The sequence below is a fragment of the Muscardinus avellanarius genome (assembly GCF_963383645.1).
Source record: "Muscardinus avellanarius genome assembly, chromosome: 1".
Classification (NCBI taxonomy): domain Eukaryota; kingdom Metazoa; phylum Chordata; class Mammalia; order Rodentia; family Gliridae; genus Muscardinus; species Muscardinus avellanarius.
The window spans coordinates 57,106,702-57,250,880 of NC_137786.1; the positions used below are offsets into that span (position 1 = coordinate 57,106,702).

The 144,179-nt window shown below is 41.2% G+C and overlaps 1 protein-coding gene across 3 annotated transcripts; it reads left to right on the forward strand.

Moving 5' to 3' along the window:
• Positions 1 to 38,161: 38,161 nt before the first annotated feature.
• Positions 38,162 to 109,374, forward strand: PIK3R1 (phosphoinositide-3-kinase regulatory subunit 1; the record flags this gene model as incomplete). 3 transcript variants are annotated; one of them, XM_080694868.1, is made up of 15 exons in its annotated part: positions 38,162 to 38,495; positions 84,259 to 84,351; positions 84,809 to 84,932; positions 90,200 to 90,342; positions 91,369 to 91,570; positions 91,768 to 91,847; positions 102,999 to 103,101; positions 103,978 to 104,076; positions 104,178 to 104,358; positions 104,598 to 104,723; positions 105,552 to 105,694; positions 105,932 to 106,108; positions 106,223 to 106,291; positions 106,905 to 107,075; positions 109,185 to 109,374. In XM_080694868.1, 15 exons carry the CDS (start codon positions 38,162 to 38,164, stop codon positions 109,372 to 109,374), a joined length of 2,235 nt encoding a protein of 744 aa, XP_080550994.1. The 3 variants fall into 3 exon arrangements, with proteins under 3 accessions (XP_080550994.1, XP_080550995.1, XP_080550996.1); XM_080694869.1 differs by having other exon boundaries at positions 84,809 to 84,883; positions 90,211 to 90,342; XM_080694870.1 differs by lacking the exons at positions 38,162 to 38,495; positions 84,259 to 84,351; positions 84,809 to 84,932; ... (1 more) ...; positions 91,369 to 91,570; positions 91,768 to 91,847 and adding an exon at positions 101,435 to 101,540.
• Between the last annotated feature and the right edge of the window lie 34,805 nt (positions 109,375 to 144,179).

Here is a 144,179-nt window from a genome sequence, read left to right on the forward strand (position 1 = left end):
ACTACTTCAATTGGGTTACCAAAGTCATCAATAGTCATAAATTATGTTCAATTATCAACATACCTTTGGTATGATGTGATAAAGTATCACTTTTTCTTTGTGGTCTTCCTCCCCAAATCCATTACCATAGTTTAATCACAAGAAAAACACCAGACAAATCTCAACAGAGGGACATCCTGTTACCTCTCACAAAATCAATTACCAGTGTTCCTCAAAACTGACAAGGTAATCTAAACCAACAAATACCTGAGAAACCCTCAAAGCCAAGTGAAACTCATGGAGACAAGACAACTAAATGTCCCCTGGTGTCCTGCATAAAAACATGGAATGGAAAAGGGATTAGGTTAAAACTAAAGAAATTTAAGAATCCATGGCCTTCAGTTAATGTATCAATAGTGCCATATTAATTACAACAAATGCAATCATTAATACATGTGCGTGTGTGTGTTTGAAATACTGGGAATTGAAGAAAAGACATTCTACCTCTGAGCTATGCCACCCAGGTACTGTGATTACAGCCATGTACCATAATGCCCAGCTATTAATGTACATTTAAGATGTCAATAACAGGGAAACTTCCGGTCGTGGTGACACTCGATTGTAATCCTAGCACTTGGGAGGCTAAGACAGGAGGATCATAGGTTTGTGGCCAACCTCAGCTACTTAGTGAGGCTCTCTGCAACTTAATGAGCCTTGTTTCAAAACTAAAGAATAAAAAGTAGGGTTGAGGGTGTAGCTTGGAAGTAGAATGCCTCTGGGTTCAATTCTTGGTACTGCAAAAATAATAATGATAATAATAATAATAATAATGAAATTGGGGCAGAAATATGGAAACTATAATATCTTTTCAGTTTTTTCTCTATATCTTATACTGCTGCAAAAAAAATGGAGTCTTAAAGTTTTTTTTTTAAGTAACAAGCTATCATTTTAAATAGCAGTGGATTATTAGCATTAAAAAATATCATACAGGCTCTCCAAGCCCAGGGTAGGAAGTATCAAGCATTGAGAAGGTGTTCTTTTTCAACTCTGCCTTGGGAGTTTTCTTTATCTGAAATTTCCTGGAATTCTCTACAATGAAAAGAGTAGATACTGTAGTGTAATTCAATTAACTGGCTCTGTATTCCCAAGGCCAAACGACCATAGCCATTGGAATCTTTGACTTGGAATTTGTAAGGCAGGAGGTATTTAAGTTTCCCCATAGAAAGAGTAAAAGTTGCTTTATGGTCCGTCAGAGATTGGATTTCCACTGGACAGTTTATAAACTGCAAAACGCTGGACACATTTCGTAACCTCTCTGAACTCCGTTTTCTCTTTTCTGTTGTTCTTCTTTTCCATAAAACTTTGAAAGGTTCTGGCGATGGCGAAAAATAAATATGAAGTACCTAATTCAGTGTGTGGCACAGATAAGTTCTCAGTAAAGGATAGTTAATAATCTACAGGGTTATCAATCCAAATCGAGAGAAGATAATCCCCTTTGGTCTTAAGGAAATAGGACTCACAGCCCTTGCCTTCAAACGCTCCTTCGCAATTGAACTACAACAGACATCTAGAAGGCTCCATGCCAAAGGCATCGCTGGGTTGTTATCTAAGTGAGTCTTGGTCATTAAGCAAAGTCAGGGTCTTTGTTATTATTTCCAACATCACTGGCTGACAGAAAAAGCTCAAACCACGGGGTACATCTCCGCCTGCCAATGCTCTGAATTCTCCAAACAAAAACGCAATTAAAAAAAAAGAAAAAACATGGCAGTTAGTGTCAGAGCCCGAGCCCAGGCTGGGAGCGGGTGGGGAGGGCGCCTTTCCCCGCCGCCCCGCAGCACCTGTCACCGCGGAGGGCGCTGGGCGCTTCCTCCGCCCCCGCCGCGCTCCGCCGGCGGCTGCAGCCCGTGCGCTCCCGGCAACGCGCCGCGCAGCCCGCTCGGACTAGAAAGCGCCCATTGAGGGCTCGCAGCTGCCAGGCCCGCTTGCCCAAAAACTAAATAAAGCCTCGACTTCAGCTCCAGTGAAGAAGACACTACTGTGTTCTTCCCGAGCCCCAGTCATGGCTATAAAACATTCAAAGCAAACTGGCGATTGTTAAACACTGCGTTTGTTTACACCCCGAATCTGGAATCACAATGGGGACAGCCTGGGCTGCCAAAGCCCAGCCAGGCCCGGCTTTCTCCTGGACCCTGGAGTCTGTGCTCTGACCCACCGGGCAGAAGGGAAGTTGAGTAAATATCGCATCGCTATGCTTTGGATGGGTGTTTGCTCAGAGGGACTTCGTTGGGACTTTCTTAGGGCGGGGGGTTGCAAGGGGAAGGACTTGCAAAAAGGCATGGACTCACTAAAACCAAGATGCCATGTCACTTTAGTGAGTGCTCAGAAGGTTTGCGGCTATGTAAAGTATCCCCCAAGAGAAAACCCAAGCTACATAGGGTAAAATATGCCCAAATGTATTAAAGGGCCCGTGAGAGCCTTTTAACCAAATGGTATAAAGAGTCGTGGGGTGGCTAGAGGCAGCCTGGAGGCGGTGTAGTTAATCACGGAGTTGTCATCCCAGTCCTGGGAGGCTAAGACAGGAGGATCTCGGGTTCGGGGCCAGCCTCAGCTACTTAGTGAGGGTCTCCGGAACTCAATGAGTCTTGTTTCAAAACTAAAGAATAAAATATAGGGCTGGGGGGGTGTAAGTTGGTTAAGCTGATCGACGGATAATCAGAGTATCATTACACTGTCGTCTATTCTTGTGAATATAAAATAGTTCACATCTTCAAATATTATAATAAAAAGGTCCCTTTGCCCTCCCCTTTTCTGAGACTACCCTACCTAAAATGGTTTTTTCTTTTAAATGTCTTAAACTATTATTTTTCTTTCGGGATTTTTCATTAAATATCAAGTTAGTTTTTTTTTTTTTAATCTGGTTAGAAAAGCATATTATCATTGCAGCAAATTGAGAAAGTACAGAAAAGAAGTATAATAAAAATAATTATAAGTTCCACGTCTTTGAATTAGTACGTGTTTATATTTTATGTAATCTTTATAAACACATGGAAGAAAAAACAGAAAAAAGTTAACATTGCTCTATAGAATTTAATTTTGTTTAGCTAGATACCATAAAAATATTCACTTCCGGTTATCATTCCTGTGCCATTAAGTATTCTTTTTCTATTTATTTGTTTGTGTGTTTGTTTGTTTGTTTTTGCAGTACTGGGGATGGAAACCAGGGACATTCTATCTCTGAGCTACACCCTCAGCCCCTATTTTTTATTTTTTATTTTGAAACAGGGTCTCATTAAGTTGTGGAGGGCCTCACTGAGTAGCTGAAGCTGGCAGTGAATCTGTGATCCTCCTGACAGCCTCCCAGGTACTGGAATTACAAGCATGTACCACCATGCCTGACTTTAAATATTCTTTTTTCTTTTTCTTCTTTCTTTCTTTCTTTCTTTCTTTCTTTCTTTCTTTCTTTCTTTCTTTCTTTTTTGTGGTACGGGGGATGGAACCCAGGGGCATTCCATTTCTGAACTACACCCCAGCCCTATTTTTTATTCATTATTTTGAAAAAGGGTCTCACTGAGTTGCGAAGGGCTTCGCTAAGTAACAGATTGTCCTCCAGCTGCGATCTTCTGGTTTCTGCCTCTCAAATGCTGGGATTACAAATGTGCACCACCACGCCCGGCTTTAAGTATTCTTAAAGTAGTATTTTGTACTAACTCTGGAATATTTCCAACCTCTATTTCTCTATGCTAGGGGGAAAAAAATCCTGTGAAAGGATTTTGCTTACGCCAGACCATACTTAAAACCTAGAACAGGCTTCTTACAGATAGAGGTTGCAAGGAAATTTATTTTGCAGTAGAAACTGCTTTCTTGAGAACAATCATGAAATTGTGGTTGGCTGCAGCATAGTATTCGACAAGTACAAATATAGTAGTAAAATGAGGTTTTCTCACCTTCAAGAGGCGCTTCAAAAGGGAAATGAGAAGAAGCAATGAAAATAGAACGTGGGTACAGGGTGGTTGCAGAGGGGAAAGCCAGAAATGGGAGACCAAGGCTTAGTTCACACACATGCACACGCGTGCACATGCACATACACGCCCACACACGCCCGGGCATGTACCCTTTAATACATTTGGGCATATTTTACCCTATGTAGCTTGGGTTTTCTCTTGGGGGATACTTTACAAAGCCGCAAACCTTCTGAGCACCCACTAAAGTGACATGGCATCTTGGTTTGAGTGAGTCCATGCCTTTTTGCAAGTCCTTCCCCCTGCAACCCCCCGCCCTAAGAAAGCCCCAACGAAGTCCCATAGCCTGTCATGATCTCTATTTTATAGCTAAGAACTTTGGAATAAAAATGCAAGAGGATCTGGTGAGAAATCACAAAGATTGAAGGGAATAGATACATTCGATCTTAGAAATGCTGAGTAAACAAAGAGGCAGATCTGAGGGCCGGGCATTCAGCATTGACTTAGCACCTGCTGCTCCCAGAGCCACGCACTGGCTGTGCAGACGAGAGAGGAACAAACAAGCCGCAGTCCTCAGTGGGGCGGCGCCTGCGGTCGAATGGGAAGGCAGGGTGCAAGCAAGTCACTTGAGCACAACATGGGAATGGCGTGTACAGTGGAGTGAATGAAGGGCTGTGCGAGGGAGCAGAAGAGAGGAGAGGATTCAGAGGAAGAAAATCGGAAGGTCTCAGACAGGAAGTAACCTTGGAGCCAAGTTGTGAAGAATGAGACCTCACAAACACAGGGGAAAGGGAGAAATAGAAGTTTTCACAGTTGGGTTAGCAAAGAAAAGCAACTGTAATAAAAAGTGTCTTTTTTTCATGGGCCTGGGAACCAACATTAGGTGCAAACCCCCCCCTTTTTTTTAATAGAGGTATTTGCCAAAGGTTTTGCAAAGGACTAACTCTGAAATGGTTCAGCATATTTCAAATATGAATAGATTCCCCATTTAAAGAACCCATCTTGCAAATGTGTTATCTAGACATTTTGTCTTTTTTCATGTAGACTTTGTAAATCACCTGTGCTTAGTGCAATCACAAAACTTTTCCCACTTGTTGAAACCCAAAGGGACCTTGTATGAGTTTCGTTTATTTGCTAACCACCCCCCCCACACACACACACACTCACACATTCCTGTACTAACAGAGTAAGCATTAAATTCAAGTAATCCCAGCATTTGGAAAGCTGAGACAGGACGATCGCGGTTCAAAGCCAGCCTCAGCTACTACTTAGTGGGACCCTTTGCAATTCAGTGAGACCCTGTTTCAAAATAAAGAATAAATTCAGATGGCAATAGGCAGGTGATAGTACAGGCTATTGAGAACAGAGTGAATGCAAATTTTAAAGAAAGAAAATGTAATTGTTTTTGAAAACTAACATATTTGCAAAGATTTAGTATTCTTAATTCTCAGACTTTTTTTTTAAACTAGTATTCAGTCTCCCCCAACCTACATAGTATAGGTCAGGATGGTAATTACAACTTTGCAAATAAAGAAAACAAAATGAAGAGGCAAAGTTAGCTGCTTTCCCAAAGTAGGCCCTGAAATTGTCACCTGTTAAAACAGATATTTTCTGCAATGACTGTGGACCTACCTCTCAGACAAAGTCTTGGTCCATGGAGTCATGAAGCTGTCATTCCTGGGAGGTGGGTCATGCTCTACCTCCAGTTGAATTAGGGTACTTGAATCTTGATGGTATTGAAAAAAAAATCTGCAAATTTACAATGGGAGGATCATGTGCCAGCTGATCTAGGTCAAGGGGCAGGGAGCAGAAGTCTATTCTGGTATATTCCTTCTGATCACCTGACCAGAATGTGTTTCACCCTGGTTAGAGTACATAAAGACTCAGGATGATTTTTTTAAAATAAAAATAAACATTCAGCCAGGCGTGGTGGTGCATGCTTGTAATCCCTGCACTTGGGAGGCGGAGACAGGAGGATCGCGCAGGTTTGAAGCCAGCCACGCTGGCTTAAGAGACCCTGTTTCTAAATAAAAAAGTATAAAATAGGTCTGGGAGTGTAGCCCGGAGGTAGAAGGGCTTACAGGTACCCCAGTACCACCAAAATAATAATAATAATAATAATAATAATAATAATAATAATAATAATAATAATATTTTTTTAATTCAAAGCCAGGTGTGGTGGTGCTTGTAATCCCAGCATTTGGGAGGCTGAGACAGGAGGATCATGGCTCAAAGACAGCATCAGCTACTTAGTGAGGCCCTTTGCAACTCAGTGAGATCCTGTTTCATAAAGAATAAAAAATCAGGCTAGCCTGGAAGTAGAATGCCCCTGGGGTTTATCCCCAGTACCACAAAAATAAAATAAAATAAAAATTTAGCTCTTCTGAAGAGCGCTAATTATGTGAACTAGAACAACAGTTATTATTTAAAGGGTCACCTTTATTTTATTTTTTTAATTGATTTTTTTCCAGAATACTCACATTCCATAAATATATTTCAAGTCTGAGGAAACTTAAGCTGTGTTTTAAGGCTACACTTTAAACAATGTAAGGCCTTTTAGAACATCACATGATTCTGTTTATGAAAGGCTTGGGTCAATTGTATCACTGTCATTTTTCCCTAAGCATATGCTAAACCCATTTGAAAAAATCATTATATTATGTTTCTATGGTTCCTTTGATTCTGGATTATTTTGAGAATGACATCGGTGAGGATATTATTCTGGCTACTATTGCTGCATAATAAATTACTCCTAGAACTAATAGATCACCCCCCTCTGTGTGTGTGTGTGTGTGTGTGTGTGTGTGTGTGTGTGTGTGTTACTAGGTAGGGATGGAACCCAGAGGCACTCTACCTCTGAGCTACACCTCCAGCCTGATTTTATTCCTTTATTTTAAAACAGGATGTCACTAAGTTGCACAGGACCTCACTAAGTTGCTGAGGTGGCTATGAACTTGTGATCCTCCTGTCTCAGCCTCCCAAGTACTAGAATTACAAATATGTATTACCACACCCAGCTCATCATTTTATTTTGTTTCCAGCGTTATGGGTTGGGAATCCAGGAGGGACTCAGACCAAACTGGGACCCAGCAGCTTCCTTGCTGCTGTAGTCAGATGTTAGCTGAGGCTCCAGTCACGTAAGACTCTACTGTGGAGCTTAAGGTGGACACCTGCACTAGGGTGATGTCTCAGAGTAGTAAAAGTTTCTATGTGGTAGATAGATTCTCTCTCAGTGTTACAAGAAAACCAGACAGAAGCCTTTATGATCAGCTTCAGACATGGCAGTCAATAGTATCAAACGCAGTTGGTTTTGATGCAGTCCCCTCTTGAGCTTGTCTCCTCTTAGTAGGAAGAGTAACAGATAATTTGCAGGCACATTTTAAAGCTGCCACGTGTGTATATTTGTGTGTTTTCTTTACAAATAACAACTAGCTGGGAGTGGTGGCGCACTCTTGTAATCCCAGTACTTGGGAGGTTGAGACAAGAGGATTGTGGTTTGAGGCCAGCTTCAACTACTCAGTGAGGCCCTCTGCAACTTAGTAAGAACTTGTTTCAAAATAAAGAATAAAAAATAGGGCTAGCTGGGTGTGGTGGCACACACTTGTAATCCCCGCACTTGGGAGGCAAAGACAGGAGGATCGCACACTTTTGAAGCCAGCCACGCTAGCTTTAAGAGACCCTGTTTCCAAATAAAAAATATATAAAATAGGTCTGAGAGTGTAGCCCGGAGGTAGAAGGGCTTCCAGGAACCCCAGTACCACCAAAAAAAAAAAAAAAAAAAAAAAATAGGGCTGGGATGTAGCTTGGAGGTAGAATGCCCCTGGGTTGGTTCCATCCCCAGTACCACAAAAAATAAAAATAAATAAAATAAAAACAACTTAGTCTGCATTCTCTTAAACTAGCAGATTGGACCTTTCTTTGGAACTCACGTTGGTGAGCTCATCTTTTGTCTCCAGAACCTAGGGCAGAGTTGTCTGTTATAGAAAGTACTGCAAAATGATAAACGAGCAGAGGGCTGAGAAACTAAGATCCTTGCCATCCATGTGAAAGTGAAGGAACCCTGGGACTGCCAAATTTTTATTTTTGATAAGTTGGAAGGTTTATTTTGCTGATAATACCCTGTAGAGACAGATAACAGAAAACTTTTTTTAAGTGTGGTATTAAGGATTGAACCCATGGCCTTGAGCGTGATAGATTAGAACTCTGCTGCTAAGCTACATCCCAAGCCTATTTTTGTTGTTTGTTTTGAGCCTCAGTAATTCTGCAGTCCTGCCCTCCTCCAACTCCCTCCCCTTCTGTACAGCTGAGCCCCAGAGAAGTTAAGAGATATAACCAAATGACAAAGACAAGGTTTCAAGTCACCAAATCTAGACCTTTCAAAACATTGGTTTTTTTTCGGTCACTGTTTGGAATTATGACTTAATCACTGAAGGGACACAGGGATAGAGGTTTTTTCATGCCTGAGGGTGAGTGAGGTGAAACTTCTGTTGACCTGTAGATCCCTGCAGGAGTCCTCTGCCCCCACTGACTTTTCTATCCATTCTATCGGGTAGACAGTCTCAGAAAGATCTCCCCCGGATGGCATGGAACTCCGTATTGTTCTCCTTAGATCTAAGTCCAAAAAGCTAACTTCCCGACCCTTTCTTCATGTCTCCCAATAAAATCTTGTAGTTTAAACATCTGGGACAGAGCTGAGTCTGGGAGGCTTCCTGTGCGGAAGTGGCGCCGCCGTCATTGAGCCTTGCCTGAACCTGGGACCACGGCCTACTGTGTTCCAGGTGGTGACCACACACAGAGCTGCGATGTAAGACATCTTTCTAGCCATTGGGGGTCAGCAGGGCAGAATATCCAGTCATCTACTTTGCATCACAAAGATACGATTCTATTAGGAAGAATCGCGCCTTAAAAGTGACCACTCAGTTGAATAACAGCAGGAAAAAATTCATAGGTTCTCGCTCTAAGATTGTGTGGCTTCCCTAAGGGGAAGAAGGCTGTTCACCTATGTGAGGACTGTGTTCAAGGCTTTTTCATTTTAGTAAATGTCACACTTATTGGAAAATGCAAATGACATAACTAGTGTGTAGGAATTGTTCTTAAAACTAATTTTTGTGGTCATTACCTTAATTCAATTCATGGAGCTGATGTTTGTATAAGCGACTGGCTGATAGGGAGTTCTCTGTTCATGCTAATTCCTCTCTTTTTGCCCACAGCATCGTAGAGGAAGTGATTCATGTTCACAATGTTCAGTATTTCTCTAAAATACTCTGAGTGTTCACTAGTGAAGAGAAAAAAATTTATTAACATTTGACCTCCTGAACTTACTAAGGCAGAAAAACCTTCTGAGCTCCTTGTATTATTCGCCACAGTTCTCCAGAGACAGAACCAGTAGGGTGTGTGTGTGTGTGTGTGTGTGTGTGTGTGTGTGTGTGTGTGTGTAAAGGGATTTATCACAAGGAATTAACTCATATAATTATGGAAGCTGACAAATCCCAATCCCTACAGTCAACAAGCTGGGAGACTAAAGAAAGCTAGTGTGTGATCCCAGTCCCAGTTCAAAAGGCCGAGCCTCAGGTGTAAATTATAGGCCCAATTCTGGCAGCATGGAAGAGCTGATGTTTCAGTTAGAGTCTGAGGACTAGAAAAAAAAAAATTTCAGGTTTAGGCAATCAGATAGGAGGAAATTCCTTTTCATAGTAAGTTAGCCTTTCGTTCTATTTATCCCTCAAATGATTGGATTGAAGCCAACCCACACCAGGGAGGGCAGTCTGCTTTTCTCAGTTGCCTTACTCAAATGTTAATCTCATCTTCAGGCATCCTCACAGATAGGCCCAGAATATATTCAACCAAATATCTGGGTACTCCATGGCTCAGTCATGGTGGTGCATTCAATCAACCATCACATTCCTTTTCTACTGAGCACTAATCAAATGGAAATTTTAGGTAAAATTTGTATGATTGTAACAGAAGTGACTCTCTGCTCCCAGAAATGACCCTGTTGTTTTGAAGGATGTTTAATATATATTTAGAGCATTTCATTTTAGGCCACACAAATTACTAGGATGCCCCCTTTATCCCTGTCTCTCACAATATGACATACAATGATGATTAGAACCCTAGGGGAGGATGCTCCATGTAGACACAGTCACCTCTGTGATCATCCCAGGAAGGAATGCTGGTCCAAGCTCTCCATCTTCCCTCCAGGAGGCCACAGGCTTGTCCGCAGAGGTGTTACAGGAGATAGAGATTAGAGCTGAGCTTCACAGCCCTTCTCAGACTCAAAGCTATCTCCATGCCAGCAGTTAGGAGACAAATCATTTGTGCAATTATTATATATCTAAACTTTTTTTGTGGTGCTGGGGTTCCTGGAAGCCCTTCTACCTCTGGGCTACACTCCCAGACCTATTTTATAATTTTATTTGGAAACAGGGTCTCTTAAACCAGTGTGGCTGGCTTCAAACCTGAGCAATCCTCCTATCTCCACCTACCAAGCGTGGGGATTTTACAAGCGTGCACCACCACACCCAGCTATATCTAAACTTTAGTAATCATAAATATTCTTTACCTTGGTCTTATTCAGAAACCAGTAGCCTTTTCTCATTGGGTGGCAGAAAGGTTAACATGAGCGGCAGAGGCCCCATGTGTGCAACAGTTAAGAGTGTGCAGCTACCAAGGCTACAACAGCGGATCCACCCACCCTGTGTGGAGCCTGGCAGAAAATATAAAATAAAATGATGATAACGAGGGTGGGAGAAGGGGCTCTGTATCTGAGTACATAGAATTCATTATATTTCAAGTGACTGTGCTCGAGTGCCCAGTGGGATCATCTTGTGTACATGCTGTTAGGTAGGTACTATCATCATGCTGGTGCTGTAGTTTGGAAGCAGTAGCGTAAGGAGCTTAGATAACTTGCCCTAAGGTCACTTACCAAGTAAGTGGCAGAGATGCCTACAGACAGACAGCTGAAACTAGGAAGTCTGACTCCAAGCCTACCTATGCTGCAAAAACTGTACCTCTTTTAGTTGGGTGCATCCTCTCCCTGCCACCCATACAATCCCATGGTCAGTCCCAGTGACCCTCTAAGGTAGCTGCCTCTCACTGACAAATGCAAGGATCTCAGAGCAAAGGTTCTCCTTTCTGCTTTCAGGCCACACCTGTTAAGGACTGTGGGCAAGAAGCGGAAAATCAGATCTGGTTGATGAGAGGTCTGATCTCTGGACCTTTCACCTGTCCTGAGCCTTTTTATACCCCACCATCCTTACCTCCCTTTAACCTTTGCACCTGCCACTCCACTTGTGATCTGACTTTCCCTTGGATATTTTCACTACTGCGGTAACAAAAGTTTTGGGGCTGCATTTGAATGCTACTACATGGGACTACCCTTCCCCTCACTTGGTCACTCAGTACATCTCAAGAAGGTCACCTCCCTCCCGAATATGGGCCCTAGAGTAGAGATACAATGGTGAGCAAAGGAAACTTGATCCCTGCCCTCACAACATTTATAGTCTGGTGGGGAAGGTGGACATGATTCAAAAATTACACACAGCCGGGCATGGTGGCGCACATTTGTAATCCCAGCATTTGGGAGGCTGAGACAGAAGGATTGTGGTTTGTGGACAGCCTCAGCTACTTAGTGAGGCCTGTTGCAACTCAGTGAGACTGTTTCAAAATAAAGAGTAAAAAATAGGCCTGGGGGCATAGCTCAGAGATAGAAGTGTTCCACTCCCAGTACTGCAAAAAAAAAAAAAAAAAAAAAAAAAAAACACATAAATGTAAAGCTAGATGGTGACAGACGACACAAAGGAAGGACACGGTGTGCAAGGAGCCATAATGGGAGTGGGCCCAGTCAGGAAGGTCAAGAAAGGCTTCCGTGAGGGAGCCGGGCCAGCTCAGGCTAGAGGAGTGGAGTGCATGCCAGAGGAAGAGGCCTGGAGGCAAATGGAAGAAGTGAGGAGTGTGAGGGTTTTTAAGAACTGAGAACTGGCCAGTACACTGGAGAACAGAGGGTGCAAGGTGTGGTATACAGCGAGGAAGAAAAACCAGCAAGAGTGAGACTGTGGAAAGCAGTGTTGGGGGTTTCAGCTTATGTTGTAGAGCAGCTCTTTTCCACTGTATCTCAGAGTTACCTGCTGAGCATTTTATTTTAGTTTTATTTTATTTTATTTTGGTGGTACTGGGGATAGAACCCTTCTACCTCCGGGCTACACTCCCAGACCTATTTTATATTTTATTTGGAAACCGAGTCTCTTAAGCCAGCGAGGCTGGCTTTGAACCTGTGTGATCCTCCTATCTCCGCCTCCCAAGCGCGGGGATTACAAGCGTGCGCCACCACGCCCGGCTATGCTGAGCATTTTAAAATAATGATAAAGGGTTTCCACATCATAACCATTAAATTCAAATGTCCAGAAGTGAAATCCAGTCATGGGTTGGGTTTTGTATTAAGTTCCAGGAGATGCTACTGTGAAGCTTATCAGGTGAGGCTCATCAGCCTCAGGAATGGGAAACCACCAACATATTTTAAAGAGAATATGTGTAATGTGTGTGTTTGGGGAGAGATGGATGCCATCACCAAATTTTCACGTCAAGACTGGCTAGAAATGGAGAGTTAGGAATGCTAAGGATTAAGAGGTTTCAGAAAGGAGATCAATTTAATGACTATGAAGTGATTTGAGCTTGGATTTGGGTAGCAGGATTGGAGATGAAGAGAAAGAAATATATTGAAGGGATTTCTTGTTGTTTGAGCCACTGAGATGGGTGGGATGGTGAGATGGCAGACCTGGTATGAGGGAAAGAGCAAGCCACGGCCAGGCTTCTGCTTTTACAACGGGGCTCAGGGGTTGTTATTGTGCTACTGGTTGAGATCGGAACAAGGACTAGAACCAGAAATGATGACAGTGGGATGTGTCTCCGACTGTGGCATGTGTATTATGCTGTCATTTCATTATTACTCCCTGCTTTTTTCTCGAAGTCAGCAATAATGCATCATTTGCCAATCCTCACTACTTATTATTCATTGAAACAAACCACAACAATAACAACAGCAGCAGTAGCAACAATAACAAAGAATGATCGAGCTTACTAAGTCTTGGACTGACTGGTTAAGTACAGGTAATTGGCCTGCTTCTTCAGCCCCCAGTTGTAACTTGAGGAAGTGTATTGACAAGTGGGAAAACTTTCCATACACTATACATACTTTCCTAGCTAAACTGTGCTGTTTTATCATGTCCTTACAATTATTTATTTTGTATCTTTAACACATCTAATGCCAAGTAGCAGGATCCCATTCAAAAGAGGTTAAATAAAAAGATATCTTTATATATTACAGATATAAAGGTATCTTATGCAATACAATATAAGAATAAATCCGTAGCTAGGATTCAGGAGGAGCCAGAACCATACGCTTATGAATTCACAATTCTCTCTCCTCAATTATTCCACACTTGCTTGGTTCTTTCTCTCTCCTCCCAAGCCAGCGTTCATCTCTTTCTTATCAGTATAAAAGAAAACACCGTAACTGTTAGCTCCTGTTAGGTCAGAGCTCAGACAACCTGACTCTCACTGCAAATCCAAATCTCTGTGTAAGGAGCACATTGGAACAAATTGGCCAGCTGTCTTTCTCTGGACCAATCAGCTGTAGCCAGGAAAAAGGACTTTGGGGGAAAACTTACGATTATCCCACTTTGATTGTATACCCTGAAAGGCTGTGGCCAAAATAGATACTCCTATGATAGCTCAAGGGGACTGCGTTAGGACCATCAGTACAAGCCCTGGAAAAACAAGAGCCAGGTAGACAATGTTGCCATTACATCCTGTTATTTTGGGAGTTGTAGATGGCCCCTAAAGCTTGCTCCCTAGGGTAATGCTGTTGGAGGTGGTAAAGAATATGCCAGCTCCTGCCAGCCTGGTGTCGCTAAGGGCCCAAAGCTGCAGCACCGACTCGTCATGAACTGCAACCTCTAGAACTGCAAGCCAAAACAAACCTTTTTGCTTTATAAGTTGATTATCTGAGGTATTTGTTACAGTTACATAAATGTGACTAACACACACCCCAACTGAGTAAATTGACATTTGTCAGCCATAAGACCTAAATAAAGATAATTCCAAGAATGCTGATATTTTACAAAGTATTTCACTTGTCTAGACTGGTAATTTGGTTGTTGTTGTTGTTGTTGTTGTTGTTGTTATTGTTATTGTTATTGTTATTACTGTGATACTGGGAATGTAACCCAGGGGCATTCTACCTCTGAACCATGCCTCCAGCCCCATTTTTTATTCTTTATTTTAAAACAGAGTCTCACTGAGTTGCAAAGTAGCTGAGGCTGTCTTTGAGCCATGATCCTCCTGTCGCAGCCTCCCAAATGCTGGGATTACAAGAGTGCACCACCATGCCCGGCTATTATTTTTGTTGTTGTTATTGTTGTTGTTATTTCATCGAAAGTTGTCAAAATTTCTAAAATTTTATATTAGTGATGAGTGCCAATAGATTTGTATTTGTGTATGATTTGGACTGTGAGGTTGGAATTGATTATTTCAACAAAGCAAGGTACTAGTTTAGCAATATGCTGATTTTAAATATAATTTGCATTTATGTAGATAAAAGTTTTATAACAAACTCTAGTTTGTTCTTTCTTTCTTTCTTTCTTTCCTTCTTTTTTGTTTTGGTGCTACTGGGGTTCATGGAAGCCCTTCTACCTCTGGGCTACACTCCCAGACCTATTTTATATTTTTATTTGGAAACAGGGTCTCTTAAGCCAGCAAGACTGGCTTAGAACCTGTGCGATCCTCCTGTCTCTGCCTCCCAAGCACAGGGATTACAAGCGTGCGCCACCACGCCTGGCTCAAACTCTAGCTCTTTTGATTCTCATTTGATCAACAGTGAGACTCCTCAAAACCCTAAGAGAAACAGCAGGAGTTGAAATATCAGTTGCATTTTGGAAAATGTGTACTTTGTTCCCTTCAAAATAAGAGAAAACTTGTTAGATGACAAGTCATAAAGATGCCGGTTTTGATAGCGCATTCTTTCAAAGTTCTAAGATAAAATGAGGGCTGCGCATATTACTGGGGATGAAAATAAAATCTCATAAGCTTTTTAATGGGTGGGCATTAAAAAAAATAACACCAGGAAATATTCAGGCGAACATTTTCTCTAACTCCTGGGTGTGGCTCTCTGTGCAAGAAGAGGAGACAGACTTTATATTACAGGCACTTATGACCTATGGACTTTCTCTCAAGGAATTTGCAATCTAGTTAAGACTGAACACATTATATGGATAATAGCATGTATAAAACAATCTACTTTTGAGTGCTCGGTTGGCAACCTACATTAATATAAAGAGAGGTTAGGAGCTGAATGTACAAGCAGCTTTGGGTAGCCCTGCCCAGGCTGGCCTTACCATATATAAGAAGTGGCTAAAGCTTATCCTGGATGCCTTTGTACCCCATTACCAGCACAGCTGTGTTTTCTCCCTTTGGTTTCTCTTTATTTCCCTTTAACTTCGCCCTCCATTTACTGGGTAAAGATGTTCTAGTCTTGCTCTCAACTCTTTCTATTATTACTTTTTGATACTGGAGGTTGAACCCAGGGGAATTCTAACTCCAAGCGACTTGGAGTTTACTTATTTATTTGAAACAGGGTCTCGCTAAGTTGCTGCGGCTGGCCTCCAGCCTGTGATCCCCCTGAGGACGCCTCTCAAGCCCTGGGATTGCAGGTTCTCCACCGTGCCTGGCCTCAGCTTGATTTCAACTAATACCTCCTAAGGTGACTCTGAACCACACAACAGGGTGGGATGAGGGTGGATGGGGGTTCTAGTCCTGGCTCTGTCCCTTTCACTCAACTCAGTATAACCTACAGTGGTCTCTCACTTGATGCACTTTGACTCTAATACAAATGGTCTCATAGTAAGGCAGCCTTTTGTAAAGCTAAGAAGCTTCTGAACCCAACTTCCAAAAAGGAATGAATAAGGAGCTATGGCAAAGTTGCCTCTGTCACAGTGCTCAGCCTCATATTTAGAACACTAGGTTGTTAGTTTTTAGGATTTAGTGATGTTAGGGTTTTTTAGTGTCACCCAGAGATTAGTAAGGAAATGAAAGAAATACTAGGATGCGAAGTTAATGAAGTCCAAAACCATGGCGGTGAAGGCAGGAATGAGCGTATGTGCAGATATCCAAGGTCATACAAATGCCTTAGAAACAAATGTGTGCTCTGTTTTCTCTTTGAGTTCAGTGACTGGAAAAAGAGAAAAGGGAGCAGAATTCCCAACCCCTTTGCCACAGGACCGTGTGGTGGAGTATTTCACGGTATTTCAGGTTGAAATAAGTTTGCCTTGGATTGCATCATCAGCCTCATTGTTCCTCCTGTTTTCCATGTGGCGCAGTGCCTGCATTTTGTAAAAGATTATTAATCTTTTACAAGGGCATTGTTGACAGTTCTGTAATCATTTATTCGAGTCATAAATCTTTTCTTTGATAAGTCAACGGTGCCTGTTATATTTGGCAGGTATTTACCAGGCACTAGCAAAACCAGAGTGAGACCAGGGAGGTCATGGCCGAAACGGCAAGGCAGGGTCTGAGGAGACCTTGGTTCTCGTCAAGATTCTGTCGTTATCTAGCGTCTGACTTGGAGCACTGATTTTACCTTAGTAATATAGTAATATAGTTAAGACTTGTTTTTTTAATAAATAGGGTGACACATAAGGCGCTTGTCAATCCCTAGATTATGCAAGTAGAGGGTTGCAGTGATCCCAGAGACCTATAATCCTATGGTAGTCTTCTCAAATTCTCTTTGAGTCCTTCCAAAACTTCTTGATTTGAGGGGTGGGGGTGGGTGTTAGGGATGAGAGATCAGTCAATAATTACAGGCAGTGCACTGATAGTTGGTCACAGATTTAGGCTTGGGAGCATATTAACCTAAAACAAGGCATCGTCTAATATAAAAGGCCACAAGTGCCACAGTCCTTGAGTGCAAAGACCCCAGTGGAGACTCAGTCCTGTTGCTTGCCACCAACATCCCAGGCCAAATCACATAACCTTCCTGAGTCTGTTTCTTCACCTGAAAAATGGAAGTCACAATCCATGTTCTGTTTACAACCCAGGGCTGGTACATCAAATAAAACAATTCTTGCAAAAGCCTTCTCTAAACAGTAGAATCCAGTACAAAAGCCAGCAGTAATATGGATCCCTTCTTAAAATAGAAAAAGAAATGAATAACCTGTGCAATATTCTAAATTATTGATAATAATTCCTTTAAAATGCATTTTATTCATGAATGCAGAAAGAAAATCCTTGTTAACATCATGATGCATTTGCTCCCCCACCCAAAGAGGAATTTGAATGTTAAAATTCTAACCCTCTTTAGAAAATTCAGTGCTGTTTGATTATAGCCTCACCTGATCTAACGTGTTTCCTTTGCCTACACACCTTGGCAGGATCCAGAGAAAAGGCCACGTGAGAGGAGAGGAGCTAGACTGGGGAGGCTGATGGTAATGTGTTTCTTTATTCTGCAAGGCTGTCTGAATACTCCCAGCTAGGTTGGTTCTGTCAGCAACCCTGACAGCTCTGGGTCCCCTCCAGTGGAGGGAACAAAGACTGGGGTTTCTTTTGAAAAATTCTTTCTAAGCAATGAGATTATCCAACACAGTTTCCTTGATAAAGGGCTCATTATCTATTGGTGTGACTTTGCCCTTAATTTTTACGCTGGCAGTGCCAACAAGAGCATATTTAAGCAAGTCCTTTTACCCAGACAGCTCTAGCGGCACCCTGACAATTTGTGCCAAAGCGCAAGGCTCTGGTGTGGACTCTAATCAAGCGTGGGCTAAATTTCCAATTGGTTGGATCACCAAGTAATGTAATTTATTAGCTTGCTTTTCATTGTATTTACATTCCTTGTGAGTTTTATGATGCAAGGTCATTTTCAGATTTGAAAAAAAGAGCAGAATGTTTCAGAATTGCTTCTGGAGCTCAACTGCCGTATTCTTTATAGATGTCAGGGGGCTGCTTTTGTTGGAGTAAGGTGGCTCTAGGACTTTAGAAAAAGTGGCCCTCTGAAACATAAATCAAAGTAATAATGTACAATGAGTTCATCTGAAAGATTCTGTGAATGGCGGTCACGAATGTCTTGTATTATCCAACTCCCAACAAGGTGATTAAACTCTATGCTGCAGGCTGAAGGCAAAGTGTACTGTAAGCTTTATAATAGTGCTGAGTGTGGTAATGCATGCTTATAATCCCAGTACTTGGGAGGCTGAGACAGGAGGATCACAGGTTTGTGGCCAGCCTCGGCTACTTAGACCCTCCCCAACTTAGTGAGACCCTGTTTCAAAATAAAGAATAAAAAATAGGTCTGGGGGTGTAGCTCAGAGGTAGAATGCCCCTGGGTTTAATCCCCAGTAATATACACACAAAAAAAGAAAAGAAAAGAAATAGTGTTAATAAAAGTGAGGTAACTTTGAGGAGTCTACATGAAAGGAAGCCAGCGAGTAAGAGTAAGATCCACTTGGGAGGCTGAGACAGGAGGATCGCACGGGTTCGAAGCCAGCCTCTGCTACTTAGTGAGGCTTTCAGCAACTTAGTGAGACCCTGTTTCCAAATTAAAAAAAAAAAAAGGTCTGGGAGTATAGCCCGGAGGTAGAAAGCCTCTGGGTTCCACCCCTAGTACCACAACCCCCCCCAAAAAAAAGAGTAAGATCATGTTTATCAGATGGTCCAAGGGAGAAAGTTCCTGAGATATGGGATAAAACCATTCTATTCATTAGGAAGACAGATGTACTCCGCTGGGTGCTTGGAACACTGCAATGGGGTTTTTCGTAGCCAGGATGAAATGGCCAACATGATTCGCAAACACCATTTACTCAGTCAAACAAACAACCACCATTTACTCAGTCGAACAAAAACAAAAAAACCTTTCAACGAACAATTAATTCTGTAATTCTGGTTCTGAATTTTTTTTTGTGTGTGTGTGGTACTGGGGATGGAACCCAAGGGCCTCCGACCTCCAGGCTACACTCCCAAACCTATTTTATATTTTATTTGGAAACAGGGTCTCTTAAGCCAGCTGAGGCTGGCTTCGAACCTGCATGATCCTTCTGTCTCAGCCTCCCAAGCATGGGGATTACAAGCGTGCGCCACCACGCCCGGCAGGTTCTGAGTATTTTTAGTATCAGAAAAGAAAGGAAGTAACGTGAGCATGAAGATGTACAGGCCACTTTGCTTAGTTATGCAGTTATACGCTGCACAAGGCAATCATATCAAAGGGAACATCAGTCACAGATAAGCATTGTAGATGTGAATATTTATTGTGACAATTTTCTGGCAGACATGAGAAAATTCTCATCATATTTAACAAAATAAGTATATCCAAATAATTTTCTGACTGATGGAATTGGAATGCCATGGGGAAAGAGATCTTTTTCTTTTTTTATTCCTTATAGCTTTCTGAGGTATAACTGACATAATAAACTATACAAATTTAAAGTGTACAATCCAGGGATTTTTGACATATATATTTATACATATACATATATATACACATATATGTAAATATATGCAGAAATTTATTACCATAATCAAGAAAATAAACATGCTTTTCATTCCCTACCCCAAACTTCTGCATGTCATTTTATAACCCTTCCCTCTCTCTACCTCATCCCAGCAGGTCAGCAAACAGCCATTGACCTGCTTTCTGTCACAGATTAGTTTGTATTATTTTCCTTCCTTCCTTCCCACAGAGATTGAACTTAGGGGTACTCTTCCACTAAGCCACACCCCAAATATGTATTTATTATTTTTTCTTTTGCCTAGGATGGACTCAAACCTGTGATCCTCCTGTCTCAGACTCCCAAGTGCTGGCATTACATGTGAGTGCCACCATGCCCAGCTAGTTTGCATTTTCTAAAGTTATTTATTTATTTATTTGTGGTACTGGGGTTCTTTGAACCTGCAATCCTCCTGCCTGTCTCCGCCTCCCAAGCCCGGGGATTACAAGTGTGTGCCACCACACCCGGCTGGCATTTTCTAAAGTTTTAAATACATGTAATCAAGCCAAATGCATGTTGTTATTTTGTGTTTTGTTAATGGATAATTGGATTGCTTACAGTTGTGGTTATTACAATAAAACTGCTATGAACAATCATTTATAAGTCTTTATATGAACATAATGTTTTCATTTTTCTTAGACACATGCTTAGGAGTAAATCTTATTGTAGACAAATCAACTGCCTGGCTGTTCTCTAGATTGTACTGCTTCACATCCCCACCAAGGCCATCATTACATTTGTTCCTTGACAGCACAGTATAATCAGTCTTTACAGTTTTAGCCATTCCAATGTATGTGTAGCGGTATCTTACTGGGTTTTCTTTTTCAGTCCAACAAACATTTATGGAGAGTCTAGAAAATATGAAACAATGTTTTGTTAGATATGATTAGTCCTTAATTTTTAACATTTTTATCGTGGTAAAATATACATAATAAAAATTGCCATTTTAACCACTGTAAGTATACTATGCATTGGCATTAGTTATATTTATAATGTTATGCAACACTCACCACTAATTATTCTAAAAATTTTTATCACTTTAATTAAGCATTTAAGCAATAAGTATTGTTCTCCCCACTCTCCCATCTCGTAACCTCTGTTTTCTGTCCATATGAAATTGCCTATTCTAGTTATTCTAGATAAATGGAATCATACAATATCTGTTATTTTATGTCTGGGACCTGTGTTCTTTTATTTGACATATTTTTTTTAAGGTTCATTCATGTTGTAGCATAGACAGAAGTTTTTATGGCTGAATGATATTCTATTGTGTGCTATATGTATGTGTATACATATCACATTTATGTGTTTATTCATTTGTACATGTATAAACATTTGGATTTTTCCCAGTTTGGGGCTATTATTGAATACTGCTGCTTTGAATATTGATGGACACTTGTAGTTTATTTATTTATTTATTGGTGGTGGTACTGGGGTTCCTGGAAGCCCTTCTACCTCCGGGCTATACTCCCAGACCTAATATATATATATATATATATATATATATATATATATATTTTTTTTTTTTTTTTTTTTTTTAACAGGGTCTCTTAAGCCAGCGTGGCTGGCTCTGAACCAGCACGATCCTCCTGTCTCTGCCTCCCAAGCACAGGGATTACGAGCGTGCACCACCACGCCCGGCTGGACACTTGTAGTTTAATAGACATTTCCCTAATGACTAAAGATACTTCTTTACATGAGCTTGTTGGTCTTCAACTCTTCAATTTTTTGCTGAAGAGTAGTTCAATTATTTTCATCTTTTCATTATTATTTTTTCTTTTTTGTGATATTGGGGATTGAACTCAGGAGTATTCCACCTCCAAGTTATACCCCTAGTCCTATTTTACTTTTATTTTGAAACAGAGTCTTGCTAGGTTGATGAGAGGCTCACTACTTGCTGAGGCTGTCCTCAAACTTCTGTCTCAGTTTCCCAAGTACTGGGATTACAAGTGTGTGTCATCACACCTGGCTTGGTCATTTATTTTTTTTAATGGCAGAAATTTTAAAAATGAGTTGTAAAAGTTTCTAACAGTCTGAATACACATCTAAATTGAGTTGGGTATGTATTTTACAAATATTTTCTACCAAGATTTGACCTTTTATTTTCATAACAGTGTCTTTTGGTGAGAAAAATTTTCAATTTTTAATTTTGATGAAGCACAATTTACTAATTTTTTTCCTCCTAGATAGTTCTAGATTTTTGTGTCTAATATTTAAGAAATCTTTCTCAAGCCTGTTTTCTCCTGGAATTTTTATGGTTTTAGCTCTTAAATTTAGGGTTGTGATATATTTCTAGTTAACTTTTTATAAAGTGGGCTTTACGGGTCAAGGTTTATTTTTTCTTGCATCTGACTTTCCCTACACTCCATGCCCAGTGAAGGGTTAGTGTGGCTTGTAGACTGGCTGCATAGGTAGTCCTCTTGGTCGGTCCCCAATCAATCTGGCTCTGATATATCAGGCCCTCAGACATACTAGCTGAACAATACTCTCAATCTATGGCCACAATAATCACAAAATACAAGAATTTAGTGTCAGCTGGGCGTGGTGGCGCACACTTGTAATCCCAGCATTTGGGAGGCTGAGACTGAAGGATCTCGGTTCCAGGACAGCCTCAGCTACTTAGTGAGGCCCTTTGCAACTCACTGAGACCCTGTTTCAAAATAAAGAAAAAAAAAAATAGGGCTGGGGGTGTCGCTCACAGGTAGAATGCCCCTGGGTTCCATCTCTAGTACTGGAAGAAAAAGAAAAAAGAATTTAGTGTCAAGTTTTTTTTGTTTGTTTTGTTTTGTTTTTTCAGAAAACCCTTCAGACCTTTCTCCCTTATTGAGGGCCAGACAATCTACTTGCTGCTGGAGTTAGAACTGAAAGTGCTTTCAAGAGAATAACTACCAACATTTTGCTTCCATGTTTTATATTTTATTTACTCAACTGCAATTACTTTTAAGTCCAATTTCTTATCACAGGTGATTTTTGAAAACACATTTTGAGTACAATTTAACTGCAACTATTACTAAAATGTCTCATCATTTTTATCTCATGCTGATGGATTTATTTAGAGTCTTATTCCCAAAGTATGAGGGGGTAAAAGAGACAAGGATTTCCCAGAGCATACACCACAATCAGAGATTTCTGCACATCATGACTGTGACTGGGTTTTCTCTCTTGAATACAGTAGGAAAGTATCATTTCCTAATACTTCATCTGCACAACAGCTCATACAGTTCAGAAACAAATTATAGAAAGAGAATTATAGCACGTTTGGCCTTTTGAATCCTTACTCTGCTAGTAAGCATTCCAAGTCAATATTTTTTCATGTTTCTCTATAATATTTGTTTAATCTGGATAACTCACAATAGATGAGATTTTAAGCTAAGTAATATTCCAAAGTCATTTTTTGTTATCAAGTAGGAGAAAAGGAAATGAAAAATGTTGAGCAAAGGTGGGTCTTTGACCCACCTTGGGGTTGCAAATGGTGGTATCTCACCCATTACCAACTAACTCTCTGTCACTGTTTGCTTATAATGTTTGGTGCTGCGAGAGAATGGTACGGGAACAATGCCTATGACTTTAAAGCAGCCTGGGAACCAGCCAGAACTCTTCTTAGGTGACCTTTTTATTTTAAGCCCACTTAACTTTATGATGTATGGCATTATATGGTGACAAACTGGTAGCCATCACACTAGTGTGGCCTAACCTACACTTCAAAACACATTGACTTAGCTGGGTGTGGTGGTGCACACTTGTAATCCCTGCACTTGGGAGGCAGAGACGGAAGGATCATGCAGTTTGAAAGCCAGCCACGCTGGCTTTAAGAGACCCTGTTTCCAAATAAAAAGTATAAAATAGGTTTGGGAGTGTAGCCCGGAGGTAGAAGGGCTTCCAGGAACCCCAGTACCACCCCCCCCCCCAAATTGACTTAATTTCCAGGATTTATTTACTTATTTATTTTTGCGGGTCTGGGGATGGAACCCAGGGGCATTTGACCTCTGAGCTACACCTCCTGCCCATTTTTAATTCTTTATTTTGAAACAGGATCTCACTAAGTTGTGAAGGGCCTCACTAAGTAGCTGAGGCTGTCTGCGAACCACGATCCTCCAGTCTCAGCCTCCTGAATGCTGGGATTACAAGCGTGCACCACCACGCTTGACAATTGCCAGCCTTTAAATTTGGGAAGTGGCCATAAAAAACCTGGAGTATTGGTTTCTCTCTGAAAATGCGAAGGTCTGGCACATCTAGGCTGACACTCCTGCGTAGCAACCGTCAATTTATCTCTAGCATCGGCTACTTCCTGGAAAGTCAGCCATGTAGTCTCGAATCGACACAACTGGGTTTCTTGAGGCACCTTTCCAAACTGGACTCTCTAAGGCAGGAGTTTTTTATTTTTTATTTTATTTTTTATTTTTATTTTTTTGCAGGTCTGGGGATGGAATCCAGGGGCATTCTACCTTCAAGATACACACACCCCCAGCCCTATTTTTATTATTTATTTTGAAACCAGGGTCTCATTAAGTTGCAAAGGGCCTCGCTAAGTAGATGAGGCTACCGTCTCAGCCTCCCAAGTACTGGGATTATAAGCATGAGCCATCAAGCCTGGCTAAGGAGTTCTTAAACCTAGAATCACGCTGGAATCATGCAAGAAGATTTTAAAGTTACTGAAGTCTGCATTTCATCTCTAGAGATTTTGATATAACCCATCTGGGAGGTAGAATAGATAGTAGGATTTTATAAGCTCTCTAAATAATGACAATTATTATGAAGAACCTTGTCTAAGACAGAGCTTCTCAAAAGTGTTACTTGCATGTGAAGTTAAAATGGGAATCTTGTTAAAATGCAGATTGTGAGCTAGTAGGTCTGGAAGAAGGCCTAGGAATTTGCATTTCTAAGAAGCTCTTACAAGGAGTCAGTGCTGCTGGTCTCACTTGAAGAAGTAAGACCTTAAGGCATTTGTATTTATTTTGTTTTGTTTTGAATCTTTAAAGACATGCTTATGTTTCAAGTCTACTAGAAGCTTATTCTAACCCTCTTTGAAGTAGTTGGAGTGATGGAGGCCAATGAGAGTGTCCTGCTGGTTTTTGGGGAAGATGTTTTCTGAGCTTGCTTTGGCCACTCAAAGCCTTTCTTGGTATTGGTGGTCCTTGACAACCTATGTCTGATTTCCAAACCATCTTTGCTGTTGCTATGCACTGTACATAACACCTCTGACACTGCTGAAAACTGTACAACCTCTGACATTTTGAGTCCCTCTATGGTGGTCCGACCTGACAGCCAACAGGTTGGCCATTACTGATTGAATTGTAACGTGTATATGTTTATACGAGCATTTTTTGGGTAGTGGGTTCCAGTGTGTGTTCCCAGATGCCCTGGAGCAGTGGTTCTCAAGCCCTCACATGCACCCACTATGAGGAGGGCTCAATAAAACACAGATGGCCATATTCCACATCAGCATTTCAGATTCAGTGAGGTCAGAGAATCTGCCTTGCCAGTAAATTCTCAAACGATGCTTATGGTATTCGTCCAACGATCTAGAAAGGTTCTGGAGAGAGGAAAGGAATACAGGTAGAAAGGCCTCTCGCTCTAGACACATGACTTTTAATCTCATAGCAGTTATATTTGGGGATTCCAGAAAAAGGTTTTATGAAGGCAAAATATTATTTTTAAAAACAAATTTGGCCGGGCGTGGTGACGCACGCTTGTAATCCCAGCATTCGGGAGGAGGCTGAGACCAGAGGATGGCGGTTCGTGGACAGCCTCAGCTACTTAGTGAGGTCCTCTGCAAGTTAGGGAGACCCTGTTTCAAAATAAAGAATAATAAAAAAAAATAGGGCAGGGGTGTGACTCGGAGGCCGAATGCCCCCAGGTTCCATCCTCAGACCTGCAAAAACAACAACAAAAATTGAACAGTGCTGTTTCCTTTTGTTTTTATTTCATAGATATAAATTGACAATGAAAACAACATGTTAATAATAGTGATATGGGGTATGGTATCAAAGAACACAGATAAAACACAGACAAATCATTCAGTACCTGTGATTGGAAAAAGAGCCCTGAGACTTGTGTTCAAATATGATGAGAAAGATAAGGAAAATATAACATATGCTGAAAACAAATTGTTGAAGATTGTCTGAAAAAGGAAGCTCAATTAGGAATTTTATACAGTTAGCAGTGCCTTAGTCCCTTTCCAGGAACTTGGCATGTTCAAAAGGAGAGAGCTGGGAAGGTTTTCACTTTTAGAGTTTCTTCAGAGTTGAAACCTAAAGGAAATACTGTGACTGTCACGGCAGTTTCATTTGAGCTTATTGGACTGGATCAAAGTAATTCTACCAGGTGAGCTGTGTCGTTCCATCTACAAAGCTCAGAAGACAAGTGGGCTCTCCACATAGTAGGTGCGAGGAATATGCCTTGGTAAATTTCATGTTTACTCTTAGGTAAAGATGATTCTTAAACATGATGTGGGTAGCTGCCTGTTTTTGTATCTTGCTTTCAAGAGACATCTTGGAATAATAGGAACACCAGTACTTGAGCAGCCTAAAGTCAAACCGTTACCCCTTAAAAGGTGAGTCACTTTTTAAAGTGATTATATTTTCTAAGGATACGCAATGATTTCCAATGATGTTTTTCTTCCCTCTACTTCCAATGCCCACAGAAATAAACCACCTAATTCAAAAGCTTTGACAAAAGCCTAAGTGCTTGTTTAAAAAAGAAAAAAGTACTATTGTTTAAGGACTTTGGGAAAGTGTTGTAGAAAGAGCTTCAGGGCAAGAGGGGAGGGTAAGGGCCAGATCTCTAAATTGCAAACAAACAAACAGAAAAGGTGATCTTGGAAGAGCTTTTTAAAAACCGAACTCACAGGTTTCATTTGGAAGGAGCTGAACATCAGGTGCTGCTTTCTATCTCATAGTGAGTGGAAGGTCTGAACCAATATCAATTTTTTTTGAGTAATTTAACTAATGGTTATTACTCAGGGCTTCTGCATTTTACAACCTATACATTAAGAAACAATACAATTCATCTGAGCTTCTCCCAACTGACCAGAAGCAGCGAGGGTCAGCCTGAGCGACCAGCATTTGCTCCCTCAGGTCATCTCTAACAACATACACCCGGCTCCAAAACTCCTGCCTACTCTCGTCCCGCCTGGCTCCTGGAGTCCAGGGCAGGCTGCGGACACTCGTCCCTCCGGTTCACTCTTTCACCCCTCCTTCACCTCCGGAGCGCCACGCCGGGTGGCGCGGTTTTTCCGCCCACTCGGGAGGGTAGTACGAGCCAGGCCAGGAATTGCAGGGCCTCCGGGCTCTGGAATCCGCGTCCCCCGCAACCCAGCCTGGGGCCTCGAAAGAGGCAGGGGTGGGCAGCACTCGACTTAGAAACGCAGCCAGCCTCCAGGAGGTCTCAACTTGTCCTTGTCCTCTCCGGCTCCCTCCGCCTCTGGCCGGGGAGGCGCCCAGCTCCCGGGGCCGCAGAGCTGGAGCGCTCGGCGGTGGAGGCGGCGCCCGGGGCATCCCGGCGTCGGGGGAGGAAGGCGAGGGCGGCCGCAGGGAGGGTCCACCGGACCCAGGCTCTGTCCCCGCCCCGGGCGCCCCGCGCGGAGAGTGGCAGGGGAGGGGGGCGTGGCGCGGCGGCACGGGGCGGGGACGCGGGCGCTGATTGGCGCGAGCTCGGGGGCGGGGAGCGAGGGGCGTGTCCAGGGCGTGGCCTGCGCCCGGCGCCGGAGCTGCTGGAGCTGCGGGCGCGCGGAGAGGAGTAGCGAGCAGCTGGAGCGGAGTTGGAGGGAGCCGCGGCCCTGGCGAGGGCGGTGGACGCGCGGGTCGGAGACGAAGAGCTGGCATCGGGAGCGGCCGCGGGGCCGGAGCTGCACCGGAGGCGCGTCGGAGCGGCGCGCGCTGGAGGCCGCTACAGCAGCCGCCTGGCTGAGGAAGGAAGCCGGCGGCGGGGGAGGTAGGCGGCGGCGGCGGGTCCGGGCGTGTGTGCTCACGAGGGGAGGCGGTGCAAGCGTGCGCGGCCGCCGCCGCCCGCTCTCTTCCTGTCACCAGCCGCCGCTTCTCCTTCTGCAGAGCCGAGCCGGGGGAAGGGGCCGGGGCCGGGCCCCCGCCGCCGGCGTCCTGGGCCGGGGCAGCCGGCGCCCAGCGAGCTCCCCGCCACCCGGCTCGCGCTCGCTTCCGCGCCCGCCCCGGAGCCGGCTCTGCACGCCCCGGGTGCGTTCGCCCGGGAGTTGCCCGGCTCCCCCACCCCGGTCGCCGCACGCTCCCGAGGGTCCCCCACGTCGCCCCCTGCAGTTTCCTGGGGCCCTTCGCTGGAGAAGAGCGCCCTGACCGGCGCTTTCACGTTACGGGAAGGAGCGCTCCCTTCCCCGGCCCTGCGGCGCCGCGGGTCCCCGGCTCGCGCCCTTCCCCCGGCCGGCGGGCGGGGCGGCGGTGGTCCCCAGTCGCCCCCCAGCTCCCGCCCCCCCCCCAGCTTGCCGCCCTCCTCTTCCGGGGTGGGGGAAGTGCGCCTCGGGGCGGCTGGTCGCCGGCCCTAACTCGGCGTCGGTGCCGGCCAGGCTCGGGCAGGTTGTTGGAGGCTTATTTAGTGGGGTCTTGGCACTGCTCGGAAATTCAGCTTTTTCCAACGCTGGGCGAGCCTGGAGGGACCTGCCCAGCAATATGGAGCCGGCTGGGGAGAGCCAGCGAGCGTGTTAAGCAGAAGCTAAAATATCGGAAGGAATTGTCTGGAAGCCACAGCTCCCAACACTCACTTCCCAAGGGCAGAAACTGCCCCGCAGATTACGAGACAAAGAGAACCGAAAAGCCCTGGCCAGGCACCCCGCTCCAGAAATGCATTTTGGTAACCAGAATTCGAGCATAAAAATGCAAGGGTGGGAGCGGAATGGCTGTTATATGTTGAATGCAGAATGTGTAGGAACTGGATTTGGGGGATTCTTCTGCTTGGGGCGCTGTTAACACCGGAAAGGTCTCACTTCCCCTGTTAATTCCTGGCGGAGCTACAGCGCTGTTGGTGTCCGAGTGCGAGTTTACTCTTTACTGGGGTGTGTGTGGGGGGGTGTTCACGGCTTTAGGGTTTTTCTCTTTCCTTGTTCTTTTCCTCTTTTGTCAGTCAGTGAGAAGTGGGAATGAATAAAGCAGTTCCGGGTTTTGAATGCAGCATGTGATTGTCATTTCAGCGTGGTGTGTTTCAAGTTTTAGTTGCTAGGCGGGATATTCACAAAGCGTATTGATCTAGGCTTCATGTGGAATTATATTTTAGTAATTAATTAGTTTGGGTCGCATTCTGTCGATCTTAAAGATGATTCAGCATTAGCTAAAAAGAAGTTTGGAGTAGGCAGATAGGTTCATTTCTGTCCCAGTCTATCCGTCATTAAGTCTTCAAAGTACAAATCATTGGGCATTTGGTGACTTCTGCACAGGAGAGGGCCACAGACATCTTCTGTCGTCAAAAAAGGGAAAAACACCCTACAAGCTGTAAGTTTTTGACAGATCAAACTATTCTTGAAATAAACCATTTATATGCAAGTAGAGGATACTTTCCTAGGTGCAAAAGTTGCTTGAACTTTGGGAAACAAATGTTTTGCTCATCATAAAGAAAATATCCTGAGTGGGTTTTTTTTTTTTGTGTGTGTGCCTCTAAAGTTTTTTGGTTCAGAGTCAAAGTTTAAATTGGAAAGGCAAGTGGGGGAGACTGTGCTTTGCAGAAGAGCTGGTAATGTCACCGAGGGCTCTAGCTTTCAAGTGCCTGTTGCAGGTAGATAAGAGGAGCACACTACTTTTTCCATAGAAACTTACAGATTTTTATGATTAGAAGAAAGTTTTATGTATCTGAAACTGGCTTTCAAAGTGTTCCGTGCCTTTACTTTTACTATCATGCATTAGGACCTGGTCATAGTTGCATAACAGAACTTTGCAATGTACACACTGTTATCTGCTTTTTTTCTCTGTTTTCTTTTAAGCTGATAGTATTGTGTCTTTTCATATCTGTGATGCCTTATAGTCAATATAAAAAGCAGTCACGTTCCAATGATCACATATATTGTTTTCTTTAGCCACTTCTTGAATTTAATACATTCACAGTTTTAAAGTTGGTTTTGGGAAACTAAGTAGTACAGTAAGATGTAGAAATACTTAATTTGGTTTATTGGCAGTAATGATGGTGGTATGCATATACCTTCTGGAAATTTCAGTTACACTAAAGCTGATTTTTGAAGGTGCAAACCTATTTATCTTACCCAAACTTTGTACTGCTAGCGTTTTGGCTATTCCTTTAATTATTTTCACGAGTGCCATGTAATTTTGAGGTTGGTATGTTGATTGAATTCCCCCCCCTCCCAGGTAGTTCAGAGTATTATAAAGAGGCATCTACTTTGCACGAGTTGTCCACCTAGTCATTAAAACAGGAATGATTCTAGTTCAGCTTTCACTGCATTTGCATTTTTTGATTTTTAAAATGAGCTTCATTATTGAATGGATGAGCTGACTGAAAAAAATGATTTTATGGGCAAGTGGAATACAACAAGCTGAGATACTGTTGGCATGTGAGTTTTTGCTTTTAATTTTCTAATGTTTGGCACAATGCCCAAACATGATATGAGGCGTGTGTTAGTATATGTTTTGGATAGGCTGACTGCAGATCCCCTTCTTGCAGAGCACCGAGCTTTGTCAGTAGAGGCAAGAGGATGAAACAGCATACTGAGGCCCTGGGAGGCTAGAAAGTTCTTGTCAATTTAGAAGGAATTATCACTTTGGTTTTTATAAGTCATAATATAAATTATACCCAATTTTTATTAAAAGCCTAGGTTGTAATTAATTTTAAAGTATTCCTATTATTTATTGCATTTATTCTAGCCTTCTCCACTTATACCCTAATCACCCTACTGTGACTGCGTGCCATGGTTTTGACAATACTCTTATTGAAATTACTTGCCTAAAAGAGTGGCAATTAAAGGCTGTTTCATGTACAGTAAGCCAAATGAACTGAAAAATAGACTATTTACTTACTTTAAAACTTGTCTGGTTTATTGAAGTGTTTATTTTTGTCCTTTTTGTGAAAGGGTAGAATGAGTATAGTACTGCTTTTATTGGGGGAAAAAGTCTACTATAAAAACATCTTTGGAGATTTTCTTCTGCCAGCATTGTTTTCCTTAAAAGTAAATCAAATGCATACTCACAGATACCTGTAGTCAAAATAACTCTCAGGTTAATGATCACCCCAGAGAGGACTGAAGCCATAGTAATCTGGCCACCCTGTCAGGAAGCTCCACCAGTGGGCGTAGTAATCCATTCAGCCTGAGTGCCTGGCTGGCTCTGCCCTTTGCCTTCCTCCAGGGACACCCCAGTGGTCCATGCCGGTGCTTAGCCTTAGGAACTGGGGCTGTACATAGAGGACACAGCTGCCTGCTGTCCCTCGGGTGATGCATTACTTGAGCTCATTTCTTCTCTTGGAGCACAGGCCAGGGAGCAGCCACCAAACCCTGTTGGAGAAGACTACTATTCCCTGACTTCCACCACAGCCCCTCCCATCTGTCCCCCACAGATCCAAACAAAGGCCCTGGCCCCCTTGGGTCTCCTTGGCTCTCATATCTGCAGAGCCACCCCAAACCTCAGGTAGGGGGAGAACTAGTTAGGCAAAGTCTACATGCAGTCAGCCTCTATTATCTACCTAGAGCAGAGGTTTTTTTTTTTTTTTTTTAATTAGCTAGCTTCAGGATTCACTTAGAACTGTTTGCAACCTTTAGAGGCAATGCAAGAGAAAATTCCTGACAAACATCTGTTCGTCTTTTAAATCTGAATTGTATAAATGGTAGTAACTGGGATTCAGTGCTAATAGTACTGGCAGTGCTGTTATTAATAATAATACCATAGTTGCAGTTTCCTATATAACTTAAGTACTTTATCTGATTTTATCTCCTTGTTTTATCAAAATAGGGAAGATAATTTTACCCAGGTTGGCTGTAAGGATACATGCCAAGAACTGTGCCTGGCACACAGTAAGCACTGAGTTAGTGTTAATTATATTAAGCTCTTACTGTCAAGCATGGAGCTACAAGCTTTGTGTGTATAATTCCTTTAGTCCTCTAATGGCTCTGTGAGGTATAGGTTTGCTTATTGTATCTTTCTGAGAGGTGATAAGATTGTTCTAAAGAGAGGTCGAACTGACTTTCCCAAGTTATGCAACTAGGCAGTGGTCAGGGCAGCTGTCTCTGTCTGCTGCTCAGTGTTCTGCTAACCTTCCTGCCAAGAACTTTAAGGAATAGCATTGTTCTTTTGCAATAAGAGGGCCTTTGGATCCTCTTTGGTCCATTCTTTCCATGGCCACCTCCTCAGGCCCTATCTCTCCTGGTCTGTTCAGCCTTGCAGCTTGTTGTGGCAGTAGGGTCTGTCTTTAGCTCCTGCAATGTATGTTGCTCTTCCTCTCAGCCTTTTTATGATGCGCAATGATGCCCAAAGGCTGCTGTCATCTGGGCTGGGGTCACCCTGTCCTCTGCTCTTCACTTGACTGCCTTCTGAAGACCCTCAGCCCTTTATTGCATCACCTATGACACAGACAGCATGCATGGTGTGCTCCTAAGGGGCATGTGGGGCAGTGCCTGCAGCCCGCACAGCCCGCTCACCACAGCACACACCTGGCCCTGTGCGTGGCAGTCCGCAGCACATTCTAGTTAGCTGGGTATTTTGAAAATGAATTGAGATTTTTAAATATTTATTTATTTATTTATTTATTTATTGTGTTACTGGGGTTCCTGGAAACCCTTCTACCTCTGGGATACACTCCCAGACCCGTTTTTATATTTTTGTTTGGAAACAGGGTCTCTTAAGCCAGTGCGGCTGGCTTCAAACCTGCGCGATCCTCCTGTCTCTGCCTCCCGAGCACGGGGATTACAAGCCTGCGCCACCACACCCGGTGAATTGAGATTTTTGATGCCTATAACTTGGGTTTAGGCTGTACCTATCATTTTCTTTGAGATAAAATTCACATGCCATAAAATTCTCCCTGAGACCACCATGTGAAATCCAAGTAACTCATGCTTGCTTACTAGGATATTTTAACTTAGTTCTGTTTATTTTTTATGATTTCCCCAAATTTGAAAGGTCCAGAGAAGATTAAGTAATATTTAATTTACTTATTTAGACTGTATGTGTTGAGGTGGGAGGTTGTCCTAGATTTGGAGCTAGTACATGGAGGAGGGAAAGGGAATTTAGGTTGTGGCCATGGAGGAGGGAAAGGGAATTTAGGTTGTGGCCTGCCAGCCCAGGAGCCCCTCCATACCCTCCGTGCCTTGGTTGTAGAGCCATTGGTGCTGCCACCCAGTGCCCAACTGCTGATTTTATCACAGGATGGAATTTCGAGTCTAGAATATATTCTCCATTTATCTAATGTGATTTAAAAATATCCTTTATTCCTGCCTATCAAGTTTTCCAAATCCTGTCTTTCCATAAAGGGAAATGGAGTAAGTCAACAAAATCCAAATGTCTTTCAAAGAATTTTGATTGGTTCTTTGCCACAATGCCTGCCTGCCTGCAGGTTAAGCTGAAAATCCATTTTTATGCATTTATATGATAAGATGTCTTCAATTGTCATTTATCTAACATCAGAACAAAAAAAAAATTTGTACTGGGAATTGAACCTAGGGCATTCTACCTCTGAGCTAAACCCCCAGCCCTTTATTTAATTTTTTATTTTGAAACAGGATCTCACTAAGTTTCTGAGGGTCTCCTCACTAAGTGGTTGAGGTAGGCCTTGAATCTTCTATCCTTCTGACTCAGCCTTCCAAGTACTGGGATTACAGGTATGCACCACCACACCTGGCCACCAGAAACAATTTTATTTTGAGAAACAGAATGAGGATTGTTCAGTATATTAGCAGAGAAAGAAAAGGTATTTCCAATTAATGGGATCACAGTCATATAAAGGGTTGAAAGATGGGAGCAAACATCACTCCCTTTAAGGAGATTTTGAGCTGGTGCTTATGATAAGAGTAAGTTAATTTGTTCATAAGATTTTTTTAAACCTTTTGTTATAGTAACTTTTGCATGTATTAGCTTGGTGTACATACCATAAAATTGTCTTGGTTATTTGAAAGTAGTGAATTATAGACAATGAATATTTTTTACATGTAAAAACCCTTATTATGTGACTAATTGTGTTAGGTTGTGGTGGAAGTAATTTGGTGGGCCCGTGCGTGTAGCCAGAAAGGAGGCATATATAATCTGGTCAACCTGGGAAAAATATCTGTCAATCTGGATAGATAGGGCCCCCGATTGATCTCAGGAATGTCACACAGGTGCCGCCAAATGCCTCTGGTGCTGGGTCTTCTGCAGTCTTGGGGAAAATTGGAAGGCAAGAGAGAAATTGCCAGCCCCTAGTTGTCAGGGTCCTCGGGACTCGAGATTTATTTTCTTTTTTTGGTGGTACTGAGGATTCTACCTCCAAGTTATATCCCCAGCCCTATTTTTTTTATTCTTTATTTTTAAATAGGGTCTCATTAGGTTGCCAAGGGCCTCACTAAGTAGCTGAGGCTGGTCACGAACCTGCAATCCTCCTGTCTTAGCCTCTCACGTACTGGGCTTACAAGCATGCACTGCCATGCCCTAGATTAATGCTTGACTAATGTATTAATGAATGCTCTCCCTAGCCCCTCACCACCACCAACCAAGCCAACATGCATGCTGCACACCTATGTACCTGTGCAGGCTCCTCGCTACATTCATGCATGATTAATGTATGACCCTGGATTAATGCTTCGGATATCCCAATAGGAGGAGCTGAGGTGTTGGAAATTGTGCAGTGAGGGCTCAGGAGTGTGGCAGGGGACAGAGATGCCAAGAAGTCTACAGGTGGCCGAAGCTGAGCTTATAGAGAGGAATTGGGCAGCATTCCAGAAGTGGGCAGCTATCCAGAAGTGGTGTGCCCAGGATTCTTTTGTTTGCTCGTTTGTGGACTTCATAGGCAAGGGCGCATTTTAATGAAGTCTTTTGGAAGAAAATTTGCCTTGCTGAGATGCCATGCCGCGGCTTGGACTCAGTGGCCTCGCTGCTGAGTTATAACTGGTTTCTTTTTGTGAAGGCAGCAAAACACCATCAACGAGGCTGCTCCTCTGAGAGCAGAGGCAGACACAGGAGGGAGGTTAGTCTGAGAAGCAGGCTTGGGCAGGCAAGGAATCAAGCAAGTTGAATTCAGGTAGGGTGGTAAGTGAGAGCTCTTGATCTGAATTTGGGTGGAATTGAATTTAGGCTCCACTTTACAGTTGCTTAGCATAATCATGGTCAGTTTTACTAAACTTAATGCACCTCAGTTTCCTCGTAGGTAAAGGCCACTGATAATACCTAACTTAAACGGTTAGCCTGAGGACTGAATGGCTTAATATGTGTGTTCCCAATAAATACTAGATGACAACGATGGAGATGGCAGCAATTTAAAAGTGACATGACAGTCAGGAGAAAGTGTGCTGTGTGCGGTCAGGTGGGGATATCCACCTCCTCAGCCCAGCCCAGCCCAGCCTGAACCTTACCATCATGTGATGGAGTATCCACCCAAGTAAATGACTTGTCTGGCTAAAACAGCTGACTGGGAGTCATGGCTGACCTTGAACTGTTTTCCCTGTCCTGTCTGCCTTGAGTTTCCTGGTTGTGGTCATGGAGTCTCTGAAGACAGGAGTTGGTGTATTCTACTTGAAGTTCTAGAGTCACAGAAGAACTAGGGCCCAGAGGTCTGCAGAGGACTTTTCTTACACAGAAAGTAAAGCTCTTCTGAGAGAGGCGCTGGAGGGAGCATTTCTGGGGACCTCTGGGTGTCTGGCGCTTGGCGCTTGCTTCTCTAGGGTTCAGCCTCTTTGTGGCCTCCAGATTCCTCATGGTTCTTTTGCCTTTTGCACAGATTTAGCCTCAAGAGACTCAAGCAGTTTTCAGATTTGTAAACCCTTGAACCGCAGTGCCCCCCAGCAAGGAGCCTGCAAGGGTACATAGGTGTGCAGAGAGAGAAGGCTGGCTTGCGTGGTGGTGGTGAGGGGGTAGGGAGAGCATTCAGTTTCCTGCTCCCTTAAGAGTCACACCAAATTGGCCCACAGGGTGAATGAAATTGAAGAAGTGCTAGGCAGCAGCTGGCAGGAAGACCTAACCAGCCTCTGGTATAGGATTTCTTTTTTTCTCCAAAAGACATACACTGCCAGGAAAAGCTAACAAATATTTCAAGGCAGATTTGGAGGAATTAAATTATTCTTAGGCATATTGCCTAGTTTCCAAGCATTTAGGGATATGTAAATTTTCGTGTTCTTTAGAGTTCTGTGTCTCTTTTGTTCAGAGTACATTAGTACTAAAAATGAGATTTGCTAGTTCTACATTTTTGTGTGATTTTATGTGATGAATATTTAATTTGGTTCTGGATCTTTCGAAAGGAGAGTCTTTCTTCAAGTAGATAATATAGCTTATTTTTCTCATATGCTCTGCTAGTTGCATCAATTTTTCTTCTCTGATGACTAAAATGCAAAGTAGAGTCCTATCCCGAATTAATATTCTTTCTGCACAAAGACTTCCAGTGTTTGTTTTTGCTTCTTTTAATATGTAACTCTCCTAAGAGTGTTATTGTATTACAGCTAAGAGGCTTTAACCATGTAAAGTTGAATACTTTACACTTCTGATTGCCAACATAACAATTAATCTATGATTAGGTTTTGCTTCTTAAGATGCCCACATTGAAGAATGCCTATAATGTCCAACTTTTAAAGTGTTTCGCTCTCTAGCACTTCTAAAAGCTCTCTTTGCTCTAGCACCCTGAAATTGTGTGGCTGTTGTTCTATGGCCTTATTGTGCAGCCAGCTTAATGGAAACCTTTAGGCTGCTTTTACTCTTCATAATAAAGATAACATTGAGAGATGAATGGATTGCAGTGGATATGTGTGCATACTGTCCCATCAGCATCCACTCTGACTTTCTAACTCTTCAATTACTCTGCCTCCTCTATGCTCTAAAGTAAAAAGAGAAACACTTTATTAACCATTTTTCCCTCCACCCCACCATCTTTCTAGAGTACTCTTGTAGCCATCATTGCTACTTCTCATTTCTTCACTCCTTAAAATCTAGCCACTATCCTCATGACTGGTCAGAATCGGCTTTCTCAAAAAACTCTTCGTAGTCATAAGAATCACCTGTTCGTCTAACATCATGTTTTTGGGACACTGCATCATCTTAAATCTTGACATTCCTTCCTAGTTGGATCCATGGGGCTTCAGTGTTGTTTGGTCCTTGGGTCATTTGTGTGCATGAGAGACAGACAGACAGAGACACACACGGGCCCTATCCTACTGAATATGGCCTATACTCACTTGCAACTCATTACCAAGTCTGTAGTGTATCCAGTCTTCAACATCAACAGCCCAGGTTTTCAGCAACCACCAACACACCTGCAGGTAGCTGCCTGCACCCTCAAAGCCTTTCATGCCTCCTGGGTCCTCCTTGCCAGGTACTGGGCAGCATTCTTCTTGGTCTTGCAGGATCAGGCACCCTTCCTCCTCCTTTGTCTTTCTTGCTCCCTGTCTAAGCATTTGCACCTTGCATACCTTCTCCGCCCCCCACAGTGTGCCTCCCTTCAGCCCTCCTCTTTTGCACACCTGCGCTGCACACCTGCAGCTCCGCTTGTGTCCTGCTGGGTCACCTGCCCAGACTGCTGCAACGGGTTTTGCCCAGCATGCCACACCTCTGCCTGCTCTGTACCAGTCCTACTCACTGCAGTCGGATGAGATCCTCACTGTAGCCCTGGTCCTGTTGCTGCCCTTTCCCCATGCCACTCAGTGCTCTATTCCACAGTGGAATTAGGGATTTACAAACCGGACGCCCGCTTGCGTGATGTCTTGTGACCCTGCCCCTGTTGTCGTCCTCACCCGGCTCCGCTCTTCCCTCTCTGGTATCTGGCTGGTCCGCTCCTGTTCTAGCACTTCCCAGAATATGATGCTTGCTTAATCACTTCTGTGCCTAAGATCATTGCTTGCATTCCATTCTGCCTTTAGAATCCTGTAGTGAGATGTGGTCTGTCCCTCGTTTGAACCCCACAACTTCGAGTGTCTGCCTCCGTTATGGCATTTACCTAATGTTTTGGTTTCTTGCGAACCCGTCTTATCTCTGTGGCATTGCCACATGCCAACACTCCTCGGGTTCCTGCCCAGCGTTCTTAGAAGGCAAGGACTGTCTTGCTAATTTTTTTGGTTGTGTATACTGTGTTGAGCGGTAGCACCCTGGCCTGTGTACATCTGCCAAATCGATTAAAGTACTTGTTGAATGGAAGTAGAAATTCAGATTCACGCAGATGGCAGAGTGTGATTTCATTCATAAGTCTTGCTTTTCCTCTGCTAGGTGAAGCTGAGTGTGGAGTGAGACAGTGAAATCAGACGACAGATGGACAGTGTGACAGGAGCCGCAGAGAGGATTGGGCCTCGCCGCGAGAGCCAGCCTGGAGTGGCGTGTTGACAGGCTGGTGAGAAGGAAGCGGAGCGGGCTGTGGCACATGGAGGAAGCCGAGCCCTGTCTTCAGTCACACCATTGATGGAGGACAGATGGACAGCCGGCTGGCCAGTCACCTCTCCTCTTAAACCCTTGGAGAGTGGTTCTTTGTCCTCTGCTGGACACCTATTAGGAATTTTAACACACTCTCTGAATTCACTTACGTAAAGTCGGACCACCAAGTACAACCAGCCTCCCGTTGCATGGTAACAGATCTGCAAATATGAGCGCCGAGGGGTACCAGTACCGAGCGCTGTATGACTATAAAAAGGAACGAGAGGAAGACATTGACTTGCACTTGGGTGACATATTGACTGTGAATAAAGGGTCTTTGCTGGCGCTTGGGTTCAGTGATGGACAGGAAGCCCGGCCTGAAGATATTGGCTGGTTAACTGGCTACAATGAAACCACTGGGGAGCGAGGGGACTTCCCGGGAACTTATGTTGAATATATTGGAAGGAAAAAGATCTCACCTCCCACTCCAAAGCCCCGGCCACCTCGACCCCTCCCTGTTGCACCAGGTTCTTCGAAAACTGAAGCGGACAGTGAGCAACAAGGTCAGTGCTGGTGATGAGTCATTGTTTAATTCCCAGGTGTTCTCTTTTAGTAAAGTCTTAGGTTTGGGCTGGCTGTTAAGCCCTGGGCAGAAGTCATCTTAGAGGTAGCTTTATCTGAATTGATCAGTGGTGCATAAAACTCATTGCATGGCTAGAAGCTTGATAGTAGCCAAGAACCTGTTTAGTGAGTATCTTTAAGCACAATTTTTATAGTTGCCATTGAATTAAATACCGTTTGCATTCCTGTAACTGGTATTATATATCTCAAATTCACTTTGGGAAAGTAGAGAATAAGTCTAATATGGGCATATTTAATGTTAATATTATTTGTGTGGGGGAAAAAATCAGTTCTAAGATAACCACAGAGTTCAGCAGAGAAGAAGCCACTGTTTTTCTAACCTGGTATCCACCTCTTGGTTTCCTTTCCAGAAACACTGTGGCTTAAGCTGAAACCCAGTGCTGGAATTAACAAAGCAAAGGGGCTTCTCTTTTTTTGTGTGAGCAGTGTCATTTGTAATATTAATGCCTGTAGTCTCTCAGCCCTTGTGAGGGAAAAAATAAAACTCACTGACTATTATTCTTAAATGGAAATCACCTCCATCCAAAACCCACTTACCGTGTGCTGGAGATGATCTATACTTGAGCTGGGCGCTCAGCTGTTCGTGGAAGGATTTTCTCCTCAGTTTCTCACTGAGATGAGCCTGGTGCTCAGCTTTGCTGTGATCAGCTTCATCAAACATGGGTTTTCTTACTAGTAAATCTCAAGCATTTTTTCCCCCTCCTTGCATAATCTTTATTTCTCAGAGACTAAGAAGGAAATGGGAAGGTGTGCTTAAGACAGGTGGCAGTAAGCTTGCATTGCTTCTATACCTAGTAGACCTGAACGTGGTACCGTAAGATTTCTGGAAGCAGTTCTGATACTACTACTCACATACTTGTCTTCTTTCACGTTGGCTTATTCTAACACAAATTAATGAGGTAATGAGAATAAAGATGCAGAATGCAAGGGTAAGAGCCACCTTCAGCACTGGGTCAGGACTGTGAGTATGGTGTGAAACTTAAGGAACTTAAGTTAATTAACTAAGGAATTTACTAAGGATGCTCTAGAAAGGAAGTCCATCTTTCTCTCCCCCACTGGACCCAAAAGGGATGCTTATTTTACATATGTTATATTATACTTTAGAAAATTGCTCAATTAATATATATTATTATGAAGTTAAAAGCAAAAATTAAGGCCGGGCATGGTGGCGCACGCTTGTAATCCCTGTGCTTGGGAGGCAGAGACAGGAGGATCATGCAGGTTCGAAGCCAGCCGCGTGTGCTGGCTTAGGAGACCCTGTTTCCAAAATAAAAAAATGTAAAAATAGGTCTGGGAGTGTAGCCTGGAGGTAGAAGGGCTTCTAGGAACCCCAGTACCACCAAAAAAAAAAAAAAAAAAAAAAAAAAAAAAAAAAAAAAATGCAAAAATTAAAAAATGAAAAATAATTTTAAAAAGTAAAAGTTAATTTTTCTTTGCAGATGAATACAAAATCTTTAAGTCAGTACCTCTGTATATAATTGCATCAACTACTGCAATTTTTGCATAGTTTCACTTAGCAGATTAAGGAAAAATATATAATTGGTTTTCTCCAGTACATCACATTTTTAATTTGACTGTTTTTGTAAATTAGAAACATTTCCTTAAGTCGGATCATGCAAAAGAAAAACTGAAGGTTTGAGACTAGCCTCAGCAACTTAGTGAGACCCTGTTTCAAAATAAAAAGTAAAATTGATCTGGGATATAGCTTTGTGATAGAATGTCCTGATTTCAACCCCACTACCAACAACAACCCCCCCAAAAAAAGCAAAAAGAAAAATGACTTAATTTGTCCCAAAATACAGAGGGTTGCAGAATCTTGAAAATATCTCAGTTGAGTGATATAAAAGGTGGAATAAGGGCACCTTTTCAAGATTAATGATGACAAAAATTTTTGTTAAAGTATTTCCTAAACAAAATTATATTTGATGACTGGCCTCAGGTGTAAGTTTATTTGGATATAATATTCAGAGAAGTAAGTCTGTGTAAGAGAAGCAATTTTCTCTTCTTAGGTGCTAAACTATTTTATAATGCTTTCTTATGTAATAAGGTGGTGACATTGAGATTTTAAACAGCTCTTTCATTTTCTTTTTAATACATGGGAAGATAGAGTAAAATGAAAAAAAATTTAGCAGAATTCAAGAAAGAGATCCATGATAATGTGCATGAAAGTATTAAAAAGAGAGTCTGAATATAAATGAGAAATTAGGAATAACTGAAAGTTGGAAAGGAAAATGTAGGGGAGTTACATGGAAAATATTATACTAAACATTAAATTTTCTAGAAGTTTAGTCCCATATTTTCATTTAAATATGATTCCTATGAAGTGGGATTTCAAGATTTGCCAGAGGCTGCATGTGAAATCGATGTGGACAATACTTGTAAGGCCAAATTTTATGTGTGGGGACCTGTGAGATTCTGGTCTCTTTTGCATCCCAGCAGGTTCACATACAGACCAAAAAAAAAGCCTGTGTGTGGCATGGCCTATTTTACATTTTGATCAGAACCCCTTCTAAACAGATAAAGAAAATAGCCAGCAGTTGGTGTTTGTTTTCATGGTTTTCCGAGGCATGTTATTCTTACATTTTTTACACTCAGCATCTGAGTGTCCCTCCATGGTTATCACTCCCTGTCTAGAAGCCGAGGCCGTAATAAATCACATAAATTGACTACGCTGCACAGGGGTCACAGAAAATAGCGACCTGATGCCAAATTATACACCTGGGCCGAGCCCTGTGTTCATAACATATGGTTTTGTCCTTGAAGCAGCAGAAATAGCACCCGTGCAAATAATTTTCCTCGCTTCACCAACTCCTGCCTTGATGAATTCTGTTTTATTTCAGAGTAAGCCTTCTCATAACTCTCTCCCACTTCCCTCTTCCCTTAAGCGGTGCTCTGCTGTGAAGCTGGAGGATTGGCTTATTAAACGTCTGACTTTTCGAACTGTCTGCCCATTCTGCATCCACTGTCCACTCTGCTCTTGGGAGAATGCAGGGCTGGTTATCTGAAAACAGGGCCCTTGAGCCCTGCCTCTACCTTCTCAACAAATGGAAAAGTCCTTTGAAAGTCTTTTATTTACTCTAGAAAGATTCTTACAGAGGTGAAAACATTTAAATGTTTACCTTCTGTCTTTTAGTAGGAAATGAAATATATTTCTAAAAGATATCATCAATATGATTGATTAAAAGAAGGGGTCTGGAAAAAGCAAATGTGATCATTATTTTTGATAAAAATCAGCTAAATTCAATCACTTTTCTTATGATCACAGATGTATTACTTGTATGGAGTTAAATATTGTAATAGAGTTCACCCTCATGTGAGCACTGGCATTTATGTTCTTGATGCTAAATTTTTCATTTGTTAATACATTTCCCCTGTTAATTTAAAATTTAGTTTTTTTCCCCAGAAACATGGACAAGGACGGAAGATGCCTCTAATTAATTATTTGTATGGCCACAGTTATTGGAAAAGGAAATTGACGGGAGAAGAAAGGCTTCTTACTTCTGACTTGGCCCCTTTAAGAATTTACAGGCTGAGCCCTAGGGGCCTGTGAGTCAGGCAGGGCTGCCCTGGGTATTCCCGGGGAGGAGCTGAAGGCATCACCAGGCTATTTTTTAAAGCTCTTTCCTGGAGCTGTGGTGACAGTTAGGTTCAGTATAGTGTTATTTGGGAAGGAACTTTTTGGCAGATTACCATCCTTTAGAATCACAGGGCTGAGGTAGGCAAATTACACTGCCCGACTGAAGGGAGATAGTGGTCCCTCTTATCTGTGGCTTTGCTTTTCTTGGTTTTCAGTTACCTGAGGTTAACTGAGACATTATCTGAATATATTCATATATTTCAGTTTATCTGACTATATTCATATATGTCATATATATATATTCAGATAAATTTATTTGAATTTATATTCAGACAAAGATACATTCATCTAGAAATCAGAAAAGACTAACAGAAAATTTATCAAAGAATCTGACAGCTTAGTTTAAGAAACCCTTCTACCTCCGGGCTACCCTCACTAAGTTGGTTAGGCTGGTTTCGAACCTAAAGGTTCCAGTGTTTCTATTTTTATATTCTGGGTAAAGTCCTTACACCTCTTATTCAGGCAGAAGTTATATGAGTGGAGGGAGCCTATTTTGTTTACTAGCAACTAACAGTTGGTATTCTAATAATTTTTCTGTCATAAAAATAGATTGTGTAGTCTCTAATTATTTCCATAAACTAAGTTGTCAGTAGATTCTTTGATAAATTTTCTGTTAGCCTTTTCTGATTTCTAGGTGAATGTATTTTTGTCTGCAGTAGGAGAAATTCTGATTAGTAAGCATTTCTTCAGGAAGTTTGAGTTTGAGGAACTTAAACATTAGGATCCTGAAATTCAACAACAAATGGTGCGATACATCTGCTAAGTAACATCCAAAAAAGGGAAGCATCTTGTACCTATGGCAAATAAAAATGCCAAGTATATTATGCCATTTACACATCCATGTTTTGATTAGTAAAAAACAAACAGAAAACAGGTTTTAGTGGTACAGGTGGCTGTTGCATATATGTAGATCTTTGCTAACAAATTTCCATTAGGAAGGAAGTCAAATTCATCTCAAGGCTGATATAAGAGAAAATTACTTGGAATGATAGATAGAAGAAGTATAATTGAATGATGGGTAATATCGTAATGGTTTGAGATCTTGATTGATTTTGTAGTATTTAATATCAAAATGGTATTTCGGCTTTCAGTTTGCCCACTCAAAATGAAAGAGGACAAAGTGAACTAGAAATTGGTTTTGTTTTAACTACTTGGGTATAATTTCCCTAAAATGTCCACTCGTTTAACAACATATTCTAGGAATACTTTATGAAGCAATTATTCCTACTTACAACTTAATGTAAAGGACCATACTATTCTGTTTCTACTGTGGATGTAGAAACATCTTTAAAATGTAATTTTGCAAATAAAAATAGACATACATGATACATTGTTCTAACACTGTATACATTGTTGATACCACTTTGCAATTAAAAACAAAACATACATTGTGATACAGTGTATAACAGTATAAACATTGTTAAAATATAACCTTGCAATGGAAGACACAATAAGCAGCTAGTCTTTCTGTTTAATTATGTATGCAGAACTTTCTTCCAATGGCTTCATGCCACCCAAAGTGTGGCCATCATTTTCAGGAATACCTTCTTTGGATTGTTTTTTGCTTGGAGGTATTTGCATTGTGCTTGTACACATTTATCTATTCTCAGTTGGTACCACGCATTACATAATGCCTGTAAATTAATCTGTCCTGTTACAGTTTGATGCATATTGAAGTTGTGCTTCTGAATTTATTATAGTCTGTTGCCAGATACTCAAGTTAGGAAAGAATTTAAACATAAGCAAAATATAAATTTTTGTGATATATTACTTGAATTGGAAAATCCACCATGCTTTGCTGATACCCAAGATAGGAAAGAATCTAAAACAAGCAGAATACAAATTTTTGTGATGTATTACTGATACCCAAGATAGGAAAGAATACAAACATAAGCAAAATACAAATTTTTGTGATACATTACTTGAATCGGAAATCCCACCATTCTTTGCTTCCTGTAAATGGTTAAATTCCTTAACCATTCTCATCCCACTGTTCTCTCATTGTAAAATGAAAAGGTAGATACTGCCTCTTCTGAATTTTATTATTATTATTTTTTTAATGCTCTGAGGCAGACCCCAGGCGCTGGGTCTGAGAACATGATATGGGTTTTTGTTTTAGTCGAAAGCTTGGAGACAACATTGTCCATGGAGATAGTTGCACTGGTCTCATCCTACAGTCCTGCTAATACCTGTGTCAATGTGTTTGTTTGAAGAAGTCTGAATGAACAAAGGGTTGTTGGAGAAATAAAACACAGAAAAGTTCTCACACTAGTAGCATTTTATCAGTAGTGCAACCCAGAAGCCCTGTGTGTGAGAGGAAGGGAATACTGGGAGATAATTTATGTAGAGATGTTCACATGACCTCATAGCCAGATCTGATTGGAGGCTGGCCTGAGGATTATTTGGGATTTGCACGAATTGAAAGTGCCTAATTGAAACCAGGTTTTTACAGATCTGCATTGTGTATGATTTTAAGGAACATCTCTCCAGTGTGAAAACGTATGCTTTACCTCTGTTAGTAGGCACTCAGCAATTGCTGACATCTTAATTTGTTTGAGATGCTTCCAGTTGCATGAGCAAATTAAAAGATATTCATGGCATGCCTTCTAGGATTGCAAATGTGCAGTATAACAAAATCCATTGACTTGATATGTGGTCAGAGTTCCTGGGGAGTTACTTAGTGGTTTTGCTTTGTTACATTTTCCAAGGTCAGTAGAGGGCAGTGATCATAACATTTGTTTATTCAGATTATCAGTCTTTGTTTGTTCAGACTTCTTCAAATCTACCTAAGAGGTAACAAACACATTAGCTTAGGTATTAGCAGGGCTGTACGGTGAGGCTGGGTGAGGCTGGCGTGACTGTCTCTGCTGTCCTTGTCGTCTTCCAAGCTTTCCCCTAATCAAGGAGCCCTCCTGATGCACTCAGACCCAGCACCTGGGGCCAGTGCCCCAGTAAGAGAAGTGGATCTTGGTTCCATCTTGCTACTGGTTTTTGGTAAAATACAGTTCCCAAACTTACTTAAAATCCTTTTCCCGTTTAGAAAAGAAAGAGTGCAGTTTCATTCCTGTGTTTATTTAATTTTACATAGCATGCTCTTAGACTTAAGCAGGCAAATCCGATCAGCTTTCAATGTGAAAATAAAATAAAATATAACAATTGTCCCAGAGTTATTTCTAAACAGAACTTGTCTCTAATCTTAATGTAACAGAAATGTATATGATGATTAGTACTTAATAACTTTTTCTCCCTGTAATTTGAGTTTTCTCAGAGTAAATGCTGCAGCCGTAGGAGCTGCCTGAGTATTGCCCTTCCTGCAAATGAGTATTCCTGAGGCAAACTAGGGAGAGGCTGAGGGGACCAGGCATGGTGGCACACACTTTTAATCTCAGTACAAGAGAGGCTGAGACGGGAAGGTCCCAGGTTTGAGGCCAGTAATGGATTACTTAGTCAGATCTTATTTTAAAATTAAAAAAAAAAAAAACCCTGAGCTGGGGAGGGGATATAGTTTAGTTTAGAATAGCCCTAGGTTCAATCCTCAATACCATCAAAAAGAAAAAGAAAAGCTGATTTAAGGGTGTTAATAAAATATTAATTATGTAATGTTAACTAACTTCTGTGAATCTGCATTGAGGACAACGGGTTTCATTTTTATATACCTACATACCTAATTTTTGTGGTCCTGAAGATTATATACAGGGCCTTACACATACCAGTCAAGTGATCTACCACTCAGCTAAATCTCCAGTTGTAAAATAATTTTTAATGTTTAAGAATGTTCTTCATCAGAAAAGTCATTTCTTTTTGTCCCTATGTCCTAACTATAGAAACATAATTGAATATTTTCATCATTATCAATTTATAATTTTAAAGCCTTTTGTAACATTACTAACTTAAGTCTTATGATATTTTAGGTAGCAAAAAATAAATTAATTTACTTAAAGTGGTTAAGCCGGGCATGGTGGTGCATGCTTGTAATCCCAGTACTTGAGAGGTTGAGACAGGAGAATCAGAGGTACAAGGCCAGCCTCAGCTACTTAGTGAGACCCTCTGCAATGTAGACTTGTTTAGTTTAAAAAAAAAAAAAAGAATAAAAAATAGGACTGGGAGTGTAGCTGGAAGGTAGAATGCCCCGGGTTTAATCCCCAGTTCTGCAAAATAAATAAATAAATAAATAAATAAATAAATAAATAAGTGGTTAGAGTACTTTGACTTTATTGTTAAATAATATTAAATATCTGCTGAGTGCCAACAAATGAGATATAATGAATTTGATTAGCTATCAAAGTATAAATTACAGCTGTTGTTCCACACTTCCTTATAAATCTGTGTAAGAGCTTTGTCTTTTGCTAAATTGCGCCTTAAAAATATGCAGACTTAACTGTTTGCCCTGCGAGGTACTTTGTAAACAGTTTTTTCATTTGGCCCTCACAGTCACCCCACCAAGATGGCATATTGTAACTATTTTGAGATTAGGAAACTGAAGCTCAGATTATCATGTAAATATTTAAAAAGAAAAGGGACCCTGTGGTGAGGGAGCCTTCCCAGGGTTCAGTAACACTGCAGGCAGGGCAGCAGCTAAGCATCCTTTGTGAAGGTATCAGCAACTGAATTCTGCTTATTGGGTGGTCTTGGCTTATGTTTGCCCTATCTGTGAAATTTCAATGGCTGTTACATTCCTACAACCACCAAAAAAAGTTCCCTTCACTTTCCTTTTGATTTAGAAACTTTTTTTTTTTTTTTTTTTTTTTTGGTGTCTGGTAAATATATTGAAGGGTTGAATTATGAAGAAACTGATGAGGCCCTAGAGAAGATGTTTTAGTTAATGTATGGGTATGTGATTTTCCCAGGAAGAAGTACAAGCTTGATAAGATAACTCAAAAGTTTTATCACATTATCGATTCAGCGTTCGTTCCTGTTATTTTTGTAGAAGTTAAATATCTGCTTCAGATGTTTCCCTGAGTTTCAGATCTTATTCCAGACCCACGCTCTTTTGATTATAATGGAGCATCGCCTGGTTATTACTTGCTTAAAAGCCAAAGCCAGAGGATATCCAGCACAAGAATTGTATGTTTTGGCATGTAGGTAAGCTGCCTGAAATCTATAAGTCCAAGAAATCTCAAGTTGACTCAAATGAATCTGAAGTCTTAAACCTGAATTATGTCAAGGTTAGCAGTAAATGCCGTCTAAAAACACTGAGTAAATTACTAAATTCCTTTGAATGTCAAATGTTATTTCTCAAGAAAGGTGGCCACTGCCAAGTTTATAACATAAACATTGCGTGTGTGTTACCTGCCTTCTCAGGACAGAAAGATGGATGAGTTCAACTGAAGGGTGCAGGTGGATTTTTTTTCTGGGTGTTTTAAGGAGCAACGTGGCATTGCTCAGAAAGGGTCTCAAAGGCTGCGGCTGCCAGCGAAACTTCTTGGATGCTTTTGTTTTTGCTTACTTTATTTCAATGAGAAAGAAACCTGTATAAAAGTTTCCTGAGTTTAAATTAAAGTGGCTGACTGGATAGTCTCTCTGGAGAGCCCCTTCTCCCCGCAGCCGCTATGAAGCGGGGTGGGGGAGGGGCATTCTCAGCGCTTGTAAAAACTATACCTGGTGGGAGCGGTTGTCCACTGTAAACTAAATTGACCTAGGTTTAAAAGCACGATGGAATAAGTTTTGACCACATAAAGATAGTGGGCCGACCCATGGCCTCCCTAATTTTGTGTCTATAACAGGGCTTAGCTGTCTGGGAAGTTTTCCTCCTCTTATCTCCTAACAGTTGCTTTCTATTCAGTGAGTGGTCACAACTTGGAAACTCGGCAGGCAGAGATGGGAGAAGGAATAGGGGCTGTGAGTGTGATAGCCTGAGACTCTTAGTCCACAGCAGAAAAACCTCGAGGGGGGAAATAGAGCTAGAAAGGCCTGTGTTAACTGAGAGTTTGCATAGTCGAGGTTCCTGGCCATTCAGCATATCAGGAAGCCAGGCAGTAAGATGGGAGATTTTTCTCTCAGGCTAGCAAAACTACATCAAAATTAAAACCACTTTGGAAATTGCTTAAGTAACTGTGCCTTTCAACCTGCTGACTGACCTAACCAGCCCACAGTGGGTCGAGAGGGCGGGCTCAGAGGGAGCACAAGGTTTGGGAGCTCTTACCTTGTCTAGTGATAAACAGGAGAAGCTTAACTGAGCCTCGTGAAAACCATTGCTCCGTCTAGGAAAAGGGAGATCATATTGGGGATCCGAAAGCAGAAGGAAACATCCAAAAATGCTGATTTCAAGAAACCGGCCCGGCGTGGTGGCACACGCTTGTAATCCCCGTGCTTGGGAGGCTGAGACAGGAGGATTGCACAGGTTTGAAGCCAGCCTCAGCTACTTAGTGAGGCTCTCAGCAACTTAGTGAGACCCTGTTTCCAAATAAAGTATAAAATAGGTCTGGGAGTGTAGCCCGGAGGTAGAAAGCCTCTGGGTTCCACCTTCAGTACCACCAAAAAACAAACAAACAACAAAAAAAACCCAAAAGAAACCCTGGTCATCCTGAAAAGGCCAGAAAGCAGGTGATTGTGAGGTGAAAAGGCGACCATCTAGGGTGAAGTGGAAGTAAAACGATAAAAAAGAAATAGTTAAACTAAAAATGAAGCAACACATCCAAACATATGTACCAGAGTTGAAGAGTAGAATTGACACAGCTAAAAATAAAACCTGTGTCGTGAGGAATAAATGAAGATAAAGCTCTTCTAGAATCCAAAGGAAAAGAAATTACAAACGAGAGATTTCAGACAGAAGAGCTAGTGTGAGAACTGCAAGTGTTGGTAAACAGGAGCTCATACCCAGTGGGACAGAACAACATCATTAGAATAAGCTTTCAAGCCTGTGTGCAGATTGGAAAATGACCTTTACATTTTTCATGTGAAATCATTAAACGGCCACCTGTATGGATTTGTTTGGTCCTTTCCTTTTTAAATTATAAGAATAATATTAAAGTGCTTTGCCAAATTATCTGGGAAAATGTTTGCTACCAAGGAACAAAATTATATTCCTTCTCCTGTGTAGGTATAAATGCCAAAGGATAGTGGATTGATTTTTTTTGTTGTTTTGTTTTTGTTTTTCGCTGGCTGAAATGGAAAGATCACAGGTTTGAGGCCAGCCTCAGCAACTTGGACCCTATTTAGGAGAGGGAGAGAGAGACAGACAGACAGACAGACACAGAAGGAGAGAAAAGAAAAAGACTGGGATGTAGCTTGGAGGTAGAATGTACTTGGGTTCAATCCCTAGTACCAAAAAAAATTTTTTTTATTTCAATAGTTTTGAGGGTAAAAGATAGTAACTTAATAATACAAATAATACAAATAATACAAATAATACAAATAATAATACAAATAGTTGCCTCCTATGTGGAAATACAGTTGAGAGGCATTTTTTAAAACCATGTATTAAACCTCCCGTGTCACACAGGAACACTTCAAAGGTGCCTTTTCATTCTTAATTTTTTATATTTACAAAAGCATAGGTTAAAAACAATATTTTGTTTAACTGAAAGAGTAATGATCAGAAATATAAGGCCATACAATTTGTTGGTATTTTCCAAATTCCTATAAATACAATGCATATTTTATAAGATAGACAATAGGGAAGTAATAAAAACATTGATGGGAAATGCTTACTATGTAGGAAAACTTGGAAAAACACTCATCTGTATATAGATGGACATATTAACATAAAACTTGATTTATACCTATTGGGATGTGTGTTCGACACATTCTGTGTCTGGTGCTCTGCTGACATTTTACTGTGTTCCCTGAACTCTGGACTTGCTGTTATACCTACTGTAAAAATAAAGTCCAATGTACTTGTCCCTCTGGTCACAGGGCTAGTGGAGGAACTGGGCTCTGAGCCCACAGGTCCATCTGTGGACCTTCAGCCATGGAGCCCAGGACAGAGGCCGCAGCTGGTGACGTCATCCGTGTGGCACTGCTGACTCCTGATCTGCTGGGCGTCTTGGATCCAAAGGCAGATGACCCTCTGGCTTGCCGGTGACCCATGATGCGGTCTGCTAGGACAGAATGAATTAAACAAGTGGATCTTTCCTCTTTCAGGAAATAGACTCCAGAAAAACCAGAGTATGAAGCAGATGTGCGAGTTAATGTTTGTTAGGGCTTAATGACCATCAGAAGAGCAGGCAGGGAAGAGGCGATTCCTTCATTATTTTAAGGGCAATTTATTCCCTCTGTGTGTTAGAACCTGTCTGAAATGGTTAAAATAGCAACCTCAAGTTAACCCTCTCTTGGCTGTGTTCTGTACAAAGTTATTTGTAACATTATTGATATATATAAAGTTACATTTAATTTTGCATTATACTTGTATGCTAATGTATTAATATTTACATATAAGTTATATATGTAATTATCCAAAGTATATGTGAAATGTTTGTATATGCATGCAAATATATAGAATTAATGTAGCACCCCAAGCAATAGAGAAAAGCCCTTGTTGGGTTAATTATGCGAATGGAGCTAGCTGTTTCAGGGGAAGGGGTTTGGCAGATGGAACACCAGCTCTGACTTTCACCTTTACTGGCTTCACTGTTTGGAGGAGTTTCATGCACAGTTACATTGTAACTGTCACTGCGGTCAAATCTTTCCCTTAAGGGAAACTTGAGAAACCTGGGCAGCCTTTTTTTTTTTTTTTACTTGTAGAGGAAGTTTAAACATATTGGAGCATAAACTTCACAGTTGTTTAGCTAAAACTCTAAAGTTTTGTCAGATTCTGTTTCTCCAGCTCTTCTGTGTTTGGAGTCATCTAATGTTGTCCCTCATTAAGGAGAAGTTTCACAAGGTGTAAAAAAATGTGTTTCATTGTTTTCTTTGCCAGGTGCTTTCTGAGCCTCAGATCTGAGCCCTCTTTGCCTATGACTAAGGTGAAATAAGTGAACTCTCATCAGTCGACTTTTTTTTTCTTTCCTTAACTACTTTTGGGGAATTCCAGTATTCATTGCAAAACCTAGACGTTGATGTTTTGAGTACTTTATATTCTTCAAGAGGAGAGAACAGCCCTCTCTCTTTTCCCGAGTCCCTTCCACCGTTTCTTCCTTCCTCTCTCCATCCCCTCCTCATTGGTTATAGTCTAGCTGTGATAAGTAGCCTCTCATATTCCCTACATGAGAAGGATGGGTCGGTTTCACAGGGATCTTTTGCCAAGATACAAAACTGCTGTCCCTCACCACCGCTCCAGCAGCCCTGCTCATGCCCATTTTCTAGAACCCATTTGCAGTCTAGCCAAGAGTTTCGCTTGGACAGTGAGTGATTCAGTCTCTTGCTCTAGTGGGTCCCCAGGTACGATCTTTTACAGTGATCACATGCTGTGTCTGGCTCACATTTTGAAATGCTATAAATTTTATATTCTAGCAAATGAAGTTAGTAATCTTCAGAGTTTGTTTCTCACATTAATGTGCAATTTCCTAAAAGAAGAAAAAAGGGAAGGCAGGATTATAGGAATTGAAATCTTTTAACACGCGGGCAAAAAAAAAAAAAAGTTGAAAAGAGGAGAGTTAATATTTAACCTTTTTTTGAAAAACAGTGTGGGTTCAGATTAATTTTGCTACCTTATTCTGGACTTTTTATTTATGGGCCTATTGTTGAATAATTATATACTTTTTATTTGCTATAAAGGTTATATTTGAATTTTTTTAACATTTCTATTTTTAGTTTATTAATTACATCTAGATAGGCTACCTTTGCCTTTTCTTAAATACTTGTAAGGACAGATTTTTTTCCTCTTGGATGAAAAGTTTGAACCTCCTGCAGCTTGACTTTCTGTTCATAGACTTGTAGCCATGCCTCAGAGAATATGCTGTGCACTGGTTACTATATGTGGCTACCTTATTTCACTTACTTCTGTTTGCAGGTGAGGATTTAAAAAGAAAAAGAAAACTCACCCAGGGCAAACACTAGCAGCTGATGGAGAAGCTGGGTTTTGCAGCCAACTCAGTTCTGGATGTGTATTTTACAACACCCTTCTACCCAACCCCAAAGAGGAAGGCAGGAGGAAGTGTACCCTGCCAGGAGCCTAGAAACTGCAGAATTTTAAACACAGTCTCACATTTCTGTAATTTTTGACTATCTGACCATCACCCTCAAACTAATTTAAAAAGCTCACAGATGTGAGTAATAAAAATACTTTATTATAGGCAGGCATGGTGGTGCACACTTGTTATCCCAGCATTCGGGAGGCTGAGACCGGAGCATCATGGTTCGCGGACATCCTCAGCTACTTAGTGAGGCCCTCTGCAACTCAGTGAGACCCGGTTTCAAAATAAAGAATAAAAATAGGGCAGGGGGTATAGCTCGGAGGTCAAATGCCCCTGGGTTCCATCTCCAGACCCGCAAAACAAAACAAAACAAACAAACAAACAAAAAACCACCTTAATGTTCAGTTTTTTTTTCTTTTTTGGTACTGAAGATTGAATCCAGGGGCATTCAACTTCACTCTACTTCCAAGCTACACCTCCAGCCCTATTTTATTTTTTTATTTGAAAACAGGGTGTCACTAAGTTGCTGAGGCTGGCTTTGAACCTGCAGTCCTCCTGTCTTAGCCTCCCAAGTACTGCAGTCACGGGCATGCACCACCATGCCTGGCCCTGGCCCTGGTCCATATCTTGTTTCTGTCAGAGTCATGTACTTGAAGCACATAAACCAGAGACTTATATGAGGCCATCTGTACACTTTTGTGCAGAATGTACCGACTTCTTTCATATTTTACTTGCAGTAAAGAGTGAAGTATATGAAATATAGTAAAGCAGTGACCTCCATTTTATTTAGGAAAAACTATTGTGCATTAGCAAATTATTACCTTTGGAGCCTAAATTCAAACTGTTTTATAGCAACACTGGTCTATCAGATATTTTTTTTTGTTTTGTTTTGTTAGGCAAAATGTGTAATCTTTTCTTTTTTAGAGCAAAGAACAGCTCTGACGTTGAGCACTTGGGGCTGGACCCTGGGTCAGGGTGTGAATTTTTTCATGTGACCTCAAATCAAGTCTTGCTCAGAATACTAGTTCAACTTCAGTTCACATTGTGGTCATAACACATGAAGGCAAAAGAAGAATCCTAGGTACAGGGTGGACCCATGAAGTCGTCAAGATGGATTTTATGATTTTATTAGAAGCCCTACTTCTAGTAGGTGGGGAGGTGAGGAAGAAAGGAGATGGGGAGAGAGGTGCTCAAATACTTTCCCAGGCTGTGTGAGGAGAGTCAACACTTCAGACAGGGTGTAGCCTCCAAATGGGTCATTCTGTCTCTCTTAGGGTGTTTCGTGTAGCTACAGTTAGGGAAAAAAACCTCACTCCTGTGAAGTGGAAGGTGTGCTCGGGAAGATGGACAGGCCTGCTCACAAGCTGAGCCTGGCCGCAAATTCCTCACTGCAGAGGTCTCCTTCTGGAGCTCACCATCTTTTGGATTTGGCCTTTCTGGCCTTCAGTGTCTGGGTAAGAAGGAGTACGTCTCTCCAGGGAAAGCCCCTCGTTTGGCTTTTGGTCAAGTTTGCCAGAGAAAACTGGACCTCAGTTGAAATCAAGTTCGCTGACCCCTGCCTCAGAGGTTACCGTTTTCATTTATGTTATACATGACTCATTGTAAATTACAGTGCTCTACAGATATAGAATGAAGCCTTCCTCTTCCCACCCGGTCCCAGACACCACATAATGGAAAAAGCAAGAATTTTCTGCATAAGCAAGGCTTTTTTTTTTTTTTTAAACAAAAAGCCAGTCTCTGATGGGACTTTTTTCCTGCCAGAATTCCCACTGGTCTGCTCTTGCAATTTTTACAAAGGGCCGCGATGAAAGAGGAAGGCCCGTTTCGAGCCCTTTGCTTGTGTTATGTGAAACGAATATTTCTGTCCTTGGTATTGGTAGCATTGTTATTTCTTTGGATCTCTCTGATTGGCACGTGAAAACCTACTAGATTCACTATTCAAGTATAAGTTTGATTAAGAAAAGGTTTGGTTTGTTGCTGTGATTAGACACATAAAACTTTGAAAGGTTTTGATGTTCTGTTTCCTGTTTAAAAAAGAAAAAGTGCAGTCTCCTGAGAATTTCCGCTAGACGAGAAGATTTTTTTCCTCAGAGATCCAGCTCTGGGAAGAACCAGCTATGGAGGTCATAACCTAGAAAATTCTTCAAGGGAAGTCACAGTGAATTAAAAGAGGGTGGAGCTAGGTCACTGAAGTTTCTCTACCACAGCTGTGGCTGTCTGAGCCCTTCCATGCTAGAGCCTGGGTAGTTCAAAATTGGTAGCTTTGTGCCTGCAGAAATCAGATTTCCCTTCATAGTGGAGGAGAGAGGTAGACTGGGATCCCACCAGGAACGTGTGCTAATTTATACTTTTCTTTCCTTCCCAATATCCTAATACAATCTTCTATTTCCTTTACTGAGAGAGGGGAGAAGGGAGGGAGGGAGGGAAGGAGGGAGAGAAGGAGAGGAGTACTAGGTACCTTTGGGATCTGGGTTCTGACTAGTCTGCCATTGTACAATTGAATGGAGCAGGGTGACAGAAAGCTGCTTAATTGAAACTACTTAACGATGGTTCCTTAAGCTTCATGGACAATTAGGTAACTTCAGTTTCCTCTCTCCACTCTTGTTTACTTCCCGCTCCTCTAGAATCAAGCATTAGGTATTCTGGTCTCTGACAAAGGGAAGATTAAACAGCTGTAGTTTAAATTAACGCATTAATTTGGAGTGTGCTGTGGCCGCATTAATTATATTTTCTCTACTGAGATTAAATTCTTAGAGATTTGACAGATGTATGTGAGCAACAAGATGTGCTCATTCAGGGCAAACCAAAATTCTGGTAACCACCAATCCTTGGCGGTTTCTTATTTACGGTATACATTAAAGCCTTTTACAATTGAATTAATTTAATTTGATTTTCTCCCAGCTAGGTGGAATAAAAAAAAGAATCTGAAGCAATTGTAAGGAGTGTATTTGCATGGTGGCAGGACTGAGTGATGGAAAATTTTGTTCTTTCAGTGGGATTTAGCAGAAAGCATGTGTTGAAAGTCTTACCAAAATAATCATAATTAAAGACTTTGGGATTTATTTATTTTAAGTATTAGGCTCACCCAGTGGTCTTTGTAAAAATTTATTTTCTAGCTGCATATTTTATGTCAAGTAATAAGTTAAATTTCTGTGGGTATAAGGAGTTTTATCTATGACCACAGTTATACCTCATGCTGAATATATAAATGCTTATTCAGTAGTTAACTGGTTATATCCATTTCTTATTTAAACTTTTCTTTTTTTGTTTTCCAGTAATAGTTTTAAGGCACTATATGTCTTCAGAAAAAATGTACTTATTTGAACTTTTCAAATCTAACATGACAATCAGTGGGACTAGAGTTAAGAAATAATAACTTTAACCAAACATCATCTAAAATTCTGTAATATTCCATTACATAACACACCCATGGGTTTTATACACAGTATCTAAGAAATCCAAAGCAGTAGGCAGCTTTATCAACCTCGCTGTATCCCTTGGCATAAGGAATCATTTTTCTGTCATGGAGGGGGCAAAACACAGAGGTGAAGTGACTCAGCGTTTAATTGCTGGATTAAATCAGGCATCCAAGTTACTCTACTTTGGGTTGATTCTGAGGCTCAGCTGCTGTCTTCAGAAGAAGGAAATGTCTTCCAGCATTCAAAAGGAACACAGTGTGCGACCTGTGATGGGTCTTATTGGCCGTCTCTCATTTTCTAATCAAAAGGGCTTCTGGTTGGAGGAAAAACTCGAATTGCTGTTAGTACATCAGCAGATCCTCATTGTATTTAATAAGTTTTTTTTTTTTAAATACTGTGGATTGAGTCCAGGGACATTCTACTTTAAGGCTCTTTTTTATTTTTTATTTTTCATTTTTATTTTTTTATTATTATTATTATTTTTTTTTTTGGTGGTACTGGGGTTCCTGGAAGCCCTCCTTCCTCTGGGCTACACTCCCAGACCTATTTTTATATTTTTGAAACAGGGTCTCTTACGCCAGCACGGCTGGCTTCGAACCTGCGTGATCCTCCTGTCTCCGCCTCCCAAGCGCGGGGATTACAAGCGTGCGCCACCACGCCCGGCTTATTTTTTATTTTTAAACGGGGTCGTGCTAGGTTGCTGAGATTGGTCTTGAACCTGTGATTCTTTCATCTCGGCCTTCCAAGTACTGGGATTGCAGGCATACATACCACTATTTTATGATTCTTTCTTGCAGTCTAAATGAATATATTGAACAGTGGTTGCACCGCCTGGGAAGAATTTGGAAAAATATGCTGTGTTTTTTTTTTAAGCTAGTTGGGTTGTGTATGTTCTTGCAAGCCTGTACAAGATAGATAAAATGAAGAGTTTGTTATTGATGTTACAGGATCACCGAAGCAACCAGCATCCTTTCCAGTGTTCTGCTTAGCACTCGTGAACAGGCTGAGCATCTCAGAGGTTTAAACAATGCCTTTGGCCACCCATGAATCCTAATTGCTGTGACCAGTTTGCCTGTGTGACCTGAGGATGGTGACATACTTAACCTTGTGTTTCTCATCTGTAAAATAAGATTGATGGCACTCTACCACGCTGAGGACTTCAAGGAGGCATCGTGATGATAGCTAACCCCCCGACAAATTAATGATATCACCTAATATTTGGTGATAACATTCAAAAAATTTAGAAGTACATCAGTCACACACACACACACACACACACACACACACACACACACACACAATGTTTCTTAGACCTAAGTGATATGTTTGAACCTGAAGAAAATGAAAGGAATTGACATTGTTTAGCCACAGGAATTAAAGACCAAGATCAGTTTAAACAGTTGAGAATTACATGAAGCTATGTTTTACAGAGAATACTAAGGAACTCTTCCTGCTCTCTCGCTCTCTTTCTTTGAGCCTGTTGAAAGCAGTGCAGTAAAATTGCAGTGGAATTCCATGGGTTGGACGGTAATGGTGGTCACACTGACCAGGTCTTGCTAAGACACACTTTTGAGTCTTATCTTGAATGAAAAGGGCACCACATTTGCCGAGCAGCTGTGTACATGTTGCCCCAGACAGAAAGCCCATGGGAATCCTGTTTTCTTTCTTGACCTGGAGTTTCCATCTGCATGCATAAGTCTCGTCCCTTGGAACATGCTTCCTGCTGGAGTCCTGTGTTCTTTTTGTGTGGTATGTCTTCATTACTTGTACCGTAGGGTAGTAAGCTGTTCCATGCTGTTATGGGTGTTCTGTATACTTTGCACCATACTTGAAGGTCATAATACCATCAAAGTCATGTCCAGTCTTTTTGCTTTGTCTATTGGTGTGTTTCTTATTGAGGTTTTCAGGATCTTTTTCTCTTACAAATTTAGAATTGTAGTAGCTTGTTAAATTACAATATTTTAGTCTCATGATTACTAATCAATTATAAAATAGATCATTATGGAAAAAGAAAACGTAAGCCTTGGGAAGAAGGAAGCAATGTCTTTCTGAATCTGAATCTTTTGCCTTAATAGTCTTAGCAATAAAGATTGCCACCTATCGGTAAAAAGAAAGAACTAAAACTAATGTTAATCTTACAAGGGAATGTTTGTGAGCAAAACTATATTCTTTTCATGAGCCTCTTGGTTAAGGTATTTGAAAATGTATGATTTGACTAGGAACCTATGTCTGTGATTTAAATTTACCATAGCCAGTCTTTTAAAGTGCTAATAGGTATTTAGGGAGAGAAGGTATGTTGATCTCATGGTCTCTTTTATAAGCATATTTTTGAGACTTGATAAAATTCCATTGAAATGGTTAAAATTTCATTATAATGGACTTTTAATTGGACAAAATTTGAAACTTGATGATTGACTTTGAAAACATTTTTCTAACTCCGTGTTTAATTCCTTCAGTCTAGTCTTTGAAGTCTAGTATTTCCTGCCTAGCCAAAATGTCCAGCTTGGTGGCACTGGCCTTTGGTGCCTCTTGGTGCTGGGATCTGTTTGTTTTCTGGGTGTGTGTGTGTGTGTTTTAACCTGTGTCTTGGGCATTATACAAAGGTCTATATCTTAAGTACCATACAGAGACCTTTGTCATCTCCCCAGAATTCCTAAACAGTTATAAGGTATATTTGGTGCAAACATAAAAAGTTTTTTTTTGTTGAAACATTCAAATGATTCCAAACTGGAATTTTTTAAAAAAATAGCTTCCACCCTCATTATTGGAATGACATATAAATTCAGTTATTAAGATGACTTAGATTTAAATACTTAAGTACTTAGTGTAGCAACTTTTTATTATTAATGACATAGCACTTTAAATCCATTTCCCTACCTCAGCCCCAAAGTCTATTTCTATAAATCTTGAGAACATTGACATCTACATATATTAGTGTTTTTTCTGAGGTGTGTGTTTGTGTTAGAAGGTAGCCTAACAAACTTAAAAATAAAGCTACCACTGTTGATATGGTGGCCTTATTTTTTTTTCTCATGTGTTTGTTCATAGTTTGGAATTGCATACTTTTTTATGTTAGGTACTACCTAACATTTGATACTTCTTTTTTTGACCTCACATGTTCAGTTAATTAATTTGGCAAAATTTATTTGCCCTTCACTGAGAACTAAGTACTCTACCATCGTAAGAGTGAATTGGTGCAAAGGAAGTTGGGAGTCCCATATGTTATTTGCTTCCGTTTTTACATAGTACACCTATATATGTGTGAAAAAAATACATAAACTGTTACAAAGCAACATATTGATGAATTTAAATGAAGAGAGCATAATAAAAGCAAAAATCAGGCAAAAGAGTGTTGGAGAGAGGCCATACGAAACCAGGAGATATTTTTTGAAGGAACTGAAACATTTATATTTTCCAGGAGATTCTTATGAATGTTGGCGTTAGGCTTATCTCTCTGGTGTTACCGCATAATTTAAAAAGATGAGATGGAGAGAAAAGGCAGCTTGGTGAATATTGTTGAGAACTTTAAGACATGAGCATTTTATTCAGGAAAGTTGAAGTGCATTGTTACAACCAAGCTGTGTAATTTCCTTCTGTAAAGACCTGCCCATTTACCAGTAATGATACCTTCTTTCTCTTCTATTTTTGTCCCTTCCTTTAGGAAAAGGAATATATGCTTACTCATTATTTAAAATTCAAAGTCATTTTCCTGTTCCAGTTACTTTTGTTCCTATCATTAAAGGAGAATAGAATAGGTACATGTGAATTTTTAAGCCCTCTTTCATTTCTACTTTTTTCAACTATAAAGCCTTTCTCCCTTTTAAAAAATTTCTACTCTGTCATCCATCGAATCTGTGTGGTATCTTTCCTTGGGTTTTCTACATTATATTTCTGTAAAAGCAGATATAGGGATTTTTAAAATACTACCCAGACAAATTATCTACCCTGGCACTAAGTGGTTCTTTCATACAATCTGAAACACAGATCTTTAAGCATTTCAATCTGCTTTCATATTTATTTATTTATTTATTTGGTACTGAGGGTAGAACCCAGGGGCCTTTCTACCTCTAGGCTATATTCCCAGACCTATTTTATACTTTATTTGGAAACAGGGTCTCACTAAGTTGCTGAGAGCCTCACTAAGTAGCTGAGGCCTACTTTGAACCTGCGCAATCCTCCTGTCTCAGCTTCCCAAGTGCTGGGATTACAAGCGTGCGCCACCACGCCCGGCATTACTTTCATTTTTAAAGCATATTGTATTAGGTAATTGAACTTTATAATCAGACTATTTATTCCTCCAAATAACGTAGACTATTCCAGCAGGCCACTCTAGGGATTCTTTTGCCCCAGTAGCTTTTACTACTAGTACTTTGATAATGATTTAACCTTCCATAAAGCTACATTTTAATAGGTGTTTATAGGCACCACTTAGAAAGTATTTCAAGTACTCCTTGAATGGAAACGTTGGGGGGAAAAGTTAACACAGATATTTTCTCCATCAAGTCAGCTTATGGACATTTCCACATAAAAGACAGTTGATAGACTATTTGATGGGTGAATGAATAACTGGAGTAACACCCATCTCGGTGCCATCAACCTTCAGAAGTTCCCCTGGAGAACAGGGTCATTCCCTGGGCGTCTCTGCTCACAGTCATTGAGTATGTGCGTACGCTATTACTGAGTGCTGGGGTCATCAAAATGAAGACATATTTATGCCCTTAGTGAAGCAAAACCTCATGGGAGGAAATGGAGAACGTGGATGGTTGAGCCACCCCAGCTGGGTACCATCATCTTTTGGGAATGGGGCCGTGGTGGCACCTGATGCCTAGGGTGGTTCTGCCTTTGTCTTTACCACTGGCTCCTCTCCCACAGGGTTGCACTTTTCATCTCTCTACAGGTCTAGGGAGCTGGGATTTCAGTGCCCTTCCTGAGACTGTAGGGGCAGGTGTCTCCCATGGGGTCTGGAGTTTAGTGGAGACTCACGTGTTACTCTCTGGCCTTGACTTAGGTATAGAATAGAAATGTCATAGCCAGGCGTGGTGGCGCACGCTTGTGACAGTAGGATCGCACAGGTTCGAAGCCAACCTCAGCTACTTAGTGAGGCTCTCAGCAACTTAGTGAGGCTCTCAGCAACTTAGTGAGACCCTGAGTTTCATCCCCAGTAACACACACACACACACACACACACACACACACACACACACACACAGAAATATAAGTGAGTTGCATTTTCATATTCATTTACTAAAATTCATATTACCCACAGTGTCACTAAAGTACACCCACTGACAGTCATCACCAATGCAATCATTCAAAGTCACTTGAGTGAAAAGGACTTTGGTGTTTCAATCTGGGGATCTAACCATTATTTATAACATTTCTGGGGTAAATATGTTCTGAGTTTTACCCAAACAGCTTACAAATGAGCTTTGGAAACACAATCCATGTGTAAGGAGGCTTCCCGAATCACCAGCCACTGTGCTAGGAAAGCCCTAGCTCTGAGCATGCTATGCATACCCACCCCTGCAGCTGTGAAAAGCATTGCTGCTCCAGGGCTTGGGATTGGCTCTCTTGGAGTTCTTTAGGTTCATTATGAGATTGCAGAACCTGCTCACCAGTGTACCACTGAGCAAAAGAAAACCTGCTTCATATCCTTATTTAAATCAAGAGCTTTTATGTATATTTCTCAATCTGGTGTTTCACACTTGCTGCTTTTGACTCCCAAGGGAGAAAGGAAATGGGGGTAATGATTTCCAAATACAGTAATCAACTCTTACGTGTTAACTATTTCTCTTGGAACAGATGGCATACAATGGGGTTGGTTACTCTTTCTCATAGTATCCTATTAAGACTATCCTGGGATTTTTTTTTTTTTTTTTTTTTTTTTTTTTGTTGTCCTGCCAAAGAGATTCCAAGGTAGACAGGTGATTATGTTGGCTATCATTGTCTTTGTTATTATTGAGGTAAAAATTTCTGTATTCTAGAGGTGATTGTAAAATAGTAATTTAATGAGCATGGTGGCACTGTGCTCTTCGTAAAACCTTGGTGACCCATCTGGGAGCATTGCTGTGTATGCAACGGCCCATAGGTTCTCGATTAAGACCAGGCAAGGGGTGTACAACATTTCTAAGTTGGTGTTTCAGTGTATCATGTTTTTTTTTTAGGTAATATTTTTATAATAAATATGTCTGTGAGCCTTAATACTTTTGTGTGTGTGTAGTTCTGGAGATGAAACCAGGGGCATTCTACCTCTGAGCTACACCCCCAGCCCAATTTTTTATTCTTTATTTTGAAACAGGGTCTTACTAAGTTGTGGAGGGCCTCACTAAGTAGCTGAGGCTGGCTGAGAACCTGGATCCCCCTGTCTCAGCCTCCCAAGTACTAGGATTCCAAGTGTGCACCACCACTCTGGGCAGCCCTAATACTTCTTGAAGTTTTCACTTGCTTGCCAGAATGAAGGGCTCTGGGCATGTGTAAGCCATTCAGGGACACAGGAGGTAGATAAAAGCTTGCCGAGGCCAGACTACCTGGCATCGAAGCTGATTCTTGTGGACTAGATCAGTCAGTGCCTGGTTCCTGGTGCTAGACAGCTGCAGAGGGAAGGGGGCATTTTCATAGACAAAATTATAACTCTTAGAGTTTTCCTGTCCTGTTTTTTCTGTTCTCCAGGTTGCATGTTTTAGAATAGTCTTTCTAGATCCAGGGAAGAAAGCGCGCAGTAGACCCTCATCTTACTGGGGAAGGAGGATTGTCATCTCAGCAGGTTCACAGAGCCAGGGCTCCCCCTTGTGCAGGAGTAGTGGACTGACCTGGACACGTTCTGGGTGGATCAGGAGTCAGGGCTTGGAAAGCTGTGCCTCACATTCACCAGCAGAAATGAAGCAGAAGTCACGACCTGGTTGCAAGCTTGGGCAGTGCTTGCATCTGCTGGTTGAACCGAGGAGCAGTGGTGGTCAGAAGACGATAGAAGTCAGCACCTCAGTCCCTTCCTTTTCTGTTCAAACTGAAGGCTGCGTTCGGACCCTGTGGGCCACGGTGCGCTGAACCCTACGATCAGCAGAATTACAGGCCCAGTTCCAGGCTTGCCTTGCATCTGATGACAGCAAGTACCTACATGTGTCTCTCATTATTCCGTTGCCCTAGGAGATGCTGTTTAAGTTGGCAGATGTACTTATTGAAAGCAAAGCTTGTCGTTGGTAAGATTACTGATTTCACACACACACACACACACACAGATCAAATGCCAAGGGAGAGGGAGGGGGATATGTAGTATTTAAAGTGTGGTGAAGCCATCAAGTTAACAAGAAAAAGTAGAATAAAATGTGGTTTCAATTTGTTGTACTGGGCTCAAGATGATAATATTTCAATAGTAAACTGCAGGGGTGTGTGTGTGTGCATGTATGTGGGCTCGCTCACTCTCTGAATTTCCAAACCTTAGAAGTTATTTAGAAATTCTAATTTGTTTCAGTCCCCAATTCCATATGCTTTCTTTTCCCTTTTTTTTTTTTTTTTTTTTTTTTTTTTTTGGTACCAGGGATTGAACCCAGGGACATTTTTCCTCTGAGTTACATCCATAGTCCTGTTTTTATTTTTTATTTTGAAACAGGGTCTAAGTTGCTGAGGCTGGCCTTGAACCTGTCATCATTCTGTTTCGGCCTTCAATAGTACTGGGATTACAAGCATGTGCTACCATGTACATACAGCTCAGAATTCCATATTCTGATAGTAATATTTAAGGGTCTTGCTTACTATCAGAACAAAGGTTTGCAATTTCTAGATCAGAGGTCTCCACAAACTTTCTTATAGAAAAGAGCTATTTTTTGTTTGTTTGTTTGTTTGTTTCCCTGAAGCCTTAAGACCTAGCATGTAGGGAAGCTGCTGAGTGACCCATCCTCTTTTTAGTAGCAATTTTGCAAAGTAAAACCCCACTGCCATCCTGTGGCGATTGCCTGTACAGCATAACAGCTGTAACTGCCTCGTTCTACCTTTCCTCCCACAGCTTCTATGTCTTCAGTTGTACAATTTTGTTTTTTTTTTCCCCAGATAATACCTGTCATGTTTTTGTTGTTGTTGTTTATTTGTTTTTTTGAAGTGCTGGGGATAGCATCCAAGGCCTTGCTCATGCTAAGTGAGTACATATCCCCAGCTCCTGCAGTGGTGTTTGACATGTAAAAAAATGAGTGTTTGGCTTAAGAAATTCAGGGTGAAAGTGAATTTATTTACCTTGTTCTTCATTTCTGTCAGTTATCATCTTCATTGCTTACTCTTTCTCCCCAAATTAGTCATCATGTGCATGCTTTTTTTCTCGAATGATTTTGTTACTTTGGTTAAAGAATTAATACTTGGTGGTATTTCTGCTTGTCATAGTTTTACTTTAAAGCAAGTTTCACTTCTGTCTTTGTATTTTAGCTTTGAGCTGTGGTTTAACAATTTCCTAGCAGGCTTCATGACACTTATCCTACATTTCAGACAAGGATTTATGTGTCCCATAGGATCCAAGCTGGACTTGGAGAGAGAGCCAACTAGCAAATGGAATGATTCTGTCTTGTGAAAGGTTCCAGCCTTTTAAAACTAGGCTCTGAGAAATAAAAAACAAATATTCTTGGGAAGAAACTGGGTTTGTGAGTACTTGGCTAGAAATTTTAGGAAAGGAAAGAACATTTCCCTTTGCCTCAGGAGCACATTCAATGTGAAATATTACTGTTTTTAAAAGAGCCAAACTTAAATTTATCTTTGGGTTATTTATTTGACTTGAAAATAAATGGATCTAGTCCTTATAAAAATGTTCAGAATCCTACTTTAAATAAAATGGTATTTTAGTAAGTTGGGCAAGATGCTTCTAACATGAGCTATTAATTAAAAGCAGCTGGGACTTCTAGAGGTGTTTGCAAATGTCTACCGTGAGTTGGGGGATTGGTGAAATCTGGTACAAGTTAGCTCCAGCTGCACACATCTGCCTTCTAAAAGAGGTCTTTATGGTAAATGAGACACATGCTTTGTACACACTCTGGCGTAGTCATATTCTCTCAGCACTTGACTGAGCAGGTGGAAAGTTTATTCAGTCAGAAGAATGACTGAAAACAATGAGCCCATCTAGATCCACTCCAAGAGAGAGCTGTTAAGTACCTTCTGTATATTTTCCCATGGGTCCTATTTGGCTTTATGCATAACCGTAGCCTCCCCAGCATCTTGATTGATGCTTCGAGGTTGGCCTTCTGGCTACCAGAGTGAACAGAAGCATAAGCCTTCACGCTCAAGTGCGAGGGACATCAGCTGGCAGTTGGCGTTGGAGCAGGCTGCCAGTGGTCTCTCAGTTTCTCTTCTTCACCAAATGAAAAGCTGGACCAGGGCGACTCAGTCTTGAGAAATGAAGACTTCTGCATCTGTAACCTAAATACAAACGGTGCAGGTATCTCTTCGTGTGTGGTTAGTCCCCTTCTCTTGTCCTCTCCCCTCATCCATTACAATAGAAAATTGAAAGTGTCCTGAAAATAAATTGGAGTCATGGAATTTTAGATTTGAGGAGGACTAGGGATCATCCATTCTCATTCCCCTCACCCTACCTACCAAAAAAAAAAAAAAAAAAAAAAAAAAAAAAATCCAGGTAGGATAAAGGTTGCAGTGTGCAGACACTGGAGTCTCTTCCTAAAGGAGGCACCATCTCAAGGCAGTTTCATCTTAGGTCTTTATCCAGATGTGCCAGGGATTGAAGCCAGCACCTCCTGCATGCACTCCCGCTGAGATACACCCTCAGCCCCTCAAAAAGGCATCTTTACGAAGACTTTATTTTTGTGAAGTCTCCAATAAAAACATGACCTTGTGTTGGAATTCTAAGGATAGGGTCATGGTATGTTCTTGAAATTTGTTTAAGGTTTAAGTCATTTTTAATCTTGAAGCTGGCTTAAATAGTCTGCTAAGTATTTTAGTCACCAGTAGTATCCAACTTTTAACAACTTTAATGTGACTTCAGGGAAGTCATCCTTAGTGCTTAGCTAGTTTTATATCCATAATCATGTGTCTTTTAGGTCTTAAAATTTTATATAATACAGGGGAGTAGATGACATCAATACACATTTTTTTTTCTTCTTGAGACAAACAAAGCAGTATCTTATGTTCTGGAATTCTATTCCTAAATTTTCCACTGGGTAACTTCCAAATCCTGCTCTTGCCTTGTCCCTAGTTGACACGAGTCAGGCCACGATTTGTTCCCTGAATGGACGAGATGCCTCTCCGAGGCATCACCTACCGGGGAGAGCCGTCAAGGGGATTAAGTCTGGAATGGCCTGGAACACGTCTAGTCATTGGGCTGCTCTAGAGCTTTTTAGAGCTTAACTTCTGAGCTTTCTAAATGGGTGATGAAATTTCACAGCATCCGATTTTCTAAAATTACCAGAGGAGAATTGTTTCAGTCCCTGATTTCCAAAGGACTCTCTTTTTTTAGTCCTCTCGAAAATTTCGTCAGATACAAATTTTTCCCTGCCACAGTTGTAGAAGGAATAACCCATTCTTACTGATGGAGGGAAGTTAGCGTGTACAAGAGTGAATGATGAATTCAGGGCTTTTCCAGAGTCTTTTCTTTAGAGAAATTTTCTTTAATTCATTCCTGAGCAAGCTGTGTCCAAATAGTGTCTTTATCTGGGTCAGCCTCCAGTTCAGCCTCGCCATCTGCTTTAGCAGTGGGGGAAACAGATGTCACTTGTTAGCTGTTTGTTCAGTGACCCTTATGGACCAGGCATTTATTTAGAGGTATGCCCTATAAAACAGTCATTGGGGAAAATGGGTTGGTAGTCAACAGTGGGGGTGGAAGAAAGCATTGGTGTTTGTTTATAATAAGCTGGGGGTAGAAGAAAACATTGATGTTTGCTTATATGAAGCTTCACTGCCTTCATAGTTCTCTTATCATCTGTGCCTGACACAGCCTCACAGTGCTGAGGGCAAATCAGCATGCACAGGCGAAACACACCGGCTGTCTGTAGGAACTGGCTACACCCGTACAGCACTGGAATTCTCTTACCGTAGGGGAGAGATTGTGACATGCAGACCTGTTATGTCATTTGGAGCATTGTGCTTTGCGTAATTTCCAAGACAGGATTATTTGGTGCTTCGATCTGCAAGACATTTCACATTGAAATGTTGGTAATATGTATCTTCACAAACCACAAATGCTTGAGCCTCGCAGGTGGAGCAGCCGAGTGCCTTGTGGTGTGCTTTTACTGTTTCTCTGAAGCACCTGCTCGCAAGGAGTGGGAACCTGAATTCATAAGGGTATTTACAGAAGTCTTGCTGACCAAGTCTCTGTTGATACAAATAGTACAGAGTTCAAAGCAACTTTGATTTCCCCTACTAGATGTTTTTCTGGTCTTTAGTGAAAATAGCCTGAATTCAGTTATTAGCTCAGATCTCTCTCTACTTAGACCACCCTACTTTGCTCTTCTTGTTAATGGGTTGTTTTCTTTTGAGATTCTTTTTTTTTTTAAAGGTATAAAAACAGATTGAAATTTTTTAAGTACTATCTGCATGCAAGGTATCATCGCTGTGCTTCTTCCTGTCCAAGCACCAGCAGTGTGCCTGGCTGGGCATCCTGACTGATCATCTGGACTCAGCTGTGCAGAAATGTACTGGACATTTTAATGATCTTGACTGGACCTATTCCAGGGACCCATCATAGCAGAGGACTGGAGAGACATATCTGTGGACATTTGTTTTGGAGGGAGGTTTGTGCTCAACTCTATGAGTAGAAGGATTTTGCTTAAGACCCTTGTAAAATCAACCATGTCCCTGTGATACAAGACATAAAGCTCTGTTGTGCCTTATATTTCTTTTTCAACATCAGCATGGTTGAGCTTCTCAGACCCTTCTCAGGGAGGCTGGCTTTGGGTGGGGAGAGATGAGAGAGCCCATGAGGCACTCTCGTGGATTGGCAAGGATGCTCAGCAGGAGAGGAAGGGGATGACGGAAGAAAAATATTGCCGGGTTGAGGCTCAAAGGATTGGGAAGGTATGGTCAGGTACTTAAGACGAGCCTCAAGTTTTTGCTGGGCCTGGCCCTGTTGAACACTGGTGCATTCACCAGGCTGGTTAGAGCCTGGTGGCCCAGCAAGTATGTTTGGCAGGCGGTACATTATTAGTATTTGTCCTGTGGTACAGAGCATCCTCCACAGGTCTGACCACTCCAGTGAGAGGGTAGATATTCTTTATGGAGGCCTCCTCAGCCAGAGCGGTGATATGTACCTCAGGGACCCAGCATGCTGTGTAGTCAAGCAACGGGAGGGGTGAGCGCTCCATGCCCAGCCAGGCCAGGTGCACCCCATCCCGAGGGAGTTCCCCTCTAACATTTTGAATTATAGGAGTAAGTAAAGGGGTTCATAACTCAAGGAAACGTGGACAGGTGGTCTGTCAGAGCTGCCTTAGGAGGAGCCACAGAGTTTCCTCTGCCCACACACTTCACCTTCCTGTCTACCAGGAAAGCTGCAGCGACAGGAGTGAGTGTACCTGTGGAGGAGTGCCCAGCCTCGCAGGCCTTTTGATCAGGGCTTGATGCTGGTCTGTTTGCTCCTGTGGTGTGGTAGCCTGACAGTCAGTTGGGATGGCTGTACTTTGAATGTATTCTGTTCTACTTTGATTCCTATGCTGCAGAATTATTTTTCCCTTGTTGGACAATTTTTTGCAGAGTAGATTAATTCACATTTTCAAACATTCACTGTATCTAGCATTCTCCCTCCCCCAGATCTGTAATATGAATTCTCTGTTCTCTCCTAGTTGTCTTTTCAAACATTCATCATATATAGTGTCTGTTACCCAGGAACTGCCATTTCTGAAGGAGATTCCTTTGTGGATAATATTCTTTTCTTGTTATCTTTCCTGAATAATTTTTGATTCAGTATCATTGGTATCATTTAGAAATCTAGAAGGTTATCAAGTGACGGAACCCTTTGCCACTTCCAGTTTCTGACTCCCAAATGACATCTCACACTCAGCAAAAACAATGGCTTTTGCCTTCCTAAAGGAAGCTCTTCTGGGTCCAAAGTGGGAGCAGATATCTGAGGTGTGAAAGTCATTGTTTCTTACATGTATCGGTGAGGAGCTGGATTGAAGCATCATAGGCTGTCTGACTATAGCCACCTGATGCAAGATGCATTTGACAGCTCAGGGTGTTACTGAGATTGCTTCAGTCTCCTCCCTGGCCCTCTTTTAGCAGGATTTTGAAGCCCAGAAAGAACTTAGTATTGTAATCAATACTGATGAAAAAATGGTTTCTACATTTTTATAAGAATAGATACACTAATTTGCATGTTCTGGAAAGAAGATGTAATATGAACTGGATTTGTGGGTGCTATCTATAAAAACATACCCCCCACCCCCGGACCATCCCCCTGAGAAGAAAGATGACTCCCTAAGGTGGCTGCCTCTGCCTCCCATACTAGGTAGACATTTCTACCTACACCCTTTTTATTGTTAACTTCTGTTCATTTGTCTTGTATCCAGTATCAGACATGTTAATGAGCCCTAATTTTATAAATGAAATTATTGCAGCTCATACTGTCCAGATGTGAACCTAAGCAGACCTTGGGTTTTCTGACATAATAGCTGAACTGTAACAGTCTTTCCCTAGTAATTGAACCTTCTGTCATCTGCAGTCAGCAGACAGCCTGGAACAAGAGGCACACAGACACACTTCATGCTCATTTTAAGGATAGTCGGGAGCAGATGGAGAGCCATCAGATGCAACAGTTTTATTAGTCACACTATTTCTGAAGAGCCAGCTCCACGGGCCTGCCTAATGTACTGACCCCACGCCGGACATTGTGACAAACTCTAGAATACTCGATTCCTAGTATTCCAGCAGGTTCTTAGCATGTGACAGACACTGCGGGTGCCCCAGCTTCAGGTCAGTCAACTCAGACTAAATTCCTCCACACGAAAGGGCTGAGCTGTTTTTACTCATTATGTACAAATGGTGAAAGATCACAGGTCTCTTATTTCACCCTCTTGGGAGAGAGGAACATGGCTCTTCTCTTATACATCTTTATCATTTTGATCTCAAAGCCAGCACATTCTCCAGATAACCAAATTCACACTGAGAAAAAACAGAAGACTCTGTGAAAGCCACCTTGCCAGCGAAGGGCCCACCAGGCACACGCGAACGCCACAAGAGCCCTGGAAACGAGGCTGTTCCACATTGATGTGTTACAAGTGTGACATAAAGCAGACTGGAGTCTGTAAAGCTTATGGCTAATGCTTTGCCCTGCTGAAACAATAATGTTGTGAATATGTAGGATTAAACAAAAGATTAAATTTTGTTTCTCTTTTTTAAACTTTGTAACAGTGGCCACAAGAAAATGTGAGGTTGCATGTGTGATTACATTTGGCCTCCACTGTTTCCAGAGCACCGAGTCATTCTCTTTCTGAACTCTTGGTCTCTTTTTGGTGGCTGTGTGTGTGTTCCATTCGATTTCATGCTTATCTGTGTTTTTTCTCTTCCAAAATGAATGATCAGCTGGTAGAAGACAGGTCTGTGGACATAGTTGGTCATGTTATGATTATTAAGAGTGAAGAAGGTTGGCTGTCATCATGACCAGAGGGTTCTATTCTCACCCGAGGGCTATAAATCAGAAATGTCATCAAAAGTATTTCTTTCCAAAGAATTAAAGAATTGCATGTAAGTTCTTCAGAGGGGAATGTATAAATGTTCAAAGATCTAGGGTTAGGGGAATAGTTTCCTCTGAGTGTCATGGCTCCTAAGTATCCTTCTTTACCTGTTTTATCACTGACATTTTGTATTCCCTGTCTATAGATTATGAGGTAAGTTTGTACCCCCTACCAATCCTGTAGATCCCAGCAGTGTGATGCATGCATTGATCAAAAATCTAAAAATAACAAAGGAATTGCATTTACAGGTTTAGTTCTGAAAGTCAGGAGAGGAGAAAAAAAGAATTCAAATCTGAAGTGGAAAGAGAAGGGTTCTTAGGTTCACACAAACATGGATTGTAATCTCTGCTCTGCCTAACACTAGTCAAGTGATCTTGGTATAGTCTCCTGATGTCTCAGAGTCTCTTTCTCAAGTGCAGAATGAGACTGATGCACTTCACGAGGTTGGGTGTCAGGACTAGAGGAAGTCCCCAAGTGTCTAGTGTTGTGTCTGGGCCAGTGGCTGTCCCCTCCTTTGCCTGGTCAGCTTCCTGTTTTTCTGTTTTGTGGTCTTCCCTCCCCCAAGTCACGATGCATAGAAACACCGTGGAAGTCGAATTCTCTGATATGTAGTGGTCATGACTTTGAAATGCACTTAAGAACATGGACTTGGTTGTCTTCTGTGAGGTCCAGAAAACAGAAGGCAGATATCAGTCCTTTTGGGTTTGTGGCTGATTCTGGCAAAGTGGAAATATATACCTAACTTGAAAATACTACTTTAACCCCCATGCCCTAGGTTAGAAGTTTTATAAGTAAACACTGCCCATATCCCACTTATTGAATTTCACTTATTCCCCTCAAGTGATTGGTGTGCTTGGTGATGCCAGCCATCTTCCAGGTATCTCATTTTCTGCCAAAGTGGCAAACACATGGCAGCTAAGGAAAACATCTAGTTATTTTTAAAAAATAATTCTTGATTACATGTAAATTTAAACATTATGTATTGGCCATGTGCTCTCCTTGACTCCCTTTCCAAATCATAGAATTTAAGCAACAGAAATTACTTTAGAACATCTGGCTACCTTGACCACTTTACTGATGTGCAGTGAAGCCCAAGCATACTGAGGGTGTTTTGCCCAAAGTTACTCAGCTTGTTGTCAGTAGAGAAGTCTAGAACACATTCCTCACCTATTGGCTCATTTTCCCCCCCTAATATTGTATAGTGGCTTTTCAGTAGTTTGCCATTGGTATAATGACAGTTGTGCCTAGGTAGGCACTTAATCATACTTGAAAAAAAGTCATAAAAAGAAAACAATTATGAAGCAAATGTCTTCCTGGTTTCTCTATAGATTATATTAAATGGACCCAAAGAGTAATTGATGAACGTAAATGTGTCCTCAGAAGACTAATGCAAAACTGGCCAACAGAGGGAAACCTAACACAGCCTTTTGGATTCATTCTATTAACTTCTAACCCTTAAAAAAAAATTACCCAATCTCCTACTGGAGCCAACAAAAGACATCTGTCATTTTATTTATAGCCACAATTTCTAAGAAGCATATTCTATAGCAGATGAAAAAGTAGTTGACAGCTCATAATTCATAAAGTTACTGAGGCCTAATCTGATAGAACAAAATGTACAAAAACTCCCTCCCGCGGGTCTCAGAACCCTATCTCTTCCCTTTCAACCGAAGAGAGAAGTGGAGCACAGATTGTTAAGGTCCTTAAGGAAGAAGCCACTGAGATGATAATACAGAGAGGAACACCCTGCAGGGATAGTGATTGCTTCTGCCTTTAGGCGCCGCTGGCCTGAGTCACCAGTACTTTTTCATTAACAACATGGCAGGTATTTCCGTTCTAGGAAACCAAGCCTCTCCTTACCATCCTTCTTTCAGCCAGGAAGCTTCAGCACTGATGCTGAAGCTACAGGTTGTTACCAGTTGCCTTCCAACAGGAATCTAAAGTGTTGATTGAAATTGTTGATCCAATAGTTCTGAGTCTAGCTTAATCTTCTACCTTACTCTTTTTCTTTTAACTGCTTGACTCTAGGTTTTATTGACACAAACGCTTTACCCTGTCGACTTCTGAGCAATTATTAGAACACACTCATACCTCAGATATCACATCTGTATTTATTAGCTTATTTCTGAAAAAATCCTTTATGGAACATGGACAGATGTAATCAATATATATTTAGCTTAAGTTCTTATCTGTAGTTCTTTCTGTTTATTGCAGTTGAGAAAAGTAAATTGGTTGAGCACAAATAACTCTCCATAGTGTAATACTATTTATAACCCTGAATTTTTTTGAGAATTTAATCATATGTGTGGTCCAGCTTCTGCTCAAATTGACCCATTTAGAATTCTTAAAAATCATAACGAGAATAAGTCCATTAATTTCTTAGTTGAGAGGTGAATCTCTTTTACCTAATGATCATGTTGTACTGCGACATATGGGAGTTTATTAGCCCACCAAAATTAATCACTTCTGTTTATAAGGTAGTGAAAGTATATTGTTTCATTTTTTAAAAAAACTATGATTCTTCACATAGGTATTAAGGAGAAAGTCATGTTTATTTTATTTTCAAAATTGTTATATGTAGAGACAGCTTAAACATCTATCAGTACTTTTTAAATACTTTGTTAATAAAAAAATTGAGTAAACACTATCTTACTGTCTTATGTATTTCTTGTACATTAGCTGGCAGGAAATTTTCTGTTCAATATTTTCAGGCCCCTTGTCTTTCTGGCCTTGGTTTTCTTTCTCTTCCCAATTCTATTCCCATTTTCCCTCTTCTCTCCCCTCTGATCCTGGTCACTTTTCACATACTTATTAAGCATACTTGACTAAGATTTTATTTGGGGATACTTGGAAATATAAACTGAAAGATATATTATAGTTGGTTGTAGTGGTGTACCTACATAATCCTAGTACTTGGGAGGCCGAGACAGGAGGAGCACAGGTTCAAGACCAGCCTCAGCAACTTAGAACTGTTTCAAAATAAAAAATAGAAATAGGGCTAGGGGTATAGCTCAGAGGTAGAATGCCCCTAAGTTCCACCCTCAGTAACCCCTCTACATATAGATTATAAAAAATTAATTTCCTGGGCCCTTTCCCCACCTGATGATTAACCAGAAGAGTCCACCTAACCTCGCAGAAAGTGATAAGATGTCCAGTTATTTTTACATGAATAAGAACCATTACATCCTTGGGGGAAAATGTGCTTAGTTTAGCCTTATGAGAAAATATTTAATAAATTCTACCCTGAAAATATTTAGGCTGGTTGAGTGGGCTGGCCAGAGTCCAAACCCAATATGGCTGAGGTGATGGCGAGAAGCTCGTCCGTCAGCCCAATTCAGGTTGAACAAATGTGCTGCTGGTCCCTGGGGTCATAGGTGTCACTGAGTGCTTTTCCATTGGTATCCTGTAGAGATTTCTCAACTCTGCTCTTGATGGTGCGGTGACCCCAGGATGTCAGCTGAGGAGGCCAACCCCTTCACGGAATGGGTAAGGCCAGCTCAGAAGTCATCCATCCGGTCCTCACAATCCCAGCTTTACTGTTTACTGCTGACATGACTTTAGGTGAATCGCTTAACTTTTCTTGATCTCAGTTTCTTCATCTGCACAACAGGGACACTTACACATCACTTGGTCCTGCAGATTAAATGAGATAAAGCCCTGAGCAAAGTTTCTGAGGGGGAGTGGCCAACGCACGGGAATCCTCAGCGATGCCTGGTTTCCTCTTGGTCTCTACCTTCTCCCCAAACCACACTCCAAATGTGAAGAGTCTAGTCCTTGGCCGTAGTGCACTTTGGGCCTTGGGCAAGTTGTGGCTCACGCCATCTCTTCCCGCATAGCAGGCAGTACCCAGACACAGAGCAGCATAGCTGTCTGCTGTTCATCTGTCCCCGCTGTTGGCTAATTAGGTAGGATGTCAGACCTGACGGTGCGTCAGCCGTGCCCTCCACTTGGCGTCTTCTGCAAACACAAGTTTAATTGTTTGGCCTCTGGGATCCAGTATAAAACCAGCCTGTGATGCCTAGGACATGTAGGCAGAAGCTATCAGTATGAATGTTAATCACTGAGATTCTGTCTTCCACAGTGATGTGGATTTTCCCTCTGTCACTGGTAGGCTGGTCCTCATTCTGTCGACTTAAAATGTGGTCTAAAGATCACCTGGGAGCTTGTAGGAAATGTAGGAATCCACACCCCACCTCAGACCTCCTGAGTCAGTTGTAGTTTATATATACTTTAGTTTTATAAATACACATGTATGGAAGTTTGGGAGGCACAATCCTAAACCACTGTCAGTGGGGATGTTAATACCTATTGAATCTGTGTTTGTGATGACTTTTTCTAGACAAGCTGCATTTGTTTGCTTTCCTGATCTTTGGGTATGGTTTGGTGTACTAGCTCAGGTTACCACAGCAGAACATCATGACTGGGCATGGCAACAGCAGAGCTGTATTTCCTATGGTTCTGAGGCTGGAAGTCCGAGGTAGGGTGGGAGCGTGGCTGGATTCTGGAGAAGGCTCTCTTCATGGCCTGTGTAGATAGTCACTTCCTTGTGGGGTCCTCACATGGGAAGGATGGAGAGCAAGGTCTCTGTTGTCTCTTCTTATAAGGGCACAGATCCCATCACAAGGGCTGTACCACATCTTACCTAAACTCAGTTGCTTCCCAAAGGTTTTGTCTCCAAATACCACTCTCTGTGGTAGGGCCACAACATATAAATTTGGGAGGGACACAGTTCAGTCCAATTCACTGATTTCTGTACTTGAAATACTTAGAAAAGATGGATTGCTAGATATTTATCAGATTTCTGGCAGTTAATTGTAGAATCTAGTAGGCAAAGGATATATGGGCATTCACTGAATAACTTTTCAATGTTTTAAAACATCAAAGAACCCCCTCCCCACTCCCCTGCTCTCTCTTTTCATTGTCAGAATGGAATCTGGTGGTCTGTTGTGCCTCTGATTTTCATCCTGACTGTCTTTAAATTGCCTGCTCTGTTTAGCTGGATCAGTCTGTTTGGCAGTTCCTCTGTCTCCTCAGTCAGCCAATGCCTGCTGGCTGCACTGCTAGGGAGGTTCTAGCCTGGACCCAACACCTGCTTTGGGCTCCAGCTTCAGCAGCTACATCTTCCTCAGCCCTTCTCCTTAATTACACCTTCTCCTAGCCAGGAAATCCTTCAATTATTTGTGGCATTAGAGCTCTCCAGTTACATTTTAACATTCTGTTTATTATGTTTAAGCATTTCTAACATTATATATTATGACTTTGACTCAAATATTGATTACCAAGTGCACATGGTAGAGAAGTGAGTATTTCTACCTCCAGCTAGAGACGTGAGATTCTCCTGGGAGGCCCCTATCTCCGTCATCCTCCAGGATTCCCATGACTCCACTGTTTCTAGTGCTGCTGATCTGCATGTCAAAATACTTCGTAGCGAAGGACAATATTGATTTTCTTATTTGGAGAAGGGAGAATAAAAACTGATAGCAAATAGCTTAACACATCAGAATATATGGTGGCACCGGGTGTGGTGGCGCACGCTTGTAATCCCAGTATTTGGGAGGCTGAGACAGGAATATCACAGTTCACAGACAGCCTCAGCTACTTAGTGAGGCCCTTTGCAACAACTCAGTAAGACCCTGTTTCAAAATAAAGAATACAAAAAATAGGGCTGGGGGTGTAGCTCGAAGTTAGAATGTCCCTGGGTTCCATCCCAAGTACCACAAACAACCAACCAACCACGAATATATGGTGGCTATTCCCTTAGATTATGGGATCAAGCAGCAGGTATATCTGTGTTGCATAAAATCCTATTGTAATTACCCTTTAAATTAGGGAGTGTTGGTGGGAATTTGGGGAAGTACATCATAGGTTTCTTGACTGGGACTTCTGTGTCCTGACAGACTGAGGATAGACCCATGTTGAACTCATGGAGACACGACTTAGGAGCTTGGTGACATCAGTCAAATGGCTTACTTTCTCTTAGCTTTAGTCTCCTTGCCTTTAAATCAAGGCTAATAAAGGCTATACATTTTTGAAGTGCTGTAAAAAATAAAAAACATGCTTGTAAAATAGTGTGGAGCTGTGCTTCTAGTTGGTGTTTGGTAATAGCCATTCATTAATTCCCTCAACAAACTGCAGGTGCCCGCTGTGTGACTTTTCCTTCCCTTTCTTCTTAAGGCATCTGGGTGATGCTTCATGTGAAATCTTCCTGAGCCAGCGCACCAAAAGACCAACTTCTCTTATGAATCATTGGCCTCTGAAATCCCTCAGACTCGACTATGAGTTATTTTCTCAATGGGGAGAAGAAGGGGAGTCCCCTTCCTCCCCATGCATCTGCTGTCCAGCAGTTTACTTTGCTGTACACCACAAGTTGTCATCTTTAAACCAGACTCCAATTTAGGTGATAAGAATCCCAGTTAATTAGGCTGCCTGTCAAAGATTAACATAATCTTGCATTTCAGCGATCTATTCACTCCAGGGCTGTAGCAGAGGCCATCAGAAGCAAGGCTGTAATGTCTGCTTAGGCCTAACAAGAAGAGCCTTGCCTGCTGTTTGTTTCTGATGCCAGTCTGTTGTCTGGAAATAAAACTAAGTGGGCAGAGAGTCTCACATCCCTGCCATTTGTTTTAAGCTGTAGAGCAGACGAGATAAGCGGGAGAAGATAGCCTTGGAGATATTAAAGACTAATTAGTTTAGGGTAGCTGAAAAGATTTGCAGGCTTCTAGTTTCAATCTGTTGGCAACCCTTTTAATTCCCTCCTACTAGTTATCTCTCATAATGATGCAGTTGTGGCTGAAGACTGATTTTCACATCTATTCTTGTGACTCGTTTTCAGCTGCCCATACTTTTTTCTCTCTTCTCCTCCTCTTCCAAAAATGTCCTCATTTCGGTCAAATTTAATATAATTTATTACACAATCATACCAACTTCATTCTTTCCTTCACATTCAGAAAACAAGTCTAATAACTCAGATAGATTATTATTGGTATTACTTCCCTTATTGAGAAAAAGTGTGATATAACTGAAGATAATATGATTTTGGGGTTGGCTTGTGGAAGAATATTGAGTATTATTTAGAGAGCAAAAGACAAAATATTAATGTCTACTTTATTAAATATGCTCCTAGCTTGCTATTTTTAAAAAAAGGATTGAGAAGACTCTCACTGTCTTAATTATAATGTTTCTAGTCTTGAAATTTGCTATTGTGAGTGTTTTAAAACTTTGTTAACAATAAAGAAGATTACATGAAGAATTCTAACAATAATGATTGTGCTTTCTACACACTGGGCACTATACCTGCCATTGTAACTAGTCACTTAATCTCATTTTCTCATATAATTCCCATTTTGCAGATGAAAAAAAATCAGGGTCCAAGCTAATTAGCTTACCCAAGATTATACTCAGTGGGGGGTAAAACTAGGATGAAAATCCAGACCTCTTTGGCTTTAATCCTGTGCTTTTAATAACTTCTGAATAGCGATTAAATATGTGTGTACCAAAAATGAGGACTCTAGAGTTCTTTTTTTTGGGGGGGGGGGTTAGCATCATCTTAGCCAGAGAGCATAAGCCAATGTTTGTTGTAGTGTTGCCCATAGAATTTAAGAGGTTTAAAGTTCAGAGCATTACCTTTTACAGGTAGAAAGTATGTGTGTTTATGAGGTTTATTTAGGAAAAGAATGGCATTTGCTTGATTTCCATCCCCAGAATGTACACTGTTCATTTGAAGTCATGAAGGAGATTGTTTCAGACATAGTATTTTGATTTCGGTGGCAGTTAGTAGACAGACTACCACCTTGTCTTAATACGGATGCATATTTGCATATATCTTTTCTTTTTGGTGTATTTTGGGTTGCACTTTTAAAGGGAAGTAGCAGCTTTCACACACTTCCAAGCTGCTTCCCTTGCTAATGAAATACTTGGCTTGGGCAGTCTCTGGAGTCTCGGCGTTTCAGCTTAAACTTTCCATTTGGCCCTGCCAGGCACTAACTTAAAAATGTCTTTTTTTATGGAGAACGCCTCCAAAAGGTGCAGCTGTGTGCTGGTTTCATCTTGCACTTTGTAGCAGTGTTGGCACCGCTTAGTGCAAAGAATGCCACCATCTCCCACGCTGCGGTGCCCAAGGACTGTCGAGGCCTGTCCATGTCAGTGGTTTGGGAAGGGCTTAAGTTTGAAGGCTCTCTTCTGTTCCATGTGATTGGCTGTCACCGGGCAAAGGGGAGAAAATAGAATAAGTGGAAAATGCAGCTTCTGATGTGTCATCAAAAGTTCTGCAGCCTAAGACACCTGGATCATCAGGGTGCTTGTCCATGTTGAAGACTGACAGATTCCTCTGTATTTTGGACATAATATGTGTCTTGGATTCATTGCCTTTAGATCTGTCAGCTCTTCTTTGTTTCTTTGTCCTTACACAATACTGATTTCTTTTGATGACAAGTGATTCAGCTAATTGAAAAATAGGAGGTTGGATTGTAGTAGAGAAATCTACAAATCCTCCCAGGTTTTTTTTTGTTTTGTTTTGTTTTTATTTTTTTTGTTTGTTTGTTTTGCAGTACTGGGAATGGAATCCAGTGGCATTCTACCTCTGAGATACACACCCCCAGCCCTATTATTTTTTATATTCTTTATTTTGAAACAGGGTCTCACTGAGTTCCAAAGAGCCTCACTAAGTAGTAGCTGAGGTTGTCCTCAAACCACAGTCCTCGTGTGCCACCACGCCCGGCTTCCCTACAAGATTCTTTCTTTTTTTTTATGGTACTGGAGGTGAAACTCAGGGGCTTTTCTACCTCCGGGCTATACTCCCTGACCTATTTTATATTTTGTTTGGAAACAGGATCTCACTAAGTTGCTGAGAGCCTCACTAAGTAGCTGAGGCTGGCTTTGAACCTGTGTGCGATCCTCCTGTCTCAGCCTCCCAAGTGCGGGGATTACAAGCATGTGTCACCACACCTGGCTTTTCTCTCCCAGATTCTTAAGAGTGGACTTGCTTCTCCACACTTAGTGTAGCTTCAAAAGTAGGATGCATTCCTTGTCAAGTATAAAAATCTTGCTGAAAGATGAAGTCTAATGAGAATTTATATGTAAATTTTAGAAGGAGCATGCTCTTTTTAATTTGTGTTTTGATTACTGGCTCCACTCTATATTGTATATTTAAATTTTTTTAATCCCATTATGTTTTGGTTTATCAAATTGTATGATGTGATGCTTTATCATGGACCTGTCAAAGAACAACTTACCAAGTTAGATCATTTCTAGCAATTGTTATAGCCTGTTGGAATCTCTTAAAATGAAATTAATAAAAATATTGACACTGTGTATTTAATGGAATTAAAGGAGCATTGGTTTTAAGATTGTTGTAAAATTTTAACTTTGTTTTAGAAATACTTTTTAAAATTTTATTGGTAATTAATCCTGTTGTCTAAAATAGATGATAGGAACTTGAAAACTTCTTGGGTAGGGCTTCCATATTCCCTATGTCTAAATATTTCAAAGAGGAAGCAGACTGAATCACAGGTGCTGTGTGAAAGAATAGGAAATCTTATAAACCTTACCTTTTAAAACTCATTTTAAAATCTTGATAAACTATGATTCATATCTGTTATCAGTAAAGCTTTTATCAATATTTAAAAATTCAGTTGGAAATTCACTCAATCCATTACAAAAGGAGTGCTTATTCTTCCAACTTTATGTGTGTGGTTTCTTTTTCTTTTAAAAATAATTTGACATGTATTTTGAGAAAAGTCCTAGTGTGCTCACAGTTACCTGGTAGCCATTACAACAGTGCTTTTCAAGACTTTACCTAACCACCAGTATGAGTAAAACAAATGATGTTTGGTGGCACAGGATAACTGCAGGTAAATGAAAATGTTTTTGCCAAAGAAATGGGAAGGACAAAGGAAAGTAAGAAGCTTTTGCTTTTTAAATTTTTTTTAGCTCAAGTGAAGAAAGAGAGGGGGGGGGACCCTTTGTGTAGGTAGCATTTGCCAACCCAGCAGTATAACAACTGTTGAGTGCATATTTCAATCACAATTAGATGAAATCTTTAATTATCATTTAATTTAACTTTCATATTTGCCTGCAGAAATGATCAAGTTGATAAGATTCTGGAAGGAGATAAACTTTTTATTAAGCAATTCCATTTTCAGTGCCAGCATTGAAGTTTTATGGGAAAAAAAGGCCTGTATTATTTATGAGAGAACAGAAAGAGGAATGGGCATGTTAGTTGCATGTGTGTTGTGTGGGTACGTGTGTTTATGTGTTTACCATTTCATCTTGTGTTTTTGAGCCTGGGGTGTGTGTGCTAAGAACTATTGGTTTGAGAGGGTAAGTGAATCCTGATTGACCACATTTCTCTATACCATTTCTCTCTCTCTTTTTATTTCCCTTCTGTTACATATGCTGATAGGATAATGTTCATTTTGTTCAGTCTAGATTTTTTTTGTGGGAGAGTTTTTGTAAACAAATCCACTTGGGCCAGGGGATATGGTTTATAGTGTATCAGTTGAAAAGAAATGGGGTATTCTTTCACATTACAGTGTTTCTTTTTATTTTACAATGCTTTTAATTAAAGAGACCATGAAACTTTAAAGACATTTCTATTTTGAGTGCTTTCCAGAAACATTCACGTTTTAGCATTTATGAACCTTGGAGATGTCATTGCTGGGTTTTTGCAAAGGAATCATCCACATGGATTTTCTTATTAAATTAGCAAGTCCTAAAACTTATTACTCCAAACAGCTTACTCACCCCATTCCTGGACATACTGATTCCAGGCGTGTAATATGGGAATCACATTCCTAGCAGGTTCTTCAGGTTACATTGAGGCTTAGGTAGATGGAGGAAGCACAGGAGAGCTGAAGTTCCCAGTGGCTCTGTGCATGGTGACTATATGGAAGGTTAATGGCATATCTATTCTGCCTTCATAAAGTCTAAAAGGTGTTAAAGTGGTGTTGCAGTAGGGCAAAGGCCCCCAGGAAATCAAATGCTGAACTTTTTAGGGCCTCACATTTAAACATTGATTAATTCTCTATTAGGATGCCCTGTCTTGGAGATGACTTCATATCAGGGTCTTCTTAGCACAAAGTGGCCCAGGAATCTTTCATCTGCCATTGATGAAATTGGCCCTTCCTCATGCTCTTAGGCTGTGCTCCCCAATATTGTGGTCTCACAAGTTACATAGAATTATTTCAGTCTAAATAAAATAAAAAGCCAATTCCCGAATTTTGCAGTGGCTTTGTTCCAAGTCTTCAATGTTCTCTGTGGCTAGTAGCTGCATTTTTATTTAAAAATTTTTATTTTATTTTATTTTATTTTATTTTATTTTATTTTGTTTTTTGGAGGGTACTAGGGATTGAACTCAGGGGCATTCTACCTCCAAGCTATACCCCCGGCCCTATTTTTTATTTTTGAAACAGGGTCTCACTGAGTTGCAAGGGGCCTAAGTAGTAGCTGAGGCTGTCTTCAAACCACAATCCTCCTGTCCCAACCTCCCTAATGCTGGGATTACAAGTGTGCACCACCACACCCAGCTTAGTAGCTACCTTTTTGAAGAGCATAGTTATAGAAATATTTTCTCATTACAGAAACATTTTATTGGACAGAGCTGCCGTAGGAGGAAAACTCCATAGTTTAGCTTTCTCCTTTTGTCCTGGGGAGTTGCAATGGCAGATAGAATTAGATGGCAAAGTCACAAGTGTCCATCTATCACAGGGCATATTGTGATCTGCAAAGACCTTAGGCCCTAGGGTTTAGGGTTTGCAACATGACTTAAGTGATACTTAGTTCTCCTAGTTCAAAATTTAGAGACACTGCTTTTATATTTCGAATCTCTTTATTGTCTTACTGTCTCAGTATTTGAAATATAGACTTAATTAGAAATCTGCTTAATGTGATAGGTGGCTTATAGTAAAGAATTATACCACTAAAATATCACCAAAACAAAATTGCTATTATTTAGTCTTCCTTAGATTATATGAACTATGCAAATGCATAGTGCAAGTGATGGATTTTAAGTGTCTGAAGTTATTTATAGATGACTAATAAGCAGGTTGCACATATATTTTCATAAAGACTGTCATTTAGCTCTCCTTTGCAGTTTGAGAAATTTGAGGTGAATATATTTAGCTCCCTCTTCTGGCATATTTTGAGGAAAATATTTTTACTTAAAATTAAACATTTTTTTCAGAATACAGTTATCAATGTAATATGAAAAGAAGTTGTTTGTGAATGTTATCCTATTTGATTTTTTGTATCATTACAATTGGTAAAACATGCAAAGAATGCATGGAAAAAGTTTTTTGCATCGCATTTCTTTAAACTACTAACTGCCCAAAATATTATGTAAGCAAATAAAGGCTTTGACAGCAACTGCACAGGGTCTTAATTTGATGTCAGGATGTCAGGTGGGCGGTGATCACTATGTTGCCTTATGGTTACCCCTGGCATTTGTGGGGCTTAGGAAAAGAATATAAAAGGAGGTCCAAGTACTCTGAGTCTAAATATTTTAGTGTAACATCATGTAACAAACTACCCCCCCCCAAAAAAAAAAACTATTAAAAAAAGCTATTTAAGGCCGGTGCTGGGGCCTCCGAGGCCGGGATCGGAGCCTGCCGAGGGGTTAGGCTAGTGCCGAGGCCAGCGGCCAACATCGGAGCCTGCCGTGAGGCAAGGCCGCGACTGAGGCTTCCGAGGCCGGGATCGGAGCCTGCCTTGAGGCTAGGACGGTGCTGGGGCCACCGAGGCCAGGATCGGAGCCAGCTGAGGGGTTAGGCCGGTGTCGGGGCCAGTGAGACCAGAATCGGGGCCTCCCATGAGGCAAGGCCGCTGCTTGAGCCAGTGAAGTCTGGATCAGTCCACCGGGTAGCCAGGCCACTACTGGGGCCGTCAAGAGTGGGATCAGTACTTGCAATGCAGTATGCACAGAGAAATATTGCAGAAAATTAAAACCAGATGCTTCCCCTAATCAGCAATAACTAGGAGGAAAGGGGCAATAGGAAGAGGTTGAGCTATAGAAAGGGCCCTATAGTGAAGCAATTAAGGTGACCAATCAGAGGGTATGGAATAGGGGAGGATGGAGCCTCTTTAAAACACAGGAGGTACATAAACAAATGTATCAAAGTTAATCACCAAACAAGCATGGGATGGAGGGAGGGGGAGGGAATGGGATGGAGATTGGATGAAGGCTAATTGGATGATGTGTGCTTATATAGCCTCTCAAGTCTTGTATTCCAATGTGATATATGATTACAATGCACTAATAAAAATAAATTAAAAATAAATTAAAAAAACAAATGCTAAAAAAAAATAAAAAATCTTTCTATTTTTTCTACCTGGACAGTGATTGTTTCCTAATACACAGGCTGTTTAAATTTTGTTTATCTTGAACCACTTGGGATGCTGCCCCTGAGCAGGGTGATGCAGAGAAAGCTTCAGCCTGGCTTCTCCCTGCACAGCCAGACCCCAGCCCAGCCCCTCCTGCCCAGGCTCAGCCCACCTCTGGACTCAAGGTGCCCTGGACAGGGAGCTGTGCTCCAGGGAGGATGAGGTTAGGAGAAGCCATTTGGCCGAGAAGTGAGGTTCTGGTGAGAGACTCAGTATGCCCTAGAAAAGAAGAAACTGGCACTTCCCCTTGCCTCGAAAGTATGCAGCCTGGTGTGGGGGCCCTCTTGTTGCTCTTACTTGTACTTAGATTTATTTTATATTTAAATATACTTAATATATTGTTATGTCTGTGGTCCTACGGATGGAACCCAGGGGCATTCTACCTCCAAGCTACACTCCCAGTCCTATTTTTTATTCTTTATTTTGAAATAGGTTCTCACTAGGCTGAGAGCCTGTGATCCTCCTGTCTCAGTCTCCCAAGTACTGGGATTACAAGCACGCGCCACCACACCTGGCCTAAATAGTCTTCATTGTCGTCTAATGCATATGACTACCCCCAAATTAAATGTAATGGTGGGATTGTTCGTTTGCAGCTTCCACCCTTCCAGATCTGGCAGAGCAGTTTGCCCCTCCTGATGTTGCCCCACCTCTGCTTATAAAGCTTGTGGAAGCCATCGAAAAGAAAGGTAAGCAGACCGCTAGAGGAATTCGTTCATCCGGTAGACCCCGATTTCATGACTGTTACAGTTTATATGTATCTCTGAGGCCTTCATTAAATAAATTTGTCATCATCTGTAATATGTAGATACTGTGCTAGGCCTGCCAGCTATTTGGGTCTCCGTACAAAGGAAATTATTTTGGTTTCTGATTTCTAACTGTAGATTAACATGTAGTTACTGTATGGAAACTATTAAATTCTCCATAATTTAATAAATATGATGAACTTGCTTCCTAGTGGCCAGCTGGTTTTTGCCAAAATTATTAACATGCCTGATAAGATTAATAGTAGGAGCTGACATCCAAGAATATTTGGTACACATCTAGAATAGATACTGGATGGAAACTGGAATGTCTCTCTGGCAGCCTGCTCACAGGTTCTCCAGAGAGATGTGTTTGGCATACATGGTCTGTTTTATTTCCTAGGTCTGGAATGTTCGACTCTATACAGAACACAGAGCTCCAGCAACCCTGCAGAATTACGACAGCTTCTTGATTGTGGTGAGTGTCACGAAGCTCCAAATACAAATGGGTCTCACCTTCCAGTGTTGTGCACACGCACACACGCGTACACACGCTCGCGCGCGCACACACACACAAACACACTGGATTTAATTCAGGCTGCATTCTAAATTTGAAGGTAACTCAGAAATCACGCACAGTTCTCTGCCCTCTTCTCTTAACAAGCAAGCCATCATGAAACTTTGATGTTGGTGTCCCGAGGTGAGGTGGAGGTAGGAGCACTCCTGATCCTTGTCATAGCCTGGAACCCCTGCGTTCTGCAGGAATTGCAGAAAAAGGAAGCAGTCTCTTAGGGCTCCTCTGGCTCTACCATCTTTCCTTGACCCTGCTGGTGGCCACATGAAATACATCTGGATCAGCTAAACAGAGGATGCCTCTTCTGACATCGTTTTCTCCTCCATTCCCTTTGTCTTCCTTTCCATCTGGCCTGCTTGTTCCTTTCTTTTTTGCTTGCTTTTTCATGTCATATACACATCAAGTAACAGTCTAATATTTATTGTTTTGTTCAGGTCATGTGCTGGGAAACCAGCTCTCTGAAAAGAAAAAGCCCTTGTTTTTAGCCTTTGCCTGTTTCTGTGATGTAAATGTCCCCACTGTGGTTGTTTCAGGCTGACCAGTGTGATGCCACTGACTGTGGAGTCGGAAGAACTGAGAGCAGTTGCTCTGTGAGCCAGTACAGGGCAGGACCGCCACACCACGCGTGAAGCGATACTAATGATTTCAGCCAAGCAGTAGCTTTAGATCTGCTTTCCTCTCCTTTGCCAAAGAGAAAAAAACTGTACAATTCAATTTGTTTCCCATTTTTCCTGCAAGTCACCTTCTCATACCAACACCTAGAATTCTCACATCATTCATTCCCCTGTAGTGCTTTTTGCTTTTTTTTTTTTTTTTAAAGAAAAATCATTTTCAACCTTATGTTATTTTTACTGACTTTGGGTTTTCAAACCAAAAAGAGTGAAACCCAGTCCTGGAAAAAGTTCCTTCAGAAGTGTAATTGTGCGGGACCTGAGAAGTTAAAGTATTACAGCAGCTTCAGAGTGAGGCAACATAGAAAAATTTCTAAAAAAGATGTTTCTTGGAGAAAAGAATGAGGCTAGATCTTTTATTAGTAAATATTCTCATTTGCAATATGCCCAAATGTTTGAAACCTAAATATTTTTCAACTTCATTTCCTTTTGTCCATGGAAATCAGCCTTCTACACACAAAGAGCACAGACTCTTTGTTGCTGTGGAATCTTCTATTTCCCACAGAGCAGGTTATTACAAGTCGACTGGCAGAAAATTCAAGGTGAAAAAGGCTTGTTTTTCTGTATTGCTAACAGTGTTGCCAGGGTATTGAGGAAACACCAAATCTTGTCAGCCAGTTGAAATAGAGATACATGTTCTGGTCAAAAAAATGGACAAACTGAACATGCTAAAAGTCACAGGAAGTGCTTAGATATCAGAAACCATTGAAATGGAAGTTATTTGAGAAGTAGTGGTTAGGTTTTACATGTGGCCAATACAAAATGACACAGGTTAGCTAAAAAAACAATTTACACCACCCTGGGATGGTGTGAACAACTGAGAGGTTGGGTCAGCTGTATACCTTGACAGGCAGGCCCCTTTCCTTCTTGAGGAGGTCAGGATGCACATCTAGGAAATGGGTTTCACTTGGATTCTGGGCAATGAAAATGAGTTTTTGTTTTTTTTACCCCCACCAAAGCAGACATTGTCCAGATTTGGGAGTGGATTTGCCAAAACTGCTTCTAGCCTGAAGATTGTTCAGTATATAAGTGTATAGTAAGATCTTAAAAGGAAGCTCACTTACACCTGAAACAAAAAGTATATCATGGCTTTAAATCAATTTTGTGAATTGTCTGAAAAAGACAGATGTGAGGGACAGCAGCCTACGATTATTAATAACTATGAAATTATTTTCTTTCTTCCATACATTCACTTGTTGATGTGAGTAGTCGCTACTTTAACTCCCCAAAAAGGATGCTGACCCTAACATTTTACAATGACTGAGTGGAAAAGCTGTGGATTTTTGTTGTGGTGGTGGTGGTGGGTTTTTTTTCCTTCCACTATATTGCCATAATATGAATTCTTTCTTTCTTGTCTCACTGGAATTTTAATGGTGTGAATTTCCTCCTGACATATTTTGTTTTTTCTTACCCATAGGTAAGAAATGGGGCTCTCACAGCTTCAGCACTGTTGGTACGTTAGACTGGGTAATTCTTTGTTAGAGTAGAGGATTGTCAGGGATGTTGTAGAATATTTACCTACACTCCTGGCCTCCACCCAGTAGGTCCCAGTAGCATCCTTCCTGAGTTGTGATGATCAAGGATGTCTCCAGACATTGCCAGATGGCCCCCCACTCCACCCCCACTTGCAAAGGTAACCAGTGACCTAGAGAGAAGTCATTGGGGAGTTGGCACCTTCCAGTGGGAGGGAAGAGTGAAGAGTGGGAGGGCTCACTGGTTACCTATCATGTTGGAAATTGGGGTGGAAGAGAAGGTCAACCTCCTTAGCTCAGACTACACATTATGTAGCTCTTCAAAAGTTACCATATGCCAGCTATGTACAGCATTGGAAGAGCCTGTTAGGATGATTTCAGTACAGATAAAGAATAATATGGAGTAGAATTCACAGATTCCAAGGAACTCTAGAAGGTAGAACATACAAAAATAAAATGTGCTATATCATCGATTCTGGTGGAGTTTGACATATGGCAAGTTATCCAAAGACCTATGTGGGGAAATTTCAAACACTAAAAAGGCTGTTTGGAATATACCTCGTGTGTTATAGAGAAGGACGTTGGTGAGTTAATATCAGTCTAAGGGTTTTGTAGCTCAACCCACAAACACTCAACACCTCCTACGTGCTGGACATCGAGGGTACAGGAGGAGCCACCGCCCCTGCTCTTGAGGGACCTCAGTCTGGTGGGAAGACACAAAATCCCACATAATTACCAAATCATGGTCAAGTCTTGATAGAGGATTAGCTCCTCAGCACTGCAAGAGCACAGGGGAGACACTGCCTGACAGAGGGACATGTGAATATTAAGCATCTCAGTGTTTATCCACCCTTGGTAACTGGTTTTGCACATTCTTCAGGATGAGCAACTTCAGTGATATTAATTTGCTGAGCAAAGAGACATTAAATGAAGCAGACAAGGGCAAAGTATATGTATGGGTGGACCAGAAGCTTGCCAAAGTCAGTGACTAGAGTGTTCCTATACTGATACACAGATGATTTTGAGAGTATTTAATTGCACTAGTATTTGCATGCTTTCAATGTAGACTCTTTATGTAGAGACCTAGCATTGCCCCTCCCAGGCTTGTTAGAGGCATGCTACGCCTCTGGTTCGTTTTAGTAGGACATTTAAGTGATACAGCACTTTGCCTCTTCACTCTTTTTTTGGTGTTGGGCATTGAACTCAGGGCCTCATGCATGCTAGGCAAACATACTTCCACAGAGTTCACCCCTCTCAGCCCCTGCCTGCTTACCTTTTAAATTAACAGTTCTTTTTACCAGACTTACCTATCCATTTTATAGTAGGCTGACTTTTCTGAGAGCTTTATAGTGTTGTGTGATTATCTTTCATAACATTTGTCTACTTAGTGGGGCAAGTTTGGCTTATGACGATGATGTGTCCAAGGACTCTTGGTAGCTGTGGTATCAGCCTGGAGGGATTTGCCATCTCCCACTTAGTTCAGGTGTCTTCAGGATACTGCCTTCCTTTCCTCACTTATGCTCAAATACTTTGGTGTTTGATTCTTTGATACTTTCTCATTCTCTCAGGCCACCACCCAGTCCAGTCAGTCACCAAGTTATGTTATTTTTTGGTAATGGACCACTCGCTTCTGACTGCATTAGAACTTGGACCTCCTCCCTTTGCTTCAGGTTGCCAGAAATCCCAGCAGCATGCCTTTCCAGTTTACTCTTAACACTGCAATTAATGGAGCTATATAAAAGTGTAGGGTTTTACCCGTCAGCCCACCTTTTCTCTGCTGAGTACAGGAGCCCCCCAAGATAGCTTACCTGGAGCCGTCCTGTGTCACCAGGGCGCACCCTTGGGCAGCAGCCAAGCCTCTTCTCATTTCCAGGTGGCTGTGAGGGTTCCTGCTTCCAGCAGGCTGGCTGAGAGGCATGGCGCCTTTTCCTATTTCAGGGACTGAGAGTGCCTTAACTAGTGAGGCGCTTTTGATTACTATCACCCCTTTATTGATTTACTTGACCTCTTTTCTAGCTGAGGGATTTACTGGATAGATAATGCTCATCTTATCTTTCTTCTGAGATAGTCTGATGGCCACTGGTTAAATGAGTATAGTCAGCATTAGGGGGAAACATTCCTAAACTGTTCAAATTATTTTTATGGATTTTCTCAAAATTGATTGCTAAAATTCTATGGTATCTTGCTACTCAATATGTGGTTTTATTCCATCTGTTTCACTGTGGTTAAGTCTACGTTATTTCTGAGATGCGGTATTTATCAATCTAGGTTTGAGGAAATCTGGGAATTTGCATCGTTCATTGCCCTGTCTTGTTTTTAGGAAATTTGCTCTTTGGCTTCTTCTCCTATGTAGGGCAGACCTACTCTCTGGAGAGTGTTTGGGAATTTGTGGGGCTGTGTCATTTTGCTAGGATTGCCGCAACAAAATACTGCAAACTGGGGGACTTAAACAACATAAACATACTGTAAACAGGTCTGGAGGATGGATCCAGGGTGATGGTGTGGACATGTTTTAATTTCTCCTGAGGGCTCTTTCTTTGACTTTCAGATGTCAGCCTTCTCACAGAATCCTCATTCAATCTTTCCTCTGCACACACCCCTGTGTTTCTGTGTATCTTAATCTCCTCTTCTTACAAAGATAACAGATTAGATGAAGGCCCACTCTAATGGCCTCATTTTAACCTAATCACCTACTTCTTAAAGGCCCTATCTCCAAATATAACCACATTCTAAGGTATTAAGGGTTTGGGCTTCAACATCTATATTTGGGAGGGACATAATTCACCTAAAACAGTGGCACTGTTTTTTGCTGCTGTTGTTGTTTCCCCATAGTCAAATAATATGTGACTGGTATCACAGGCAAGGGGTCAGGCATGCCAGATGCTTGCAACTAGTAGGAATACAGAAAGAAAATTGTTCTGCCCCAAATTTAGGAGCAAATGCTATGAGAAACAATGGTAAAACATAGGTGATGTTTTATATTTGTCCTCATGTGCTTCCTTTCCTTTGTCACATTTAAGTCCCACATTTGGAAAGTTGGCCTGACTGATAAATGTCTAAAATGTTTCTTAAAATGATTCTTTCCTAGATGCCGCCTCCTTGGACTTGGAAATGATTGATGTGCAGGTTTTAGCAGACGCCTTCAAACGCTATCTCCTGGACTTACCAAATCCTGTTATCCCAGTGGTCGTTTACAGTGAAATGATTTCATTAGCCCAAGGTTTGTTTCTTCCGAGAACCTCACTGAACATATATTGAGATGTGGCTATGCTTGGAAGCTCTAGAAAAAGTGCTTGGAGGTGGGATTTAGAAAACAGTAAGAAGCTGGGCCGGGCGTGGTGGCGCACGCTTGTAATCCCCGCGCTTGGGAGGCAGAGACAGGAGGATCGCACAGGTTCGAAGCCAGTCGCGCGTGCTGGCTTAGGAGACCCTGTTTCCAAATAAAAATGTAAAAATAGGTCTGGGAGTGTAGCCCGGAGGTAGAAGGGCTTCCAGGAACCCCAGTACCACCACCAAAAAAAAAAAAAAAAAAAGAAAACAGTAAGAAGCTGCCCCTCCTCCTTACTCCCACCCCAAATTCCCTCCTTCATCAGGGCATCCAGCAGGAGACCAGATTCTTGTTTGCTTAGAAGACTTTCCACGTGTTGAACTGGCTAATTGTTAATCTTTGATCAGAATTATCAAAGAGCTTGACATCTGTAAGGACACCATGTTCCAAGCACTGGGTCAGACTGAGGAAACCAGGACCAGACACCCAATGGCTGGGATTGTTCTTGACATCTTCCCCCCCTGCCCATAACAAGTGAGTGGAGGGAGGAAGGCTCAGTTTTAGGAGCAGAGCCTCAGTTTAGTGTTTTGGGGACAGGAAACTGTGGTTCATAACCTTCAAAGTCAAACCTGTGAAACTTATCTGATGCTCCTCAGAATTAACCAATCACACTTGAAGCCACTCTATAGAGAGCAGGTTTCTGCCAACACACCCTGAACTTTTTGTGTTTTTTTTTTTTCTTTTTTTTTACATGAAGAGCTTCTTACACTTCCATTTGACTTAAGATTTTTACTTTCTCACAATGCATTTTCACTAAGAAGAACAAATGTCCCATGCACTTCTCCGGACTATTTTTTTCCCCCCCAGTTACTTCTGTAGCTACCAGAAAGAACAAAAATAATCTAGGTGTTCATTCACTGGTACCTAGAAACAATCTTATTCTTTGACTTTCTTTTCTTCTTTTTTTTTAACTTGTAGAAGTACAAAGCTCTGAAGACTACATCCAGCTGTTGAAGAAGCTCATTAGGTCGCCTACCATACCTCATCAGTATTGGCTTACGCTTCAGTATTTGCTAAAACATTTCTTCAAGCTCTCTCAAACCTCCAGCAAAAATCTCTTGAATGCAAGAGTGCTCTCTGAAATTTTCAGCCCTATGCTCTTCAGATTCCCAGCAGCCAGGTAAGTGGTAGAAGAGAGACGTGTGCTGGGGGGTGGTGAGGGTGGGCCCAAAGTGCTCTGTCGTTAGATGTATCTTAGAGTGACTGCTTCACTGATGTGCGTGCAGATTTCTATCACACACATCACTTGAATGTGTAGAAATGAAAGCGAGTTTATTTTCATGGATGAAGTTCTAACAAAACCTTATTTCTTAACAGCTCTGATAATACGGAACACCTCATAAAAGTTATAGAAGTTTTAATCTCCACTGAATGGAATGAACGACAGCCAGCACCAGGTAAGGCTTTGCAACATTTAATATTAAAACTCTCTCGCTGGTGATGTTGTTGTTTTTAAAACTTTTAAAATGGTGGCTTTAGATCTCCTTTGAAGTAACATACGCTTCTGGTAGAATTATGGCCCATGGTTATGTTACCTCATAATTTATAGGAGAAAAACAAAATGGAATGGTAATGCATATAGTAAGTACCCAGATTTCAAGATTTGCAGATTTTAAGTTGTCTTGGTTTTGCAGGAGAGTGGGGAGAGCTGCTTGTGCCTGTGGGCCTCGAGGCTTCTAGTTGTTGAGTAAATTTATGGTGTTCGTGTTAGTTGTTAACATTTTTGTTTTTCTTTCTAATACTTATAAAGTAGGGGATTTATAATTGCTATATAATTTAAAGTATTTTGGAATGTGTTTTTTGGAAGTGAGTATACTAAGATTTGTGTGTCAAAATAAACATTTTCAATAATGCAAGCAGTGTGAAAGTGCAGCATTTACTACAGCGAGTTGGAGCCAACCGGACACTTCTTTGAAAGCAGGCTTAGCACTCAGTAAGCCATTTAACAAAGCAGGAAGTGGAGACTGCGAGCAGTGGCCTTCATTTAAACTGATGTGTTTTTTGTTGTGACTGTGGAGAATCCAAACAACCTTACTTTGTAGTGTGCTGATTAAAAATTAGTTAATGGAGCCTGGCCATTTAAAATAGCCATCAAGATCCTATAGGTGGGAAGTGAAGTTTCAGGACTCGTAGAAAATGTTGGTTAAGGTCTTGATTTATAAATAGAACTTAAGCAAAACACCATGAATTTATGATTTACCATAGTTAACTCACGCAGATGACTGTGGTGTGTCTATGAGTGGGCCTGGATACCCAGACACCAGGGTCATTAAGTGGAGGAGAGTTAAGTATTCCTTTTCTATCCCATATTGCAGAGCCAGTTTGGTTCTTTGCACTGGGTGGGGAAGCCTGAGAGAGACAAGAGCCTGGGCTTACAACCCACCAACAGGGATGGGATGGGAGCAGGATAGATAACCACTTGGATAGGCTCAAAATGTGGTACCAACAGTGAGAGAGGCACCAGATCTCGTACATAAGGCAAGCACAATGTGTTCCAAATATTCCAAGTCATAGCAAGCAGAATGTTTAATAGGGATGTCCAGAATTGAAAGAAATCTGCCTCAGACAAGACTGTCAACAGGTGTGGCCTCAGACTTCAGTCCAGGGGCTGGCCAAAAGGTTTCACCTCATATGACTACTCACGTCAACTATTAATGGAACTTGGTTGGTGTTTAGAGGTTCTCTCTGGGCTTCATAGGAAAGAATAGGAGTGGGGTATAGAATGCACACTTGAGCCATTATTGAATGTCCACCCATAGATGAACCCCAGGGGCTAGGAAGAAAAGAGGACTAGCGTGAACAGGAAGGCTTCGGAGTCGAAGGGCTGAGCTAAGATCTTCAGTGTGGAATTTGATAGACTGGCCAGCATGAATTGGTTGTCTTTTATCACTCTTAGACTATTTCCACAAAAGTAAAAACTTATCGGGAACTCTTTTCATAATGTACCCTTAAAGCTGCTTGGTACATCAGTGGACCTTACATTCCTCTACTGAGAAACTGATGTGCTACTTTCAGAGGAGGATTAGTTCCATCACCTCTGCCGAAGAATGACAAAGCCTTGAGTATTTGCTAGATCATACTAGGATTCATGCATCCTCTTCAAAAAAATTAAATCCCATTAATTTAAAAACCCTAGCCTAAGCCGTTTTTCCCTTTGTGTGATATCTCTTAGCCACTCTGAAAATTATATGGGCCTCTTGGAATTAAATGGATGCTTTGGTATCTCTCGCTTATGAAAACATTGCACTACCCACCTGCAGGAAAAAGCACCCTCATCCAGAACACCTTTGTGTTCAGGGATATCTCCAATGCAAATGACTGGCAGAGCATCCTGGCAGTGATTTGTCAGGCCTGGTAGGGATGCAGTGTTTTCCCAGAGTCCTTCTTCGTTACTCAGCATGTGCTTGGGGCAGGGGGCTTGGGAAGCACAGCACTGCATCTCTCCAGTGACTAGCCATAAATCAGTCCTTGGTAATAGCTTTGTTGCTGTGAATAGAAATAAGTACTTGAATGACATTTAAGGAAGACAGTAAGTATCTATGATGAGGCAGATAGTCATCTTTTCTAGTTTCTACCAGGTAGGACTTGAAAGAGTAAACATAGTTAATGATGTTTGAGGCAGTGTCAATTCAAATAAGACTCATTAGAACACCATATCTAATTAAGGACTGAGCTTTAGAGATGCAGTTGGTGAAAAAGCTCAGGAAGACATATATACCTCAAATTGGGCTATGAAAAATAGGTACAATTTGAATAGTGAAAGGAGATAAAACATTCCGATTCATGGACTTCAGAGATTTATTTGAAATAAATTGCAAAATACAAAAATAATGGCTTTATATTTTACAAAAAGAAGTACTGTCACGCGCCACTTAAAGACATTTTTAACCAGAAATGGACTGTGTATACTGCATTGCCTATACATCTAACCTGGGCATGTAGAAAGCTGTTCCATCTAAGTCCGCGTAAGCACACTCTGTGATCTTTGCGCAGTGATGAAACTGCCCCGTGACATGTTCCTCAGAAGGTGTCCTGTCATTTAGTGAGGCGTGACTGTGTTTTAAGTGACACAATCATAAAAAGCATCATTTTGGAATTGGAAGCCTGGTCAGCTCTGCCAGTAGGAGCATGGGGAAACTGAAGCTGGCAGTGAGAGAGGGAGAGAGGTCTATCCCCGTGCCACCCGACTAGTGTGCTCATAGCTGGGACTGCTAAGGAATTGCCTCTGGGTCCAGCCTGTCCTGTCTGCCACCCCCTGCTGCCTGGGTTTTTGAAAACTTCATTAACAAATGGGGCTGCTTTTAGTGTTCAAAAGTCCTCTGAAGTTTCCAGCAAGTACTAAGCTAAAAACCATGTCCAGTGAGTTCCTATGGGTCACATACACCAAATGCATGACTGATGTTTTAGGGTAAGGCTCCACATTGCTCCATCAGATGTGGTGGAAAGAACCGGGCTTCTTGATTGGGTAGATCTCGATTTGAATCTCAGCTCTTTGCCACTTACCTGCTGGCTGCTGCTTCTACAAGTCGCTCAGCTTTATTAGACTTGTTTTCAGACTGTAAGAAGAGGCTGAGGCCTCTCTCCTGTGATTGTTATGAGGCATATGCTAAAACTCATGCCCCCATCCAGAGGCCTGCATCTCAGCGCCCCTCCCCCTGCCACCTTGCTCAGGTACCTTTGCACAGTGCTCAAGATGTGTGTTTGTACACCGTGTCCCCAAACAGTGCCACACACTTCAGCAGTGCCCGAGGAGGTCCTCACCCTGCTTTTTGTGAAGGTTGAATCGGCCCATTCAGTATGGTTGTGCCTTTAATCCCCTTTTTCTCTTATACTCAGCTGTACTGTAGTTTTTCTTATTAGTCTGTTCAACTACGGTTTCTAAAGGGTAAAGTCAAAAGCCTTTTATCTTTTTGATCTGTTCCTATCATAGATCTAGGCACAGCATAGTAATCATCTTAATATATTAATTTTTATTCTTTGAAAAACTTCCCAGCTTTAAAGAACTTTCCAGCACCAACTCATTAATGTATCCAACAGCCCCATGAAGTAAGGACTTTTCTTTCTTTTATGGAGAAGCTAAGATTTGTAAAGGTGATGCACACAGAGGAAGTTATCAGAACTTTGTTACTGAAAATCTTAAATATATTTAAAGCTAAACAGCAGGTTTTCTAGAATCATGTGTTAAAGTTACCCTACTAAAACTTAGGTAGCTTAAGTAGACTTCTATAAGGACAGCCAAGGTAAAAATAGCTCCAGTTAATGCAGGGTGCTTTGAATGCTACCCATTATAAGTTTATTTACATATTTCAGATTTCATGGATATATTCAGAAATATTAATGTAGCATAATTGAAGTCTAATATTGCACCCTCGAGCCTAGAGTAGAAAATAAATGACTCTTTCTCTTCCCTGCCCATCTACACCTGTCAAAGTTAATTTTTAACCACTGGCACATTGCAAAACATTCATCCTGAAGAGCCTGATTCATAAATCTTGTTTTAAATGCAGTGGGCTTGGTTTTCAACCAAAACTAATGCAAGCACCAAGACAGACGGAAGTGACTTTGAAAAAAGAGTTTTACTTTTCTCTGATTTTTTTTTAATTGGGTTTAAAATGTTATCTGACGTTAGAGACTTGTTTCCAAGATGAGAAAATGAGACCTTAAAAAAGCACATTCCTTGAGATGTGTAGAAGTATACAGGGACAAGCCCTGATCGGCTTTATCAAATAATAGCAATTTTTATTTTTGCTCTGAAAAAAGAGATGTGAGCATTTCAGCGTGGTTGTGCTGAGGGGTGCAATCAGTTTTTCTTTTTTCACAGTACAGCCTTCTCTTTCCCTCAAGGGCCAAGATCTGTGGAGAAAGTGGGAGGGGCGGAACTCTTTTTTTTGCTAGATAATGGACATTACTTTTCAGAAACCTTGTAGGATATGTCCTGATTTATGCATAGGTAAACTTGGGTTTATTTATAAACATAAATGGATATTTTCCTTAGTGCAGGATCATGAAGAGTACTGGGTGTAAAGTAATGAATTTGCGTCATCCTGAAAGACCCCTTCTGTCTTAAGTTGTCTTCAGTTAATAATTATGAAGGGAGGCATTCATTTTAACCTTAAATTAAGATTACGGTTCATTTGATTTTGTTTGCTTTCCTTACTGTCCCCCTTTAATGGTCTTTTGTCCATTAGTGATGGCCCACAAAAACCTTTAAGAGGCGTTCACGTTGAAAGCGGTGTGTGGGATGTTTGCTGTTTGATGGTGACTCACATATCTGAGTATTCAGTCCGAATACATTTTAATGATCAAGCAACATTTTTTTTTTTACTTGCTATCTTAAATCTGCTGAGAAATGAAATCATGGCTTAGTTTTCTGCCTCAAATATGTTACACAATGTTGAAGGAAACAAAACACATTGCATTAAAATAATAAAAAATTAAAATTAGTTTTTAGTTATGTGTGTAAAATTTCCAGTGTGGATAGGTCTTTGAGCTCTCATAAATGTTGACATTAAAGTACAATTTTCCTAAAAGAGCTTAGCAGCCATGTGAAAATTATTTCCCAAGTATTAGGATATATGCACTCTTGATTATTAGTGAATAATATAGTTTAAATGACAGATGTGATTAAATGGCAGTTTGTGTGACATTTTAGACATTGTATGTGTGAGCGCAAAATATACAGAAAGGTTTTTCCTCCCTAGCCGAAGTTACTTTTTTATGCCAGCAGAGGGCTCCCTTCTTAAGCTAATAATGAGCCTGTGGCTTGCAGAGCACTTTTCAAAGACTTAAAAGGCAGTGGGAAAAACTCAGCTCACATTTTTAGCAATATAAAACTTCTGTGGTAGATGGCTATAACATATTTTAAGCAACTTTTTTGAAGCAAAATTTTCAAGTCTATGTTAAGATTATTTTTGTAAATAAAAGATGTGTACTGCCTTTTGATGGGTATTATTCTTTTGAAACAGAAAACAATACTGTTGGACTTAGCATTTTTACCTTCTTGTCATGACACACCATGTGAATCTAGACAGGTATGCTTAAGAAACTGATGTGTCCACGGTTTCTAGCTTTAGAAAGGCTATTTTTAAAAGTAGGACAAGATTATGCAGCTAAGGATATGAGGGTATTCTCTGAACTACCGTACGTCCTTGATCACCTGGGCAGCTTCACTTACAGTGTTTTTTCCAGTAGGAAAGTTTTTCGCTATTCTATCACTTGTCTCAAGAACCATTTGTGAGATCACATTCATTGTGGCTTAGTAAAGCTTCAAGTATTTTCAGTGGCTCTGAAGCTGGCTCCTGCTGTTGGCCTGTGTGGACTTAAGTCAGCACTCACATCTCTCTTTATCACTGTATCTGACCCTTGGGTTACCTGCCCATACAGAGTGTAAGGGTATCACTGACAGAACCCATATTTCCTCAAAGGGAATGAAAATGAAAGGGCAGCTTTTTTTTTTTTTTTTTAAAGTAAGCTGAAAATAGAAGGCAGAAGAAACTGAAGTTTTGTTGTGAGTGTGGCTTAAAAATATTAACTTTCACTTGTCAGCTTTTACTTTCTCTGGCAGAGGGAAGCAAGAGGCAAGGCAGGGGGCAGAGAAAGGTATTTAGAACCAAACATCAGAAGGTGGAGATTTTTTTCCTGCAGCATGAGAAGGAATTGTGAACCGACCTGAGATTACTTTTGGATTTTAAAGTTTGGTGATTTGGTGATTTTGCATTGTCTGTGGTTCTCAGGATAACATGAGAGCCAGCCATGTTGGTGCAACGGGAAATTTTTGTAGGAAAAAGTTTGAATGTCTTAGGGAGTCGCCAACAATTCTAAGTCTCGAATCACAACTTTCTCAAAGGACAAATATCCACTAGAAAACTCTGCCTTTCCTGTCCCCCCCAACCCCGGCCCATGAAGCCGGTGCATCTTTTAATTATTAGAAAGTCATATGGCCTTTTAAACATGAGGTGAAGTTGACCTCACAAATAGCCGCCTTGCTTTTCTTCCTTCTGGCTGGTGGAGTGTAGTGCCCTCTTGGGGTTAATGGTCTCCCCGAGGGTCCCTCCCACCACGGTGGTGGTGGTGGTGGTGGTGGTGTGCTTGCGCTGGGGCCTGGGCTGCGCTGAGGGTTTCCCTGTTAACACCTGTGAGCAGCCTGTGCGAGTGTGGGCGAGGTGGACGCCAGCGAGGCACCCGTTCTGGGCTGCCGCGAGAGGTTCAGGCCTTTACAAGCGAGGCTTTGATTCTATTTTTTGCTGAACTAGCTCAGCCACTTCCTGTGTTTGGCTGCACCTCGCTTCTCTGTGGGCTACTTGAGCCCCGGCAGGAGCGAGCAAGAGCGAGCAAGCGAGCGAGCTGGGGAGCCAGCCAGCCAGCCCGCGTGCACCAGGGCAGCCAGTTAAGACTATTTTGGGTCCCCTTACAATGGCCTTCTCATTTCCCCGGTGAAAATGAGCAAGTTGGTCTTGCATTGGCCACTTGTCAGCCCGTGACAACTTTTGACTCGGACTTGGGCTCCCTTCCCCCTCCTGAAATCCCTAGCTCAGCAAATATTTGAACCTGCCCAAGTTAATCATGAAGCTGCGATCTTTATCTGAGGGAGACGTGCGAGCGCCCGGGCTCTTTCCCTGCCGGGGACTGTAGCGCGGTCCAGTTGGCTTCTCGGAGGGGAGCCCGAGTGAGCTGCGAGCAGGAGCCCGCAGAGCAGGAGCCGGCAGCCCGGAGCGGAGCTCGGAGCTCGGCTGGGCTCCTGGGCGGGGCGAGGACCGGCGCTGTGAACCGCGGGCGGGCAGAGGGGCTGCTGCGCCCCTGCCCTGCTGCGCCCCTGCTCTGCGAGGCGCGGGGGCCTGGCCCACTTGGTGGAAGAACAGCTTTTTGGACATATCCCTTTTTTCTCATTGTCGGATCCAGGCATTTCAAAGGGCAACCGCTGAAATGCATAACTTGCAAAGTAAGTGGCTTTCGTTTGCGCACTTCTCTGCACTGTAGCTTTTTATCTGGATGCAAACGGTTCCTCTGCAGTCAGGTCCTGCTGTGGGGTGGGCGTGCTGCGCGTGGAGTGTATGTGCACGGGCGCGTGTCCCTGCAGAAGCGCTGCCTGGGAGGCACCTGGGAGGTGAGGGGAGACGCTGCTTCTTGTCCTCCTGCAGGGGGACCGACAGCACAACTGAAAGGTGGTGTGGAGGTGGAAGTTCGGGAAGGAGGTAATCACAGAGTGCTGGGTTGGAAGTTGGTGCCAGGCCAAGGTGTGCAGAGACCGTGGAAAATCACCTGTCTCCCTGCCCTGCTGGTTGGGTAGCTGTGCCACGCCGCTAGCAGCCGAGCTGGCACGCACCAAGTGCTTCCACAGGCATGGGGTGGCCTCTGGCTGTGAGGCCAACCGCTCTGCTCGCTTGCAGCCTCTTCTTTAGGGGGAGCGTCAACTTTTTAAGCTGCGATTTTTTAACCCTTACTTTAATCCAAGGATCTATCCCACCATAACCACTTTTAAACCATTTTTATCTGCATTTGAGTTTAGGTTTACCTAAACCCTTGGGCAAATAGAAGAATATGAGTTGGAAGGTGGGAGGGGACCCAGTGAGTCTGCCTTCTCCAATCAGGAGACAGTGAGTGGAGGGACCAAGAACAGTGCCCACAGGACAGATGCCTCGGTCTGCTTTCTAATAGATTTTATGATTCCAAGTTTGATAGAAAGTCCAAGAGACTATATTCCAAGGGCTTCTGTGTTCTTTAAGTTGTCATAAGTATGTGGCATACTCGATGTACACGGATCACAAAGCCCCACTGTGGCTTTTCTAAGTGTGCCATATTTACATGGGGGGGGCTCCCCCCACACTCACATCATACTATTGTAAATGTCGAGAGAGATCGTTTCACAGTGGGGATGAACATTAGGCTCCAGTGACTGTGAGAGACTTGTATGCAGGATGATTTTGAAGACCAAAATTAATCATTAGGTTTATAGGAAAATTGATTTTTTTATATTAAATACTGCCAAGAAGGAATGGTTGTCCCCAGAGTGAGGCATTTGAGCTAGAGGAGGAAATAAAAAAGATGACATCACCCTCTCCTTCTGCAGCTCTGAAGATGGGTTCCTCAGTACAGTGCTGTGGGAAGAGCACTGTCCTTGAACTCTGAATTCTGATGTTTGACTTCTTGCTTTGGGGAAGAAGCATTTTACTCTTTTCTCAGTTAGAGGCTAGCATTAAAATTCTCATTAATAAGTACTGTTGTTGATAATCATGTTTGGTATTTGTGCTAAGAGTAGGCACCTTTATTTCTATGTAGAATTTGCATTGCTCGTCTATAAAGTCTCAATTTTTAACTTTGGAGTGTTTGGCAGAGGAAGGAAATTCGTCCGTAAATTTTCTTTTAATTGCCCTTTCTCGTGTGGTACATTTATGACAGTGTTTAAGTTCTGGGCGTTCAGTGAATTATGGAGGACTAAAATTAAATAATCAGAGTCTTGGTACTTTCTGCTTTTAATGTACATGGGAGATATTTAAGGGCTGTGAAATATAGCTGAAGGGTACCATTTTGATGCCTTTTAAGATCGTTCTACCAAGGAATCACCAGGTTATCTGCAAAGGCAGATGGATGTGGGGGAAGCTAGGAGCCGAAGCATATTAGCTGTTGTCAGCTTGCCAGCAGCAGAGCGTACCATGCTGCACAGAGTAATAAAAAAGGAATTAGAAAACTCACTGCTGGAGGAGAACAGTCAAATTAAACACCTTTCGAAAGGACGAGCCTGTGGACGTTGCAGCTCTCTTGCGCGGAAGCTCTCGGTGAGGCTGGGGCTGAGTGCAGGCTGGCAGAGAGGACTGGTGAAGCAGGAGTGGTCTGGTGACATTTTTCTGCCTTGATTGGCTGGGCTGTGTGATGTAATAGGTTACAGTGCAGCCCCTTATAGGTTTTAAAATGAATTCCAAGACACCATTACAAAGAAAGCCGGACTCTTTTCTCATAACTGAGCTCAGCCAAGGAAACTCTCGCACAAATGTACAACACTGTTTGGAACATGGAAGACCTGGATTTAGAATATGCCAAGACAGATATAAATTGTGGCACAGACTTGATGTTTTATATAGAAATGGATCCACCAGGTAATGCTGCAGTCTTCTTGGAGAGAGCTAGTTAATTGGGTAGCCTTTTAAATTTTTTTGAAAGCCGTGATAACAGTTGAGCTTCTTTAGATGACTATTTTTATTCATTTGTTCCATTTATAAGAACTAGTTTAACTTGAAAATCAAATGGATTGTTTGCCTGCATGTGAAAGGAAGCAGCTCAGGCTGTGTGGGTAAATGCTGATTCTTATAGAATGGCTATGAATTGGATTCTCACTGGTGTCTTGTTAATTGTGATCCTGTGCTATTTGGCTAAATTGTTGTATATTGTTCCCTTGATTAAAATGATGCATGGTTTTGTGCTGTTTTTCCCTGTTGACAGTGGATGAGAACAGAGTGGTGCTTTGCAATGATAACACTTGGTACTTTAGAAAGCATGGAAAATGTAGCAGTGATTATAACTCAGTTCTCTATGATCTGAAACTGTTCTCAGTCGGATGTGGAGACTTATCTTGCTCTCTTTCTAGTATTATACTGTAATGAAAGAAGAAGATGGCTTTCCATTATATAGTCCTTGCAAAATATTCTTGCTAGACACCTGAAATCATTTTTGCATAAATTAAAATAGTAACAGTGCTTTAAACCTATAACTTCCCATTTAGATAAGCATCCTACTTTATTTTGTTTCCCAAATTGCTTTTCTTTAATGTTAGTCCTCCCTCCCCTATTAAGAAATTCGGGAACACTGCAGTCTTTTGTATGTCACCAGTCTATATAGGAATACTGATTTGACATTGAGGAAGGGGGATAGGGCTTTTAATCAGAACTTGCATACAGAGCACAGTTGATCCAGCAGAATATTAGCATGAGTACGGAGGAGATTTAGGTCAGAGATGAGTTTGTTCTGGCAAAAGCCAGTTTAAGAGTGGTGCCTGAAATACCAAGATTAGAGAAACCCAGTTCTTCCTCTTAAAACATACTGCTATAGATGAGCTATTATTATTATTATTACTGCAACAGCATTTGTGTAGGACAGAGACCAAATTTGGATTTTATAACTAAGAAAAAATTAAAGCCAATTTATATTATTTATGCTGCTCATGTCCATAGTCTCTTGCTTGAGATGGATTTGACTGGGCACACAACTTTAATATAGGTAAAATGCAGAAGTAGAAAATGTCATGACGCTGAGTTTACTTTTAAACTTATTCACATGGCCAGCCCAATTTATGTGTTAATCTGTGAGATTCTCTGAGCCTCTCTCATTCTCTTTTTTCAGTGTTGTTTCTTTCTGAGCCATACTTTGAAAGATTTTTCTTTTAAAGAAAACTATCTTCCACAGTAAATGAATTTCTGGGTATATATTTCAATTATTCTGATTTCTTTTTTCTTTGTTGTAATGGAAATGTTATTTATGTAAAGAAATTCATGTCTAATATTAAATGTGCCATTGGAGTTGGGATTGCAAACAACTTTTCCTTTCTCTTTCATTTGCAGCACTGCCTCCTAAACCACCCAAACCCACCACTGTAGCCAACAACGGTATGAATAACAATATGTGCTTACAAGATGCTGAATGGTACTGGGGAGATATCTCGAGGTAAGACCACAGAAGTCTTCTGTTTTTACTAGATGCTGAGAGTTTTAGATTAAGGGAAAGAAAAGCACCAGCTAGCTAAGTTCCATTTTTAGGATGTCGTCCAACATAAGCACGAAGCATAGTTGGTTCTTTTCCAAAGACGACCAAAAAAGTCACTGGGCGCTGGAGGACTGTGGGTGCTGGATGCCACAGGAAATTAAATACCGGGAAGTTTCGTTATTGACAGAGATGTCAAGGAAGTGCCAGGGTGACATGGCACTGCCTAAAGGCTGAGTGTAAAGGCAGTCTCTGTGAAGCAGAACTGTACGAATGGATGTGATTTTGTCTTATTCACAGTAACATAAATTGGCATTTTTTTTCTCTTAGCTTTTTAGGGAGCCAAGAGGGATAGGGAACAGCATCTGGGGCCCACAATTTTCTATGCTGATTTTTCAGAGACTGGCAAAAAAAAAAAGAATTTTATACTATAGTCACAACAATAGTGAAAGGGGCTACTTTTAAAAAATTCTCCTGCACCTGTTTTATTGAGACTGGACTTGATAACATTTCTATAAACAAATAAGAAATTAGGAAGCTCTGAAAATGCAATACCTAAATATAAATCTATGGGAGCAGAAAAGAGGTATATGGGAACTCTACACTTTCTGCTCAATTTTTCTGTGACCTTAAACCTGTTCTACAAAGCAAAGCCTGTTAGGGCCAGGAGTGTAGCTCAGTGGTAGAACACTTACCTTACCTGTGCAAGTCCCTGGGTTCTGTTCCCAGCACCACAGAATAAATAAAATAAGGTCTATTTTTTTTTTTTTTTTTTTTTAATGTTAACCTATGGTCACTGAATCCTCATGGTAGCACTGTGTTGTGTTCTGTTCATTTCAGGGAAGAAGTAAATGAAAAACTTCGAGATACAGCAGATGGGACTTTTTTGGTACGAGATGCATCTACTAAAATGCATGGCGATTATACCCTTACACTAAGGTGAGTCAAGGGAGCGCAGCTGCATTTGGGGTGTTTGGGTTGTTGTGAAAACATACTTATTAGGAAATTTTAATACTGTTATTTTGCTGCTATATTTACAGGAAAGGAGGAAATAATAAATTAATCAAGATATTTCATCGAGATGGAAAATATGGCTTCTCTGACCCATTAACTTTCAATTCTGTGGTTGAACTAATAAACCACTACCGGAATGAATCTCTAGCTCAGTACAATCCCAAACTGGATGTGAAATTACTTTATCCAGTATCCAAATACCAACAGGTAATCTAAACTGATTTCTTCCTGGTATCAAGATGTGTAGATAAGATATTTTCAAATTTAAAAACATTTGAAGCAGATGAATTGCATGGAATCAGGCTTCAAACACTTAACGCTTGCATTGCAAAATTGCTAATTTAAATAGCAAAAATAAATATTTTTTTTAAAGTTGACTATCTTGTTAAAATAATTATGTGATTAAATACCTTGTCAACTGAATTTATTTTTCCCCTCCAATCTAGGATCAAGTTGTCAAAGAAGATAATATTGAAGCAGTAGGGAAAAAATTACATGAATATAACACTCAATTTCAAGAAAAAAGTCGGGAATATGATAGATTATATGAAGAATATACCCGTACTTCCCAGGTGAGTTTTCTGTGAAAACGGGATTAAAAATTCAAAGCATTGAGACTTTTAGACCCTAATACGGCATCAGAAACAGAAAATAAAGAAGGCTGAGATTGGGGGATGAAATGATGTGAGTCATTGTGGGTTACTCCAGCATAGACTCTCCAGGCCTATTCCGTGAAGCCCGTAGTTAACAGTAAATTGAATTCATTTTCACTTGTGCCCTTGTGAAAAGGAAAGGGCACACTTACTGCAGTTTTCCTAAAGAATGGTGCGTCTGTGGACCATCGTGCATCAGGGAATGCCAGAGGGAGACTAACTACATGGACACTGTAAACTGAAATGGCTTTTTAAAAGATGAAAGCTGTTATGATTGTCCATAGCTTGAGATATTTTCCAAAGGAAATGTGTGTTTCTATAAAGCTATTTTAATGAGTTTTATGAATCCATGTCGTACCCTAACACAGTATAGTCTGTGAAGGACCATTTCCACAGGTCCTACATTTGTCTGACGATGTACAGGGTTTTTTCTTGCACTATTCTCTAAACATTATCATACACCAACTATTTACATGGTGTCAGGCGTAAGTAATCTAGAGATGATTTACAATGTACAGGAGGAGGTACACAGGTTCTGTGTGAATACTACATTTTACTTAAGGGACTCGGGCACCCATGGGTCTTGGCATCTGAGGGAGTTCCTGGAGCCAGTCCCCCATAGTACCCAGTGATACTGTGCTTCAAAGCTATATAATGATACAGCTCAAATGTGCTGGTAGTGTCTTTCACTAAGATGTGTTGTTCTATGAAAATACATGACATTGTCTCATTGAACTTCTGCTGCAGGAAATCCAAATGAAAAGAACAGCTATTGAAGCATTTAATGAAACCATAAAAATATTTGAAGAACAGTGCCAAACCCAGGAGCGGTACAGCAAAGAATACATAGAAAAGTTTAAACGTGAAGGCAATGAGAAAGAAATACAGAGGTAAGTGGACCAGGACCATTCCCTGCATCTTTGTGCTAGCAGTAGCCAAAATCTTTTAAAACTGGTGACACTGACAATCTCACTTCCTGTGCTTTGGATAAATGAAAAGTGACAGAAGACAAAGACATTCTTTACCTGAGAAAAACGGCCAGAAAGCAATAATGAAACTTTTCATAAGCTTTGTGGAGCTTGCATGATGAACCCAAATAATGACAGATATGTTTCTCTTGCCTGCAGGATTATGCATAATTATGATAAGCTAAAGTCTCGGATCAGTGAAATCATCGACAGTAGGAGGAGATTGGAGGAAGACTTGAAGAAGCAGGCAGCTGAGTATCGAGAGATCGACAAGCGTATGAACAGCATTAAACCAGACCTCATTCAGCTGAGAAAGACCAGGGACCAGTACTTGATGTAAGTACTTCAAGTGGAACCTGGGAAGGGAAGGATGGCAATCGCCAGAATTAAGGAGGACTAATTCACATTTGGTGTTTTGTTTTATTTTCTCTTTTCAAAACTGTCCTTCAGGTGGTTGACTCAGAAAGGTGTTCGGCAAAAGAAGTTGAACGAATGGCTGGGAAATGAAAACACTGAAGAGTAAGTATTAAGCAGCGATGGGGGCAAGCAGAAGGTTTGCTCACGTTAGTAGCAAGCATGCCCTCCTTCATCTTTATAACAAGTGAGGAATTTTACTGAGTTTTGGAATTTCTCATAGGAGAATGTGTGTAAACTTTGCAAAGTGTCATTGTCCAAAATTTTAAAAAGAAAAGGTTAGCAAAAGAAGAGTTGGATTTATTTTACCCATAGTTATATAAAATGACCCCGCATCCATGATGAAGTCCCTGAATATTTGAAAAATTCCAGAATATGTTTGAAACAATCAGGGAAAAAAGATGTAAGGTCATGTTTCCCAGTTTTTAAATAATTTAAAGAAGTTTATTTCCAAGCTTCTTTTATACCCTTCCCAGTGTTTCAGGGTGGGTGCTGACTTGAAAACAGAAAGAAATAGCTAGTGTAACTTTTTGCTAAGTCCTTGTGCTGGGGACTTGTTCTGGAGGCTAAATAAGAAACAGGGCCGAGTCAGCTCTGGCGCAGCCAGGCCCTGCGCAGTGGGAGTGGGGATGACAAGAGGGCCCTTCCTAGGGGAGATATGGGGCAAGGTGGGGGCTCTGCAGTCTTCACTGAGGAACTCTCTTTTCTCCCTGCTCAGCCAATATTCTCTGGTGGAAGATGATGAGGATTTGCCCCACCATGATGAGAAGACGTGGAACGTGGGAAGCAGCAACCGAAACAAAGCTGAAAACCTTCTGCGAGGGAAGAGAGATGGCACTTTCTTGGTTCGGGAGAGCAGCAAGCAGGGCTGCTACGCTTGCTCTGTAGTGTATGTATCCCTCTTGGTGGACCTTGCTCTTTTGGTGTTTTATTTATTCATGGGTGGGAGGAGGGCTTGAAAAAGTTCTAGCCTTAAAACTTACAGTGTAGTCATAATACAGTCTAGCCAGAAGTATCTGTTCAGAAGGTCTAACAGAGGCTGGGCCTGGTAGCACAGGCCTGTAATCTCAGTACTTAAGAGGCTGAGAGAGGAGGATCACAAGTTCAAAGCCAGTCTCACCAACTTAGCAAGACCCTCAGCAGCTTAGCCAGACCCTCTTTCAAAATGAAAAATAAAATAGGGCCAGGGGTGTTGGTCAGAGGTAGGATGCCCTTAGGTTCAATCCCCAGTACCAAAAACAAAACCCTGTATTATAGTAGGAAGATTGGTGGTTTGGATTCTATTTATTTATTTATTGCTGTACTGGGGTATTCTATCTCCAAGCTACACCCCCAGCCCTAATTTTTTTTTTTTTGTATTTTTTTTGGTGGCGGTACTGGGGTTCCTGGAAACCCCTCTACCTCCAGGTTACATTCCCAGACCTATTTTTTATATTTTTATTTGGAAACAGGGTCTCTTAAGCCAGCACGGCTGGCTTCGAACCTGCGTGATCCTATTTCTGCCTCCCAAGCGTGGGGATTACAAGCGTGTGCCACCATGCCCGGTGTCCTCGCTCTATTTTTTATTCTTTATATTTGAAACAGGGTCTCACTGAGTTGCAAAGGGCCTCACTAAGTAGCTGAGGCTGTCGGTGAACCACTATCCTCTGGTTTCAGCCTCCCGAATGTTGGATTACAAATGTGCACCACCATGCCCAGCTGTGTTTTGTATTTTAATATGGCAACAAATCAATCATGAAAAGTCTTTAAGGCTCTTTTTCTCATTTGTAAAGTAGAAGTAGTAAGGCCTTCTCACACTGCCCCATTTTAAAATTTTTATTATTTTATTTTTTTTTGCCTCCGGAAGTTAACATAGAATATGAGCCAGTTCATCTGAGAACACCACCTCTAGATAAAGTATCCCTTCAGGAACAGGTCAAAACAATAACTGGAAGGACCTCTCACTGTCCTTAAGATACAGACACCCCAAAGGGACATATTTCTATTATATGCTATATTTTATTTTTGCTGATTTCTTAATAGTTTGGGGAGTATTTTGGAAGTGAGTTTGTTACCTGGCTTCACTATGTCAGAGAAGTAAATGTCCTTTACTTGGAAAAGACTCTAAAAGTACACTGTATTCCATGACTGACCTCTACTCAATTTAAGATACTTCTCAGCTGGGCATGGTGGCACACACTTGTAATCCCAGCATTTGGGAGGCTAAGATAGGAAGATCGTGGTTCACGGACAGCCTCAGCTACTTAGTGAGGCCCTTTGCAACTCAGTGAGACCATTTCAAAAATAAAGAATAAAAAATAGGGCTTGGGGTGTAACTCGGAGACAGGATGCCCCTAGGTTCTATCCCTAATACCATAAACAAACAAAAAGATATTCCTCCAGAAACAAAACATTGGAAACTTTGAGTAGGACCAGGGAATAGAAAACTGCAGAAAAAATACAGAGGTGAAAATTTTTGTAAACATTTCAAGGAAAGAGTGAAAGAATCCTCTTAACAATGATAGAAAAATTGCCACACATGGCCATGCACACTCAGAAGCCCAGCGACTCTGCAAGCTGAAGGAGAGGGACTGCAAGTTTGAGGGTAGCCTGGGCAAATGAGTGAGACCCTGTCTCAAAAAAGAAAAAAAATAAAGTAATAGTGCTTCTGGTTGTGTAGAGAGAAGAGCTCTTCTCTCGGGCCCCTCACATGGCCATCTCTTTCGATTCTCAGAGGAACACTGTTACATGCACGTTACTCTCATCCTCCTAAGCCATTTTAAAGATGACAGCGCAGCAGTTTAGTGGCAATGGCCCAGGAACTTAGCCCAACTGCAGTCACTCAGGAGTAGGCATGGCAGAGCCCTGAGCTGACAGTGACCGGGAACCATTTCCCTAGGTTGATACTGGTCTCTATGGTTTGCTCTCTCCTAACGATGACTTCATTACAAACACCCTGTGGAGCCATGAATCCCCCTGGACACACTCAAAGGCAGGTGTTTGCTTCTCTCCTCTCCAGGGTGGACGGTGAAGTCAAGCATTGTGTCATCAACAAGACAGCGACTGGCTATGGCTTCGCTGAGCCCTATAACCTGTACAGCTCTCTGAAGGAACTGGTGCTCCATTACCAACACACCTCCCTCGTTCAGCACAATGACTCCCTCAACGTCACACTAGCATACCCGGTATATGCACAGCAGAGGCGATGAAGCACTGCCCCTGATCCTGTCCTGACGTTCAGCCGCCGAGGCCTCTGGAAAGCAAAGGGCTCCTCTCCAGCCTGACCTGCGAATTGAGCTGTGGAAACGAAGTTGTCTGTCCTCAGATGGGACTAGAGCTTTCTTGGACAAAAAAAAAAAGAAGTAGGGGAAGACACGCAGCCCAGGGCTGTAGGATGATCAGATGTTTCTAACCCAGACTGCTTCTCCTCTTTCCTTCTTTTTTTTTTTTGTTCTTTGGGTTTAATTTAAAGCCACAACATACAACACAAAGAGAAAAAGAAATGCAAAAATCTCTGCGTGCAGGGACAAAGAGGCCTTTAACCATGGTGCTTGTTAATGCTTTCTGAAGCTTTACCAGCTAAAAGTTGGGACTTTGGAGACCGGAAGGTAGTCAAGGCTGAAGAGCCCCCGCGCCTGGGGACGCTGGGTCCAGCCTGGTTTAGCCTGGGTATCGCTGCGCACGCGGACCCGGACACATCGCACTGTGGATTATTTCATTTTTCTAACAGCCGAACGATATGTAGCAGAAAGGCACTTCCCCTGTGAGGGCACTTTGGGAGAGCAGCAGTTCACATGGGTTCTGAAGAGAATGTGTCGGAGCAAAGTGCCACAAGTGTTCTGTTTAAACTTGTCGAAATGAAAACAACCCACCAAGAGAAAAATGGAGCTCGGAAAACAGGACTTAAAAGGACATTCAGTATATAAAATATGTACATAATATTGGATGACTAACTATCAAATAGATGGATTTGTATCAATACCAAATAGCTTCTGTTTCGTTTTGCTGAAGGCTAAATGCACAGCGCTATGCAATTCTTAATTTTCATTCAGTTGTTATCAGTTTAAAATGTACCTTCAGAATAAGCTTCCCTCTCCCGATTTTTGTTGCTTGAAAATATTGTCGTTCCTGATTTGTTAATATTCATTTTGTTTTATTCTTATCCTTTTTTTTTTAAAGAAGAAATGTACAGAATGCCAGTTTAAAAAATGGCTTCAGAATTAAAACTATGAAATATTTTACAGTTTTTCTTGTACAGAGTACTTGGCTGTTAGCCCAAGGTTAAAAAGTTCATAACAGATTTTTTTTTTTTTTGACTAAATGTTTTGTTGGGCAGTGCCTGATAAGCTTCAAAGCTGCTTTATTCAATAAAAAAGAAAAAGATATATGAATATGACAAAGTATTGCTGAGTCCAACCATGTTGTTTTAAGACTCTTAAAATACGGTACCTGGCAATGTTTATTTCGTAATAGATTGTGAACTTCTTGAATCTGGGGAGGGGGGACGTAGCCGAAGGGTGGTGGGAGGGGCTGGGAGGTGGAATCACTTCCTCGTGGTTACCGAGAAGTGGTGAAGAACTGCAGCGTGAAGTTGCTTTTCCCACTTTGACTTGCTTCGTTCTCAACTAACGACCATTACAAACCCACTGTAGCTCTCACCCAGCACCGCTGGTCAGGTGTTGCAGTTCTTATATGAGGGAAGGGCTGAGGGTTTGTTTTTGGGTTCCTGGAACAGTGCTCCAACTTGGTTCAGCACACTGGTTTCAAGGTGTAATCTGTGCATTTAGAAAATGTGTTTCTCTTTTTCACCTTTGATTAGTCACGACAACCAATGAACATTCGTTTTGGAAAAAGCATGATCTGAAAATCATTTCCAGTTGGATGCTTGTTATTTTCCTAGCTTTCCATTTCAATTTAGAACAAAGCATGCAGATAACAAGCCTCCGGTCACTGCTCTGAACTGTGGGGAGCCTGTTCGAGTCATGGTCATCACAGAATCCAAACCAGAGTCCTCATTCATCTAGATAATTGTGTGCGTTGTACTTCACTGTGGGAAAAGGAAAGAGCTGGGGGTATCATCTCTCCAACGCAGGACTAGGGTGAGAGTCTCCCTCCAGATCTGCATATGCAAAAGCTGTTACATTGAGCAGGAATTGTACGCGTTCAGGGAGGAGTAAAGGCTGATTATAATCATGGTCGCTACTCTGGTAGATTAAGATGGAATCTTACAGTTTCGGTTTCCTTTTCTCAATATTAGATTCACCCACAGCTTTATTTCTCTTCCCTTCAAGTACTAAGGTGAGGATGTTTTGTTTTGTTGTGTCTTTTAATGTTCCTCTTAAAAGATCTCTTGGAAGAATCAGTGTAGCAGCTGAGTTAATAATCGTCTGTAGAATGTATTATTTTTCTTCTTTGCATGAAGCTACTCAAGAGCAAAAGTCTGTCTTTAGTCAGACTGTCATCCCTCAAACTTGACTATTCTGATCTGACCATCTCCCTCTCATTGCCAGACAATTGATAATTTTTTTTTTTCTTAGTCTATCTTTAAAAGCTCTGGTGGCGAGATCCTGCCACTTCACATAGAAGTCTTAACAGTTTCTAATAGTTTGTAAACTAGATTTATGGTTTTGTTTTGCTTTTTTTTAATTTTTGGTAGCATCTCATGTATGCTATTAAATACAAAGAATTTTCAGTCAGTGAAACTACATTTTTAAATGTTTTTGCTTTAACAATCTGCATGATGACATGCTATTTAGGCAGTGGCCTCACTTTTGCATCTCACAAGTATAAGTGCAATATATTTTTCATTGAACAGAAGGCAGAGTTCATTGTTCCATATGACAGTAAATTACATCAGACCTGTTCTGCCCAATACCGTTTTATTACAACCACCAAATTCGTCCTTGGAGATGTTTGACCATCAGGGCTCTGTGGTTTCAATCAGACAGTCATTTCCTAACAATGTTGTCTGACTCACGAGTATGAATGGACACAGCCGAGCCACTCCTGATACGTGGTCTGAGCCATGCATCAGCTTTTCCCACCTAAACGTAGCATTCTAAAGACCAAGCAAGAAGCTTAGCGGCAGAGAAGCTGTGATAGGGCTGGAGAAATGGGAGCATTTGGACCTCAGATTCCATATAAGAGTGATCATAACCAGATGAAAAGGCAAAAAGCATGTTAGCAACATTTGACAACTTCACAGCCCTGGATCTATGTATATATGTATATGTGCATGGACTGTGTTTCCAGTACACCTTTCAGCCAAAACAGATCCACAGCCATTAAGTTCAAGTACATAACAAGCAAATGTCTAGCACAGTTCTTGTGTATGTGTATGGATTGTTTTTCCCCTTGAAGTTGCTTTGTTTTGTCTTATAAAGGTGAAAATCGTTTGCAAGTGAAGTGAAGTTCATAATCCTTTGACTTTTTTCTGTTTATAGAAGTAACTCCTTTTAGGGAGCAGGTCTGGATGACTCCCTTATCTTAGAGACCCTTATTTTCAGTGTGTCAAGTCAAATGTATTTATGTGAGCTGTCAGTGTGGGGAACCAATGGCTTTGTCATATAGCTGGTTATGGACTAGTAATGTGTTTGGGAAGTCCTACTGATGTTCCTTATGGGGAGAAAAATTCTGCTGGTTTTAACAACTGTGCAGTTGCTATGCATGGTATGCATGGTATCCAAGTCCGCTGGAAAGCAGACCCGGCTCTTTGTTTGAATTTTGAATTTAGGGTCATTTAAGAAAGGGGCAGTTTATAGCACAATGCCTCACATGGGACAAAGTTCCAAAACGCCAAAATCTTTTTGAAACATCTAGATATATAAAATACTAGGATGATGGGTGGAGAGGGAGTAAATTGGGTGAATTGGAAAGACTATCCAACTTAATATTAAACTTGTCGCCATGAGATAGCATTAGCTGCCCAGGATGCTGCTATTTAAAAAAAAAAAAAAAAAAGCAAAACAAAAAAACTCATTTATATGTGTGTATTTTTTAAAGCTACAATCTGTTCAATGTTTTTACAAATCTGTTTATATGACATTGTTAAAATAAAGTTGGTCTTTTGACGAGAGGGAGGATGTCATGGTCAGTTGTAATTTTGCCTTTACAAGGCACCTGGGGTGGGTGGGGGGAGTGCCTCCTTGACATTTTGTTAAAGTTAGAGATTCAATGGAGCTATGTCTTGTTTTAAGTTGCTTCAATTCGTTGTATTAGGTCTTCAAACAGAATAAAGGTTGTTTTGAAACTTAAGTGTGGAGTTGAGATTTCAATTATCACCTAAGAAATATATCAAAACAGTTCTCACTCTTTTGATTTATAAATGTTTTTGTTTCTGTCGACTCCTACCCACCCCCTTTCATCCCGTTATCACACTGTCTCATTTCTAGAAAGTGAAGAGACACTGAGTAATCCCATGAATGTTCTCATGTTATTTATGTTATTTTATTATGTCCTTTGGGGGTAGAGAGGTTTGGAGGTTGGACCTAGAGGAATTATAGCTCTGAGCTATACCCCCAGCCCTCTATTTTTCTCCCCTTTGAAACAGTTTTGCTAAGCCGTTGAGGGAACTCACTAAGTGGCCTGGCTTGGAGCCCGCGATCCTCCTGTCTCAGTCTCTCAAGTACTGGAATTACAGGCATGTGCCACCAGTCCCTGGTACTACAAATAATAACCATAAAAGGTCATGAGGTTATGTATAGTATATAACATACCAATTATCAGTATCGATTGTTACATACTGGGCATCATTGTTATATTTTTATACAATTGAGAGCATGGTAGGCTTGTTTACACCAGCATCACCAGAACCTTATGAATTGCTCACTAAGCAGTAGGACTCTTTCAGCTTTGTTACACCCTTATGAGACAGTCATTGTATATGTGGTCCATGCTTTGCTGACATCACTAGGCAGCACATGGCTGTAATTTCTCTTCCCGACTGGCTTGTAGTTGATATACCAAGTGACTGTTAATCATTAAACTATTCATATGCCTTCTCTGACTTAATCCTTCCACAATCATATGAGTCAGAAGATACTATCCGAGTTCTACAGGCCTGGGTATAAAATTACCTGCTTAGGGTCACACAGCACAGGAGAACATAGGCAGGGTGCCTAGGTCATCAGACTCCAGCCAGAGCTCTTTACCTCAGTGCTAGAATACATCAGACCACCAGTGCACCAGGCAGTTCAAAGAAGTTCACCTGCAATTCATCCCTCAGGGAACTGCAACTTTCAATCGGCAGACCGTACCGCAGTGGTGGCCAGAGATGAAGGACAGGAACTACTAGGGGCTCATTTAGGCCAGTGGTTCCGAAATGCAGGCCCCAGATTATGACCAGGAGCATCAGAACTGCTGCACAGCTCCTTCTGGAGTGCAAGTTCACAGGGTCCATCCTTGACCTAGTGACCCAGAGTAGCACCAGCAATCTCATTCAACCAGAGGCTCCCTTAAAACATAGGGAAAAGTGAAGATCACCGCATTAGGTCATCTGATTATTGAAATGGTACTTCCAGTATTTTCATTAAAAGCATTACCACTAGTGAGTGCTATAAATGTTACTTATAACATACATATAGTGTATGTTTCTAGTACAGACCCCAGAGAGGAAAGAAAATAAATTGGTTTGCAGTTAAGAGACCCAACTTGGTCTTATTTCTGTTCTAGCCAGCTGTGGAAACTTGTTTGACTTCTGTCTCCTGCCCAGGCCTCTTGACTCCTCATCAGTGATATCAAAGTATGGGTCTGGCAGCCTCAAGCCTCCTTTTGGAGTATGTGCTAATTTGGTTGCTGAATGAACCTGCTCCATCCCCCAACCTCTGCATACAACTTGGCCACAGTTGTAACTCATACACAGCTGGCAACGCAGACTACTCACAGTTGACTGAACTCCTGGGCCTCTGTGTCATCGGTGAGATGGCAAGTGAAAGAATTAGCAGAATTGGGGTCTAGTTTTCTCCCTGACATCTTAAAAATGATACTTTCAGGTGAATCCAAATGGGTAGCTGAGTTCCTGACGGTTGGAGACTGTATTTGGGACTAAAACTTTCCCTATCTCTCATAGCATGAAACGCTAAGAGAACGTGGCCTACCAAATTCTCTGAGGGGTAGCAGGCAGTGGGCAAATGTAGTCTGCAGAGACCTGAAACAATGTTAGCCGATTCATACCCCCTCCTTTTTGGAACTTGTTCCTTATAAATGCCTATCTAGAAATAAGAATCCTGTTGTGATATCTTAAGTATAAACAGATATAATTGATTGTTCACTAGCCAAACTTCAGATTATCTTCTCAAATATAGCACTTTGTAATCTCCAGCTTGGTACTGATGCCATAAATCAGCTCAACAGAAAGTTGCTGAGATGCTTTTGGAAGAAAAAGGATAAATGAGTAACCACCAACATGCTTCTCTGCATTTTGCTTTCCAGAAGGAAATGGAGAAATCCCCATCTCTCTCTGCAGCACTCAATCACAACAGACAACAGTTGACCACGGGACTTTGGGCTTGTTGGATTCAAGATTCTGAAGCTCTCTGGCTTGGCATATGCAAATTTTGGCTTCTAATCTAAGAATAGGACCCTCACCTTCAGCTACACCACTCATCACAGTGGGGACAGAGTGGGAAGATGGCTCCATTCATCAGCGGATGGCTATTAGAATTATGGTCTTAACAGGAAAATATACCATACGCTGTGTGAGTAACCCACTGGAACCAATTTATTTACGGAGCTTTCATTTCAGAGCTCAGTGATTTATAGGCCAACCCTTCGTGAACCAGAAAACATGGAGAACTTTATCACAACGGAGAAATCTTGCTGGTCACTTTATTTCATATTTACTGATATCTAAAAAAAGGTTCTGCTGGCTGTTGTGGCACATGCCTGTAATCCTACTGGCTCTGGATACTGAAGCAGGAGAATCGCAAGTTCAAGGCCAGCCAGGGCAACTTTGCAAGACCCTTCTCATGATAAATAGAAAGGGCTTGGACTTGAGCTCAATGGTAGAGTGCCAATGGATTCAATCCCCAGTATAATAATAATAATAATAATAATAATAATAACAACAACAACAATAATAAAATTAGTTCTAGGCCATGTGGTTTGGAGCTTTAAATAGTTGCTGACAGCAGTGTGATTTGTTTCTTTGAGCCATGAGGGTAAGATGTTTGATGATAGCTTATTGATTGATTCAACAAAGCTCTATTGAGCACCTGCTCTATGGCAAACTTTTCTCTAGAGGACCAATGATAAAGAAGGCAAGTTGGCTGCCTTCAGAGATATCAGTCTGCTAGTGAAGGCAAACTTTTAAATGACTTCCATCTATCATGTATTTACAAATAGAGTAGATAAGAATGAACAGTAAGCCTCTAGAGGCCAGAGGCAAAAGGAATAAGACAAAGCTTCAGAGAGGAGATGACATTTAACATGCTGCCTAGCCAAGAAATATGGGCCATATAGTCCTGGTGGTTGTTCCTTCCCAGGCTGCACAGGTGCTCGTGTTGAGGCTAGACCTCCACCTCTGAAATACCATGGCGTTCCAGGTGAAGGGCTCATGTACTGATTGCGGCACAATCTTGAGATCATGAGTCTCTCCAGAAATGACTGTCCCTATCTGTGGCTCCCAGGCTGTGGGTGGCTCTGACAGTTGACATCACACCCCTCAAATCCAGCAGGTCCCCGTCCTCCCCATCCAGGGACAGATACCAGAGGCTCATTTGGCTCCTCACTGTGGCCCAATGGATGTGATCTGTGTGCAGCTGCACCTGTACCTTTTCATCTAGATGAGAATTCTCAGCCCTGGCTGAATATTAGAATCACCTAGGTATCAACTGAGTAGAAAGCCTGGCCTATTGACATTGGGGGAGGATTAAATCTGAAACTGTATAGAATGTACCTGGAACCTAATTAGCATCTAATAAATGGAAGCCAATACATATGGTTGTTGCTAAGACTTGTCTATCTAATAAAATTAGATTCCCAATGACTATACCTACCACTTCTGATTTACTGTGTTCTTTAGCATAGAGCTGGGCCCATTTAGATCAATAAAAATACATTTACTTTTAAGTCCTGTATCATATATAAAAATTCTTATATTGTAGTTACTCATACCTTTATCTACTTCCAGAAAATATTTTATGATTTTTCCTTTTACTGGATTTAAGGTACACAGCACTAAATTACTCATAATACAACATGCTTAAAAATCACTAATCCATGCGTGGTTGGCTGTTCTATTAATTATTCTGGCAAAATATAATTTTTTTTTGGTGGTACTGGGGTTCCTGGAAGCCCTTCTACCTCCGGGCTACACTCCCAGACCTATTTTTACATTTTTATTTGGAAACAGGGTCTCCTAAGCCAGCACGCACGGCTAGCTTTGAACCTGTGTGATCCTCCTGTCTCTGCCTCCCAAGCGCGGGGATTACAAGCGTGTGCCACCACACCCGGCTAATTATTTTTATTTTTATGGCATTAGGGATTGAACCCATGGACATGCTACCTCAGGGCTACACCCCCAGACCTTTTTATTTTTGGTTTGAAACAGGTTTTTCTAGGTCCCTGATGTCTTACTATGCTGAGGAGGCTGTCCTTGAACCTGTGATCCTCCTATCTCAGCCTCCCAAGTACTGGGATTACAGGCATGCACCAGCACAGCCAGCTGCTTAATTTATTCAACATTAAATATTGCAAAATACAAAATGGCCAAAATAAAATGGACACAAAACAAGTAGTAAAGGTGGAAGGGAAGGGAAATTTTATTAAAAACAAAACCAAATTATAATTATGGAAAGTTCCAATAATTGAAGGAAAATGGAGCTTCCTTTCAGCCAAGCAAAAAAAGTACCATACAATGGTTTCATAGCCCTAATGCTCCCACAGGAGGAATTGAGTTCACTGTGAGATAACCGTTTTCCTCAACCTGACACCTGACAGGAACCTATCAAAAGGAGCTTTTGTAAATAATAGCTCCTCTTATAAATACTTTTGATTAGAACTTTTTTTCCAGATATAGTCTCTATATAATGCTTTCTTATTAAACTGTGGCAGAAACTGAGTATTGTTCTAGAAAGTTCAGCAGCTGGGCTCTAAGCCCCTGTTTGAGGTGTAGCTCAGTGGTAGAGCACTTGCCTAGTTTGAGCAAAGCCCTGGGTTGGGTCCCCAACACAGCTCCCTCAATAAAGGGGGGCCAGTAAAAATAAAGTAGAATGAACAAAAATGTTGCATATTTTCACAAAATTTGGATACCGGACCAAGTTGTTACCTAGGTAAGAAGATATAGAGTCCAGTCCTCCATGGCTTTGAGACTCGTCACTGCCAAAGACACTGACAAGGACTTCTTGAAGAACGAAATTAATGTTTATTCTCTATATACCCAGTCTTTACTCTATTACAAGAACAAACCAACATTAGGTGGCATGAGATTCACCACCGACTGAGCTTCTAGCGCACAACTGTTTAGCACATAAGCAGCGGTCCCTGGCCTTGCTGGCTTTCCCCCTCGACTTTCAGGGTGGCTTTCTCTGGCATGTTGAAGTGAATGTAGCCCAAAAGATGCTGGAAAGTGGACTGGGAAGTGTTCAATCATTAGCTCTTCTGCACATCATTGAATGCAGAGTTGGAAAAAGATATACACCAACCAATATACAACACTGTCACTACACAGATAAAATGGATGAAAAATAACCTCAAGAGTATGATAATAAAATGTAGTGAAACCACCAAGTAATGTGTTTTGTGTATTTAAGTTCATATGCTCTAATTTCAATGATACCTGTAACCGTAACTCATTTGATGCTTTTGTGTCATATACATTTTAGTAATAATTATGCTTAACTAGCTCACAAAATAACTTGAAAACATGGCAATTGGTTCTCCTGAGTTGATTTAAGTTCCAGCACACTTCTGGCAATTGGAAGTGATCAAATATTAAATATAAGGAAACTTTGGGAGATGTATTGAATGTTAATATATGCCAACTGGCTGTGGGCCTTGCATTCATCTTCTACACGGAAGGATGATTACTAAGAAAAGCAAAAGTAGCTCCATCCTAGGCTCCTAACAAACCCAGTTAGAGGAAATACAGTGTGTACTGGCTAACTTAGGGCTATCAGAATAAGCATGGAAAGCCCCGCCTTATCCCATGATGAAAAAATGGTCTCCTAGTCTAAAAATAAATCAAATTTTACATTATTAGACTTTTTATATTTTTATAATTACAAGCTTTAAATTATTAAAAGCCTACACTTAACTTCTCACTCCCACTTCCATATTAAGAGATTTGAACAGAAACCTACATAATCTCAGGCAGACCCATCTTCCCAGTACCAAGCCACACAGACTTACAAATGCGAAAGTTTTACAGCCAATCACCAGGAATGTGAAAGTTTTATAATTAGGACAAAGGGAACATGTCTTTGCAGTTAGAGCAGAAATCTGCAAAACAAATTGACTCCAGGAAACGGGAGAAAAAACTTTCTTGTATTTGTAAGAAAAAAAAATTGTCATTTGAGCTCAGGTCTAATCACCATAAGATAAAATGTACTATTAAAAAATTTTTAAGTGAAATGTTTTTAGTAAAAAGCAAATCCGATGCTACTGAAACTTAAACTAGTATGAAGAATGATTCAAGACATCCTCTCACAATACAGAGAAAAAGAGAGGAGATCCAAGATGACTGAACAGAGCTGCCCAGCACTTCCCTCCTCCTTCTCCACTAATTAGCAGGTGTGTAGATACACTTTCAGGAGTGTCTATGGGAGAACACTGGAAATCAGCAGGAGACAGCCTTGAACCTCATAAGATTCAAAGACCTGAGACAACAGCATAGACAGAAACAGGAAATAGCCTGGGAACTGCCACCCAAGTTCCACAGCCTGAGAAGGGAGAGTCTCCCTTCTGCAGGGGTCAGTGTCAAAGAATCCCAGAAGTCTATCAGTGCAGGTGCTGGCAATCCTAACTATGGGAGTCTGACAATGCTGACAGGCTTGTGGCCCACTTATATAAGTAGCCTGAAGTCTGCACCATAGCCTTGCTTTGGAAAAGGCTCTCACACCATCTCCCAGTGAATACCCAGAGTGCCAGAGCCAGGAGCCATCCTAAGAAGGCAGGTATTATCTGAGTTTGGACTGCTCTAAGGGTCACAAACGCCCTCATATTCTCATCACTGGGACCTCACAAACATTCCACAATATTGACTTGAAGGAACAGCTCAGCTACCTTATGAACCCAACTTGTCTCAGCAAAATGACTGAGACCTAAGCCTTCTGCTGGGTTCTCTGCACTGCAGGTAATGGGTGTTGTGAGACATAGGGAAACAGAAAGCACTAGAGAATCAGGAGATCAGGATAATTGATTGCTGAGACCAAGGGTCTAGCTAACCACCTGTAGACTCAGCTCTGGGAGGTGAAGAGAGGTGCCAACACCGTTCCCACCACCTCTCTATCTGTACTGTGCTCAGGCACCTGTTACCGATAGGGCATGAAGGGGATACCATAGTCCCTGCTGCTGCCCTGACCACAAGAACATGCTGAGGGGCTCTTGAGAAACTCTGTGACTCCACCTGTTGCCCCACCCCCCAGGCTCAGAATTAGTGCAACTTTGTGTAGCTCTGGCCAAGGTCCTGCTCTTGGGTGGGTACACTTACTGAATCAGCACAGAGGAATATCACAGCTCCTGCTGCTGCCCCACCTATGTAGTTCCCACTGAAGCCCCATATGCACATCTTATCTGACGAAGCAGGGGTGTCAGGATGCTGTGCAAGTGCCCCAGAGGCAGTACTGTTTTCCACTACCACTTCTCCCGTGCAGGCTGTGGGTCTGCACCACTGACTGGTTGGAGCATAAGTGCTTCAAGCTCATCACTGCTGGGGTTGCAAGTCCCAGAGGCCCTTGCTAGTAGCTGAGGAAACACAATTGCCAGATGAGGGCTACCACTCCCACTGTCAGAGCAGTCACATAGTGAGAACTCCATGATCACTGCTGGATGCATGAAACAGCTAGAGTTTGTGGGGTCTAACTCTACCATGGTATGTATCGTGTCCAAAGTAATTAATCGTGGCTAAAGAAACTACCACCAAGACTATATCATGGTACCCAGTTACAAATAAAGACAACATTTATAACGCCCTATGTTGTAACTTTAATACAAAGTTGCTTACTAAAAAGTCTTCAGAGTAGTGGAAGCTAGGCTTGATGGTGGCACATACCCATAATACTAGTACTTGGGAGGCTGAGACAGGAAGATTGCAGGTTTGAGACCAGCCTTGTTAATTTAGTGAGACTCTCAACCTAATGAAACTATTTTGAAAACAAAAATAAAATATAAAATAGGGGTTGGGTGTATCTCAGAGGTAGAATGCTTCTGGGTTCAATCCTCAGTAACACACACACACACACACACACACACACACACACACACGCACACACACACCTGAAAGCACAACAATAAACTAGATCAAGTAGAAAAGAGAAATTAAACTTGAAAACAGTCTTTTAAAATACCTAAGGAAGGAAGGAAGGAAGGAAAAGAAAGGTGACCAAATATAAGAATGAAAAGAGCATTCAAAACCATTGGAACACCACTGAACAGACAAATATCCACATTTTCGGAATTCCTAAAAGTGAAAAACAAGCCAAGGGCAGAGAGAATCAATGAAATAGAAGAAAACTTCCCTAACTTTGGAAAGATATGGATATCAATGTACAGGAGACTTATAGGATCCCACATAGATTGTGAAAGATCTTCACCATGGTCTATTATAGTAAAACTATCAAATGTACAAAGAAAAAAATCTAAAATTTGTAAGAGAAATGTGCCAAGTCACATTTAAGGATATCCCTATCAGACTAACAGCAAATTTCTCAGCAGGAACTCTATAGTCCAGGAGGGAATGATTGAATTACAAATCCTTAAACAAAATAACTGGCAACCTGAAAATATTATACCCTAGCTGGGCATGGAGGTGCATGCTTCTAATCCCAGCATTCAGGAAGCTGAGATAGGAGGATCGTGGTTCATGGACAGCCTCAGCTACTTAGTGAGGCCCTTTGCAACTCAGTGAGACCCTGTTTCAAAATAAAGAATAAAAAATAGAGCTGGGGGTATAGCTCAAAGGTAGAACGCTCCTGGGTTCCATCCCCAGTACTGAAAAAAAAAAAAATTACACTCAGCAAGAAAGGTTATTCTTCAGACAAGAAGAAAAAATGTCCTTCCAAGACAAGCAAAAATGGAGGAAATTTATGACCACCAAAACAGCCTTACAAAAGATGCTTATTGGAGTCTTAGATTCAAAAGTAAAAAAAGATAATTACCATAATGAGAACATGTGAAAGTAAAATCCACTAGAAGAGTAAATTCACAAAAGAAACAGACAAGAATCAAATGAATGATTGGTATAGTAAGACATCAAACCACAAAGATGAACAAGAGAGAAAGAACTAAGAATATTCAAAACAGCTAAATGAAACTGAAAAAATACAGGATAAATGCCTTGCCTATCAATAATAAACTTGATTGCAAAAGGATCAAATTCTCCAATGAAAAGATACAGACTGGCTGAATGAATTTTAAAAATAAAACAATATGCTGCCTACAAGAAACTCAGCTCACAATAAAGATACAGAGACTAAAAATGAAAAGATAAAAAATGATATTTCAAGCAAAGGGAAACTTAAAGTGAGCAGCAGCTTTACTTATATATGAAAAAATGATTTTAAGACACAAACTTTAGGAAGAGATAAAAAAAAAGGTCACTACATAATAAAGGATCAGTAATTAAATAGGAAGATACAATGATTATAAATTTATATGTGCCTAAATGTTGGTGTACCCAATTTTATAAATCAAATGCTATTAGATGTAAAAGGAGACATAGATCCCAATACAATAATAGCAGGGTATTTAAACATCCATTTTTTTCAATAAACAGATGATCTAGATACCCCCTAAAGTGACAAAGAAACAGAGTTGAACTATAATATAGATCACATGGGCTTAGACATTTACAAAAATATTTAACTACTTCAGAATACATATTTTCATCAGCACATGGAACTTTCTCTAGGATAGAGTATATTAAGCCATAAAACACATATTACATTAAAATAATTAATATTATATCTTATATCTCTTTTATCACAATAGAAGAAAATTAGAAGTCAACAAAATAAATTTTTAAAAGGATACAAAGAGTCTGAACACACTTTTTTCCTTTTTTTTTTTTGGTGGTACTGGGAATGGTGGAACCCTTCTACCTTCAGTCTACACTCTCAGACCTATTTTATATTTCTATTTGGAAACAGGGTCTCTTAAGCCAGCGTGGCTGGCTTCGAACCTGCGCGATCCTCCTGTCTCTGCCTCCCAAGCGTGGGGATTACAAGCGTGCACCACCATGCCAGGCTGGACACACTTTTTAAACAAACAATGAGTCAAGGAAATAGAAATAAAACAATTTTAAATTTCTCAAAACAAATGAAAATACAACATACTAAAACTTATGGGATGCAACAAGATCAATACTAAAAGGAATTTTATAGTGATAAATATTTACATCAAAAGAATGACTTCAAATAATTTATCTCAGGATTTAGAAAAGCAAGAATAAGCCAAACCCAAAATTAGTAAAAAAGGAAAGAAATAAAGACCAGAGAATAAATAAGAATTCAAAAAATAAAAAAGATGAATGACACAAAGAAAGTGTGCGTGTGTGTGTGTATGTGTGTGTGTGAGAGAGAGAATAAGAGTTGTTATTTTGAAAAGATAAAATCTGCAAACCTTTGGTTAGGCTACCAAGAAAAGTAAAAAGGATTCAAATAAATGAGAAGACAAATATAAAAGAATGTATTGCAACAAATACTATGTAAATACAAAGGATCATTAGAAATTATCATGAAAACGCCGGGCGTGGTGGCGCACGCTTGTAATCCCCGTGCTTGGGAGGCAGAGACAGGAGGATCCCGCAGGTTCGAAGCCAGCCGCACGCGCTGGCTTAGGAGACCCTGTTTCCAAAAATGAAAATGTAAAAAATAGGTCTGGGAGTGTAGCCCAGAGGTAGAAGGGCTTCCAGGAACCCCAGTACCACCAAAAAAAAAAAAAAAAAAAGAAAAGAAAAAAGAAATTATCATGAAAACTATATGCTAACAAATTGGAAAGCCTAGAAATGGGGAAATATCTAAACACATATGACTTACCAAAATTGAACCTTGAGACCATAAAAACTGAATAAATCAATAATGAGTAATTAAATTAAATTGGAAATAAAATGTCTTTCCCAGAAATAAAATCTTAGAATTAGAGAGCTACACTGTTGAATTTTACCAACCTTATAAAGAACTAATGCCAATTTTTATCAAACTATTTCAGAGATTTGAGAGAAAAGAAATCATTCCAAACTCATTCTATGAAGGCAGCATTGCACTGTTACCAAAACCTGACCCCTTCCCCCAAAAATGTAATAGACTGATATTCCTGATGAATGTAGATGAAAAATTTCTCAACAAAATATTAGCAAATTTATTTCAATAGCACATAGAAAAGATAATTTATAATAAAGTTAGTTTTATCCTAAGGATACAAACATATACATATCAGTAAACATAATATACCCCATCAATAGAATGAAAGATAAAAATTATATTACCATCTTAATAGATGATGCAAAAAAGTATTTGATAATATTCAGCATCCCTTCATCATAAAAGTCTTGAGTGAATAAGATATAGAAGGATCATATCTCAACAAAACAAAGGCTACATATAACAAACCCATAGCCAAAATCATACTGAATGGCAAGACACTGAAAACCTTGCCTTTAAGATCAGGAACAAGATAAAGGTATGCGCTCTTGAAGCTGTAATCAAAATAGTACAAGAAGCTTTAGCCAGAGCGATTAGGCAAAGAAAAGGTGCATAGACAGAAAGGAAGTCAAATTATTCCTGTCTTCACATGATATGATTCTATATAAAGAAAAACCTAAAGATTCCACCAAAGGACTCTAAGTGAATTTAATAAATTAGCAGGATATAAAAAGTAACATACCAAAATCAATAGCTTTTTTTAAACCCAATACTAATTTTTCTGGCAAAGAAATCATGAAAGTTGTCCAATTAAAAAAAACTGCCAAAAAAACCCTAAGAATAAAGCTAACCAAGGAAATGAAAAAAAATCCTACAATTAAAATTATAAAACACTGATGAAAGGTAACTGAAGAAGACACAGAAAGATGTAAAGATCTCCCATGTTCATAGATTGAAAAATATTGTTAAGATGTTCATTCTACTCAATATGATCTATGAATCGAACACAATATTCATCAAAATATCAACTGCATTATTTATAGGACTAGAAAAAGAATACTAAAATTTATATGGAAACACAAAATGCATTGCAATGAAGACCATGTAACTACAAAGAATCATTAGAAATTATGAAAACTATATGCTAACAAATTGGGCTAACTAAATGCTAACAAATTTGTTTACCCTAAGTATACAAAGAAATCTTGAGCAAAAGAACAAAGGTGGAAGTGTCACAATACCTGATTTCAAGACCTACTGCAGAGCCATAGTAACCAAACATGGTACTGGCCTAAAGTTATACACATAGACCAATGGAATGGAGATCTCAAAAATAAACCAGGCATCTACAGCCAACTGATTCTTAACAAAGGTACCAAAAATATATATTGAAGAAAGAACAATCTCTTCAATAAATGGTGCTGGGAAAACTATATACCCACATGCAGGAGAGTGAAGCTTGACCCCTATTTCTCACTCTGAAAAATCGATTCAAAATGCAACAAAGACCTTAATGTAAGACCTGCAACTTTTCAGCAAGAAACTAGAACAGAGAGAAAACATTTTAGGAAATTGGTACGGGTGATGATTTTCTGGATAGGACCCCAAAAGCACAAAAAACAAAAGCAAAAATTGACAAATGGTGTTACATCAAACTGAAAAGCTTCTGCACAGCAAAAGAAACAATCGAAAGTGTGAAGAGATGACCTAGAGAGAAAATATTTTCCAACTAGTCATCTGACAGAGGGTTCATATGGAAACTATAAATGGAGTGCAAACTTAAACAATGAAAAATGTAATCCAATTAAAAAGGACAAATGCCGGGCATGGTGGCGCACGCTTGTAATCCCCGCGCTTGGGAGGCAGAGACAGGAGGATCGCGCAGGTTCGAAGCCAGCCGCGCGCACTGGCCTAGGAGACCCTGTTTCCAAATAAAAATGTAAAAATAAAAATAAGTCTGGGAGCGTAGCCCAGAGGTAGAAGGGCTTCCAGGAACTCCAGTACCACCAAAAAAAAAAAAAAAAAAAAAAGGACAAATGATCTAGACACTATATTTTATAGAAAAAGAGACCAACAAATATATGAAAAACTGATTAATATTATTATTAGTTATCAGGAAAATGCAAATCAAAACTACAATGAGATATCATATCACTCCACTTAGAATGGCTCTTATCAAGAAGAGTGTGCAGCTCAGTAAGTAGAGCACTTGCCTAACATGTGAACCTTGGATTTGATCCCCATCGCCACACACACACACACACACACACACACACACAACTGTTGGCAAGGATGTGGAAAAAAATTTATACACTGTTGGTGGGAATGCAAATTAGTACAGCCATATGGAGAACAATATGGAAGTTCTTAAAAAATTAAAAATAGATCTACCATATGAACTATCTATTCTATTTTGGCTATATATCCAAAGTAAATGAATCAGCATACCAAAAAGTACCTGAATAACCATGTTTATTGTAGCACTATTCACAATAACTAAGATATGGAATCAGCCTGGGTATCCATAAGTAGACGTATAGATAAAGAAAATACGGTATATGTACATATTGGAGTATTATTCAGCCATAAAGAAAAATAAAATCTTGTCATTTACAGCCGAATGGATAGAAATGGAGGACATGTTAAGTGAAATTAACCAAACACAGAAAGACAATACTGTATTTTATCTCTCAGATGGAAGCTAATATAAGTTGACCTAGAATTAGAATACTAGAGATTGGGAAGGGTATGTAGGGGAGGGTGGACAGAAACGGAGCTGGGCTGGATTGTGCATTCTATACATGTGTGGAAATAACACACCGAATTTCATGAATATGTACAATTAATACATGTTAATAAAATATTTTAAAATATCGAGGAAGAAGGATGACCGTAAGTGAAAAAGATCTAGGGAACAGACTAAAAAGGCATGATGTATGCATAGGACTTCCAGAAGTAAACAGAAGAGGCAGAGAAGTACTAATGAAATAACTGAGAAGAAAATTTCTTTGAACTGAATAGGGATTGAGCCTAAATATATCAAGTGTGTACCAAGTAGTGTTAAATAATTAGAGCCTCAAAATGGGAGTGCAGCTCAGTGGTAGAGCATGTGCCTAGCATTCTTAAGGCCATGGTTTAATACCCTGCACTGCAGGGAGAGGAGGAAGGGAGAGAGGAGAGAAGAGCCTCAAATTATCTGGTTCCTTTTCTAGGACTCAAAAATACATTTTATAAATAACAAAACAATAAAAGAATATTGATGTGTGTGTGTGTGTGTGTGTGTGTGTGTGTGTGCGTGTGCACATATGTGTATAAATGTGTAACACCGGAGATGGAACCCAGGGGCATTTTACCTCTAAGTGAGATCCCAAGACTTATTTATTTTTTATTTTAACACATGATCTTGCTAAGTTGCTGAGGCCGGCTGTGAACCTTTGATTCTCCTATCTAAACATCCCAAGTACTGGAATTACAGGTGTGTGCCACCATGCCTGCCTACAATTAAAAAAAAAAAATAAGGTTAATAACTTCCTTCCTAGTATGTACTGACAGAAAAAAGATTATGATAACAGCTATATGATGAGCCAAATAATTTTTCATGATTGAGGGCAAGACAAATTTAAGAATATAATGCCTAAAAATGAGCACTATTTAACTTTTCTCAAAATGAGTACTCAAAAAGTCCTTCGGCAAAATGAAAAGCAATTCAGAAGGAAAAACAGAAGTATGAAAAATTTGCCAGAAAAAATGAGCAGTGACAGCAAGTTAATATCCAAATGGTTGATGTTAGCATATTTATAAAAATAATGAAAATGACAAAATAAGTATTGAATGAGAACATACATAAAAGATATATTAAGATTAAAAAATTCAGATCAGACCAGCTACCCTAAGAGTTATGGAAGAAAATGGATGATTGTCAAGTATGTAAATATATATGAGAAAAGATGCTTATAAATGCATTATTTTAAATAATATTGGAAGCAATCTAAACAATTTATTGAATAATTTGTTGAATAAGGTATACTATAAGTCAGGATAGCATCCATTATACTTTTATATACTATTTGTTGATATGTAAAGGTATTCATATTTGTGTATAAATAATTATACAGACTATCAAACACAACATAATTCTATTTTATTAAATATATACTATACATATATCATATAGAAATATATACTTATGAAACATGTTTTTCTATAGAAAAAAAATTTAAAGTCTACTTTTTTGTTAAAAAGATAACATTTTTTTTTCTTGTTTGTACTATTTTTTTTCTCAGTCAGCATATTACACTTAGGGAATTCTGAAAAGTTAAGAACAAATTTCTAAAGGAACAAAGGTGTGGTAAACTTTAATTGGGAATGTCAGAAAAGATTTAAGAGATACAATTAGGAATAAAAGAAGCAAACCTCAACAAAATAAAGGCTGTATATGATAAAGTCAAAGCCAACATCACATTAAATAGGGAGAAAATCTGAAAGCATTTCTCTAAAACCAAGATAAGACAAGGATATCCACTCTCACCACTTCTATTTAACAGGGTACTTGAAATTTTGTCCAGAGAATTTAGGCAAGAGAAAGAAATAAAAAAATACAAATAGGACAGAAAAATCAAATTAGTACTTGCAGATGATAAAATCCTTACTTAGAAGATATTAAAAAAAAAAACTCTACCAAAAGACTTCTAGAAATCTAGAAGACTTCTAGAGCTGATAAACAAATTGAGCAAAGTAGCAGGACACAAAGCAGTCAACACATAAAAATCAATAGCTTTTCTATAAACTAAAAAAAGTCTTTCAAAAAAGAAATCAGGAAGACAATTTCTTTCACAATAACCCCCCCAAAATAAAATACATAGGAATAAATCTAACCAAGGAGGTGAATTACCTCTATAATAGAAATTATAGAACATTGAAGAAAACATTGAAAAGATACAAGAAGATGAAAAGACCTCCCATGTTCATAGGTAAGTAGAATTAATATTGTTAAAACGGCCATATTTCCAAAAGCAATCAAAGGATTTAATGCAATCCCCACCCAAATACAAATGCCATTCTTCACAGATCTAGAAAACTTAGTCCTAAAAATTCAAATGAAAGAATAAAAGACCCAGAATAACCATAGAAATTCTGTGTGTGTGTGTGTGTGTGTGTGTGTGTGTGTGTGTGTGTGTGGTACTGGGGGTGGAACTCAGGGGCTTTTCTACCTCCAGGCTATACTCTCAGATCTATTTTATATTTTATTTGGAAACAGGGTCTCACTAAGTTGCTGAGAGCCTTACTAAGTAGCTGAGGCTGGCTTTGAACCTGTGTGTTCCTCCTGTCTCAGTCTCCCAAGCGTGGGGATTACAGTGTGTGCCACCATGCCTGGCTAAAAATTCTTATAAAAAATAGAAATCCTGGAGGCATTACATATCAAATTTCAAAATATACTACAGAAATATAGTAACAAAAACAGTATGATATAGCATAAGAACAGACATGAACATCAATGAAATAGAATAGAATAGAATAGAATAGAGGCAGAGACAAGCTGGGTGTGGTGGCTCACGCTTGTAATCCAAGCATTCTGGAGGCTGAACCAGGAGGATCATGGTTCAGGGACAGACTCAGCTACTTAGTGAGGCCCTATGCAACTCAGTGAGACCCTGTTTCAAAATAAAGAATAAAAAAAAAATAGGGCTGGGGTATAGCTCAGAGGTAGAATGCTCCTGGGTTGCATCCCCAGTGCCACAAGGAAAACAAAACAAAACAACAACAACAAAACAAAGAAGATGCAGAGACAAACCCACACAGATAAAATCATCTACTTCTGACATAAGCACCAAAAACATATGTTGGAGAAAAGAGCCTTTGAGATAAATAGTGCTTGGGAAAAATGAATATCCAGATGTAGAAGAATAGAATTAGGTCCCTAGCTGTCACCCAGTACAAAAGTCAACTCAAAGTGGATCAAAGATCCAGCAATAATTATACCAGAAACTTTGCAACTGCTATAAGAAAACAGAGGGTAATAGTCTGACATATAGGATCAGGCTATGTCTTTCTCAGTAGGACTCCTAAAATTCAGGAAATAATTGATGAATTGATTTATTAAATGTATTAAAGTATTAAGAGCTAGGGGGTGGTGCACACTTGTAATCCTAGTACTTGGGAGTTTGAGACAGGAGGATTATGGCTCACGGCAGCCTCAGCTACTTAGTGAGACACTGTTTCAAAATTTAAAAAATTTAAAAATAGGGCTGGAGGTATAGCTGTGAGGTCAAATGTTCCTGGGTTCCATTCTCAGTACCACAAAACACATTTCTTAAAATTAATAAATGAGATGAAAACAAAAAAAACTTCTGCACAGCAAAGGAAACAAGTGTGAAGAGAGATAATGTTGAATGGGAGAAAATCTTTGCCATCTACTCTTTCAAGAAATGATTAGATTAGTATCCAAAATGTGTGTGTGTGTGTGTGTGTGTGTGTGTGTGTATCCCTCAGAAAGCCTAATAACCAAAAAACCCTCAAATAATCCAATCAACAAAAGGACAGATGAACTAAACAGACATTTAATACTTTTATTGATACATTATAGTCACGCATGTAGATGCTATAGAGAAAAGAAATTAAAAAGAAACTTCATGAAAATAAGAGACCAGTAGAGCAGGGAGGGGCCCAAGGGAGGAAGGGGATAAAGGGGAGAGAAAGGGGACTTATTGAGGAAAGAAACTGACCAAGTTCTGTTATGTACATGTACCCACATATCACAATGAATCTCACTATTGTGTATAACCATAATGTACCAATAAAAATTTTAATAAGTGATACTATGAATAATACTTGAAAGGCATCCAGATGGAAGGAAAGGTGTGGACGTATATGCATTTCCTCATGGAAAGTAATGAGGGTCCATTTGCTCACATGATGAACCATGATCTGGGTAACTAGGGAAATTTGAGAGGTCAAACCATGCTCAGGTGGCCATTTCCAAGTTTCTTTTTGACATTTATCTGTTACCTCAACCTTTCTACTTATTCTCCCTCCTTTGTTGATGGTAGAGACTGAGCACAATGCCCATAGTTTCATACCCTTGAGTTTTACAATGTGCCTTAAGATCAAAGTTCTTTAGCACTTGAAAAAATCTAAGCTAATTTACTTCAGACCAGAGCCACTCCTTATTAAGGGACTTACATAATTTTTGTATCTTCTGCCGAAAGAAAAGTCTTTTACAACTCAAAAGCCTACCTGAGAACTAATCTGGCTATTCTTTTTTGTTGTTACATATGAATTTAAGAACTGATTTTTCTGTCTGTGATGAATGACTCTGGTAATTTAATGGGTATTGAGTTCAATCTGTTGATCACTTTTGGAGGTATGGCCATTTTGATGATATTTATTCTGCCTATCCAGGAACATGGAAGATCTTTCCATCTTCTAAGATCTTCTTTGATTTCTTTTTCAATGTTTTATGATTTTCTTTGTAGCGGTCTTTTACCTCGATTAAGTTTATTCCTAAATATTTTATTTTTTTGTGAGATATCCTGACTGGAAGTGGTTTCAGAGTTTCTTTTTCAGTGGATTTATGATTGGAATACCGAGAGAGAGAGAGAGAGAGAGAGAGAGAGAGAGAGAGAGAGAGAGAGAGAGAGAGAGAGAGATATCATTTGGTATACAGAAAAGCTTCTTATTTTTTAGATTGATTTTGTATCAGACAAATCCTATCCAATTCACCTGGAACTTTTGGGAAAAAAATCCCCGTGAAGGGGGACTGCTCCTGCCGCACATGCTTAAGAATTCTGGACATCATTATCATGTAAGGAAGGAGCTCAGTGGAGAACCAGGAGGTAGGCGGTGGCGGCGGCGGCGGCAGTGGAGGCTAGTATTTGGGAGAGGCAGAGATCTGATCCAACCCACCCTGACCTTCTGAAGAAATTGCCCCAAAGGTAGAATGCTACTGCTGCACATGCTCAGGAATTCTGGACAACATGCAGTGTGGGAAAAGTGTTTGGGAGAAAATTGAGATGGTGGAGGCAGCGGCAATGACAGCGGCCAGTATTCAGGAGAGGCAGAGATCTGATTCAATCCACCTTGATCTTTTGAAGAAATCTCCCCAAAGGTAGAATGCTACCACCACACACGCTTGGGAATTTGGGACAACATGCTTTGTGAAAAAAGTGCTTGGAAGAGAACCAAGATGGCTGTGGCAGCGGTGGTCTGTATTTGGTAGAGGAAGAGATTCAATCCAATCCACCTCATAATTTTAAAGAAATGTCCTCAAAGGTATACTTCTATTGCCTCACATGCTTGGGAATTCTGGAAAACAAACTGTGTGGAAAAGGTGTTCAGGAGAGAACTGAGATGGCAGTGGCGGCAGCGGCAGTGGTGATAAACAGAATTTGCAGGGGCAGACAGATCCAATGCAGTCCACCTTGAACTTTTGAGATAATCTCCCCAAAAGTAGACTGCTCCTGCCACACATGCTCGGGAATTTTGGACAACATGCTAAGTGGTAAAAGGGTCTGGAGTGTTTCAGAGGGAGCCCCACATAGCTGGGATGGGCCACTACACTGCGTGTTCTGGGAGTCATCAGCCCTCATGGCCACCACACTCATCTGCGCAGAGCAGAAGGCCAGGGTGCATGTGGAACAGAGAGCCTGCTCTTCAAAGCGAAGCTGTGGACCTCTGCCTTTGGAGGAAAGACAAAATTCATTGCCACTAGGTATTTGGGGCCCCAGCTTTTGCAAAAGACATGTACTCCTTTCTCATATTAAAAAAAAAAAAAATCAGAGAATGCTGGGCATGGTGGCGCACACTTGTAATCCCTGCGCTTGGGAGGTGAAGACAGGAGGATCACATAGGTTTGAGGCCAGCCTCGCTGGCTTAAGAGACCCTGTTTCCAAATAAAAAAAAATATATAAAAAATAGGTCTCCGGGAGTGTAGCCCAGAGGTAGAAGGGTCTCCAGGAACCCCAGTACCATTAAAAAAAGGAAGAAAAAAGGGAACATCTGTAGACGACCTGCTCATAGTGACAGAGCCCAGAGCCCGATGCACAGCAAAGCCAGTGTTGGGGCCTCTGAGGCCAGGATAGGAGCCTGCCAGGCAGCTAGGTTGGTGCCAGGGCCAATGAGGCCAGAATCGGAGCTTGCCATGCCATGAGGCCTGTACCGAGGCCAGTGAGGCTGGGATAGGAGCCTGCCTTAAGGCAAGGCTGATGCTGGGGCCAGCGAGGCCTGGATCAGAGCCTGCCGTGAGGCAAGGCTGATGCTGGGGCCTCTGAGGCCTGGATCAAAGCCTGCCGAGGGGTGAGGCCATTGTCAGGGCCAGCAAGGCTGGGATCACAGCCTGCCGTGAGGCAAGGCCGGTGCTGGGGCCTCGGAGGCCAAGATCAGAGCCTGCTGAGGGGTAAGGCCTGTTCCAGGGCCAGCAAGGCCAGGATTGGGGCCTGCTGTGAGGCAAGGCCGGTGCTGGGACTTCGGAGGCTGGAATTGGAGCCTGCTGAGGGGTGAGGCCAGTGCCAGGGCCACTGAGGCCAAGATTGGGGACTGCTGTGAGTCAAGGCCGGTGCTGGGGCCTCTGAAGCCGGGATTGGAGCCTGCAGAGGGGTGAGGCTGGCTCGAGGGCCAGTGAGGCCAGGGTCAATGCCAGCCGTGAGGCAGGGTCACTATTGGGGCCTTCGAGGCTGGGATTGGAACCTGCCGAGGAGTGAGGCCAGTGCTGGGGCCAGTGAGGCTGGGATCAGGGCCTGCCATGAGGCAAGGCCGGTGCTGGGGCCTCCAAGGCTAGGATTGGAGCCTGACATGAGGCGAGGTTGGTGCTGAGGTCAGCGAGACTGGGATCAGTGCTTGCCATGTGGTGAGGCTGTAGCTGGAGCCAGTGAGGCCGAGATAGGAGCTTGCCTTAAGCCAAAGCCGGTGCTGGGGCCTCCAAGGGCGGGATCGGAGCCTGCCATGAGGCAAGGCCAGTGCTGGAGCCAGCGAGGACAGCATCAGACTCTGCCAGGTGGCCAGGCCAGTGCTAGGGCCTTCAAGAGTGAGATCGGAACTTGCAATGAAGCATACATAGAGAAATATCACAGAAAATAAAAAAATCAAATGCTTTCCCTAATATGCAAAAACTGGGAAGAAATGGGTAATAAGAGGAAATCTAGTTGAAGAAAGGGCCTTATGGAGGAGCAGTTAAAGTGACTAGAGAGGATGGGATGGGGGAAGATGGAATCTCTTTAAAACACATGATGTACGTAAACAAATATATCAAAGTTAAACACTAAATCAAGCATGGGATTGAGGGGGGAGGGAATGGGATGGGGATTGGATAAAGACTAATTGGACGATGTGTGCTTCTCACAAGTCTTGTATTCCATTGTGATGTTTGACTACAATGCAGCAATAGATTAAAAAAAAAACATGAACAACAACAAATGCTGGTGAGGATATGGAGAAGTGAAAACTCTAAAATATTGTTGGTGGGATTGCAAATTAGTGCAACCACTTTTGAAAACTGTATGGAGGACCCTAAGAAGAATGGGAACAAACTTACCATATGACCTAGCAATACCATTTCTGGGTATCTATCCAAAAGAATGGAAACAAAACTACCAAGCTAATGCATACGTATCTATGCTTATAGCTGCACAATTCACCATTGCCAAACTATGCAAGCAGCCAAGATGTCCATCAACAGAAAACTGTGGGTTATGTATCCAATGGAATTTTGCTCAGTCATAAAGAAAGACACATTTATGTCATTTACAGGGAAATGGATGGAACTGGAGGACATTATGCTAAGTGAGTTTAGTCAGTCACAACAAAATAAGACACCAGAGGTTCTCTCTAATATGCTGAAACTAGGGAGAAAATGGGTCAGAGGAGGAACTCTAGACAAAGAAGGTGATACTATAGATGAGCAAATAAGGCAACCTGAGAGGATAGGAAGGGGGAAGAGGGAAATTCTCTAATGCAAAAGATGTTCTTTAACATATCAGTGTCAATCACTAAGCCAAACATGAGAAGGAAGGAGGGGGAGGGAATGGGGCAGGAATTGGGTAAGGGCTAATTGGGTGATGTGTGCATATATGACTCCACCATATTGTACCCTATTAAGAAGTATGACTACAATGCACCAATAAAAAACTTTTATAAAGTCTACCTAATGGGCTAAAGATGTGCCAAATAATTAAGACTTGTTTACATACTCCAGGAAAATTTGCTCCAAAGAAAACAATTTCTCAAAGATTCTCATTAACATCTGATATATACCTTTTTTTTTTTTCTTTTTTTTTTTTTTTTGGTGGTACTGGGTTCCTGGAAACCCTTCTACCTCCAGGCTACAATCCCAGACCTATTTTTATATTTTTATTTGGAAACAGGGTCTCTTAAGCCAGCAAGTCTGGCTTCGAACCTGCGTGATCCTCCTGTCTCCGCCTCCCAAGCATGGGGATTACAAGCATGCATCACCATGCCCAGCTGATATACACCTTTGAGAGAGGCCATCTACCTTAGATGGAACAATTGGATTCCACAGCTCCCATGTACAGATGAACAAAATACTATTGGATTACAATATTACTATTCCTGTAAGTGAATACTTGTTATATAACATGTTATTTTAGATATGCTATGTTGCTTAATTTTTATTGTCCCATCATACAGATGAAGCAAAAGCTTAAGGAGGTAATGCAAAGTGTTCCAAGTCACGCAGTTAGTGGATTGAGATCCAAAGCCTGGTTTACATATCACTGGAGCCCCTGCTCTGATGGAGATTTCTACTGTTCTCAGTTACACAAGATATCCCAAGCCATGCACCACTTCTTAGTGAACAGGGGCCTGTAGCAACCTTGTCTTTAAAGCTATGGCTTCAGTGACAACAGCAGATATCCTTGGGGCACCCATTCTGGAACTTGATTCTTCACCCCATCTGCTTCATTTCCATCTATTCAAGCATTTTCCTCTTGCTGATCCTCCCAGCTCTCACTGAATTAACCTCACTCTAATCTTTCAGTGCATTTACTTTATAAATGACAGGCATTTGACCTAAAAGTCCACCTTCAACACCAATAATCTACAAATAACCTACAAATAAGTCAAAAGGCACCACAAAGTAAACTTCAATACATAAATACTAAAAGACTAGGGGTAGGCACTTGGATTGGTTTGAAAACACAACGATGCCAACCAAGACTGAGATTTTGTCTATGCTTGCTCTGCATATAGGAGTTTTAGCCACATGTTTGTTGACTCATAATCATGAGATGGCTGCCTCAACACATTCAAGGTTGGAAGGAAAGAAAAGGGTAGAGCCAAGGAGCCCTCCTTTCACACCTGTCCCTTTTATATGGAAAAGGAAAATTTCCCAAATCCTTTCAGTTGGGTTTATATCATATTGGCCAAGACTGGGTTATATAGTCAGTATGGACAGAAAAGCATATACCTTCTCTTCTTCTACATCTATCTCTATAGGAGGTGGGCAGGGAGAAGATGCTGGAAATGGCTGTGGATTCTGCCAGTCAACAGCACCTGACATTTTGTCGCTGTAGCATCTTTCAGCCCCTCTTCTTTAATTCTATGTGACCTCCAAACAGACTCTTCTCTCTTCCCCTTCCACTATAACCATTATCTCAGAAAACTTCTGGAGCATGTTGTTGTTATTGTATAAATAACAATCTATACAAGCTACTGAACTCCTTGAGTGTAAAATACATAGTATAGGAATACAAGGAGTGTTTTTTTCTGATATCTTATTTGATAACATCTTGATTAAGACACAAAGAGAAGAAATCCTTGGAGAAATTCTATCAAGATTTGATTGTGTTTCACTACAATACGAAATAAATTACAATGCATGGACCAGAAGGAAGGTTGCTGAGCCAGAGACACTGCTCTGGCCACCATTCTTAACCACTTTCGTGATGGCTGACCCCTCATAGAGGCTAAGCAGGAAAATGCACAGGAAGTCAAGCTCACAAAGACTGATTAAAAGCCTGCTAGGGTGGAAACATGACACCATTGGCTAAAGTGTTTCCACTTCAGTTGTATAGAAGAATAATGTAGGTGACCAATAACCATGATACTCTTGGCTACGTGATTCTGAAGGTTTTCTAAGTCTCTCCATTAGTCCTTACTTACTACTCTTTTAAGTATCTATGACACTTCCTGGCCTCCTCCCTCTTGTCATCTGTACTCATCCCTACCTACCCCTGATATTTCAAATGGCCTTTGGAAAATGCATTTTGGAGTCTTAAGTTCAGAGTACATGAAGAGTTGTTGGACTAGGAGACAGCTTGAATTTTAGCCAGTCATCACCTAAGTTTTGAGCAGTAGTTCCAACTTTCAGCAACATTATCCAATAGAACAATAAATCTAATGACACCTTCAGTAATAGCTTACAGATGGCCCCTCATGCTCCTTGACTTCCAGCACTCACATTCCCTTGTAGTCCTTTCGCACTGTACATGGCTGACTATTGTAATCTAAAGAAGACCTTATCTGAAGGAAGCCTGCTGTAAATCATAAAAACATTAAAGCAGCCCTAAGGAGAGGTCCACATGGTGAAGAGTAAGACCTCCTGACAAAAGCCAGAGTCAATATGCCTGCCACATTAGAAGCAAATCCTCAGCCGGGTTAGACCTTCTGGCCACTGAGGCCTCTTGAATATCCTTGAACTTGAACCACTCAGTTAACTGCCCTCAAAGTCTTGAACTTCTGAAACTAGGTGAAATAATATCCACGGCTGTTTTAAGCCACTAACTTTAAGTCTCTTGTATGCTTGTTACCTCTGTTGATCCTTATAACCACCCTATATAAAATAGGAAGAATGGTATAATCTATACTTTACAGATGAGAGAACTCGGGCTAAGAGAAATGAAGCAACATGACCAAGATTCTTTGCTGAAACATTTTAGGGCTGGCCAATGCTGTTTGCTGTACACTACCTGATCTGTATTTAAGAACATTTTATACTACAGTCCTCTGCTACATCCATGGGGCTAAAGGAAAGTGACCAAAGAGTTCCCATTTCACTCCTTGACTGGAGTAACGGACCACTGGCTTAACTACTAGATTGAGTTATACCTAATCTCTCACTGGTTTATGTAAGAGAAACTAAAATTATGTTCCTTCTCCTTCTTTAGACCTCAGTTGTCCTCTGAGCATCTTTGTTCCTCCACAGAAGAAACAAAGACTTTGAAGTAATGGGTTGGGGTAGGAAGTGGTGACTAGAAGATGCTCGGTCCTGGCTTCCAGCTGTATCTTGGGTGCCACTTCCAGTTATTTGAAGTAATCATTTTGGTAGAAAAGAAATTCTCAAACTTTCCATGGCTGCTTTTTCCATTGTCTCCCACCCCCAGCCCTATCATAGCTTCTTTATATGCCCTTCACTTCTAGAACATCTCTGGTTTCAGGAGAGAACAAATATCACTTGGACATTAAATCACACCTGCATCGTACAAATCCCTGGTTAAGGATAGCTCTCTATGATTGGCCATGGAACATGTTTACTCAACAAAGACCACATCCAGGACAAAAGGAGGCTAGGAAAGCTGTAAGCAACCCCTGACTGTCGCTGATAGAACAGTAATTACGTTGGGCATATGGGTAATAGGAAACCCTTCCAGACACCCTCCTATGGTTGAGATCTACCACTATGGTAGAGAACACCCAGACAAAGGCCACAGAGCCACACCAGATCATATTTCCCACTGGTCCACTGTCCAACAGCAGGCTTAGTTCCATGTTTACAAACACAGAAGAGGAGCAGATAGTTAGGATCAAAGTGGTCTGCTTTTCTAAAATGTTTACATTGCCTTTGGGTAATGATATACCTATTATAGTTGGGAAAGTTCTTGGCTGCTGGGAGAGCTCCACCATTGCAATTTAACTGATGAAGAAACCAGGGACTGAAGGATGAAAGGCACCCAGGGCTGATGACAGGGCCAGGGCTGGGGCTCTGTGCCTCTTGTTTCTTTCCTATGCATGGTCTTACCTGTAACCCATCACCTTGCTAACTCAGAATGCTTTCTGTTTTGCCTCCTCTCTACTTGAAGCTCATAGACTGGAAACCAACTACATCAAGGGTTGGGTGTAACCTATCATTGAGCTCTTCTTAATGGGAATCAGGGACAGTATTCTGGAACATAATACAGTGTACTACAAACTCTCACTTAACCTCTCTGCAACTCAATTTCTTCATCTATGAAATGTAGACAATAATAGTACATGCTATATAATGTTAGGAGGACAAAATAAGGGAAGAAACTCTATGTAAAGAGTGTGGCACAGTGCCTGACACAAAGCAAACTCCCAGTAAATGTTAAGTCATTGATAAAGAGTCACCTGGGGGAACATCCCTGCAGAGTCAGTACATGCAGTCACTATGAAGGAAGAGCCTGAGGGCTCCCATTGCTCAGCAGTGAAGCACTATCAAAAGCTATATGCACTGGCCATGCAACACCGGGAGATGGGTGGATCAGACCTGGGGGATGAGGGGGAAGACAGGCCATTTTTGGAAGTGGGTAGGAGGGAGCAATCGGCCAGCAGGTAGAAAAAGGAAGGTGGACAAAGCAAACATGATGGGAACCAGAAAAGAAGAACCAGGCCAGTGTGCTATATTTAACTCTACTGTTTAGTTGGAGAAAAAAACCCAGTAGCCTCCCAACCATGCTGAGAAAGCAACCCTAGGTCAGCGCTTTGAGGAATGAGGGAACGAAGAAAACAGACTGTGTGATCAGTGAAATCTTTGAGCACTCACCTATCACCCACAGGGTTGGGCATACCTGCAAGTCCTTAGGCCTTCTGGGATTTCCCTGCTCCCTTTCTCTGGGCCTCAGCATCAGCCACACCCTCTTCAGAGAGCTGCTGGGCCCCCTCAGGCGAAGGGGAGCCCTGGCCTGAAAGGCAGCAAGTATGCACTTCTCATTCTTCCCTGTCTAGCGTTTCAGGCTCAGCCACTTCCACTGGCACTTTCTCCCAGGGCAGCTGAAGCAAGCAAGCCTGAATGCCTGTCAGGTTGTTGAAAAGCCCCAGGGGCATTTGTGGGCAGTGACCAGGTTTTAGCATCAAAGTAAATAGTTTGGGCTAGATTAAGTTGCCTCATATGCTACCTCCACAAAGAGAAGATAGCAAAGTCCTATCTTGTTTTGTCTCAGGGAGGGAGTATGGATCAGTGAAGTGTTAAAAGAAATTGCCATCACCAGGCATCCTGGCACAACCTGTAATCCCAGTACTTGGGAGGCTGAGACAGGAAGCTCATAGGTTAAAAGCCAGCTCAGCAACTTAGTGAGATCCTGTTTGCAAATAAAATATAAAATAAGGCTTGGAGGCAGAATGCCCCTGGGTTCACTCCCCAGCATGCATATCTCTCTCTCTCTCTCTCTCTCTCTCTCTCTCTCTCTCTCTCTCTCTCTCTCTCTCTCTCTCTCACACACACACACACACACACACACACACACACACATTGCCTAGGCTATCAGCCACTTGTGATTCATCTAGGACTCCCTGGGTGAAGAAGTCAAAGAAAGGGAGAGGGTGAAAAGAACAGGAAAGAAAAAAAAATTTTTTTTTGGTACTAGGGATGGAATCCAGAGGCATTCTGCTTTTGAGCTATACCACGAGCCCTATTTTTTAATCCTTTATTTTGAAACAGAGTCTCACTAGTTGCAGAGGGTTCACTAAGTTGCTGAGGCTGCAAACCTGCCATCCTACTGTCTCAGCTTTCCAAGTACTGGGATTACAAGTGTGCGCCACCACACCCAGCTTAAAAAAACTTTAAAAAAAACTTTTAAAAAGGCAAAGTGAAGCCAGGTGTGGTGGTGCATGCTTGAAATCCCAGCATTTGGGAGGCTGAGACAGGAGGATCGTGGTTCGCAGACAGCCTCAGCTACTTAGTGAGGCCCTCTGCAACTCAATGAGACCTGGTTTCAAAATAAAGAATAGGGCAGGGGGTGTAGCTCAGAGGTCTAATGTCCCTGGGCTCCATCCCCAGACCTGCAAATAAATAAATTAATTAATAAAATAAAAATAGGGCTGAGATGTGGCTTGAAGGTAGAATGCCCCTGGGTTCCATCCCCAGTACTGAAAGGAAAAAAAAGGCAAAGTATATGTGGCTTTCATTCCCACTCTCCCCATCACTGAGAGAACTATGGCTTTCTGCTCCCAAGAAATCCTCCCAAAGACAGAGTCTCAGGAACCATAGATGGGGAGGCAAGCAGATTCTGCCCAAGATTCTCTCAAGATAGCCTCTCTGCCCAACACTAGTGTATTTTGAGAGTGGTTCTAATGTTTAGGGTGTATGCGTCCAACTATTTTCTTGAAGGACTAACTGGCTCAGTGGGATGGATAAGCCAGAAGGATGGCATGATTTGCACCAAATCCCCTCCTGGTCCCTCATGCTTTATACCAGTGGTTCTCCAAATGTACAGATTCTCCTGGGAACTTGTAAGAAAGTCAAATTTCTGGACTTTCTTGAGACCTATCAAAGCAGAACAATTGTGGAAGGACCCAATAATCTATGGTACAAGCCATCCAGGTGACTCTGGTATTTAGCTAAACTTTAAAAGACCACCTGAAAGGACCAGTGCTCCTCAAACCTTAGTGTATCTATGAAACACCTCAAATCTCTTGAATCTTTGATTTGATTCAGAAAGTCTATGACCTGCCAGCCCCTAGGTGTTGCTTGTGGTCTGGTCTTGAGACTACCCTTTGAACAGCGAGGCTCCACACAAAGGACTCACCTATGTGTTCTAATGAAACTCACCTGGGGAGATCTGTGGACTTAGGGGTTGCATCTCAGTCTCAGTAATTTTAAAGATTCCCAAGTGGTTTTCACTAGGGTAAAAACTGCAGCCTCCACTTCCAACGTTATTGCATTCCATTTACAATGCTTTGATTCCTGTGTGTTTTACACTGGCCTCAGAGTATGTGCATTTTAAGCGGTTTCCTTTAGGCTAGGAAGAATCACTGGTGCCATTTAAGAAGGGTAGAGAAACTTGTGAAAGTGAAAGGATTATGAAGTAGGGAGGCTGCTTCTTTGAGGATCATAGGGAAATTTCCAATTGTAGAAGGTGTCAGAAAACATTGCAAAAGACTAAAATGGCCACAGAAAGATTACTGATCATCCAGGATAGGATGCTAGGTTGTCTTTCCGTGAAATCCCAACTCCAAATTGTAGTCTGTCTACCAATGATAGTAATGCCAACTACTTTGTTTATAGAAATGTAAATTGTATGAAGATGTAGTCGATTATCATCCTGTTTGGCCCATGTACTCAGATATTGGCCTCCATGTCTTGAAACAGTTGTACCATTTTACTAGTTATTCAGTTAACAAGTTAAATTTTTGTACTGTTCACTTTATATTTGTCTGTGGGTCATGGCTTTTCCACTGAAAAAAATAGCAACCAAATAGTCTTCAACAAAGAGCATATTTCCTAACAGTCCCAAAGACATCAACATCATAACCCCCAGCACCTCTGAATATGTTGCTTTCCTACTTAAAATAAATTTTACATATATGATTAAAGTTCCTTTTTGTTTTGTTTTGGTACAGGGAACTGACCCCATGAGCACAATACCACTGAGGATTGAGTCCAGAGTCATTTTACCCCAAATTATACCCTAACCACTTTGACCTCAATTTTGAAATAGCGTCTGGCTAAGTTGCCAAGGTCTTGGATCTAGTTCCTCCTGTCTCAGCCTCCCAAGTATTGGGATTACAGGAGTTGTATCATTAAACATGGCTTGGGATTAAAGTTCTGAAATGGAGGAAAGTGCTCACTAGAGTCCTTATGAGAAAGAGACAGGGGCTCACAGTTGGAGAGGAATTATAGAACAAGATCAGAGGCTGGGATGACGAGAGGTGGAGAAAGCAGGACGGGAGCTAGAGAAGGCAAGAACCAGACCTCCCACACAGCCTCCTGAAGGAACGCACATCTACCGACACCTTCAGTTCACCTGTGAGACTTCTAACCTCCAAACTGCCAGAAGAATCCATGTTGTTTTTATTTGCTGCAGCAGAAACAGGGCAAAGAGACAGCAGTGACCAGACAGAGAGCTTTCTGTGCTCCTAGAGGTGGCCAGTTTGCTGGTGTCTCTGCCATGAACCAATGCCTTAAGTGGGGCTCTGGCCTTTCCAAGGCTGGAAGGAGGAGTCTCCACTTAGCGCACTTCCAACCTTTCCATGTATTCCAGCTCCCAGGCTGAACCAGTAAATGCCAGCCCGCCTCGGAGGACCTGGGCGTTAAACATCTTTTATTCCCCTCTCACTCACGCACACCAAAATGATATCACCAGAAGCTTAAGCCCCACTCCTTGGAGCTTCTCTGAAGCATTCCACAGCCTTATCTCTCCCTCTGTAACATAATGTTATTTCTTAAATGCAGAACCAAAAGGCCTCAGTACGAGTGACTCGCTCAAGGCCGATGAGTGACTCACTCAAGGCCGAGAGTGAGTGACCAGGCCTTGCTTGTCCTCCTAGGAGTTCAGAGGCACAAGGCATGACCTTCTCATTGTCAGGTCCAAATCCACATTTCTCTGACTTTTTCCAATGTTATTTGAGCTTCAAGATCCTCACTTACAAAACCAGGTACAGAAGCACCGACTTGCTTGTCTTAGCCATTGGGGCTACTGAACCCAAATACCTGAGCTGAGATGGAGCATTTGATAAACAGCACAAAATATCACTCACAGTTTCGGAGGCTAGAAAATCCAAGATCAAGGGAGCAGCAGGTTCTGTCCGGAGTC